Raw genomic sequence first — 144,179 nt, forward strand, 5'->3', positions numbered from 1 at the left:
AAACAAATAGTTTATTTCATCCCAGACAGTAGTACGTCAAAAACGTTTCGGTCTCAAACATAGACCTTCGTCAGTTACTGTGAAACAGATAATAACACAATAAATGTGAATTCATATTCAAGACTGTGGGTTGGGGGAAAAAGGGAAAAAAATATATAAACAACAAAAGTATACACATATAATCATTGGTGAACATGAATAACCTTCAAGAAAAACATTATAGCAGAAATAGGTCGAGACACAATCTATATGTGATGACAAGAGCTGAGAGGAATGACATACCGTACTCCAGAGAGAGCGGGACGAAAAATAGTCAGCTAGAACCAAAGATAGGTGCTGGATATCATAGGGTTAATACCTGTGATTTAATGAAAACAAGTGCGCTGTATGATGAATAGTAACAAATAAATAACGTGGGGGGTGCAATAGATGGATTAAAACATACTCGTGTAGGAATGAACTGAAGCTCGTTCAGTCTGGGGAGAAAGGAAGGCTCAGATGAATGCTGCCTGAAAGCAGAAACCGCACCTTATTCTAAAGGCCAAATGAGGAAAAAACCACGTTTGCAAGAAAATGACTGCGAGCACATTACCTGGGACACGGCGGTGCAGACGCGGCATCCACCGCTGGTCTGAAGTGAGTCGTAAGTGCCTGGGTATAAAAAGAAAGAAGGACGGGAGATGAGTCACGCTGTGCCGTGATGCCGGTAAAACCGGAAGTGACGTCAGCGGTAGTTCTCCTGCGCTCCAGGGAACAAGTGTGTGGATCGCCCTCGCACCAAGGGCAGCGGGGTACTCGGAGCCGGGCCCGGTGGATTTCAATGGGGGTTGTCACAGTGGCAGTGACCCGGTCCGTGGCCCTGGGCGTCCATTGTAAAAGGGGGGAATGTTGAGTGATGGAATAAAGTTTATTAATGAATGTTTCGTGACGCCACCTGTGGTATTCGGCAATGAAGATGTTAAGCCGACGCTGCAGACAGATCCTCTGGGACAGATGGTGTGGTGCAGCAATGATGGTGTAGCCCTCCACAGGCAGGGCTGTAGTCCCAGGGCAGTGTAGATGAGGAGATAGGGGAGAGACATGAATGGTGCAGGGCTAGGCACAAGGATGTAGCAGTGCTGGGTGTGTTGATGCAGGAATAAGTGGAGGACACCAGGGCATGTAGTTCTAAAGCTTTACTCACAGTCTGTTGCAGGTACCGGTGCCCACCTCTGTGCCGTGTCCTCCGGGTCAGGGGCTCAGCCAACTTCCAGGCAAGATGAAGTACTCCTTTCCAACACTCCGCCAACATATGTGCCTTTTCTGAAAGTCTCCCTTTTGTGCCTATAGTGAAGTACTCACAGTGCTGAGTTACACTGGAGTTCCTCCTGTCAGATGTTCCTATGAACTCTACTTGTACGGCAGACAGCTGTAGCCTGCTTCGGGGACTCCTTGCTACTAAGTCCCAGCTCACTCACTTGCTGTTGTGCCCCCAAGTCTGGTGTGGGAATAAAGTGGTGACAACTTCTATTCCTCCGGTGTCTGCTGCAGGACCATTAGTATCCATACAACCTCGGGGACCGGACCCCGGCCTTGCGCTGTGAACTTGGGAAGGGTTCTCCTCTAACCCTAATCCTTAGTCCTCCTCTCCTCATGTTCCGTACAAATCCTTCTTTCTTATGGAGAGAGTCAGGCTTTCTATCAATGTTCCTTTCCTGTGCCAGCGGACCCAGGTCACTCAGGTCAGCTGCAGCACTTCCTTCATCCATCCCTCTCAGAGTAGCTTCTCTCACAGACTGACCAAATCCTAAACTCTTCCCGCTCTTTTGATGCTAACTAAACTCCACCCGCCTCCCAGCACGCTTCGTGTTCCAAGCAGGGAGCCACCAAAGGGTGCTTTGCTACACTACTCTGTTGTGTGGGATGCAAGTGTTGGAGCGTGGTCAGGAGTCTCCACCTTACCTGAATGGTGGGGTACCACACCTCAGGAGGAGGTGCAGTACCTCTGTGGTGACTGAACTCTCAGGGGCGCCACATGTGCGTTCCACCACTCAATTCAAAACAAGAAGTGGTGTCAGGAACATGGCCGTGCGTTCCACCACTGTTTGTATGCGTTCCACCAGCGTTTCTATGGTGGAAAGCTAGCGTTACCACCCTGTGGAGGAGGAAAAATAGGGAGTCATGTGTTCCCCAAGTGCAGAAAGCGCCCCTTGAAAAAATCAAAAGAAAAAAATAATAAAAATAAAATATGATAATAAGGAGTCAAAAATCTGTAGACGTTATAATAGATCATGGGAATGAAGAGTCTAGTAAAAGCCAGAATATATGAATAGAGTATCCAGGATGAGGTGAGACTTAGGCTATGTGCGGCAATTCCGCAACTCCCTGCCGTGGGAAATACGCTAGAATTCCGCATGCGTAATTCCTGCGTAATTCCCACGAAAAACTACCGTTTTGCAAGCATAATTAGCTTGCAGAATGCTAGTGTTTTCCAAGCGGTCTGTAGCATCGCTTGGAAAACTGATTGACAGGTTGGTCACACTCATCAAACATAATGTTTGACAAGTGTGACCAACTTTTTATTATTGAGGCTGCCTAAGCAGCATCAGTAGTAAAAGTTATAATGTTAAAAATAACAAAAAAAATAAAATATCTTGATATTCTCACCTTCCGGCGTCCCACGCAGCGTCCCCAGGCTTCAGCGATGCTCCCGTCGAGTCCCGTTCCCAGCGATGCCTTGCGACAATGACCTGTGATGACGTAGCATCTTGCGAGACCGTGACTTCATCAAGGGTCATTGTCGCAAGGCATCACTGGGAACGGGACTTGCCGGGAGCATCACTGAGGCCTGGGAACGCTGTGGGGGACGCCGGAAGGTGAGATTATCACGATTTTTTATTTTAATTCTATTTTTTACAGGGATATGGTACCCAGGACCTGGAGGACAGTCTCCTCTCCTCCAGACCGTGGGTACCATCCGCACATTTTCCGCTTACTTTGCGCATGGTAGGCACAGCCACATGCGGAAAGTAAGCAGAACAATGCATTCCTATGTGGGCGGAATTCCTGCGATTCCGCAAAAAGAATGAGCATGCTGCATATTTTTCCGCGATGCGATTTTACTGCGGAAAAATACGCAGCATTAGCACAGCATGTGCGGAATGCCATTGAATTCAATGGGTTGCTTATTTTATGCATTTTTGCAGCGTTTTTGCGGCAAAAAAACGCAGCAAAAACGCATAGAATCCGCAGGAATTCCGGACGTGTGCACATAGCCTCATGGTGAGCTATTCAGTGGAATATGTTGAGTAGGTGCTCATGACAGGTGATGCCCGGAATTCAGTATAGACGGCTCTAAGGAGATACAAAACGGAGTATAGTCATCCAGAATATACAAGAGCATAAAAACGTATATGCCGGAGGGGAAAGGTCATATAGTATCACAATAGGGAACAATGTACAGTAATGACCCATATTCACAAAAATGACAGTAAATCATACTCCCTGTCATTTGAGCCTTCCTTTCTCCCCTGACTGGACGAGCTTCAGTTCATTCCTACACGGGTATGTTTTAACCCATCTATTGCGCCCCCCACGTTATTTATTTGTTACTATTCATACAGCGCACTTTTTTTCATTAAATCACAGGTATTAACCCTATGATATCCAGCACCTATCTTTGGTTCTAGCTGACTATTTTTCGTCCCGCTCTCTCTGCAGTACGGTATGTCATTCCTCTCAGCTCCTATCATCACATATAAATTGTGTCTCGACCTATTTCTTCTATAATGCTTTTCTTGAACATTATTCATGTTCGCCAATGATTATTTGTATATACTTTTGTTGTTATATTTTTTTTCCCCCCAACCCACAGTCTTGAATACGAATTCACATTTATTGTGTTATTGTCTTTTTCACAGTAACTGACGAAGGTCTGTGTTTGAGACCAAAACGTTTTTTGACGTACTTCTGTCTGGGATGAAATAAACTATTTGTTTCACATGAACATAAGTTGAGTGCTAGGTTCTTCTTTACACATTGTCATGGTTTGGGAACCTATCTTGGCACCACCATATAGTTGTGCACACGTTTATCTCATAATAAGATCTCAAGCCTCTGTCACTCCACGGCTGTGAAAGAGCTGTGATAGATCTCAGTCCTCTGTCCCTCCAGTTCTGCTGAAGAGCTGTGATAGATCTCAATCCTCTGTCCCTCCAGTTCTGCTGAAGAGCTGTGGTAGATCTCAATCCTCTGTCCCTCCAGTTCTGTTGAAGAGCTGTGATAGATCTCAGTCCTCTGTCCCTCCAGTTCTGCTGAAGAGCTGTGATAGATCTCAATCCTCTGTCCCTCCAGTTCTGCTGAAGAGCTGTGATAGATCTCAATCCTCTGTCCCTCCAGTTCTGTTGAAGAGCTGTGATAGATCTCAATCCTCTGTCCCTCCAGTTCTGTTGAAGAGCTGTGATAGATCTCAGTCCTCTGTCCCTCCAGTTCTGTTGAAGAGCTGTTATAGATCTCAATCCTCTGTCCCTCCAGTTCTGCTGAAGAGCTGTGATAGATCTCAATCCTCTGTCTCTCCAGTTCTGCTGAAGAGCTATAACAGATCTCAAGTCTCTATCACTCCAGTTTTGCTGAAGAGCTATGACAGATCTCAAGCCTCTGTCACTGCAGCTCTGCTGAAGAGCTATGATAGATCTCAAGCCTCTGTCACTCCAGTTTTGCTGAAGAGTTATAATAGATCTCAAGCCTCTGTCACTGCAGCTCTGCTGAAGAGCTATGATAGATCTCAAGCCTCTGTCACTCCAGCTTTGCTGAAGAGCTATGATAGATCTCAATCCTGTGTCACACCAGCTCTGCTGAAGAGCTTTGATAGATCTCCTGCCTCTGTCACTCCAGCTCTATTCACCGCCCAGCGCCACCTTCTCCTTCTTTACTGGAGCCACTCAGCAAAGAGGCTGTCAGTCAAGTGGAAAGAGACAGCGAATAGAGTTGGAGTGACAGAGGCTTCAGATTTTTCTTAGCTCTTCAACCACATTTGCAAATTCAAAATCTGATTTCTCATCAACAGAGGAACAGATTGGCCATGTAAGGGTATTGCTGGATTAGTCATTGAAAGAGCTACCTTAACATATAACTCTTTTGGGGGGGGTGTTGCTGACAGATTCCCTTTAAAGAGGTATTTCTGACAATTGTAGGTGCATGTCCAGGCAGAGAGGACAACAATGGAACAGAGTAAAAAAAACTTATCACATGTATGGGGTTTTTGCAAGCAGGAAGGTATCACCTAAATATACAGCACATACAATGTATAATATTGCAGTCCACTTCCTCCACGCCTTGCACAGTGATGTTTGCACATGTCACATAGCATAACCTTAAATTTGTTTCCAAGGGTAGAAAATAAAATTTGCCTCCGTTCCTGTAACAGCACGCCACTCTTGTCCTTTGGCAATGTCTGGAATTAAAGTTTTAGCCTTATCTACTTCTATGGAGCAAAGTTGTAATACCAAACCCAGTCAAGAGACAAGAGTGGCGCTGTTTCAGAAAACAATGCAGATCCTTTTTATTTTCTAATCCCCCTCCCTGCTAATACCAGATTCTCTTTATAGGACTGTATGGTACCATGGATGATATGTATCGCCGTCACCGACTTTTCCAGAAACGTATGTTATAAAAATTTGTAAAATTATTTTTTATTTTACAGATGGTTTGTAATTTTAGGCAGAAGAAATGTAGAAAGTCCAATAAGTCTGATAGTGATCACATCTGCTGTGCATCACAGGCGGAGCACTGCTCCCTCCCCCTGGCTCAGCTTCCAGGGATTATGTCACTTTCTACAGAGTCCCTTACCTCCTGCTCTTGGTATAAATGAGCAGATCATTCTCGCCCTCTCCAGGGGAAGGACTGTCTGCAACATTTCGCTCTGTTTCTTTCCTAATCCTTATTGTCAGCGATTGTGAACAAGTCGAAAGGTGGTTTCTGTCCTACAAGATGGAGCCGGAGGGTCTGTAAGGTAGGTGAGATGCCACCTATCCACACCCAGTATAGAACAATACCATCCGTACGGACGAGACAATATTTTATTTTTTTTATATATACATATATATTTCTTATATATATATATATATATATATATATATTTGTATATTTTTCTACTATAATAACTATGTCTGTTATACTCTCTAATATTTCCGTGGGTTTTTTTGCACCTAAATTATTACCATCATTATGTGAATTTTATTAAATTATATTCCTTTTTTGCATGATTTTTTTCCATCCTGTTTAATTATATTTTTTATATATTATTTAATGTCACGAATGATTAGATTTTTGCTGTTTCCTTTTTTTCATGAGTATTATTTTTATTATGTATATATGGTATATATATATTTATTATGTATATATGGTATATATATATATATTTATGATGATTTATTTTACAGCACTTTTTTTCCATTATCTTTAACATCTTTAATGTTTTTCTATATGTAATAATAATAATAATAATAATAATAATAATAATATGTACTATGTGACAACCTAATGAAGGAACTTTTGACAATATTTTATTGAATAAACACACACACCCTTTTTATGTAATTTTACATTATTGTTTATTTGTATTATGTAACCCTATAAAAAGATGTTTAAAAGAAAGAATAATCAAAATAATAATAATAATAAATACCTTACCTGGTTGTTTTCTTTGTGATAATTACTAAGAAGTAATTATACTGTAAATCATGCTTTTGGGTTATTTTTATTTTTGTATGGTAGCATTCTTTATTATTATTAAATATCTTGATATTATATTATTTAGCATTAGGATTTTTTTTGTTTTATTTTTACTGTTTTTGATTAGCTTTTTACCTTCAGGGCTTTATGTACAGTGTATACACAGATCTACATTTTGTCCCTCCTCTGTGCATCCGTGTATTGTCAGGCTGATTCTAGTCTTTGTTGTTGGGTAAGTAAAACTTGTGAGGTTAAAGTTTTTAGCTGGTAGAGAAAACCCACATTCACTCTTAAGAGGTATTAAGTTAATGTTTTAGGGTCTCCCGTTCAGCAAAGTCATCAGAAGAGGTCATTACGAGTTGATATGGCAGCACTGGCGTAACTACCGGGGTAGTAGCCGAAGCGGTTGCTTTGGGGCCCGGCCCATATAGGGGCCCGGGTCCCCGGCTCCGATCGGCGCTACCCCAGGGCGGACCTACCGCCCGTGCATTGCACAGGGGCCCCAGGGGAGAGGGGGCCCCTCCAGCACCGCATGGCTAATTATTCAAATTAGCCATGTGGAGCGCCAGGCCCAAGTCACGCTGTGCTGCGCTGCTGCTGTGGGGGAGGAGAAGAGAAGACAGCCGGTGACCAAACTACCAGTCCATCAGCTCCTCCATGAGAAAGGAAGCTTTCCCATGCTCCATCAGCCATCATTGCATTATTTACATTATACAGCTAACAAGACAGGACGGTATGTAAAAAAAAGAGGTCTCTATATAATTCAATATGTAAGGGACGGTACTGTACATAAGAGAGGGCACTGTGTAAGGGACAGCAATATACATAATAAAGGAGACTATGTAATATATATACATGTATGTGTGTGTGGCTATATTATATCAATATATATATATATAGCTTTGACGCCATAAAAGGAGGGGGCCCAGACACATTTCTTGCACAGGGGTCCCAAGCTGTCAGTGTCCGTCCCTGCACTACCCGGTAGTGCAATTTAATTAAGTACATTACTGCGGCGCTCCGGCGGGTGCTGTGGGTGGCCAACGCTGTCTTAGGGGACCACCGGCCCGGTGCGTGTAGTGTAGGGGATCCGGGGCCACGGCGGAAAAAAATGTACACTATTATTTTGCAGCCTACGCTGCATTTCTGTGCCTGCTGTGCGGAGCGAAGAACATATTGGGCCCGCCTCCCTGCCTGCAGCCAGTCACAGAGTGAATTGCTTCAGACTAGTTCAGTCCCGCCCCTTCCCTGAGCCCTCGCTGTCTATTAGCTCTCTGCAGAGCTGCCTGCCGCATGGACCTCTGGGAAATGTAGTTCTGTCTTTGAGGGTGTGTCTTTGAGGGGGCCCCGTTTAAAAGTTTGCTATGGGGCCCAATCAGTTCTAGTTACACCCCTGTATGTCAGTCATCTTTTTCCTTAACAGTCATATCAATTAATCACTAGGTTGGAAGAATTGGATACAGAAAAAGGCACAAAAATTGTTTCCCATGCTTTTTTATTTAATTTTTTTTTCTCACATCCATAATCCATATGGAAAAATACAGTGAATTATACCAACGTTTCTGGTTATATACCCTTCATCAGACATAGAGAGAAATATCAAAAGCGTCTCTTGGGAATAGTAATCAATAGCGGAGTCCTGCTGTACCATAGGATTGTCATTTCTAGGGAGTCATTGAGCTGAATGTCAATGTACAGGGTCTGGGGTGATATTCCCCACCATGAAACTCCTATGTAGCAGACAATCTGTGTAGAGCAGTGTGGTGTGACTTGCTTTCGACTATTATTATCCAAGGACTTTTTTTACATTGCTTCCCCAAGCCTGACGAAGGGTATATAACCTGAAAAGTTTCCACAAATCACTGTATTTTTCACGCAAAGCAGTGTGCTTTATGGTTGAGAAAAAATAAAATCGAATTCATTTTAAACAATTTTTGTGCCTTTTTCAGTTTCCCCCAACTAGTGATGTTATATCGATGATTTTAGGAGCATAGTGGTTTGCTCCACAAAGGAGCCATACATGAAGTGACAATAGAATATGTATGACAAAGTATGGGGGCTGTACATTTCCACTGAAAAATTGTACTGCCATTCAGGGCCGGCAATGTATACTTTCCTGTCCACATTTTATTTTATTTTTATTTTTACTCATTTATATAGCGTCACAGCACTTTACAGACATTATTGGCACTATCCCCGATGGGGCTCACAATCTTGAATCCCTATCAGTATGTCTTTGGAATGTGGGAGGAAACTGGAGAACCCAGAGGAAACCCACGCAAACACAGGGAGACCATACAAACTCCTTGCAGATGTTGTCCTTGGTGGGATGTGAACCCAGGAATCCAGCGCTGCAAGGCTGCAGTGCTAACCACTGAGCCACCATGCTGCTCACATGAGCCCTTAATAGTGCTGAATCCAGCCTCTTAGCCACTCAATATACATGCATCTGTATGTTAATAGAGACAATTTATTATTTCACTTTTAGAAATTGTTTTTCAACATAATTATTTTGTTTCCGACTAACTGAAAAAACCCTATTAAAATATAACTTTTATTAAGTACAAAAATAACAATATAAAATTGCACAGATGTCCACTATTATAAAGCCTAGCTTTATAATAGGGGACATCTGTGCAATTTTATATTGTTATTTTTGTACTTAATAAAAGTTATATTTTAATAGGGTTTTTTTCAGTTAGTCGGTTATAGGTAACCCTTGTTCACATTATACTTGTTAGTTGGTGTATAATTATTTTGTTTTTCAAGATTTTTTTGGCATACAAAGAGAGGTACCGCTATGGGGTCTAATGTCTCCCCATCGTATGCTATCTAGTAATTTAAAGAATGATTTAAAGTTTCTAAGTATCTGGATAAGATAAAAAGATAAGATTTTTCTTATATATACAGACTCACTTTTTGCGTTTGCTGATGAACTGAACTCATATTTTCCATTTTTATTCTCAAATATGAGTCTACAGCTTTTGCAAACACTGCTGAAAGTGCAGGAGATGTGTTTGTTAATATTATAGACAGAATTATTCTCTTAAAGGATTTGTCTCATCAATTTGTAACTGATCCTTACAGGGTCAGATACTGGCACCCTAGTTAAACACCTGTTTTTGCTGAGTAAAATTCCAGATGGTTAGGTATTTTCCCAGTAATGACAATTGCATAGAATTATATTTAGGCCATTAAAATGCCATGTAATAGATTATCAATGCAGGGAGTGCTTCTCTGTTGTTGCTGATAAAAGGAATACTGAAAAGGGGACCCAGAGAGGTAACTTGAACTTTCAGAGCCTCAATGGAAATTCTAGAACAAGAACTGTACAATTAATGTGACATGCGTTATACTTCTGCCTTTTTACAATAGTTCTGGTGTGACTGCTACCTCTGCACCTCTATAGATAGGAGGACCCACTCTATGATGCCCAAAGGTCCAAAAAAGGCTTCATTAGTCAACCTCTTTAATATCTGGAAGTAGTAATCCTACCTTTTGGTGGGGTGTTGAGGGTGACAGGTGAAGAAGATAAGGCTAAATACAAGATGTAATAAACTTCCTAGAAAAATAGATAATACTCAAATAAAATGTCAAGGGACTTGACAGGAAAATGCCATTGAGGAGGAAAAGATCTGCATTTGGTTTTAAGTTAAAACATGTGTTTGTTAGTACAGCAATAGACCACATTGGTTTATAAGCCCCTGTCCCACTTCTGCAAATGTAAGTAAGGATTCATTTGTACATTCAATTTAACCCTAGAAACACAGTATATCAGACATTACTTTGCATTTACATCTAGGGAAGCCGAGCCATGATACAAGAGAGTCATACTCACATTACAGAAATTGTACGGATTACAGTTTACCATGCTGTGTCCTGCAGGGTTTGGATTCCGAGGACAATTCACATCCAGCAGGTGCTAAATTAGGGCGTCACCCCTTCTGGTTCCTGTCAGTCTCAGCAATCAGTCCTGTGCTATTTCGTCTCATCTCACCTGCTACAGACCCAATTTGTTTACCCGTTCTGTCTGACCCCTCCGCTAGTGACCTCGGCTTAGTATTCTGATCCTGTGCTGCCTGAACTAACCCCCAGACCGTCTGACTACTCTTCTGCCTCGTCCCCTCCTGTACCTCGTATACCTGCTCTGGACCGTCTGACTACTCTTCTGTCTCACCATTCTCTGTACCTCGTATACCTGCTCCGGACCGTCTGACTACTCTTCTGTCTCACCCCTCCTGTAGCTTGTATACCTGCTCCGGACTGTCTGACTACTCTTCTGTCTCACCCCTCCTGTACCTCGCACACTTGCTCCCGGCCGTCTGGCTACTATTCTGTCTCACCCTTCCTGTACCTCGCACACTTTCTCCGGACCATCTGACTACTCTTCTGTCTCACCATTCTCTGTACCTCGTATACCTGCTCCGGACCGCCTGACTACTCTTCTGTCTCGCCCCTCCTGTAGCTTGTATACCTGCTCCGGACTGTCTGACTACTCTTCTGTCTCACCCTTCCTGTACCTCGCACACTTGCTCCCGACCGTCTGACTACTCTTCTGTCTCACCATTCCCTGTACCTCGTATACCTGCTCTGGACCCATGGATCAGCTGCTGCAGGTCCGAATACTGCCCTGGAGTGGCACCTGGCATCTACGAGCTCATCCTCAACATCAGAGGCTCTAGTGAATACCCGCTAGACACTTAGTCATGCACCTCCAAGGTAAACCAGGCCGGTCCATGGTGCAGTGGGTCCACAACCATCAGCGTTACAATCACACACATTCTTAAAACACCTATCAGTGACTACATGATGTCAGGAAAGAAACCTAGATTTAGGATGGCACGTAGGCAACAATCACTATATAGCTGCACACCATCACAGTAGCCATAAGTTTGGATCAAATGAGATTTTGGGGGCTTACCCACTCAGATAAGTAATGGGTCTCTAAAGAGCCAAAGATTCTCAGACGTTCTTTGTTTTGTTTGTTTTTTTGGGCTTACTTCCTTCTAGATGATCTCCATGCTGGTCACCAAGCATGAAAAATTATCTTAACTCTTGGAAAACAAACATGTTTTAAAAATGTATTGGAGCAGATGTACTTTAACCCCTTAACGACCAGCGATATTTTTGTTTTTGCATTTTCGTTTTTTGCTCTCCTTCTTCACAGAGCCATAACTTTTTTATTTCTGGGTCAATATGGCCGTGGGAGGGCTTGTTTTTTGGGGGGACAAGTTGTAATTTTTAACGACACCATTGGTTTCAACATATCACATACTGGAAAACGGGAAAAAAATTCCAAGTGTGGTGAAATTGCAAAAAGAAAAGCAATCCCACAGTTGTTGTTTTGTTACCATGTTCAGTAAATGCTAAAACTGACCTGCCATTATGATTCTCCAGGCCATTACGAATTCATAGACACCAAACATGTCTAGGTTCTTTTTTATTTAAGTGGTGAAAAAAATTCTGAAATTTGTTTAAAAAAATTTGCATCATTTTCGGATACCTGTGATGTCTCCATTTTTTGTGATCTTGGGTTGGGGGAGGGCTTATTTTTGCGCGCCGATATGATGTTTTCAACTATACCATTTTGGTGCAGATACGATCTTTTGATCGCTCGTTATTGCATTTAATGCAATGTTGTAGTGACCAAAAAAGCATAATTCTGGCGTTTTTACTTTTTTCTTGTTACGCCGTTTAGCAATCAGGTTAATTCTTTTCTTTATTGATAGATCGAGTGATTCTTAACGCGGCGATACCAAATATATGTATATTTGATTTTTTTTTGCTGTTTTATTTTGAATGGAGCAAAAGGGGGGTGATTTGAACTTTTATATATTTTTTAAATATTTTTAAAAACAGTATTTTTATTAACTTTTGGCATGCTTCAATAGTCTCCATGGGAGACTAGAAGCTGCAGTTGCCTAATTGGCTCTGCTACATACAGGCAATGATTAGATCACCTCACCTGTATGTAGCAGAATTGCTGACTTCCTATGAGCGACGACCACCGGGCTGCGGTCATAGCAATTTGACTATGACAACCATAGAGGTCTGCTGGAGAACTCTGATTGACATGCCAACCCATCGGTGACCTGCGATCATGTGACGGGGGTTAGCGATGGGCGGGTTTAGTGACGCGCTTCCGGTAAGCATGTGTTAAATGCCCCTGTCATAGATTAACAGCAGCATTTAACTAGTTAACAGCCGTGGGTGGATCACGATTCCACCTGCGACTGTTGCAGGCACATGTCAGCTGTATATATCAGCTGTCATGTGCCCGGAAAGGTGCGGGCACAGCGCCGGAGCCCGCACCAAACAGGGGGAGTCCGACATTGGCATACTGTTACGTCCGATGTTGGAAAGGGGTTAAAGAGTTATTCCCAAATTACTAATTTATATCCAATCCTTAGTTTAGGAGATAACTGTTCGCTCAGAGTCCAACCACTTAGAACCCAAGATTTGGGCTCTGGAACTCTGTTTTGTCTTGAATGGAGCTCAGGTGCACATGCTCTACCTGTACTCCATTTATTGTCTATGGTACTGATGGAGAAGGCGCTTCACAGTCCCATAGACAATGACAGAAATAAATCTTGAAGTTGAACATCTCTTCTCCATTCAGGGAATTTTAGCGCCCCAATCTCAGAATTACAGGGGGGGGGGCAGTAGTTGGACCTTGAGCGATCAAAAAGTTATTCCCTATATTAAGGATCTCTGTTCAATTGGAGAACCCATCCTTCCTTAAATTTGGTCCCCGTCACGCTTCAATGATTTTCAAAGTCCCCTCTACAAGTATGATGCCACCACAGAGCATTCCCTCAAATACTATGATGTTGTAAGACATTTATGGCATAACCTAAGGATGCCAATACTATATGCATGAACTATAGATAATTTACATGTGTTTTATGATGCAACCACAACACCCAGACCCCCTGACTGTAACACAACACCTGACCCCCAAACTTCTCTATGGCTATAGAACCCTACAGTCATCTAAGATCAGACTAATAGAACCAAGAGTTGTCCAGGTGTGTAAGCCATTCATTTTCTTCCAACATTCTATGATATCTGGGACACAATTTTATTTTATCTAGTTTTCAATACTGTACTTCGTTATATAATTTTTTTCTCTATTTTTAATTACATTTTTTTCTTGGTTTCACGTACTGTTGAGTCCCTTTGGTAGTTACAAGACGCATTTCTTAATAAACAATTACACACCTTCCATAGCGACTGTTGCAAACACCTGGAATGAACTTTTATTGCTGACACTCCCTAGAGTTCACTGCTTGTAGACATATACTCGAGTCTGGTACCACTATGTGTTCATTAGTCTTGGACATAAATGGCTGTGGGTGGGAGGCTTGGAATTCGTCCCCATTCTCAAGTCCAATTTTTGCAGAGTGGCCATATTGTAATGCACAGGTTTATTGAACCACTGGCTAAAAAAGGTGAAAAATTTGTATAACAGTCAAATGTAACGCAGTCTTCCAGTCCAAATCGAAATAAATTAATGATGCATGTCAAAATACCTAGTGATCCTTCTCTAGACAGATCCTGCTGCCGTTGCGCCTTTCTTAAGCCCCTCCTGCATCTTCCAAAAACCCCCGGCTGCTATATGTGAAGAAGTTTTTTTCAGAAGTCACAGACATGCCCCCAAAACAGTTATCTGATAGGACCAACAGGAATGATGTTGGCGCTAATGTTGACACTGTGGAACGCTCTCCATAAAGAATTCACACACAGTGGCAGCAATTTTGGGATAATGTACATGGAAGCTGTAAGTCAGACTAGTTGGGAGGAGATTCAGCAGCAGTAAGGAGGAAGCACACTGAGGAGCTGTCAAACAGGGTAGTTGGGTGGAAAGTCAGCAGCATCTGAGGTGTAGGACACTGAGAAGTTGTCAATCAGGCTAAGTCGGCAGGGATTTAGCCGAAGCAGAAAGGAGGAGGGCACTGAAGAGCTGTCACTTAGGTTAGGTAGGCAGAGATTCAGCAGCAGAGAGGACACAGAGGAACTGTCAATCTGACTTCGTGGGAGCAGAGTCAACAGTAGAGAGGAGCAATACTGAGGAGCTGTCAATCAGGCTGGTGTAAGGAGATTCAACAGCAAAAGGGTGGAGGGACACTGAGGAGCTATCAATCAGGCTGGTGTGAGGAGACTCAACAGCAACAGGGTGGAGGGACACTGGAGAGCTATCAATCTGGCTGGTGTGAGGAGATTCAACAGCAACAGGGTGGAGGGACACTGGAGAGCTATCAATCTGGCTGGTGGGCGGAGGTTCAACAGCAACAGGGTGGAGGGACACTGAGGAGCTATCAATCAGGCTGGTGGGCGGAGGTTCAACAGCAACAGGGAGGAGGGACACTGAAGAGTTATCAAGTCAGGGTGGTGGGAGGACCTTCAACAGCAACAGGGAGGAGGGACACTGAAGAGCTATCAAGTCAGGGTGGTGGGAGGACCTTCAACAGCAACAGGGAGGAGGGACACTGAAGAGCTATCAAGTCAGGGTGGTGGGAGGACCTTCAACAGCAACAGGGGGGAGGGACACACTGAGGAGCTCCTGGGAGGATATTCAGCAGCAGGGAGGAGATACACTGAGGAGATGTCTATCAGGCTAGCTGGGGGAGATTCATTAGCAGCAGAAAGGAGGGACACTGAGGAGCTGGTAGGGTGAAATTCAGCAGCAGGGAGGAGAGACACCAGACACCAAAGAGTTGTCTATTAGGCTAGCTGGGGGAGATTCATCAACAGAGAGGAGGGACACTGAGGAGCTGTCAATCAGGCTGGTGGGTGAAGAGTCAGCAACAGTAGGTAGGAGGACACTGACGAGATGTCAATCAGGATAGATTGGCAGAAATTCAGCAGCAACAGGGAGCAGGAACGTGGAAGAGCTGTCAGTCAGGCTAAGTGGACACAAAATGAGTTTACACTATTAAATAGGTTTTTACAGCCATTCTTACATGTATTTTAAAAGGAAGTACATCAGTTTTGTCAAGTCCAATAGTTTACTTAATGATCTATGCCATGTGCATTGTGAAATCCAGTGAGAGATCCATTTTAAATTCAGCAGTGAAAAAATATCCAGCATTCGGGGACTTCTTTGTATTAAAAAAATAAAAATATATTCCAAACAGATTGAAAACTACTTCTGGATAACCACTCATTAAATGGTAAAGCGCCTCACAAAAAGAAAACCACATATACTTACTGTACTGTGAAAAGCTTTTAGGCAGGTGGGGAAAAAATGCTTTAAAAAATGGAAGAGTTAAGAGTTTATTTTTATCAATTAACAAAATGAAAAGTGAATGAACAGAAGAGAAATCAAAATCAATATTCAGTCTGACCGCTCTTTGCTTTTATCAGTTCTCCTAGTTGCACTTGCAGAAAGTTTTTGTAAGAATCTAGCAGGAGGTTGTTCCAAACATGTTGGGGAACTGACCACATGTCTACTGTAGATGTTGCTTGTGTAAATCCTTCTGTCTCTTCATGTGAACCCAGACAGACTGGATGATGATGAGATCAGGGCTCTATGTGGCCGGGTCATCACTTACCGCTTGCTCTTCATTACAGTCATGGCCAAAAGTTTAGAGAATGACACAAATATTATATTTTCACATGATCTGCTGGCCTCTGGTTTTTATGTGTGTTTGTCAGATGTTTTTATCACATACAGAAATATAATTGCAATCATATTATGAGTAGCAAAAGGTTATATTGACAGTTAGAATGAGTTAATGCAGCAAGTCAATATTTGCAGTGTTGACCCTTCTTCTTCAGGACCTCAGCAATTCTCCCTGGCATGCTCTCAATCAACTTCTGGATCAAATCCTGACTGATAGCAGTCCATTCTTGCAAAATCAATGCTTTTATTTTGTCTGAATTTGAAGGTTTTTGCTTGTCCACCCGTCTCTTGATGATTGACCACAAGTTCTCAATGGGATTAAGATCTGGGGAGTTTCCAGGCCATGGTCCCAAAATCTCTATGTTTTGTTCCCTGAGCCATTTATAGCCATTTAGTTATCACCTTTGCTTTATGGCAAGATGCTCCATCATGTTGAAAAAGGCATTGTTGATCGCCAAACTGCTCTTGGACGGTTGGGAGAAGTTGCTCTTGGAGGACATTCTGGTACCATTTTTTATTCATGGCTGTGTTTTTAGGCAAGACTGAGAGAGAGCCCATTCCCTTGGCTGAGAAGCCACCCCACACATGAATGGTTTCAGGATGCTTGACAGTTGGCATGAGACAAGACTGGTGGTAGCGCTCACCTGGTTTTCTCCGAATAAGCCATTTTCCAGATGTCCCAAACAATCGAAAAGGGGATTCATCAGAGAAAATGACTTTACCCCAGTCCTCAGCAGTCCACTCCCTGTACCTCTTGCAGAATATCAGTCTGTCCATGATGTTTTTCCTGGAGTGGCTTCTTTGCTGCCCTCCTTGAGACCAGGCCTTGCTCCAAGAGTCTCCGCCTCACAGTGCGTGCAGATACACTCACACCTGCCTGCTGCCATTCCTGAGCAAGCTCTGCACTGCTGGTAGCCCGATCCCACAGCTGAAACACTTTTAAGAGACGGTCCTGGCGCTTGCTGGTCTTTCTTGGGCGCCCTGGAGCCTTTTTGGCAACAAGGGAACCTCTCTCCTTGAAGTTCTTGATGATGTGATAGATTGTTGACTGAGGTGCAATCTTTCTAGCTGCGATACTCTTCCCTGTTAGGCCATTTTTGTGCAGTGCAATGATGACTGCCCGTGTTTCTTTAGAGATAACCATGGTTAACAGAAGAGAAACAATGATGCCAAGCACCAGCCTCCTTTTAAAGTGTCCAGTGGTGTCATTCTTACTTAATCATGACAGATTGATCTCCAGCCCTGTCCTCATCAACACCCACACCTGTGTTAATGGAGCAATCACTGAAACGATGTTAGCTGGTCCTTTTAAGGCAGGGCTGCAATGATGTTGAAATGTGTTTTGGGGGATAAAGTTCATTTTCTAGGCAAATATTGACTTTGCAAGTAATTGCTGTTAAGCTGATCACTCTTTATAACATTCTGGAGTATATGCATTAGAAAAAATGAAGCAGTAGACTTTGTAAAAATTAATATTTGTGTCATTCTCAAAACTTTTGGCCATGACTGTACACTGAAGATCATTCTTAATAACATTGGCTGTTGTTTTGAGGTCATATCCTGATGTAGAATAAATTCGGAGCCAATCAGACGCCTCCCTGATGGCATTACATGATGGATAAATATCTGCTTGGATTTCTCAGCATTGGGGACATCAATAATCCTAAAGAAATCCCCAGTTCTATTTGTTGAAATGCAGCCCCAAACGTGCAGGACCCTCCACCATGCTTCACTGTTACCTGCAGACACTTATTATTGTGCCACTCTACAGTCTCTGGGGAACAAACTGCCTTCTATTACAGTGAAATATTTTACATTTTGCCTCATTTGTCCAGAGCACCTGCTGCCATTTTTCTGCACCCCAATTTCTATATTTGTGTGCACAGTTGAGTCGCTTGGCTTTGTTTCCACAACAAAGGTTTGGTTTTTGGTTGCCATTCTTCCATGAAGACCACTTCTGGCCAGATTTCTCCAAATACTAGATTGGTGTAGCTGGTTCCCAAAGGTATGTGCCAGTTCTGAGCTGATGGCACTGATTGACATCTTCCTATTTTAAAAGGAAGTAAGCATGATGTGTATTTCCTCTGTTGCACTAAGTTTTCTTGGCCAACCACTGTGACAACGGCCTTCAACATTGCCCATTTCTTGGTGCTTCTTCAAAAGAGCTTGAACAGAATAAAATCTTGTAATCCCAATCTGCTTTGAAATATTTGCATGGGAGACACCTTGCTGATGAAGTATAACTGCCTTGTATCTTGATCTTATTGCTATCCTCAGTCTTGACCAGAAACCACAGAAAAATGAAAAGGATCAAAAAGAAAACACAAAAAGACCAAGATAGCAGCAAAAATGACCCGTTAAAAATTAACTTTTAATTAAATAATTAAAATCTTGGACAATCCCATCTCAAAGGGTACAAAACAATCAATAACCAAAAGGTCACCAGGCAGAAAATTTTTCAAAATATTCAGGGCAACTACACTCGTCCTAATGGACCCTATCAAGTCCCTTCCTGGCCGCGGAGGTTGGCACCCTAGTTGTTAACGATGTGGCGCCCCCGCTCAACGTCGGTGACCCTATAACACCCTACAAATCCTTAGTCCACGACGAGGATACACAGAAAAAATGCGCAAACACACATAAATACCCGAAAAAACCCCCCCTAGTGTAGAGACTGGATAGCGTCTCTTATATGTGCAAACTTATCTCATAGTAAAGCCATGAGCACTAGGCCCACACCTAATAAACTTATCTCGTAGTAAAAAATGCTTACTATTGCAGCTTATTAAATGGCTTATCTCGTAGTAAAAAGGGCTTATGCTGCATGCAATGACAGACTGTATATATGAAAACCCCCCTAGACAGAAAAAACGTCTACACAGGAAGAACTGAGAGGAAACAATGTTCCAAGCAATAGTAGTAAATATTTAAGCACTGCAAATAGATCATCATAAACAAATCCACCAGGTGGAAATAAGTGGCATACAAACGATGATTAATCATATGACATGGACATAATAGTCCCAAATATAGGCAAAAGCGGCAGTGAAGGCACTCCCTACAATCAAGAATGCCATAATAACCGCATGTAGTCAAAATTTACATTGCCATCCATCAGTCTGTCAGCGCAAAAAAAACTCAATACTTATCAGCCATAAGAAGATGTGAGGCCCAGCCCGACGCGTTTCCCCCTCCAGGATACTGAGGGTTCAACAGGGGCAGAGAAGAAGGGGTCTCATCACCCCAGCCGAGAGATCAGTGCAGTGTGCGGCGTGCTTACTGTGGCTCCGATTCTCATATTTACAGCGTCCTAGTCGTGACGTCACTTCCGGTGACAGGCAGTGATCACATGTGGTGAAAGCCGCAATCTCAATGGACGGCGTTCTGCCTCCTATCCACCATGTCACAGTCGCGCCGTCACTTCCGGTCACCTGTAGTGGGGAGCGCGCTCATGATGCGGCATACCCTATGTCCCAATCACCGGAAGTATGTCAGTTAAAGGGGAGGAACATCCAAAAGGCATTTTACTGATATTGCAACTTGCTACTAACCTGTATCAAGGTTACGTATGTTAATAGAGTGACGTCACGGGAACGCAGCCAATATTAAAGTGACAAAATATCACAATTGGGAACAAAACTTAAAAACCCAAGAGGCGTATTCATGGTATTATATACCCAAAATAGACTACTTAAAAACCAAACTTTACCAAAGTATTGTTCAATTAGACAAATTTTTTATTGATTAGAGACACCAACAAAAAGATATATTTAAAAACAGTTTTTCAAAAAGCATATTTGAGGAGACAGGTCAACATACATTATCAAGATATACTAACCATAACCAGGCCATATAATATCTCCAAAAAGTTAAAAAAAACAGTTGATATAACCATATATAATTAAAGTTCCAGTGCTCATGTGCAAACTGTTGCTAATATACTATACTAATGAAGATATCATATAATATACCATATTATATGATGTGGTATATTATATAATGAAGATATCATATAATATACCATATTATATGATATGGTATATTATATATATATCTAGATCATGATAATAATAATATAACCGACCTGGATTCATACTGTGTATGTGGACACTGTGACCTCACACTACAACGCGTATTTCACACATCTGCTTCCTCACTCCCTGAGGAAGCAGACGTGTGAAACGCGCGTTGGAGTGTGAGGTCACAGTGTCCACATACACAGTATGAATCCAGGTCGGTTAAATTAACCCTTTTTTTATCATGACTTAGATTTGCCTTATATTATTATCATGATCTATTATGCCACTTTATATTAAAAATGCACTATGCACTTTATGGATCTGTTTATAATTAGAATATGGTGACACTTGGTATATTTCACATTTCCTTGGATTTTCTCTTGACAACATGGATCTGCGCTGGGAGACTTTTTACTTCAACTTGGATCTGGACATCAGGATGGCTCAGGCTCATGCAGTTGCTTGCCATCAACAAAGGGAGAGAGAGAGAGAGAGAGAGAAGACGGCAGCGGCGGCATTTGTGGATACATCCGATTATTGAACTCCGGGAGAGCTGTGGAGCGTACCATACCCTCTACAGTAAGCTACAGGCAAACCCGGATAAATTTACTGATTACACACGGATGTCCCAACAAAGCTTCATGTATTTGCTAGGTCATGTCCAAGATGCCATCCGGAGACAGGACACACAGCTCTGTCATGCGATTCCTCCTGAGGAACAGCTCCTGGTCACCTTACGGTACATAGTATTTAAAAAACAATGCCTGCCTAATTTTATTTGTTCTCTCAGATGTACTATGAATTATTGTTCTTCCATGTACTTAACCAAAAGGCTACAGCATTATTTTTATGCCATGTAGTAAAGAAAAGGCTGCATATTTATGTTTATGCCTTTTTTTTTGGTTTCTAATTTTATTTTTTGGTGTTGTAAAAATTGCAGATAAACAAATATTAATTTTTGTTGTTTCTCTGTTTCCCAGATTCCTGGCTACTGGAGACAGCCTCTCTTCACTGCACTTCCAGTTCCGGCTTGGAATCTCCACCTTGTCTGGAATAGTTGCGGACACCTGCCGGGCTTTGTGGGACGTTATCTGTCCCGAATTTCTGCCCCTTCCCACCGTGGAAAAGTGGATTGAAAATGAAGAAAGATTCTGGACAGTCTGCAATTTCCCCAACTGTTTGGGTGCGGTAGATGGGAAACACATCCGGATTATAAAACCAAAAAGAACTGGATCAGAGTACTATAATTACAAAAAGTACTTCTCTACAGTACTCATGGCCATTTCTGATGCAGACTGTAAGTTTGTTGCAGTGGACATTGGTGCATTTGGGCGTGGGAATGACTCCCAGGCTTTTAAGAATTCGGACATGGGCGGGAGGTTGTATGGCAACCAGTTCAATTTCCCCATGCCACATCCTCTTCCCAACACCGAAGGTCGACCACAGCCCTTTGTAATGGTTGGGAGTGAGGCATTCCAGATGTGCCAAAACCTCCTCAAACCCTACTCCAGCTGGGACTTGGACCACAGCAAAAGAATTTTTAATTACAGGCTGACCAGGGCAAGAAGAACTGTAGAGTGTGCCTTTGGTATACCTGTCTCTAGATGGCGCACTTAACCACAGCCATTAATCTGAAACTGGAAACAGTGGATGAGGTGGTGAAGGCGTGTGTGGTTCTACACAATTTTGTTATGGTTAGAGAGCACCCAAACTTTGAACTTGATGATGCCGCTCCTAAACCCTTGCCAGAATTTAATCGGCACCCTCTCAGGTCATCCATTGAAGTTGGCCAAATGAGGGACCAATTTGCGGCCTACTTCAACTCAAATCTAGGACGGGTGGCCTGGCAAGACCAAATGGTGTAACAAAGTTTACTTTTGTGTGTATGTTAATAAAAAAAAAATGTTGATAACTGTACCGAGTGCACTCTGTCTTTTTACACTTCAATATAATAATCAACTGGCCAGGTGTACGATTGAATTCATGATGCTGTGTTTTGTGCATCCTTCATTTAATAGTACTCAAGACCAGGTGTCTATACATACACACAACTTGTATGATCTTTATTATCTTTACACTTTGAGTTCGGTGTGATGCGATGGTGGAGATAATACCACTAATATTTGTGTCACCTGTCATGATGTTACAATTATTCATTTTGGAATGCAGGAGCATCCCTAACTATTTATGATACCTAAAAACACTGTGACTATCCATATTAGTTGTATTAGCTTCACTGTGGCCAGTTTAGAACTCAAAACTGTAGACATAATAAAGTTGATACAACTTCTACAATACCCAGGCCTGGTGTCCTGCTGAAGTGAGGACGGCAAAACTAACGCAGCCACACTTCAGACGCTTATCACACATTGTCAGGAGAATACACATAAGAGGTTAACTGCAGCAGTGCTACAGTCTGAGTTATATATGCAGACTGAAGCGACGCTGCTGGTTACAACTCATGTGTATTCACCTGGCCAGGTGTGATCATTATGATGCAAGGCCAGGGTATTGTACAATTGGTGGGTATTTTCAACATCATCTACTCAGTTTATCCACACACACTGAATAGAGGATGAGGTTAATTACAAGGTCTAGCTATAATAACCTTTGATTGTATCCAAAAAAGTTAAATGATGTTAAAAAACACCATAGTGAAGTTACTGTTTTGGATACAAACCAAGGTGACAATAGATAGGCCTTGCACTCAACACCATCCTCTATTCAGTCTGTGTTTTATTACCTGACTGAAGAGACTAATGTGGAAAATACAAGTCATCTAGATTTCTTGTTTTGACTACACATATCTCCAAGATTGACCTGCGTAAAAACGTGTCATTAATGGAGCTATGTGTTGACAAAGAAAAGAAAAATGTACGGCGCAGTGTGTGTACGGCGCAGTGTGTTGGCGGCGAGAGACACATTAAACCAGACTTTTTTGAACCAGAAAAATTGCACATTTATTTTGTAAAACTAAAAAAAATGGTTATTTTTCTTTTGAAGGACGTTTGGGGGAAGAGTGGGATACTTTGGGGGTGTGGAGAGATGAGGAACGGCTGAAAATTGAGGAAGGGGTTCTAGGTGAAGGGGCTACTAAAGTACTGGGGGAAGGGAGATCAGGCATGGAACTGGAGGTTGGTTTAGAAACGTTGGAAGGAGAGGGGGGACTGACTAACAAAGTCTTTTGTTTCTTCTTCTTTGGGGCAGGAGTAACCTGCCTGTACCGACTACCACCTTGTGACCGCCTTACAGTTGTTGACCGCCTTGAGATGTTGGACCATGTCTGTGAAGAATAAAATATGGAATGTGGGTCTCCCCTGGGCTGCTCGGTGGAGGCGCTGGTGGTGCTCCTCGCAGGAGAACTTGTGGTGTCGGTGCTAATTGAAGGTGAAGTGTGCGCAGTGCTTCTGGTAGGAGAATAGGTGGCGGTGCTCTTATCAGGCGAAGCGGTGGCTGTGCTCCTGTGATGAGGAGTGGTGGTGGTGCTACGTGTAGGCGAAGCGGTGGCGGTGCGCCTCTGAAGAGGAGTGGTGGTGGTGCTCTGAGTAGGTGAAGCGGTGGCGGTGCTCCTCAGAAGAGGAGTGATGGTGGTGCTCTGAGTAGGTGAAGCGGTGGCGGTGCTCCTCTGAAGAGTGGTGGTGGCGGTGCTACGATGAGGAGAAGAGGTGGCGGTGCTACGATGAGGAGAAGAGGTGGCGGTGCTTCTCTGATGATGAGTGGTGGAGGTGCTCCTGGAATGATGAGGAATTGTGGCTGTGCTCCCAATCTGATGAAGCAAAGTGGCGGTGCTCCGTTCCGGAGATGATGTAGTCTCTGTGGTCCGAACAGGAGAAGATGTGGCGGTGGCCCAAGCAGATTTTGCGCTGGAGGTGCGCCACGATGTGGAAACGGTGGCAGTACTGGTGCTCCAGACAGGAGCAGCGCTTGACATGGTGGTGGCAGGGGTGGAGTGTCCAGCAGCACTCAACATTGGTGTGGTGTAGTGGTGTCCGGCTTGGCTAGGAATGCAGATGGCCGTACTGTGGTATGCAGCGGAAGTTGGTACTGTGGTGAAGCGAGTCAGTGGTGGCACAGGTGGGAATGACACCACTGACTGCTGCACGTACTGATTCTGCTGCATAGCCTGCAAGTAAGCAGTGTTGCAGGCATGTAACACATTCAGCTGTTGCTCAGGACTAAGGTGATCCGCCATGCCCCATTCAATTTTACTAAAGAAATGGTGCGCTGGTCTATTGAGGTCGGCCTCCAGCCGTTCAAAGCGCTGGTCGGAAGAGCGGAAGAGATGTTCCATGTGGTTAAAACCACGTTCCACTAGTGAAAAACCACTTTCCACTCTTTCGGCCAGCGTCTTGAGGCTGGTATGAAAGGCTTCGCTCAAGTGCATAAACTCGGGCATGACATTCCTGTCCGAGGCCCTCTGCCGCTGGCGGGTAGTGCCCGCATAACCAGTGGCAGAGACCTGGGACAGAGGAACACCTAATTGACCAGCTTCCTGGTCACCAGCTGTCTGTGTTGCTGACCTGCAACTTGCTTCCTGGCTGTCGGATGGCTGGGACGGGTCCGAGGTCGATCGATGAAGAACCGCTCCAGGGACAGGTTGCAGGGTGCTGCTCCAGGTGTTGTGGAAACAAAAGTTAAAAATTAGTATCATGTATTTACAATAAGGATAATCTGTGGAAGATAAAATCACTGATTATGTTCTATGAAAACCAAAAAAAAAACGGAAATTATACTTACGCTCTGGTGGCAAGGACCGGTCGTAGGAATTCCAAAGCACGATGATATCGGTACTTGGTTCTACTCCTTGCCGATGAGTCACTGCGAACCTGTCCCTCAGCACGAACATCAGTGTTGAAGCGGTCCTTCATCGAGCGCCAACGTGTGCGGACTTTGTTCACTGTTGAAAAAAATAATAAAATAAACATTATACAATGCACAGCTGGCAACATCTTGTATAATCACGCACACCTGATTTCCCTTGTCAGTCAATGCGGCATCAAAAAAAAAATCAATACACAATGCCTTTACTGCTGAACCTGAGGACACTTGTGTGTTTACTGCAAGACTATATCTTGCAGTAAACACACAAGTATCATCAGGTGCAAGAGATAAAACATGAAGAATACAGCATTAAAAAACACAATGCCTTGACTGGTGAACCTGAGGAAACTTGTATGTTCACTGCAACAATATACTGTATCTTGCAGTAAACACACAAGTATCATCAGGTGCAAGAGATAAAGCATGCATGAACAATACAATATTACAATTCACCATGCATTCAATCTTGTTCCTGAAGACACTGTTATGGTCCCTAATAGAATCTATCTATCAGGAAACAAAACAGTATCCTCAGGACAAAGACACAATGCGGCATCACAAAACAGGGAAATACTTACTAAACGCCTTCTTTAAAGTTGAGGGGCGCTATCCCAGCCCTCCATCAACACAGCGGCCACCTCATGTCAGAGCTGCCGGGTCACCACAATGTCCTGGTACTGCTGGTCACGGCTGTCCCACAACGGGACACGCTCCTGGACAAGGATGATCAGTTGCTCATTATCAAAGAACAGGTCTACATCCCGTTGTGGAACCTAGAAAAGAAATACATTTAGAATCGTGGAAATTGTGGAGAATGGTATAGAGAAAAAAAAAATAGAACATGAAAAACAGGAATAGAAAACAGAATTTAAAATAAAAGGTAACTTTAAATAATGGATACTTACATTGCGTCTCCTACCTGCCGGGACTTGTGTACGCTGCTCCGGCTGTTCCGGCTCACTTGGCTGGTCCGATGCTGAGGTCTGTAAAAAAGAACAGAAATTTTTACCCATTTCTAGAGGCAGGTATACTTACACAAAGGCAGCAAAATACTCACCTCACGCTCTGCTTCTTCCAATTCATCCCTGGAAGGACTGTATTGGGATCCAGAAGACATGCTGGAAAAATTTAAAAAAAAAAACAGTACATAATATATTTTAAAGGACAGGCTCACATAAATTGATTTCAGAATACTCACATTATAGCTGCTGTGTTCTCCAAAGTAGTGGATTGTCTCTGGCTGGGTGGGTGTTGTCTTGTCTTCTTTGTCTTGCAGTCTGTCTGGAGAGTAATGATCTGGCACTACAGACCCCTTGTTTTATCTACCCTCCTCCAAAACAATGTTGCTTGTTTAGGGGGTGTATTAAACAAGTGTCTAGACATTGTTTACTCTGAAATCGTGCACGCTCACAAAGCGCTGACATGCGCGCTTCGCAGCGCACGTCAGCGACACCATAGACTATAATACTATTTTATTGCGCATTGCGTGCGCTGATGCACGCATGCGATTTTTTAACTACGTTGGGCGGAACAAAAAATGCAACATGTAGCGTCCGGCGCGTTTGGTCACACACCTGGAAAATGCGCAGCGCACGCAAACGCTGAGGCCCGCGTGCAATCGCTGGACATTGCGCCTGCCATTTTAAAGATAGGGGACAATTGCGCATGCGACCGATAGCGCACAATGCGCTGCGCGATAAAACGCAAGTGTGAAACCAGCCTAAGACAGCAGAAAACCTAAAATCGTCCCTGCGTAATAGTGAAAAACAATAAAAATTATGCTTTGCAGTAATCCCTTGTCAAAAGTTTGAAAACACATGAAAGTTAGACTGAAAGTGCATTGGGGGGCATATCAATACACTTGTAGGGCATTGACACGCACCCATTGCAATTATAGGCTAAGTTACATGTAACTTCAAAGTTGGTCTACCCTGACACTTCTACACTGGGATGATATGGGTTTGTCCCATAAAAAATACATATCACAAGGGATAGGGGATATATGTGACCTTTGAGGATCCTATATCCACCTCGCATGAGAATGGGACTCCCTTGTATGAATGGAGCGGCACCGACCCAATTTTAATTGTATAGACCTGGTGGGTATGCATACTCACTACCCCAATCCGTGCACACAGGGAACGTTGGGCTCACTGTACTTACTTTTGGCAATATATTACATCTTCACAATGTAACGTAACTAAATAACCGCTGATTTATTGCTGAACGTAAGAAAAGCTGAAGACTTACAGATGTACAGACACTTGTTTCATATACAGTATGCACGTCGCAGCCAGAGAAATGTCCTGGTGCAAACAGATTTATGAATTTTTTAAACAGCAGCCCACATTGTTTTTGTATCTTACAGACACTTTCCTATACAAGGAAGCCAGAGAAATGTCCTGTGTACATGGATTTCTGAATTATATAAACAATTCCCCCCTCCTGGTTTCTATATGGATATACAGTCTGTATGGACAGTATTCAGACTCCTTTAAATTTTTCACGCTTTCTTTCATTGCAGCCATTTGGTAAATTCAATAAAGTTAATTTTTTTCTCATTAATGTACACTCTGCACCCCATCTGGAAAAAAAAATGAAATGTAGAAATTTTTGCAAATTTATTAAAAAAGAAAAACTGAAATATCACATGGTCATAAGTATTCAGACCCTTTGCTCAGTATTGAGGAGAAGCACCTTTTGAGCTAGTACAGCCATGAGTCGTCTTGGGAATGATGCACAAATTTTTCACACCTGATTTGGGGATCCTCTGCCATTCTTCCTTGCAGATCCTCTCCAGTTCCGTCAGGTTGGATGGTGAATGTTGGTGGACAGCCATTTTCAGGGCTCTCCAGAGATGATCAATACTTCCCGTACCCATTGTATATATTTTTTTTATTTGACATAGTGCACTTTAGCAGTAAAGGAGAAGCGGGAAATCCCTTTACTCATGGTACACCAAACAAACATGGCCGCATCATTTTTAAAGTCGTGTTGACGTGAAACTCGTGGCATCAAGAACGCTCGGCCGTTGAAATTGGCATGTGAGCCAAGAATTAGATACTTAAAAAAAATCATGCAGTTGGATCTCGGATCACGTGATCTTAATTATGTAGTTGAAGAGCTGCACCAAACATGTAGCCAGATGAGCATCAGGCCTCAGGTGACAACCTTCTACATCTGCGAAGAGGCGGCAGGAAAAATCTGCTAGTCCATGCAAACCTCTGCTAGCTGCTGCGTTATCTTACACTGATCTCTTATGAGCCCACACTCTGCTGCTCTTCACAAAAAGAAGCTGCTCCTTTCTGCACTGCACATATTAACTGGGTCGCCCTCCCAGGGCCGTGGGGTACTCGGTACCGGGCCGGTGTCAGGGGAATGTGTCACAGCAGCGGTGACCCCGTCCGTGGCCCTGGGCGCCCAATATCAATGGCGGTGGTGTTAAAAGTGTTAGAGTTTATTGGTATAGTTCGTGACGCCACCCGTGGTATTTGGCAAGTGAGGTGTTAGCCAACGCTGCGTACAGATCCTCTGGGACTGATGGTGTGGTGCAGCAGAGATGGTATAGCTCCCCACAGGTGGAGCTGTAGTCCCAGGGCAGTGTAGGTGCAATGGATGAGGAGAGGCACAGGATGGTGTAGATGTTGTTACCCAGGTACAGCGATGCGGGAATAACTGGAGGACACCAGAGTATGCGGTTCCAAAGCTTTACTCACTGTTTGCAGTTCACACCACTGCCTGCCTCCGTACTGTGTTCTCCAGGTCAGGGCTCCAGCCAACCTCCATGCAGGACAGGACTCTCCCTTCCACACTCCGCCAATATGTACCTTCACTGAACGACTCCTCCAATGCGCCTTTAGGTGCGAAGCACTCCAGTACTTAGTTACCCTGGAATGCCTCTCTCTAGATGTTCCTAGTCTCTACTTGTATGACAGACAGCTGTAGCCTGCTTCGGGAACTCCTCTCCTGAGTCCCGGCTCTCTATTCGTTTCGCTGTTGTGTCCCAAGTCTATGGTGGGAGTAAGGCGTTAGCGGCTCACTACTCCGGTGTCTGTTGCCGGATATAAAGATCCAATCAACCTCGGGGACCGGGCCCCGGCCTTTGTGCTGAGAACCTATAGGTAGGGTTCCTATCCAACCCACTCCTCCTCTCTGTTCTCCTTCTCCTTCGTTCCGATCTGTTCTATCTCTCTCTTATGGAATCTGTAGTCTTCAGTCTACGTCTCTTTCTCCTTCTCTTCCTTCCCTGAGAAGCTCGTTCCACTAAGACCAGTCCTCAGCCTCTCCTGACAGACTGCCTTCCTCCGCCTTGAGCTCCTCTCAGGCTGACCCGCTGTTAGCCTGCTCTCTTTCTCTCTCAGACCCTCGTCTGACTGACCCCTTCTGGGTCCCTCCCAGACTGAACTGAACTCCTACACTTTCCCTCTCTTTTATATCATCTAACTCCACCCGCCTCCCAGCACATCACGTGTTACGAAGCAGGGTTCCACGAGGGGTGCTCTGCTAACCCCCAGCCTGTAGCTGTTAGGTGGCCCCACTGAACTATCTTGTGTGTGGAATGCAGGTATGGAGCGTGGTCAGGAATTCCCACCTTACCTGGATGGTGGGGCACTACACCTTAGGAGAAGGTGCAGTACCTCTGTGGCGACTGAAGCCTCAGGGGTGCCACATAACAACGGTCAGAACTTCTGCTGTTGTGCACAAATGAGAAGTCGGGCAATGAAGGATGGGACAGTCACAGTGCAGGGAATGAAGGATGGTTCAGGCACAATGCAGGGTGGTGAAGGATGGTTTAGGCACTCCTTTGTTATTTTAGATGTGTACTTAGGGTCATTGTCTTGTTGGAAGGTGAAGCTTCGGCCAAGCCTGAGGTCCAGAGCACTCTGTAAGAAGTTTTCATCCAGGATATCTCTGTATTTGGCCGCATTCATTTTTCCTTCAATGGCAACCAATCTTCCTGTCCCTGCAGCTGAAAAACACCCCCATAGCATGATGCTGCCACCACCATGTTTCACTGTTGGGATTGTATTGGGCAGGTGATGAGCAGTGCTTGGTTTTCGCCACACATACCGCTTAGAACTTTTTGGTGATAATTCTATCTTCTCATCAGATCAGAGAATCTTATTTCTCATAGTCTGGGAGTCCTTCATGTTCTTTTTAGCAAACTCTATGCAGGCTTTCATATGTCTTGCACTGAGGAGCTTCCATTGGGCCACTCTGCCATAAAGGCCTGACTGGCGGAGGGCTGCAGTGATAGTTGATTTTGTGGAACTTTCTCCCATCTCCCTACTGCATCTGTGGAGATCAGCCACAGTGATCTTGGGGTTCTTCTTTACCTCTCTCACCAAGGCTCTTCTCCCATGATTGCTCAGTTTGGCTGGACTGCCAGGTCTAGGAAGACTTCTGGTGGTCCCAAACTTCTTCCACTTAATGATTTTGGAGGTCACTGTGCTCTTAGGAACCTTGAGTACTGCAGAAATTCTTTAGTAACCTTGGCCAGATGTGTGCCTTGCCACAATTCTGTCTCTGAGCTCCTTGGCCAGTTCCTTTGACCTCATGATTCTCACTTGGTCTGACATGCACTGTGAGCTGTGAGGTCTTATATAGTCAGGTGTGTGCCCTTACAAATCAAGTCCTATCAATTTAAACACAGCTGGACTCCAAAGAAGGAGTAGAACCATCTCAAGGAGGATCACGAGGAGATGGACAACATGTGTCTTAAATATGAGTGTCTGAGCAAAGGGTCTGAATACTTATGACCATGTGATATTTCAGTTTTTCTTTTTTAATAAATTTGCAAAAATTTCTACATATCTGTTTTATTCAGTCAAGATGCGGTGCAGAGTGTACATTAATGAGAAGAAAAATGAACTTTTTTTGAATTTACCAAATGGCTGCAATGAAACAAAAAGTGAAAAATTTAAAGGGGTCTGAATACTTTCCATACCCACTGTATAGCATGGATTGCTAGCAGCACCTATGGCAAGGAAAACATTTTCCGCTCTCGAATCTCAGGGTCCCTGATGCCATTTTAGTTTTCTCTATGATCCTCTATTTTATTTTTATTTTTTGCTGAAATTTTACATATTTTTTTCTGTTTTTTACTTCCAATTTTCATATGACTATTTTATTACCTTATCCCTAAGTTTAGCCCTAGCCTTAACCCTTAGTTCTAAACCTAACCCTTAGTTCTAAACCTAACCCTAGAAGCAATGGAAAAGTGTGAAAAAAGTGTAGGGGGCACTTTTCTAAATTTAGGACAGTTTCCCCCACCGCAGGTTCTGTCTCCTTTCACAAAACTACAAGTGAGAGAACATACAGAGAGCTTTGGGAGAGGATAGTGCATCACACATGTACTGTAGTGCATATCAATCAATACTGCCTCGCCCAGCCTCAGCCACATTGTTGCTGCCTATGCAGAGCGCAGCAGTCAAGAAGTTTTTTTTCATTTGTTTTGCTATCTCTATAGGCAGTGACTGATTTAACAAAATTTATTTTATTATACTGATAGGTTTGTCATCTTATGCAGAGATTGCAGCCAGTGCAGCCTGTGCAGAGAGTGCAGCCTATGCAGAGAGTGCAGCCAGTGATTGCATAGCAACTGTTGGCGGATACATAAGATAACAAAGCAGCCTCTGGCCCTTAACCTTAGTGGCTCAGGTTGTCATCCTGACACTTATTCCAAGGAAAAGCAGCATTGAGGCAGGAGGATGATTTTTGGCACCCCCATAGAATTGGGCACCCCCAACATTAGGCTACTGTGTTTAGTTCTACTTTTTCTAATGGTAAAAATTAGATTTTTTGAAGGGCATTTTTTTCTTTCTTTCTTTGTGCTTCTAGTTGGTGTATGAAGCAGCCTTTGGGGACAGGAATTGGATAAAAATCACTAACTGCTGATTTATTGCTGACTATTAGCAAACCCAACAATATATAAAATGAAAAAAAAAAAGAATGAAACCAATCAAAAGTTTGTTCTTTAGTTGGATATCTAAGGTCATACATTCGGACATACATGAGGACTGCAAACAAGGTGTATAAGGGAGAGGAAGAATGGGGCTAATATTATCCGTTAAGCTATATACTGCCGGAAAATGACTTGACATCATTATGGTGAACCAACCAGGCATGACGAGCACGGCTGGGAGACCACTTCATGCTTGGCTTGGGAGTCACTCGGGATACTAGTGAGTTTATCATTATCCAACCTAGTTTATTTGTAACTATTTCCAGAGGTACCAAAGAGGTCTACTGGCTAGAGAAATAAAATAAAGACATTTCTCAATGATTTGGGGAGTACAAACTATATACTGTAGGTCTGTTAGTAAACAGAATATATATGTAAAGTGGAACAGGTACCAAAAAAACATAAGGTACTCACCTTATCGTTGACTTTTCTGGCTGCCCTGTTGCTCACTGCCCCACCTCTTCTTTTCATTGTTGCGAGAGGCATCTCTGGCCACTTCACTATGTACCAGGACGTCCGGCTACATTCAGACCTCACATCATGCAATGACTACCAGGGTCTGGATGTCTTGGAAGTCTTTGAGATGCAACACGCACTGGCAGATGAGACGCTGAGCAGCGGAGTGGCCAGAGAGGTATTAGGTTTTTTTAACCAATAAAAACCTCTACAGCTGCCCCACTGCTTGCAATCTGGTCCTCTTCGATGTTGAGCTTGCCACACTTCTGGCCTCTTTACTATAGGCCAAGACTTGTGTCCACATCCAGGCCAGAGCTCAAGACTGAACGTAGCCTGATGTCCTGGCATGTTGCTGGAAAGAAGAGAACAGGTGATGGTTGAAGAGATCAGTGATGAGAATTATGTTTTGTTTTTTTTTATGAACATCTGACTTTTAGAACTAGAGTTCGTATGCAAGTTGGGTGTTCGTAAGTCGGGAATGACATAATTTTTGGAATCGAAGCATTTAATAGAACTTGTTTGCCATTTTTAGCAAGATAAAGCAATCCAAAATCCTTGGATATTCGGACAATACGTTGTCCCTTATAGCTACGTTTTGGAAGACACAGTAAGATGGTTGGAAATATGTTAAACCACTGAGTGAGAACAAGCTACCATCTGAGAAGGACCTTCAAACCCACCTCAACCAAGGACCTGTTAGAAGACATTTTGGTTGTGGCTTACACCCAATATGAGTTTCCTAGTGTTTTACTTTTGACTGCTTCCCACTGATCCAGCTCTAGCAGTTTGACATGGATGAGAGAAATCAATGTATAAAGAGGATATTATACCTTTTCTGTTGGCTGACCTCATGACTAGAAGATTCAAATGGAGTTCTCGTTGTAATGTCTGCAATATCAGCCTTTAACTTCAAAAGAAATGTGATATTTGCTGACAGCAAAAGTTTTAAGAGTCTGGTAACTTGTAGGTGATGCCAAAAAAGTTGACTCACCAATTCTCAGAATTAATCCTCCAGGCAAACTGCGCATGAGACAGTTTGGGTTCTGGAAATATGGGTGCGATCTGCATGCACCAAGGTGTCCAGGAATAAAATGTTGATGACATCCATAGGAATTCAAAGTAAATGGGAGCTGAATGAATGGACTTAGCAGCGGTCAAGTAAAAACATGGGAGGAGCTGTGGTATTCTGCTTACATTTGGCTGTTGGAGCAGATATCAGCTGAGGGGGTCCAGCTATGAGACCCCACTGATATCATATCCTGTGGGTAGGTCATCAATAATTGAGTCCTAGCTCTTAGCCAGCTTATCACACAATGATAGAGAGTAGATGGACAGAGAATGGGTGGCCTTTTCCTGGGAGAGGACCAGAGAAGGAGATGAAGAAGAAAATTTGTGGAATGCCATGAGAGATCTCTTGACCCAATGAGTTGAATGATGGCCCAAGTGGTCATGTAATAATTGTAATATATTATGATGTTAGGCATTCCCAGATGTTGTGGAACCATCTTGTCTCCTCTGAGAAACCCATATGAAGAGCGTCAAGTCTTTTTGTGTAAGGGACAGAAGTAGCAAGCTGAGTAAAATATTTATTATTATAAAGGATATTCTCTTCATCCGCGGAGACAGATATGCCAGATGATCTGTACAGATTGGAAATCGGAGAGGAAGTTAAATCTTTATCTAGCTAAGATTAATTCTCGTGCATCCATTTTAGGTCAGAATTCAAGTTTAATAGTATGACTGTGCTTGTAGATAAGTGAGTGGGTGTCTCATGTAATACCTCATCCTGTTCTAGTATGGGCACATAGCTGCATTATTCGTTTAAGGCATTGAACAAATGATTTTGCAAATGTAGTTTACTATTCATGTGCAATGTCCTTTCTGGAATGTGGTTTCTTCTAAATTCATCATAAATGGCCTTCTGACGTCTGTGCCGGGGCCTGAGCCCTCTAGTCTCGCTTTGATCATCAGTTGACACTGGGTAGTAGAGTTGCTATGGTCCTAAAAGATCAGAGGCCCAAGCCCCAAAGTACATGTATCCGCAAATGACTCACCTCAAACTACTTAACTGATCATCCATACATATATCATTATTGTATACCACTGCCAACCCTATAACACACTATACACAGACCAATATTACCAAAATTACTGCTACACAAGACCAAAATAATACGGTTCCACAATGTCCACTACATAGTCAATACATAATATTATAATATGACCATTATATCTACATGACAAAATACCCTATACAAAGACCTTATACCTTGTACCATCCACTACGTAATGAGTGAAATAAAGGCGGATCTAGATTTTCCTGCAACCGGGGCAAAAATTCAGTTTTACGCCCCATCCTAAACGCAGCTTAAGCAGTTTGAGTAGCCGTCGTGGGACGACTCATATGTTATTTGCACACATACCGTCACAAGCTGACTAGCTGCTCTTTCTAATTCTCTCAATATTCAGTACAAAACTAAAGCTCCTGTTTTATTGAGAGATACAGGAGAAGAATCTAGTTGGCACATGACCATTAAGTATGAAATCCACATATGAGTGGTCACGTGATGACCGGTGGAACCGGCAGCAAAAGCTGAATCCTGACAGTGAGTATATTACACGCTGTTAGTATATGGAATGTCACGGTGTTTAATTTTATAATTAGCTAGCTGAAGAGCCCGGCGCTGCCTGGGCATAGTAACTAACTACGGTTAGTTATAACAAATTATAATGATTATTTCTATATCTATAAAACTGAGTGTAGAGCCCCGCCCATTCCGCATAGCCACATTCACTACAATATCCCACATCATCCCGTCAGCCAGAGCTACCGGACTACTACCACTAATATCCCACATCATCCCGTCAGCCAGAGCCACCGGACTACTACCCCTAATATCCCACATCATCCCGTCAGCCAGAGCCACCGGACAACTACCACTAATATCCCACATCATCCTGTCAGCCAGAGCCACCGGACTACTACCCCTAATATCCCACATCATCCCGTCAGCCAGAGCCACCAGACTACTACCCCTAATATCCCACATCATCCCGTCAGCCAGAGCCACCGGACAACTACCACTAATATCCCACATCATCCTGTCAGCCAGAGCCACCGGACTACTACCCCTAATATCCCACATCATCCCGTCAGCCAGAGCCACCGGACAACTACCACTAATATCCCACATCATCCTGTCAGCCAGAGCCACCGGACAACTACCACTAATATCCCACATCATCCCGTCAGCCAGAGCCACCGGACAACTACCCCTAATATCCCACATCATCCCGTCAGCCAGAGCCACCGGACAACTACCACTAATATCCCACATCATCCCGTCAGCCAGAGCCACCGGACTACTACCCCTAATATCCCACATCATCCCGTCAGCCAGAGCCACCAGACTACTACCCCTAATATCCCACATCATCCCGTCAGCCAGAGCCACTGTACTACTACTCCTAATATCCCACATCATCCCGTCAGCCAGAGCCACCGGACAACTACCACTAATATCCCACATCACCCCGTCAGCCTAGAGTCAGAACCAGAGCGCTGAGTGGAACGGTCCTAACTTCCATACTGGGGATCCCTTTAAGAGAGACCTGGCGTCAGAACCAGAATTTGCCCTGACTTTCATACCAATGATCCCTTTAATAGAAGCCTGGGGTGAGAATCAGCGCTGAGGGATTTTCCCTCACTTCCGTACCGAGGATCCCTTTAAGAGGGGACTTGGGTCAGAACCAGAGCGCAGAGTGGATTTGCCCTAACTTCCATACCGGGGATCCCTTTAAGAGAGCCTGGGATCAGAACCAGAGAGCTGAGTGGATTTGCCCTGACTTGCATACCAATGATCCCTGGCAAGAGGGAGAGAATCAGGGCAGGAACATGAAAGCTGGAAACTCCATACTAACTGAGGGCAAGATAGCTGCAGCAAGACAGAAAGCAAAATGGCCGACGGAAAGACTGAGTTTCAAAAAACATGCCAAAAGAGACTGAGAACCTTACATTGCTCCCCCCTTAGGGACAGCCTCCGGATGCCCTCAGACCAGGCTTGTCTGGGTACCTCTAATGAAACTGGCAGCATAAGCGAGGAGCATTAATGTTACTGACTGGTTCCCATGAGTTGTCCTCCACTGGGTAGCCCTGCCATTTAATCAAGTATTGTGGGTCGCCCTCCCTGGGCTATGGGGTACTCGGTACCGGGCCGGTGTCAGTGGGATGTGTCACTGCAGCGGTGACCCGGTCTGTGGCCCTGGGCGCCCAAGTAATGGGGGAATGTAGTTAATTAAATGGAATAGTTAGTGACGCCACCTGTGGTGCGCGGCAAGGGAGGTGTTATGCCGACGCTGCATGCAGATCCGCTGGGACTGATGGTAGGGTGCAGCAAGGGTGTAAAAGCTCCCCACAGGTGAAGCTATAGTCCCAGGGCAGTGTAGAGGTGGATGGCACGGTGATGTAGCAGTGCCGTAAGGGTAGGAAGCAGACAAGACACAGCGGGATGCAATTTCTGTACCTTTACTTGATAACTGCAGTCCAGGGTCCTGATTACAGATGGTAACGGAGCAGGCTAGCCTGGAAGCAACTCAGGGATTCTCTCTCAGCAGACGGCCTGTGCAGTCTCCTTACTAGCGCTTGTTTGAATGAAGTACTCCAGTACTAAATTACTCTGAAGTTCCTCCTGTCAGATGTTCCCAAGAACCTTACTTGCACGGCAGACAGCTGTAGCCTCTCTCGGGGACTCCTCGCTTGAGTCCTGGCTCTCTATCCAAGCTGCTGTTGTGCCTCAAGTCTTAGATGGGAGTAGGGCATTTACAGCCTCCTACTCCTCTGGTATCAGCTGTAGGACCGATAGTATCCGTACAGCCGTGGAGACCAGGCTCCAGTTCTTGCGCTCTCAAGCTGAGGGTGCTCTCCTTCCTAGCTCAACCTCCTGCTTCTCCCTACACATCTGCACACTTCACCCTCCGCAGACTAACTCCCTTCCCCTTCCTCCTGGCCCTCAGAGGGCACTCCTCCCCTTAATCCTGGTTCAGAGTTACCCCTGCTGGCCTGGAGTGGAACTGTGTTGCATGTATGGATTGACTGCGAGAGAGACCCATCATTGCCTCCAAGCCTGGCATTACCCTCCCCTGGAGGAAGGCAAAGCCACTGTGGCGACCATACTCCTGGGGGCGCCACATTCCCCCCTAGTGCAAGTCAGCACTCCTGGGCTGAACAAAAGAAAACATAAATAACATATAAACAGTTAAACAATAATTGTACAAGATTTAAAAAAATGAAAAATGTACAAAAACCAAGAGCTTCAAAAAATGGTCCTATGATGGCAAGTCCAAGCATCAATGTCCATGGTCCATTCCTGGGCAAATGGTAAAAGTTTTTGACCACACACAAGTCCTGTGGTTCAGTGTCCATAAAACAAATTCCAAAGGAAACTCTTACAGGTTACCTGTAGGCACAAAACTTGAAAAACAGTTACATATTTACATTTACAATTTCAACATTTACATTTATTTTGCTATATGTGATATCTAAGGCCTGTTTCACACATCAGTTTTTGTCCATCAGTCAAATCAGCCATTTTTTTTGACGGATCCGTTTTTTTCCCATTGAGTTGCATTACCGGCGGATCTTGACGGATGGCCATCCGTTGGATCCGTTTTTTTGCGGATTCGGCAAAATTTTGACGTCCGCCGACATGCCCGAACGGAGCATATAACGTTTTTTCGGGCGGCAGGATCCGCACTTCTCACTGCGCATGGCTGAAAGACTTCACTCAGCCAGAAATTTAACCCTAAACTATGTTCTGGTGGCTGGAAAATCTCTCTCTCTCTCCTTCCCCAGGCAGCAGTTCCTTTAAAATTCTTCCTTTCACGGATCCGTTAAAATAACGGTCCGGTGACAAACGTTGTGGTCAGTTCAGGAACGGATCCGCTATCCGCCATTTTAGCGGATTTTGACTGAACACTAAAACTGATGTGTGAAACAGGCCTAAGGGGTGGTATACCTTGTGTGGTGTGGGTAGACCTGCATAAGACTGGTGTAGTGGGTAATGTACTGGATACACTACTGGGGGTTCTCTGTAACACAGGGATACTAGATTGTCTGCGAACTCTTAGACTCACCAGGGGCACAACAGGTTCACCACTGGCAGGGCGAGAGTTCTCTGGCTCCACTGCTGGTGTGGCATCTGCTACCCAATTTTCCTGATTCTCTTGAGTCACATCTTCCGGTGCTACCAATTGGGGAAACAGCAACACTGGCACCACTATAGCATCGTTCACTCTAGTCCAATTCGCAGGGAATTCTCCAAGCACTGTGCTGACCTTCTCTTCTTCCACTATGGGTTGGATGTTATCTGGTTCTTCTTTCCTTTCTTTTAACTGGTCAGGGCATAACTTCAAATGATCTCTCGATACCGCTGCTGAGGTCTCTCCTCCATCTTTACTAACAAGGCATACCTTAGTATTATCAAAATTTGAGGGCAGAATGGTATAAGGTTCAGCTTCCCATTGATCATCCAATTTGTGCAATCTTCTCTTTCTTTTCAAAACTTGCTCTCCCGGCGATAAAGGAACGGCAGGTGCATTTTGATTGTAAAGCTTCTCCTGCTTTTGTCTTGCTTGGGCCAAACTCTTCTCCACACATTACTGAACTCTTCTGTACTGTTGCTGCCTCTCCGTGTCCCAATCAGCATCTGGGGACGCTACTTCAGGTGTCAGGACTCCCATGTCTAAGTCAGTAGGCAGCTTACCAGGTCTTGCTCTCATTAAATAGGCTGGGGTACAGTTGGTGGAGTTCACTGGGATATGGTTGTAGAGGTCTACCAGATCGGGCAACTTCTCTGGCCCCAGATTCCTCTCCTCCAAGGGCAAAGTCTTCACGAGGTCAATCACTACCTGGTTCATCTTCTCGCACATGCCATTGGTCTGTGGGTGATACGGTGTTGTCCGGAGCTTCTTACAACTATACAGGTTACAGAATTCTTGGAACACTTCTGCCTCGAAAGCTGGACCTTGCTCTGTCAGCACTCTTTCGGGATACCCATGTGGTCTACAGAAGTGCTGTTGGAATGCTCTGGCTGCTTTCCTGGCAGTTTGATCTTTGACAGGCACAACTACCAGGAATCTTGAGAAGTGGTCCACCATGGTAAGTGCATAGATGTAGCCTGACCGGCTTGGAACCAGCTTCACATGGTCCAGGGCTACCAACTCAAGGGGCTGCTTGGTGATGATTGGCTGTAGAGGAGCTCTCTGGCTGTCCCGATCCTTTCTGCGCAGGTTACATTGTCCACACTCCCGGCACCAGCTCTCAATGGCTTTCCTCATACCAGCCCAGTAGAACCTCTCTCGGAGCAATACTTCCAACTTCTTCTATCCGAAGTGTCCAGCTCCATTGTGGTATGCTTCCAGGACCATTGATGCCTCTCTCTTTGGGACTATCACCTGCCGAACCAGCTCATGAGTGCGGGCATTGATACTCCTCCGACACAACTTCCCTTCATAAATGAACAGCCGGCCTCTCTCCTTCCACAACTGCTGAGTTTCCTCAGGAGCATACGACTCTGGACGTGAGTCAGCTCGGGTCAGCAGCTCTTTCACCAGGCGGACTGCAGGGTCACTATCTTGCGTTTCTGCCCAATCATGATGGGGCAACGGGTTCAGGGTAACCTCCTTCAAGCCAGACCGTCTGTTTCTCACTCCTTGAGCACGCTGGGCCGCAAGTGGCCGGTGGAAGGGAGGTAGCTCTATCTCTTCCAGAGCCTCAGGGCCTTCTCTGGCATCTGGTAGGTTAGGCATTCTGGACAGCGCATCAGCCTGGGCATTCTTGTGCCCTGCCCGGTATTTGATGGTAAACTCATAGTTCGATAGCCGAGCCATCCATCGCTGTTCCAGTGCACCTAGTTTTGCAGTATCCAAATGCGTCAACGGATTGTTGTCCGTGAAGATAGTGAACTTGGCGGAGGCTAGGTAATGTTTGAACCTTTCGGTGACAGCCCAGACTATGGCAAGGAACTCCAGCTTGAAAGAACTGTAATTATCATGGTTCCTTTCCGTGGGGCGCAGCTTCCTGCTGGCATAGGAGATCACTCTTTCTTTCCCATTCTGTACCTGCGACAGTACTGTTCCTAGTCCCACGTTGCTGGCATCTGTGTACAGCACAAAGGGTTTGTCATAATCTGTGTAGGCCAGAACTTCATCTCCTGTGAGAGCCATCTTCAATCTGGTGAAGGACCTTCCAACTCTTCAGTCCATTCAAAGGTGGAATTTTTCTGTTTGGTCTTCTTGGACTGCCCCACCAGGAGATTTTGCATTGGGGTGGCTATTTCAGTAAAGCCTTTGATGAATCTTCGGTAGTAGCCTACTAGTCCAAGGAATTGGCGTACTTCATGAAGGTTGCTGGGCTTCGGCCAGTCCCGGATGACTATGACCTTGTCCGGGTCTGGGGCCACACCTTCTGCACTGACCACATGACCGAGGTACTGCACCTTGGGCTTCAGGAGGTGCCACTTGGAGGGCTTCACCTTCAGGCCAAAATTGGACATTGGAGTGGTAAATGCTGTTTTCTCCTTCTCTGCCTCTGCCACGGGAACCTGCCAATACCCACTGGTGAGATCCAAGGAGGAAAAGTAATTAGCAGTTTTAAGTGCAGCTAAGGACTCTTCAATTCCATTTTTCTGGTATGAAGGTGTAGAGTCAGTTCCCACCTGCAGTTGCTGACACCACTCCTCTGGCTGCTTCACAGAGCCATTTTCCTCCACCTGATCAGATGAGACCAAGGGTTCTGCTGCCTGCAAAGAGTTGTTATTAATGGTGAGCAGCTTAGCAACTGTGGCGTACCGAGGTATTGTGGCTTCCTCTTCCCCACAATTCAAAAAACGGACAGGTACTCTCCCTTTTTGTACATCAACCACCCCTCTGGCTGTCAGGACAGTGGACCTGCTCTCGGAGTATACAGGTTCTACCAACACCTGGTAATCTCTCCCTCTAAGACCTATAGCTGCCCGACACCAAACCAACATTTCACATCTGGGGGGTATTGCAATGGGAAAAGCATCACTCACTCTGACGCTGCCATTCTCTCAGCTAGAGAGTTCTACCTGTTGCCTTTGCATCAGGGCTCGGATCTCCTTCTGCAGGACTCGTTGTTCTCCGGAACCAGCAGTCTCAGCCACCTGTTGCAACAAGACAATAACCTCGGACAGACAGTTTTCAATTACATTTGTACCAAGAGTCATCATGGGATTACATTCACGTCGGTCAATATCAACTACTATTAGAACTTGAGACTTTAGCTCTACCCGCCCCACTTTGACACTAATTTCTTTACATCCTATCTGCGGTAAAGACTGACCATTACTAGCAACTACTGTCAGTTCATCAGTTGGGCCACGGGTAAGCTCTGAATCAGCCCAATATCTCTTGTACAGAATCAGCCCAATACCGCTTGTAAAGGAAATAGGGCATAGTGGTCACCTGGGAGCCTGTGTCCAGCAAAGCATTCATGGGGATGCCATCAATCACCACAGGAAGGATTGGTCTTCCTCCCACATACTTGGCTCTCCAGTTCTTTGGGCCTGGGGATCCTATTCCTGGGGGTTGGCCCTCTGCCCCAGGGGTTGCTCGTTTAAAGGACAATATCTTGCAAGACGATCTGCCTTGTAGCAGCGACAACAGATGGGATGTCCGTCCTGGTCATAGCAATCGTTGTTCCTTCCTCGAAGTGGCGGGGCTCTCCTCCTCTGGAGCCACGGGACATCCTCTGGACTGGAAGCAAGCTGGATCCTGTCTTTGGAGGACACTTGCAGGACTTCACGGTTTTGGTAAGTGCAGCCATCCCTTTGGTCAGCTCCTGGACTTGAAGACGCAGCTCCTCAGTTGGATCTTTATCCAGAGTCTGTGCATCAGCCTCCACAGGGATGGAAGGAAAAGATGTTGCTTCCTGATGGTAGGTGATCGTTGGGCGCCTAGGGGGCGCTGAACGGCTGTCAGTGGACTCCTGCAGTACCCGAATAGCCCTGTCCTTAAAATCAGCAAAGTTCAGATCAGGGTTTTGCAGGGTTATAATATGCAGCTGTCCTCTGTGGGTACTGGATAGGAGTCCTTCAATGAACTGCTCCTTTAACAGTACCTGTATAGCCCTGTCCTTAAAATCAGCAAAGTCCAGATCAGGGTCTTGCAGGGTTATGATGCGCAACTGTCCTCTGTGTGTGCTGGAAAGAAGTCCTTCAATGAACTGCTCCTTTAACAGTTTATCTTCCTCCTTTACACTGTCAGGATCAACTTGCTTAACTGCTCGCATCGCCTCCTGCAGGTTGAGAGCATAATCCCTGATACTGTCCTGCGCCTTCTGTTTACAGACAAAGAACCTCATCTTGATTTCAGCTGCAGTGCGGGTGTCAAAGGTGCTCCTCAGCTTGGCCAGGATCTTTGCAACAGTCTCTTTATCAGTGTCCTGCCAGGCTTTCACCTCTCTCTGTGCTGCACCCGTTAGCTGTCCAATCAGGATATTCACTTTCTGGCTTTCAGACAGAGGGTATACTTTAAACAAACTGCACAGTCTCTCTTTAAATTCACTCTGGGTATGCGACTCACCCGAGTACTGCAGTAGCCAGGCCGCTCCCGGTATATAGGGCATAGACAGCGGCATTATGGAGACCGCTGTGGCAGGCGCTCCTTCTGGCGGTGCCGCGGGGTTGGCACCGGCGCCTGCCGCTGCATCGCCGTTGGGTACGGATATCTTCTCCCCCCCCTAGTTAACGTTAGCCAGGGTTGGGGGTTATGGGAGCTCACCGGCAGCTGCTTCACAGGCCCGATGCTCCGGGCTGTAGGCCTCAGCTCCTCCTCTTCTCGTGCACTGTCCTCTCTTCCCGCGCAGCACTTCCCTTCTTCGCGCTCTGCGGAAGGCTCCGCCCACGAAGGCCTGCCTTCTTCCCGCACGTGCCAAGCAGCGCGGCAATGGCGGCAATTGGCGCCAATTATACACACACAGTCTTTTTGCACAAACACAGTCTAAGGCACACAGGACCCGGGGGGTACCGGGCTCCGTAATCCTATTCGTGACGCCAAATAGGGTCGCCCTCCCAGGGCTGTGGGGTACTCGGTACCGGGCCGGTGTCAGTGGGATGTGTCACAGCAGCGGTGACCCGGTCTGTGGCCCTGGGCGCCCAAGTAATGGGGAATGTAGTTAATGAAATGGAATAGTTCGTGACGCCACCTGTGGTGCTCGGCAAGGGAGGTGTTAAGCCGACGCTGCATGCAAATCCGCTGGGGCTGATGGTAGGGTGCAGCAAGGGTGTAAAAGCTCCCCACAGGTGAAGCTATAGTCCCAGGGCAGTGTAGAGGTGGGTGGCACGGTGATGTAGCTGTGCCGCAAGGGTAGGAAGCAGACAAGACACAGCGGGATGCAGTTTCTGTACCTTTACCTGATAACTGCAGTCCAGGGTCCTGATTACAGATGGTAACAGAACAGGCTAGCCTGGAAGCAACTCAGGGATTCTCTCTCAGCAGATGGGCTGTGCAGTCTCCTTACTAGCGCTTGTTTGAATAAAGTACTCCAGTACTAAGTTACTCTGAAGTTCCTCCTGTCACATGTTCCCAAGAACCTTACTTGCACGGCAGACAGCTGTAGCCTCTCTCGGGGACTCCTCGCTTGAGTCCTGGCTCTCTATCCAAGCTGCTGTTGTGCCTCAAGTCTTAGATGGGAGTAGAGCATTTACAGCCTCCTACTCCTCTGGTATCTGCTGTAGGACCGTTAGTATCTTTACAGCCGTGGAGACCAGGCTCCAGTTCTTGCACTCTCAAGCTGAGGGAGCTCTCCTTCCTAGCTCAACCTCCAGCTTCTCCCTACACGTCTGCACACTTCACCCTCCGCAGACTAACTCCCTTCCCCTTCCTCCTGGCCCTCAGAGGGCACTCCTTCCCTTAATCCTGGTTCAGAGTTCCCCCTGCTGGCCTGGAGTGGAACTGTGTTGCATGTATGGATTGACTGCGAGAGTTACCCATCATTGCCTCCAAGCCTGGCATTACCCTCACCTGGAGGAAGGCAAAGCCACTGTGGCGACCATACTGCCACAATTGTAACCTATCTCTGTACAACCTGGAATCTAGAATCCTTTCCACCACAAATTCTTCCTGACCATTGACCAGCACTGGGTCAGGGCGAGAAGAACGTCCAGAAAACGTATTGGGGGTTGCAGCCTTTAGTAGGGAAACATGAAAGACAGGGTGGATTCTCATAGTTCTGGGCAGTTGAAGACGACAAGCAATGGCACTTACAATTTTACTGATCTTATAGGGTCCAATGTACTTATGTCCCAATTTAGATGATGGAATTTTTAAGTTAAGATTTCTGGTTGATAGCCAGACCAAGTCTCCTACCTTGAAAGCTGGTGCAGGTTTACGAAATTTATCTGCTGCTGTCTTATACCTTTCCTGAGCCAATTCCAGATTTTCCTTTAGAAGATCAATATTCTTTTGTAAAGACGTGATTCTTTCAGCCACTGCCGGCAAGGGCGTATCTATGGGAAATCGAGGAAGAATGTTAGGATGATAACCTAGATTGGCGTAAAAAGGAGACTGCTTAGTGGAGGCGCTCTGAGAGTTGTTATAGGAGAACTCAGCCAGCGGAAGTAGATAAACCCCGTCATCCTGTAGGTGGCAGATAAAGCAGTGGAGATACTGCTCCAGGGTCTGATTGGTCCGTTCTGTCTGTCCATTAGTCTGGGGATGAAAAGCAGAAGAAAGATTTTCTTTAATGTCCAATGCAGCACAGAAATTCTGCCAAAACCTTGAAGTGAATTGCACCCCTCGATCCGAAATGACCTCATCCGGTTCTCCATGCAAATGAAACACATTCTGAATCATCAAATCTGATGTCTGTTTTGCAGTGGGTAAGCCGACACAAGGAATAAAATGAGCTGCCTTTGTTAACCGATCCACCACCACTAGAATGGTGTTCTTCCCTTGAGAGGTTGGTAACTCCACAATGAAATCCATAGAAATGGATCCCCACGGGCGGGATGGGGTGGGAAGGGGTTGTAATAGACCCGTTGGCGAGGAGCGTGGTGTTTTGCATCTTGCACAGACTTCACATGAAGTGACATAGTTTAAAACATCTTTTCTGTAAGTGGGCCACCAAAAGAAACAAGAAAGAAATTCTTGTGTCTTTAGAACTCCTCTATGCCCAGCTATCTTAGAATCATGGATGAGTTGCAATACTCTCAATTTGACCGTTTTGGGTATATACAAGCGTTGTCCCTGTATCCACACACCATTCTTAAAGACAAGACTTACGTCCCTTGGAGGTCGTGCCAACAAAGAATCCGAATGGTATGCTTCCTTGATGTCCTTAAGTAGGTCTTGATTATGAATCACTCCCAGGAATCTAGAGTCAGGAAGAATAGTCTTAGGAGGAGTTAGTGGACAGGTCTCTGTTGAATGAATCCTAGAGAGTGCATCAGCCTTTCCATTGTGCGATCCTGGCCTATAAGAAATTACAAAATTAAATTGGTTTAGGAAGAGATTCCAATGAGCCTGGCGAGGAGTCAGGCACTTAGCTGACCTGATAAATTCAAGGTTGTGATGGTCTGTCTAGACGACTATTTGCTGTGCAGCTCCCTGAAGGTGTCTCCATTCCTTGAAGGCGGCAATAATGGCCAGCAATTTTCTATTGCCCATATCGTAGTTCCTTTCAGCTGAAGACAACCGCTGGGAAAAGAAAGCACAAAGATGCAAATGTGGCGCCCCCAAGAGTAAGGTCGCCACAGTGGCATTACCTTCCTCCTAGGGAGTGTGATGTCATGCTTGGAAGCAATAAAGGGTCTCTCTGTCAGGTAAATACAACACACAACACAGTTCCCACTCCAGGCCAGCAGAGGGAGCTTTGAACCAAAACTGGGGGAAGAGCTGCTCTCTGGGGGCCAGGAAGGGGAAATTAGTTAGTTCATGTGAGGAGGGAGACGTGAGTTCAGGCTCACTTCTAGCTGTAGCGCATGATCTGGAGTCCAGTCTCCAAGGTTGTACAGATACTGATGTTCCTGCAGCAGAAACCGGAGGAATAGGAAGCTGTAAATGCTCTGTTCCCACATAAGACTCGGAGGCACAACAGCAACATGTGAGCCAGAAGAAGAAGGCTACAGCTGTCTGCCATACGAGGGAGTTCTAAAAGAGAGCCAACAAGAGGAACTTCAGTGTAACACAGTACTGCAAATACCTCAGATAAGCGCTAGAAAGGAGACTACACAATCCATCTGCATAGAGAGATTCCTAAGTTGCTTCCAAGCTGGCCAGCCTCTGTTCCATCTGTAATCTGGATCCTGGACTGCACTTACAAAGCACAGTAAAGGTAACGGAAACTGCACCCTGTTGTGTCATTGCCTTCTTCCTGCAACCCCTTCAGCACTGCTACATCTCTGTGCCTAACACTGCACCCTCTTCCTCAACACCTATTACCACTGCCCTGGGACCACAGCTCCACCTGTGGGGAGCTATTATGTCTTGCTGCCTTATACTATCTGTCCCAGAGGATCTGCCTGCAGCGTCGGCTTAACCCCTTCATTGCCGATCACCACAGGTGGCATCACGTATCATCCACTTATAAACTTCAACCAGCCACTCTTAACCTCTTTTACATGGATGCCCAGGGTCACCGCTACTGTGACACTTCCCTCTGAGATACCGGCCCGCTACCGAGTACCCCACTGCCCTGGAGGGCGACCCACAAGACATTCTTCTCACCTGTTCTCTGAGAGAGTATAGCTCCGACGGCACAGTCTGAAGCATCCACCTCTATTATGAAGGCAAGTTCGGGGTTGGGATGCACTAGGATAGGTGCGGTGGTAAATTTATCCTTTAGACGGGAAAATGCTTCTTGGGCTTGAGGGGTCCAGGAGAACCTAGACTCTTACCGGCTAAGTTGTGTGATAGGTGACACTACCTCAGAGAAATTCCTGATAAAACTGGGTCACCCTGCCAGGGCTGTGGGGTACTCGGTACCGGGCCCGATGAACTTCAATAGATGTCACGGCAGCTGTGACCCGACCCGTGGCCCTGGGCGCCTACTGTAAAAGGGGTTGTTTCAGTGTGCTTGTGGTGATGAAAGTTTATAAGTGATTCGTGACGCCAACTGTGATGTTCGGCAATGAAGATATAAGCCGACGCTGCAGACAGATCCTCTTGGACAGATGGTGTGGTGCAGCAGTGATGGTATAGCCCTCCACAGGCAGGGCTGTAGTCACAGGGCAGAGTAAATGGAGTGACACGTAGATTGTGCAGTGTCAGGTGCAAGGGATGTAGCAGTGCTGGACAGGTTGGCGCAGGAATAAGTGGAGGACACCAGGGCATGTAGTTCCAACGCTTTACTCACAGTCTGTTGTACAAACTGGTGCCTGCCTCCGTGCCGTGTCCTCCGGGTCAGGGACTCAGTCAACCTCCAGGCCAGATGGGATACTCCTTTCCAACACTCCGCCAACATGTACCTTTTTGAATGTCTCCTCTTATAGCTCCTTTAGGTGAAGTACTCCTAGTACTGAGTTACACTGGAGTTCCTCCTGTCCGATGTTCTTATGAACTCTACTTGTACGGCAGAAGCTGTAGCCTGCTTCGGGGACTCCTTGCTACTAAGTCCTGGCTCACTATTATGTTGCTGTTGTGGCCCCAAGTCTTGTGTGGGAATAAAGTGGTCACTACTTCTATTCCTCCGGTGTCTGCTGCAGGACCATTAGTATCCGTACAACCTCGGGGACCGGGCCCCGGCCTTGCGCTTAGAACTTCTAGGAAGGGTTCTCTTCTAACCCCCGTCCTCTTTTACTCCTCACGTTCCGTACTGATCTTCCTCTCTATGGAGAGTCAGGCTTCCAGTCTACGTTGCTCTCTCTCTCTCTCTTCCTTTCCCGTGCCAGCAGACCCAGGTCACTGGGATCTGCTGCGGCACTTCCATCCATCCATCCCTCTCTTCGGGGATCTTCTTCTCTCCAACTCTCAAACCAACTGACTGACTGTTCCAAACTCTTCCCACTCTTTGTAATGTAATCTAACTCCACCCACCTCCCAGCACGTTTCGTGTTCCAAGCAGGGAGCCACCAAAGGGTGTTTTGCTACACTACTTTGTGGTGTGGGGTGCAGGTGTTGGAGCATGGTCAGGAGTCTCCACCTTACCTGGATGGTGGGATACCACACCTCAGGAGGAGGTGCAGTACCTCTGTGGCGACTGAGCCTCAGGGGCGCCACAAAAAATCTATAGAAATTGGCAAACCCGATGAAGCGCTGCACCTCCTTCACATTCCTAGGAACTGGCCAATCTTTTATGGCTTGGGTCTTGCTTCCATTCATACTAATTCCTTGTGTAGACATTACATACCCCAGAAATTGAATTTCGGTCCTATGGAATTCACACTTTTCAAGTTTGATGTAAAGATGGTTCTGTCTTAGGCGTTCTAAGACCATTCTCACATGTCCATGATGTTCCTCTGTGGAGTTAGAAAAAAATTAAAATATCATCCAGATAAATCACTACAAATGTATCTAGGAGATCCCTGAAGATGTCATTCACCAAGTGTTGAAAAGTGGCTGGAGCGTTACACAGACCAAATGGCATGACTAGATATTCAAAGTGTCCGTGGCGTGACCTGAACGCAGTCTTCCATTCATCCCCAGGTCTAATACGGACCAAGTTATAGGCCCCACGGAGATCTAGTTTAGAGAACATTTTGGCATGCCTCACTCTCTCCAATAACTCCGGGATCAAAGGCAATAGATAACGATTTTTAAAAGTAACCTTATTGAGTTCCTGATAGTCTATGCAGGGTCTCAGAGAACCATCCTTCTTCTTTACAAAGAAGATGGGTGCACCTGCAGGAGATGAAGAGTGGCGTATGAAGCCCTTGGCTAGATTTTCATCTATATAGCCCTTCAAAGCTTTTAGCTCGGGCCCCGCCAGGGGGTAGATCTTACCAAAAGGTATCTCTGCTCCAGGCAATAATTCAATTGGACAATCATATGGACGGTGAGGGGGAAGCTCGTCAGCGTTCTTCTTGTCACACACATCCGCAAAGTCCTGGTATACAGCTGGAAGTTCCGGGACTGACATGGTTCCTTTAGGAACAGAGCAAGCTGAAACTTCTGGACTCATCTGTTTCCCCAGAAAGTGTAGTTCCTTGGTCTCCCAGTTAATTGTAGGGTTCTGAGCCTGCAGCCATGGTAGCCCTAGAATAATGGGAAAGTGGGGAGAAGAGATAAGCATAAAAGACAGTTTTTCCTGATGATCTTTACCCATAAGGACCTTCAAAGGCTCCGTTTCCTGATCCACTGGCCAGAGGTCAGCAGGGAGCCATTCACGATCTCCATCTGTACTGGAGTAGCCTTCTTCACTGAATGTATCCCATGTTTCAGAGCAAAGGAGATATCCATAAAATTGCCGCTTGCCCCTGAGTCGATCATAGCAGAGCTAGACACCCAGACAGAGTCAACCCAAAGTTTGATGGAAAGGAAGCAATGAGAATTGTTCTTCTTACAGCTCAGCTGGGACACCGCTGAGGAAAGTTGAAAAATTTCAGCCTTGACACAGTCATCAGCCTCAGAACTAATGGAGTTTAAGCCTGAGAAATCAATATCTATGGCTGCAGATCTCTCTGGAGCCTGAGGTTCGGACATGACAGATCTCCTCTCGCAACACTCACAGTGAATGACTGCCACAGTAGTCTTACGAGAACGGCTGGGGCAGTTCATAATAAAGAGCCCTGACTTACCGCAGTAGAAACGTAGATTTTCTTTTAGGCGATGTTCTTTGCGTGCATCACTAACCCGTCTCTGTACCGAGTCCACCTGCATGGGTTCAGGTTCTGGTTCCATAGCTGGGGAGGAAGGTAGGAAAAAGTTAGTGCGATTACTTTCGAACCATCTCTCCTGTCGGCGTTCAGTAAGACGAGCATCGATACGCATGCAGTAGTTAATAAAGTCACCTAACTCAGTGGGAGGGTCTGCACGAGCAAGTTCATCCTTTATCAGAGGAGACAACCCTTTCCGAAAAATAAATTTTTTGGCGGAAGTGTCACAAGTGGTATCGAGAGCCCATCTCCTGAAATCCAAGGCATATTCGGCTACTGAGTGCTTACCTTGGCGCACAGTTAACATGGCTGCTTCAGCTGTTACACCTTGGTTGGGGTCATCAAACACCTGCCCCATGGCTGAAATGAAAGCATCAAGATTCAAACACTCATCCTCAGTTTCAATGAGAGGGTTTGCCCACATCAGAGCATGATTATAGTAAGTACTTTGGATCGTTCAGTGAAATTGTGAAGCATGTGCAGAGAAAAACAGGTTGCATTGGTTAATAAATCCCCTGAATGTTTCACGTTCACCGTCAAAACGAAAAGGGGGCAACTTGGGGATCCCAGAACTCGGGATTATGGCTGGAGCCTGAACTCGTTCCTCTAGAGCCTCAATTCTGGCTCGTAAATCCTGAGAAGTTTGTCCAAAAACTTGCAAATTGTGATTAATAAGGTCCTACAGGCTTGTAAAGCGGGTTTTTAAAGTCTGTATATCTGCAAGGATTTTATCAGTCACTCTGCACAACTCCTTTATGCGAGAATGGCGCCCCTGAGGCTCAGTCGGCACAGAAGTACTGCACCTCCTCCTGAGGTGTGGTGCCCCACCATCCAGGTAAGTTGGGGGCTACTGTCCATGCTCCAACACCTGCATCCCACACAACACGATAGTTCAGCAAAGCCACATTGCGGCTCCCTGCTTGAAGTGTAGCAGAGCACCTTTGGTGGCTCCCTGCTTGGAACACGAAACGTGCTGGGAGGCGGGTGGAGTTTAGAATACATAAAAGAGCGGGAAGGTTTAGGATTACAGGTTAGTCTGGAGAGGAAGTCACTCAGAGAGGAGTGAGGGAAGAAGATCCCTGGGAGAGGGATGGAGGAAGGAGGTGCTGCAGCAGACCTCAGAGACCTGGGTCTGCTGGCACGGGAAAGGAAAGAAGGAGAAAGACATTGAACTGAAACCTGATCTTCCATAAGAAGGAGAGATTAGTACGGAACGAAGGAGTAAGAGGGAACAGAGGACGTGGGTTAGGAGAGAACCCTACCTAGAAGTTCTAAGCGCAAGGCCGGGGCCCGGTCCCCGAGGTTGTATAGATGCTAATGGTCCTGCAGCAGACACCGGTGGAGTAGTGGTCTGTAAATGCACTACTCCCATCTAAGACTTGGGGGCACAACAGCAACTTGGATAGTGAGCCGGGGCTCAGGAGTAAGGAGTCCCCGAAGTAGGCTACAGCTGTCTGCCGTACGAGTAGAGTTCTTGGGAACATCTGTCAGGAGGCACTCCAGTGTAACTCAGTACTGGGAGTACTTCACACTTAAAGGCGCTATAAGAGACGTTCAGAAAGGTACATGTTGACGGAGCGTTGGAAGGGAGTATTCCATCTGACCTGGAGGTTGATTGAGCCTCTGACCCGGAGAACACAGTACGGAGGCAGGCACCTGTGTGTTCTACAGACTGTGAGTAAAGCTTTGGAACTACAAGGCCTGGTGTCCTCCATTGATTCTTGAGCCCACACATCCAGCATTGCTACATCCGAATACCAGCTACTACACTGCCTGCACCTCTCAGCTACCCCTACATCTACACTGCCCTGGGACTACAGCTCCACCTGTGGGGAGCTTCACCATCTTGGCTGCAGCACACCACCAGTCCCAGAGGATCTGCATGCAGCGTCGGCTTAACATCTCCCTTGCCGAACACCATAGGTGGCGTCACAAACTATTCATCAATCTTATTTCATTGTTCTTTCACCCCCTTTTGCAATGGAGCCCCGGGGCCATGGACCGGGTCACAGCTTCCGTGACAACTCCCATTGAGATCAACGGGTCCGGTGCCGAGTACCCCGATAGCCCTGGCCGGGCGCTCCATTTTTCTGGCGTTACGAACAGGATGACGAGACTCGATGCCATCGGGTTCTGTGTGCCTAAAATTTGTTGGACTTAAAACTTTTGAGAATGTGCAGGAGACCCAATTTGACAGACTGTGAAATGAATACTAAAAATGGCCGACAGCCTGGAGAAGAAGGGCGTGATCATATGGGTGGTCCTAAGAAAAGAGCGCGGACTGTCCTGGGCCTCCCCTGTCTAAACTTCTCTGCGACAGCAACTTGGCCCACCCCCCCGAGGGGTTCATATACTGGCTTGATATGGAGGAGCTGGAAGAAGACGCCGCCCCAAGAAGGAGGAGCGGAAGTGAGTGGCGGGAAAAGAGCTGCAACAGGAAGAATGCTAGAACGCCATGATTAAAGAAGAGGGAAGGAGGCCTGCGGAGCGCGGGGAGGTTGAGCTGGATCTCCCCGGCTCCATGGCTGAAGGCTCGGACCCTGCTTCTAGGCTGAATCGACGGCAGCTGGAGGAGATTGCCCGGCTGACCCAAAGTTTGCGGCTGAGACAGGAGGCCTTGTGGAGGCTGAACTGGCAGCACGCCAGGGAGGGGCCTACACGGGCAGTATCCGCCGCTGCTGCATCGGAGCTTCCCCAGGCAGATTCCACGGAGCCTGCAGCCGCCATCACACCACCGGCAGCATACGGAGCCCCTTCGCTGCCGCCACAGGAGGAATTGTATGAGGCCCCGGGTGCCGAAGTGGAGGAAGAGGAGCTCCCACCCAGACCTGACACGGTTGCGCAGGTCCCACCAGAGGCCCCCGTGGGCCCGGAGCCATCATCCGCTCCACCGCGGCCTGCTGCCACCGGCCAGCTCCCACCGGCATCGGAGCAGAACCCACACAGCCAGGAGGCTCCGGGTATGAGATGTCCCTGCACCTGGGAGGGCCTTGGGGTGTACCGCGGTCGCAGCGGCTGGCCAGGTCGTGTTAGATCTGGTCTGGGACCGGGATACCAACCCCCTGGGGGGGGGACACCGGAACCCCTGACAGTGGTGCCGCGGTACAAAACTAATTTGGATCAGTCCCGGGAGGATGAGAACTGGGCTGGTTGCCAAGCGACTATCCGGCAACTGGCAGCCGAACACAGACAGGGAGCAGCGGAGGTTAGCTGTACTGGGCCCTGATTTGGACCGGAAGGAGCAGGTCTGTGCCAGTCGCTATGGTCCCCGGGATGCAGCAGGTTGGGGGCACGTCCTGAATGTAAATCATGAGAGGGGGATCGGCTTTATCCATGACCCTAGCCGAATCTCCGATCTGTTTTTCAACCGGAGAGATGTGGAACCTCACTTGAGAAAAGGGCACCCTGCCAGGAACCTAAGCCCGGGAGATTATGTGACCTTCACTAGACACGAAGGACTGAGGGGATGGTATGCAATGAACGTTAGATGGATCCCGGAGGATCTCATGAAGACCTACAGGCAGCAGCCACCTGCTACCTCTGCAGCAACAGTTATTGAGAAGACTGTGTTTGTACCTACCCCTATGTGCAACGTAACTTCAGTACCAGTCCCACAGCCAAAAGTACAGAAGAACGCAAGTTTCACCCCACTGGAGGAAGAATACCTAAGGACTGCCAATGCGTTTCTCTCATCTGGTAGTGGTTCCAGTCCAGAAACCCCAGGAGGGGACAATCACTAGTCAAGATGCCTATTCACTTTAAACTCTCGTTACCCAGGAGGGTATTTGCACAGTTGTGCTTTGTTTCCTATTTTTGTACCAGTTTTCAATTTTTTTTTCTTTTGTTGGCTATCATACTTAGTTCTGTTTTTCCAGTGTTGCCCAGTTGTATTGGCAGCCTTCACATTTGAACTGTGGAGATCATGAACGCTGAATGGTCCAGAACTGTTATTGTATATAGTTTGCACCTCTTTAGGTGCTCTCTCTTGGTTTTACATAGAACGCTCTCTTCTTGAAAGAATTACCTCAGCATAAGGACATTTCCAGATGTGTTGGCCAGACCCATGTCTATTATTTGCACTTATTGATAATGGTTAATATATTTTTGAGACAGAAAGCTAGAAAGTGATAATGCTTAGTGACAGATTTTATAGTGAATGTTTTACAAACGTCGAAATTTAGTAACGGTATACTAAAGAAATGTTGAAGTCCAAATGTCTTGAATGTGAATAAAGAATTGAAGTTACAGGTGATGAAACAGACACCAGCAGTTGTCATATAAGAAAGTAAGAGACTGTGTAGAGTAACAGAGCAGAGATGTGTTGCTAGAAAAAGGTGAATTGATATTGAGTTACTTCCATAGTACTCAAATTAGGTAGCATAATTTTGAATTTAGATAGCTAGTTAAAACTGTTTGCAACGTTCAAGAAACCGTGACTCCCACATTGGGAAGTTTAGTATAAGAAATGTTTATTCAGCATTACAAAAATTTTGTATGTTCCTGTATTGTCAACTTTGTTTACCTTGCAGCCCTCAGACGTGCTGTGTTTAACAGGGGGTATGTGGCGCCCCTGAGGCTCAGTCACCACAGAGGTACTGCACCTCCTCCTGAGGTGTGGTGCCCCACCATCCAGGTAAGTTGGGGGCTCCTGACCATGCTCCAACACCTGCATCCCACACAACACGATAGTTCACCAAAGCCACATTGCGGCTCCCTGCTTGGAGTGTAGCAGAGCACCTTTGGTGGCTCCCTGCTTGGAACACGAAACATGCTGAGAGGCGGGTGGAGTTTAGAATACATAAAAGAGCGGGAAGGTTTAGGATTACAGGTCAGTCTGGAGAGGAAGTCACTCAGAGAGGAGTGAGGGAAGAAGATCCCTGGGAGAGGGATGGAGGAAGGAGGTGCTGCAGCAGACCTCAGTGACCTGGGTCTGCTGGCACGGGAAAGGAAAGAAGGAGAAAGACATTGAACTGAAACCTGATCTTCCATAAGAAGGAGAGATTAGTACAGAATGAAGGAGTAAAAGGGAACAGAGGAAGTGGGTTAGGAGAGAACCCTGCCTAGAAGTTCTAAGCGCAAGGCCGGGGCCCGGTCCCCGAAGTTGTATGGATGTGTGGCTCCCCAGGAGTATGGCCACCACAGTGGCTTTGCCTTCCTCCAGGGAGGGTAATGCCAGGCTGGGAGGCAATGACGGGTCTCTCGCGCAGTCAATCTATGCATGCAACACACTTCCACTCCAGGCCAGCAGGGGAGCTCTGAACCGGAATTCAGGGGAGGAGTGCTCTCTGAGGGCCAAGAGGAAGGAGTGAGTAGTTAGTCTGCGGAGGGTGAAGTGTGCAGATGTGTGGAAGGAGCGCTGAGATAGAGCTGAGAGGTGTCATGGTCACGCGTGTCTGGACGCAGCGACAACCGCAAGGCGAACTCATATGACACACGTGACCCTGGATACACCGCCTCCAGTGGGGCGAATTTAAATAATAAACACGTGCAGCTGGATACACCGCCTCCAACTGGCGAATTTAGACATTACACGTATATACAAGTCTGGAAATCCTGCCTCCAGTAAGGCGAATTTAAACAATAAGGGAAACCTGGGAAACATTAACAATGGTGGGCCCTACGATAGGGAATAGGGAAGTGAAGACCTCCTGAGCTCCCCTGAGCCAGTGTCCCTGCACTCCTAACGTTCCCTATGCCGGTTCCGCACCGGGCGCGCAACAGGAACCTAAAAACCCTAGCTCGCCCTGACCTAAACCCTCACTAGGGAATAGGTCGGTGCGGAAACTAATCCCACCACTGCACTAAAACACACGAGGAAAGATGACAAAACAGGGGAAACACCACTTAGCTTTGCTCTGTTGCGTACGCTCCTAGCAACAGAGCCCACCACCTGCGTGCATCTTCTCCTCCACCCGGATCCATCACCATAACTGGATCCTTCACCATAGTGCAGCTTTGGAGCAGAGTCTACCACCAATTGCAGAAGTCCAGTAACAGAGTCCCAAAGATGAGTTCAGCTCCTGCCCAAAAAGTCAAGCATGCTTGAGTCCAGCTCTCAGCAACCAAGTCCTGCATGCTGAGTGCAACTCTCTCCATCGTCGCCACTCCACCAAGCCATGCAAGCACTTCCTGCCGACACCATAAACTGTGACTCCACCACACCATGCCAGTCCTTCTTGCAGACCACCTAGCTGCCACTCGTCCCCTCTGGCTGGGCAGGACTCATGTTCAGCTCCTTCCTCACCCCAGGCTTACTTGCCAAATGAACACACAATATCACCAACAGTGATCAAACACACCTGGCACTCTTTTATAGAGCCTTACACCTGTTTTATAATTACGTGCACTACCGCTCACCACCACCGGGGCAACTTAGAATGAACGACACCACGTGTAATAATTCTAATGGCCACCGGGGGAAATCAACCCACTTTGGCACCAAGCCAAAGGAAAAAAAACTCACTTTGTGCATTTAAACTGTCAGATCCACCTTGGATCATGACAAGAGGAAGAGCTCATCTCCCGTAAGAGCGCAAGAACTGGAGCCTGGTCTCCATGGCTGTAAGGACACTGATGGTCCTACAGCAGACGCCAGAGGAGTAGAAGGCTGTAAATGAAATACTCCCATCTAAGACTTGAGGGCACAACAGCAACATGGATAGTGAGCCGGGACTTAGGAGTGAGGAGTCCCTGGAACAGGCTACAGTTGTCTGCCATACAAGTAGAGTTCTTGGGAACATCTGACAGGAGGAACTTCAGTGTAACTCAGTACTGGAGATTCCTCAAGTAAGCGCTGGGAAGGAGACTGCAAAGCCCATCTGCTGAGAGAGAATCCCTGAGTTGCTTCCAGGCTAGCCTGCTCCGGTACCATCTGTAATCAGGACCCTGGACTGCATTTACCAAGTAAAGGTACAGAAATGGCACCCCGCTGTGTCTTGTCTGCTTCCTACCTTTCCGGCACTGCTACATCCCCGTGCCAACCACATCTACACTGCCCTGGGACTACAGCTTCACCTGTGGGGAGCTTTTACATCTTTGCTGCACCATACCACCAGTCCCAGCGGATCTGCATGCAGCGTCGGCTTAACACCTCTCTTGCCGAGCACCACAGGTGGCGTCACAAACTATTCCATTCACTACATTCTACCATTCAATTTCCCCCATTAATTGGGCGCCCAGGGCCACGGACCGGGTCACCGCTGCTGTGACACATCCCACCGACACTGGCCTGGTACTGAGTAACCCACAGCACTGGGAGGGCGACCCAACTGCTAATGGTCCTGCAGCAGACACCGGTGGAGTAGTGGGCTGTAAATGCACTACTCCCATCTAAGACTTGGGGCACAACAGCAACTTGGATACTGAGCTGGGGCTCAGGAGTAAGGAGTTCCCAAAGCAGGCTACAGCTGTCTGCCGTACAAGTAGAGTTCTTGGGAACATCTGTCAGGAGGCACTCCAGTGTAACTCAGTACTGGGAGTACTTCACACTTAAAGGAGCTATAAGAGAAGACGTTCAGAAAGGTACATGTTGGCGGAGCGTTGGAAGGGAGCATTCCATCTGACCTGGAGGTTGATTGAGCCTCTGACCCGGAGGACACAGCACGGAGGCAGGCATCTGTGTGTACTACAGACTGGGGGTAAAGCTTTGGAACTACAAGGCCTGGTGTCCTCCATTGATTCTTGCGCCCACACACCCAGCACTGCTACATCCGAGTACCAGCTACTACATTGCCTGCTCCTCTCCTCTTCCCCCACATCTACACTGCCCTGGGGCTACAGCTCCACCTGTGGGGAGCTTCACCATCTTGGCTGCAACACACCACCAGTCCCAGAGGATCTGCAAGCAGCGTCGGCTTAACATCTCCCTTGCCGAACACCACAGGTGGCGTCACGAACTATTCATCAATCCTATTTCATTGTTCTTTCACCCCCTTTTGCAATGGAGCCCCAGGGCCATGGACCGGGTCACAGCTTCCGTGACAACTCCCATTGAGATCAACGGGCCCGGTGCCGAGTACCCCGATAGCCCTGGCCGGGCGCTTCACGAGCCTCCATCTTCCAGATCCGTTAAGGCAGAAGTACTGGAAGGGAAAAAAAAAAGCACACACTAGTGTTTACCTGTGGTAACAATCCAGAGTAAAAAGAAGGGAATATGCTCACCTGGAATGGCTGTGAGATGTCACAACCACTGTCATCACAGAAGATATAAATGGATATCTGACATCCACGGTCACAGCAGACACGGCCTTCCCGGACCCAGCAGACACCAACGTTGGCTTCAGAATCTTGTGATGTACTGTGTACGATTCATATGGCGTCTTGTGCTTGGGTGCGAGGAAAACACAGGAGACACAGGTGTGATTAGGAAGGACTTGTATTACTTCAAACAAGTAAGCAAAAGGGTTCACACAGTTTTGAAGATACAAAGGCAGGAGACACAGCAGGCAAGAGTAAACTTTAAGCACAGCAGAACTTCCACAACAGGTTCATGGTCTCTCTGTTACTTCCCTTGCAACTGTGGATTTAGCAGGCAACAGGTTTCCAGTGTCCACAAGTGTTCCCAAGTTCATCAGCAGCAGATGGCTGCAGTACCAAGTCCAAGGCTTCCAGGAGCAGATCACAGGCTAACTGCAGACTTGATTCTGAAGCACTGATTGCTCAGCTGAGGTTTCTTAAGAGGCAAGAGGGAGAGAATCAGGGCAGGAACATGAAAGCTGGAAACTCCATACTAACCGAGGGCAAGATAGCTGCAGCAAGCCAGAAAGCAAAATGTCCGACGGAAAGACTGAGCTTCAAAAAACACGTCAAAATAGACTGAGAACCTTACACTGCTCCTTTCAGGGGGGCAGACAATGGCTGGGAGCTTATGTTCCCAGGGATGCTATATTTCTCCCACCATGTCAGTGTCTGCTGAGGTGTTATCAAGTGAGAAAACTGTTGGTCATAGCAACCAATTACAGCTCAGCTTCTTTTAACCAGCTCTGGTGAAATGAGAGATGCTTAGTGATTGTTTGCAAGGAAAACTGTTGCTCATAGCAACCAATCACAGCTCAGCTTCTTTTGAACAGCTCTGATGAAATAAAAGATGCTTCGTGATTGGTTGGTGATACACACACACACACATTCATTTTTATATATAGAAATGCTCCTAACACAAACACAGATGTAGTAATCCTTATCTTGTCAGACAACACAATACTTTATTAACATAGCCATGTATCACGTTGCACACACTATATATCTACAGGATCATAACCAATAACAGTACAAGAATAAAGCATCAGAACCACCAACAGTATAGAGGTCTTTGCTCTTAGGGAGTGGGAGCAGACCAAATCTCTGAAGGTCTTGCAACGTTTTCTTGGGTTTGTAAACTATTGCCGTAAATGTTTTTTTTTTTTTTTTTACAAGAATGGTAAACCACTACCTGACTTGACTTGAAAGGTGCAGATGTGGTTAATTGGAAGCCTGAGGCAGTCTGTGTCTTGACAAAGTTAATGGAACATTTCTCATCTGACCCTGTATTGGCTCAGCCCAATCTGATGTGTCCTTTCATAGAAGAGGTTGATACCTGTGAGGTTGGAGTTGGAGCAGTGATATTGCAAGTACGTTGTCTCTCACTGAACTTTGTGTGTGCACCTACTTTTCACAAAAATGTTCATCTACCGAGAAGAATTATGACATTGCTAATCGTGAATAGTTGTCAATTTAATGGGTCTTTAGGGAATGGCGCCACTTACTCGAAGTAACTAGACATAAAGTCTTTGTTAACAAAAACCATAAAAATCTTACATATTTAGAATCAGTCAAAAGACTCAATCCCAGGCAAACTATATAGGATTTGATCTTTTCTAGTTTTGCTTTTATTGTAATGTTTAGACCTGGTCTGACCGAATATTCCCATCAAACACTTGAGCAATATCTTAGGTGTTATGATTTTGATCACTAGTCGAACTGAATGGAGCACCTGCCATTAGCTGAGTTTGCCATTAACAATCAGCATCAAGATACCATCAAGACATTGATGGTTGACAAGTTAGAGCTTGTCTGGTCTGCAGTAAGGGTACCGTTACACATAGCGACGCTCCAGCGTTCCCGACCACGGTACGACCCGGTAAGGATCGCTGGTGTGTTGCTACATGGTTGCTAGTAAGCTGTCAGACAGGCAGATCTACTCAACGACGCAGCAACGATCTGGCGATCCATATAACGACCTCGGCGGTCTTTGGGACCTTGTCACACAGCAGCGATTCTGAAGACTCCCGCCTGCGTCCCTGAGTTCTGCGTCACCAACGAGGTCGCTCGTCAGCGTCAAACGCAGCGATGCATGCTGGCCAGCGGGACGCCGAGGATCAAAAAATGGACTAGGACATTCAAGCATGATCAGCGATATCCAGCGGTGGGGCCGGTCACCACTATGTGTCACACGTAGCGAGATCGCTAGCAAGGTTGCTGTTGCGTCACAAAATCGGTGAATTTTCAGCGATCTCGCTAATGATCTCGCTATATGTAACAGAGCCTTAAGAGAGAACTTGAGAAGAGCACAGGGTAGTTAGACCTCTTCTTCTCATAATATGCAGATGGATGGACCAAGCGTAACTATCGAAGAAAAGGTATGGTTATCAACCAAACATATCAAAGTCAAGTTCCCCTCCACTAAGCTGAGACTCAAGTTCATAGGTCCTTATGAGATACCTGATGTTGGTAAACCGGTAGCCTTCAAACTTCCTTCTGGATTCCCTATGTTTTCCACAAATCCCTAGTAAATGCATACCGTTTGATATTATACCATGTTAAGCTCCACTCATATTGGTAAAGCCTTAATTCCCAGATAGTGAGGAGGTCTGCGTATTACCTGGTGCCACCGGAAGGGCTTTGGTCCAGAGCAAAGAACTTGGGTTGCGGCTACCAACATCAGTGGCCCACTCCTGTATTCTATGTACATAGACGCTTCGCTGTATGACTGTGCAGAGATCGCTGACAATCACTTGTAGGATTTCCTGATGGACTACGTTCATACAAACACCAGGGTACTAAATGAGTCTTTTCTAAAAACCCATGTACCCTTCAGCTCAGCATCCCCATCTCTGTACCGTGCTGTCCTTGGATCGGACTGCTTGTACAATGTTCCTTTTAGAGGGGTTATCCACTCCCCTGACTCAGTTACTGGTTTTGCCATAAATGCCTAAGGCTGTTACCCCTAAAGATCCCCATATAGCATACCTGACATTTTTCTTGCTTTTTTTTTTTTTGCCTTTCTGCTTCTCTTCCTGCCCTTAGGCACCAGCTCTGTTGTTCACATCCATCACCTCCTATTCAGTATCTTATGCTCTCCTTTGACTACACTTCTCATCAGCCCTTGTGCGGGTCCACAATAAAGCAGTGACCATGTCTCAGTGTCTCCCACATCTTGCTACTACCAAGCAACCTCAGTGCATTCTTCTGTCCAGGACTCTGCTGCAGACAAGTCACAGATACAGTGAATAGAAGTAACAAACAAAGCACCAGAACACCAGGACTGACGAGTAAATGTATCCCTGTCTTTCTTTTCACTGACTAAACATGATCTACTGTAGTGAAAGGGACTTACACAAAATAGTAGACAACCCCTTTCACCCCTTCACCACTTTGGGTTTTTCCAATTTTTTACTTTCCGTGTTTTGCTCCCCTTCTTCCCAGAGTCATAACTTTTTTGTTTTTATTGATACAAATTTGGGGCACATATGATGTTTTGATCGCCCCTTATTGCACTTTAATGCAATTTTATGGCGACCAAACAAATGTAGCTTTGGCGTTTTGACTTTTTTCTTGTTACACCGTTTATCGATTTGATTAATTATTTTTATATATTGATAGATCGGGCGATTCTGTGATAGGTGTATATTGTATTTTTTTATTGTTTTATTTTGAATGGGGCAAAAGGGAGGTGATTTTATCATTTATAATTTTTAAAATATTTTTATAAACTTTATTTTCTATCTTTTTATTGGCTTCAATAGTTTCCATGGGAGACTAGAAGATGCGATCATCTGATCGCCTGTGCTACACATAGCAGGGCTTCAGCATTATAGAATGCTGTATATCAGGCCCGAAAGGGGGTGACCGTATCTCATATCGGCCAAACCTGGTGACAGGTTCCCTTGAAGGTAACCTTTACAATATGCTGTATGTGTAAATAAGGAACAGCACTATTTATGGCCATAACATGACATATTTCCTATTTTCACCACCTTTATCTCCCCTGCAGGCTCCATCTATATCAATAGAAAGTTTATTCGCCTGTTCAAAGTAAAGTTCCCGGCTAATGCAAGACTTCATATAATATTAGAATAATTCTGCATGTTTCAAACAATCAATCATGTTCCTCTTTATTCTGGGACAAAACTGAATTGTTAAGATATGTCTGTCTGTAATGGAGGCAAACTATTCGCATAACTGCACTATATTTGTTTGTCATATACAATGAATAGTGAGTGCAGCTCTGGAGTATAATACAGGATGTAACTCAGGATCAGTAATGTAATGTATGTACACAGTGACTGCACCAGCAGAATAGTGAGTGCAGCTCTGGGGTATAATACAGGATGTAACTCAGGATCAGTAATGTAATGTATGTACACAGTGACTGCACAAGCAGAATAGCGAGTGCAGCTCTGGATTATAATATAGGATGTAACTCAGGATCAGTAATGTAATGTATGTACACAGTGACTGCACAAGCAGAATAGCGAGTGCAGCTCTGGAGTATAATACAGGATGTAACTCAGGATCAGTAATGTAATGTATGTACACAGTGACTGCACCAGCAGAATAGTGAGTGCAGCTCTGGGGTATAATACAGGATGTAACTCAGGATCAGTAATGTAATGTATGTACACAGTGACTGCACCAGCAGAATAGCGAGTGCAGCTCTGGGGTATAATACAGGATGTAACTCAGGATCAGTAATGTAATGTATGTACACAGTGGCTGCACCAGCAGAATAGTGAGTGCAGCTCTGGGGTATAATACAGGATGTAACTCAGGATCAGTAATGTAATGTATGTACACAGTGACTGCACCAGCAGAATAGCGAGTGCAGCTCTGGAGTATAATATAGGATGTAACTCAGGATCAGTAATGTAATGTATGTACACAGTGACTGCACCAGCAGCATAGTGAGTGCAGCTCTGGGGTATAATACACACTGGCTGCACCAGCAAAATAGTGAGTGCAGCTCTGGAGCATAATACAGGAAGTAACTCAGGATCAGTAATGTAATGTATGTACACAGTGACTGCACCAGCAGAATAGTGAGTGCAGCTCTGGGGTATAATACAGGATGTAACTCAGGATCAGTATGTTGTATAATTACTAGCTATTCACTACCTCAATATGGAAAGGGCTGGATTATGGCACATGCAGAAAGTATAAGGCTGGAGTCACACACAACGATTAAAAAATCGGTCCGATTTTAACGGTCCGAAATCGCACAAAGGTTTCTTCACCATGGCTCCGTCTGTGATCCGATTTTCCAGTGTAGAACCGATTTTATTCACATGTAAGCATCCGTTTGACATCCGTATGGTGAGATTTTCTCGCAGACTTGCAAAATGGACATCTAATGGAGCCCTATGACAGGTTTTCAAACACAAAGGAAAGAATATAGACACATAGAATACATATATATATATATAATTCATGCAGTTCTTCATAGCAGAATAGCCACTCTAACATTTGCCGGCTTCTGTAAAATCATTCCCCTACCCGACATGAAGTGACACATGGTTTACATACAGTTAACCATTTCATGTTTTTTTTTATGTCTATCACTAGTAATTGGATGAGGGTTTTTGTGCAAAATTTTGGAGTTGTAGGTGTTAATTTAAGGGGTTAATTCGTTGTAAAAAAATTGCGGGGACTCCCTGCAGCCTCAGTGACGTCAGCGGAATTCCCCGCAATTTTTTACAACAAATTAACCCCTTAAATTAACACCTACAAGTCCAAAATTTTACACAAAAACCCTCATCTAATTACTAGTGATAGACATAAAAAAAAACATGAAATGAAATGGTTAACTATATGTAAACCATGTGTCATTTCATGTCGGGTAGGGGAATGATTTTACAGAAGCCGGCAAATGTTACAGTGGCTATTCTGCTATGAAGAACTGCATGAATTATATATATATATATTGTATTCTATGTGTCTATATATATTCTTTCGTTTCTTTATTTAACCTGTCAGTGTGATTTTACTGTATTGCTAAATGAATTGCCGGCTTTTTGTAAAGGACACCGGGTGCGATTTTATCGCAACTCACATATCTGGTCCGTTTGTATTCCGATTTTTTATCGCCCCCATAGACTTGCATTGGCGAGTCCGATACGAAAATCGGTGACAATCTCAGCATGCTGCGATTGTCTCGGTCCGAGGAAACGTTCAGAAAAAAAAAAATCGTATGATGGGAGCTGCTCCATAGAATAACATTGGGACGAATGCAATGCAATTTTTTATCGCATTGCATCCATCCGATTTAATCGCTAGTGTGACTCCGGCCTAATGGTCATGGAATTTTTGTTGATTGATAATCGCCCTGATTTTTCAGAAACAAATGTAACGTGTGTCAGGATCCGGTTTTCTGGTTATATAACTGCTTGCTTGGTCTTCCGTGTCGTGCAGCGATGTCCCTGGCAGCTTCTGCTCCAGATAATCACCATGTGAATAGGGTTCGGCCATTCAGAACATGATGAGAGTGGGAGAGAGGCCGCTCTGACTTACAATTAGTTCATTTATAATTGTGTGCTGATTTATTACTTGCCAAAATCTGTTAACCGCCATCCGGACAATGCATCCGGAGGTATAGTGACAACAGCGCCCCCTATAGAATAAAGAAGGAAATAGCGATAAATAAATGACAATATGAGGTCCTTTCTCGCTCACAAAAAAACCCTTTGATAAATCAAAACTGTAACCTCTGCCAGTATACTTTGTGCCTTTGTTAGGGAGCTTTCAATAAATTAACCTGCTGGGAAAGTGAAGCTTAGTGTGGAAGCGCGTGTACATCAGACACCAACCTTGATGCCTCTGAGCCTCAATCAAGATTTATAATAACCAGGGCCGGACTGGGACAAAAAAGCAGCCCTGCCACACAAACCCCACCAGCCCACAAACTATAACATTCCTCACCCCGATCAGTGAATTTTACTTTACTTTGTCGTGCCCCCTCTCCTAAAAGGAGATATTTGAAGAACCACATGTGAATGGTGCCACAGTGTGTATGATCGATCACAGCTGCATTTACTTGGTGCTCTACAGAGCTCCGATTTTCAGAATCATGGGGTCCCAGCAGTCAGATTTCTAGCAATTGGAAAGTTATCCCCTATCCAGGGGAAAGCGGATTCCTTGGGATAAACCATTTAAACAACTTTTCCAATATTTTATTTTTATTTGTCCATAGTAATATTGAAAATATTAAACCAACATTGACCCTCCCAAAGTCCAATGTCGACAGAAGTGGTACTGTGCAATGCATACAGGGCTGACTCCAGGTTTCTGTGGGCCCCGGGTGAAAGTCTCAGTGGGCCTCTTTAACACATGCCACAATTTATAATGCACAGATGCAGCAAAGAAATATAGGTATAGTACAATGCCAAGAGATTTAATTTCTTACATTACATGTGTGATATCTATTGTACATTCCACAGTAGGTCAGAAACTGGACAGTATAGTCCCCCATACAGTATTATGGGCACCACATAGTCCTCCATACAGTATTATGGGTACCACATAGTCCTCCATACAGTATTATGGGTACCACATAGTGCTCCATACCGAATAATGAGCCACATAAATTGCTTCATTCAGAATAATGAGCCCCATATATTGCTCCATAAACTGCAATAAGCCCCATATAATGCTCCATGCAGAATAATGAGCCCCATATAATGATCCATACATTATTATGGGTACTACATAGTGCTCCATAAAGTATAATGAGCCCCATATAGTGCTGCATACAGTATTATGGACCCATATATTGCTCCATTCAGAATGAGCCCCATATATTGCTCCATTCAGAAAAATGAGCCCCATATAATGCTCCATACAGAATAATGAGCCCCATATATTGCTCCATAAACTGCAATAAGCCCCATATATTGCTCCATACAGAATAATGAGCCCCATATAATGCTCCATACAGTATTATGGGTACTACAAAGCGCTCCATACATTATAATGAGCCCAATATAGTGCACCATACAGTATTATGGCCCCATATATTGCTCCATTCAGAACAATGAGCCCCATATAATGCTCCATACAGAATTATGAGCCCCATATAATGCTCCATTCAGAAAAATGATCCCCATATAATGCTCCATACAGAATAATGAGCCACATATAATGCTCCATACAGTATTATGGGTACTACATAGTGCTCCATACAGTATACTGAGCCCGATATATTGCTTCATACAGCATTATGGGTACCACATAGTGCTCCATACAGTATAATGAGCACATATATTGCTCCATAAAGTGCAACAAGCCCCATATACTGCTCCATACAGAATAATGAGCCCCATATAATGCTCGATACAGTATTATGGGTACTACATAGTGCTCCATACAGTATAATGAGTCCCAGATATTGGTCGCTTGGGGTCTGATAGAGACAGACCCCAAGTGACCTGCAGCTGAAATCGCAGCAAAAGGTGGCGCAACAAAGTATTACGTTAAAGGAGCCGAATAATATTGCACGCCCCACTTTTCAGTTTTTGAATTTCCACAAAAATTTAAAATAACCAATAAATTTCGTTCAACTTCACAATTGTGTTCCACTTGTTGTTGATTCTTCACCAAAAATTTGCATTTGGTATCTTTATGTTTGAAGCATGATATGTGGGAAAAAGGTTGAAAAGTTCCAGGGGGCCGAATCCTTCCACAAGGCACTGTAATGTTCCATACAGAATAATGAGCCCCATATAATGCTCAATACAGAATAATGAGCCCCATATAATGCTCCATTCAGAAAAATGAGCCCCATATAATGCTCCATACAGAATAAGGAGCACCATATAATGCTCCATACAGAATAATGAGCCCCATAGATTGCTCCATACAGAATAATGAGCCCCATATATTTCTCCATACAGAATAATGAGCCCCATATAATGCTCAATACAGAATAATGAGCCCCATATAATGCTCCATACAGAATAATGAGCCCCATATATTGCTCCATACAGAATAATGAGCCCCATATATTGCTCCATACAGAATAATGAGCCACATATAATGCTCCATACAGTATTTTGTGTACTACATAGTGCTCCATACAGTATACCGAGCCCCATATATTGCTTCATACAGCATTATGGATACCACATAGTGCTCCATGCAGTATAATGAGCCCCATATAATGCGCCAAACAGTATAATGTGGGCACATAATGCTTCATACTGTATAATGAGCTCCATACAGAATGATGGGCCCCTTATATTGCTCCAAACAGAATGGGCCCCATATAATGCTCCATGTATAATTGGCCCCATATGAGTCTCCATATAATGCTCCATATATAATGGGCCCATATGATGAGGAAATTCAAAAACTGAAAAGTGAGGTGTGCAATATTATTGTGCCCCTTTACTTTCAGTGCAGCAAACTCACTCCAGAAGTTCATTGTGTATCTCTTAATGATCCAATGTTGTCCTAAATGATTAATGATGATAAATCTTTTTGAATGTTTTTCCCAGCAATATGCGCTCCTGAAGGATGATGATGAAACTTGATATTTAGATTCAAGGATGATTTTTATTTTTAATTCAAAATAGAATACAACCGGTTTCGACTGCTAAGAGTCTTCCTCAGGTATAATGTCAAGAATATAAACGGATCTGTCTGAACACATTTTATAGCAGATCTCCCTGCATGTGGTTTTGGGTGGGGGCTGAAAGGTCTGTTTTTCAGACACACCCAGAAACTTAGATATGCAGGATTTTGCACTCTGAGGAATCGAACAAAACCCATATACCAAATAAATGTTACACAAAAAGATTCACACAAAAGATTTTCACATAAAAAACAATTAAAAAGTATATATATAAAAATATTCCAAACAAATTTTTCACACTAAATATATATATAAATATATATATATATATATATATATATACGCGTATATATATTTTTTTTTTCTTTTCCCTTTTCTGAAAATACTATAAATATAATAATACTATGTGTAAAAAATTTTTAGCAGTCAAAACCGGTTGTATTCTATTTTGAATTAAAAATAAAAATCTTCCTTGAATCTAAATATCAAGTTCCATCATCATCCTTCAGGAGCGCATATTGCTGGGAAAAACATTCATCAAGTGTTATAACCTATGAAAGCACTGTCCAGTGCTCTCACTAGTTTCCAGATCTTTGCAGCAAACTGAATGGAAAGAGGAATGGAGTGATCCAGGGACTGGATCTACATGCAGTATCTCAAGACACCAAATAGGTGAGTGTATTCACACTGAGCATATACCTTTGATAACTAACTACTACACCTAGAAGCTTGCGCTTCCCATTTTTCTCCCTATAATCCCCTCTTGTTTAATGATGATAAATATAATCCACCTGTGTTTAATCAAGTCTCCGTATAAATGCACCTGCTCTGTGATAGTGTCAGGGTTCTGTTTGAAGCACAGAGAGCATCATGAAGACCAAGGAACACAACAGGCAGGTCCGTGATGCTGTTGTGGAGAAGTTTAAAGCCGGATTTGGATACAAAATGATTTCCAAAATTTTAAACATCCCAAGGAGTACTGTGCAAGCGATCATATTGAAATGGAAGGAGTATCATAACACTGCAAATCTACCAAGACCCGGCCGTTCCTCTAAACTCATCTCAAACAAGGAGAAGACTGATCAGAGATGCAGCCAAGAGGCCCATGATCACTCTGGATGAATTGCAGAGACCTACAGCTGAGGTGGGGCAGTCTGTCCATAGGACAACAATCAGTCGTACACTGCACAAATCTGGCCTTTATGGAAGAGTGGCAAGAAGAAAGCCATTTCTCAAATATATACATAAAAAGTGTTGTTTAAAGTTTGCAACAAGCCACCTGGAAGACACACCAAACATGTGGAAGAAGGTGCTCTGGTCAGATGAAAACAAAATCAAACTTTTTGGCAACAATGCCAAACGATATGTTTGGTGTTAAGGCAACACAGCTCATCACCCTGAACACACCATCCCCACTGTCAAGCATGGTGGTGGCAGCATCATGGTTTGGGGCTGCTTTTCTTCAGCAGGGACAGGGAAGATGGTTAAAATTGATGGGAAGATAGAGGGAGCCAAATACAGGACCGTTCTTGAAGAAAACCTATTGGAGTCTGCAAAAGACCTGAGACTGGGACGGAGATTTGTCTTCCAACAAAACAATGATCCCAAACATAAAGCAAAATCTACAATGGAATGGTTCACAAATAAATGTATCCAGGTGTTAGAATGGCCAAGTGAAAGTCCAGACCTGAATCCAATCGAGAATCTGTGGAAAGAGCTGAAAACTTCTGTTCACAAACGATCTCCATCAAACCTCACTGAGCTCGAGCTGTTTGCCAAGGAAAATGGGCAAGAATTTCAGTCTCTCGATGTACAAAACTGATAGAGACAGACCCCAAGCGACCTGCAGCTGAAATCGCAGCAAAAGGTGGTGCAACAAAGTATTAAGTTAAAGGAGCCGAATAATATTGCACGCCCCACTTTTCAGTTTTTGAATTTCCACAAAAATTTAAAATAATCAATAAATTTCGTTCAACTTCACAATTGTGTGCCACTTGTTGTTGATTCTTCACCAAAAATTTACATTTGGTATCTTTATGTTTGAAGCATGATATGTGGGAAAAAGGTTGAAAAGTTCCAGGGGGCCGAATACTTCCACAAGGCACTGTAATGTTCCATACAGAATAATGAGCCCCATATAATGCTCCATTCAGAAAAATGAGCCCCATATAATGCTCCATTCAGAATAAGGAGCACCATATAATGCTCCATACAGAATAATGAGCCCCATAGATTGCTCCATACAGAATAATGAGCCCCATAAATTTCTCCATACAGAATAATGAGCCCCATATAATGCTCAATACAGAATAATGAGCCCCATATAATGCTCCATTCAGAAAAATGAGCCCCATATAATGCTCCATAAAGAATAATGAGCCCCATATAATGCTCCATACAGAATAATGAGCCCCATATATTGCTCCATACAGAATAATGAGCCCCATATATTGCTCCATACAGAATAATGAGCCACATATACTGCTCCATACAGTATTATGTGTACTACATAGTGCTCCATACAGTATACCGAGCCCCATATATTGCTTCATACAGTATTATGGATACCACATAGTGCTCCATGCAGTATAATGAGCCCCATATAATGCGCCAAACAGTATTATGTGGGCACATAATGCTTCATACTGTATAATGAACTCCATACAGAATGATGGGCCCCTTATATTGCTCCAATCAGAAAGGGCCCCATATAATGCTCCATGTATAATGGGCCCCATATGAGTCTCCATATAATGCTCCATATATAATGGGCCCATATAATGCCCTGTATATACTGTACATCACCACACCAGCCCGAGAGCACCTGTCCTGTATATACATCACTACACCAGCCCCGCAGCACCTGTATATATATCACCACACCAGCCCCGCAGCACCTGTCCTGTATATACGTCACCACACATGCGCGAGAGCACCTGTCCTGTATATACATCACCACACCAGCCCAGCAGCACCTGTCCTGTATATACATCACCACACCAGCCCCGCAGCACATGTCCTGTATATACATCACCACACCAGACATCACCACACCAGCCCTGTAGCACCTGTATATACATCACCACACCAGCCGGAGAGCACCTTTCCTGTATATACATCACCACACCAGCCCGAGAGCACCTGTCCTGTATATACACCACCACACCAGCCCCGCAGCACCTGTCCTGTATATACACCACCACAGCAGCCACGCAGCACCTGTCCTGTATATACATCACCACACCAGCCCCGCAGCACCTGTATATACATCACCATGCCAGCCCGAGAACACCTGTCCTGTATATACATCCCCACACCAGCCTCGCAGCATCTGTCCTGTATATACATCACCACACCAGCCCCGCAGCACCTGTCCTGTATATACACCACCACACCAGCCCAGCAGCACCAGTCCTGTATATACATCACCACACCAGCTCGAGAGCACCTGTCCAGTATATACACCACCACACCAGCCCCGCAGCACCTGTCCTGTATATGCATCACCACACCAGCCCCGCAGCACCTGTCCTGTATATACACCACTGTTATGAATGGGTCACCGAGGAGGAAAAGTAAACAAGCTAAGTCACAGAAAACCATAGAGGTTGGCAACTATGCAGATTGCAGACCCCTGATCCTAACCACACAACTAGCAGCAGCCGTGGAGCGTTCCTATGATGAATCTAGATGCCTCGTCACAGCCGGAGGACTAAATAAGCCTAAAGCAAGAAAAGGGGAAAACTAACTGCCCCAGAGCAGACCCCAAAAGAATAGACAGCCCCCACACATGTATTGACGGTGAAACAAGATGAAAACACAAACACAGGCAGGAAAATAGGCTGAGCAAATGATGAGGCCCAAACTAACTAGAAAGGACAGGAAAGGAAAGACACTGTCTGCAATCTGCCCAAAAAACCCTACAAAAATAATGTCCAACACTTCTGATAACAAAATTAACCCTGAAGTCACTAGACTTCTCCCACTATATCAGCACTCTGAAATATTCTGAGACAGAGCAAAAAAGAGGCCAATCGAATAAGGGACAAAAAGCAAATTGGCAAATACAAATAAATAAGAGTGGAAATTCAGCACAGCCCCAGCTGGGGCTGGCTGACCACACAAAAAACTGAATAGACCAACAAAATCAAGTGTGAACATTAGCAGAAACACTTAGCTTGAGATGACTGGAACAGAGCTGAAAACCAAGACCTGAAAAGCCAGAAGGAATCACCAGCACCAGAATAGGGCGTCGGCTGTCTTAAATCCAGTCTGAGATTCCAGAGATCCAATTGTTATCCTCATCATCAGGTGGCAGATCTCTACTAATTAAATCAACCTCACTACCTCCTGTTACCACCAGAGGGAGCCCGGAAGGAGAACTCACTACTGGTAGACCAGAAAATGAGTTCACAACACACCACCACACCAGTCCCGCAGCACCTGTCCTGTATATACATCACCACACCAGCCCCGCAGCACCTGTCCTGTATATACATCACCACACCAGCCTCGCAGCATCTGTCCTGTATATACAGCACCACACCAGCCCGAGAGCACCTGTCCTGTATATACATCACCACACCAGCCCAGCAGCACCTGTCCTGTATATACATCACCACACCAGCCTCGCAGCATCTGTCCTGTATATACATTACCACCAGCCTCGCAGCACCTGTATATACATATACATCACCACACCAGCCCCGCAGCACCTGTCCTGTAAATACATCACCACACTAGCCCCACAGCACCCGTTCTGTATATACATGACCACACCAGCCTGAGAGCACCTGTCCTGTATATACATCACCACACCAGCCCTGCAGCAACTGTTCTGTATATACATCACCACACCAGCCCAAGAGCACCTGTCCTGTATATACATCACCACACCAGCCCCGCACCACCTGTCCTGTATATACATCACTGTTGTGAGTTCATTTTCCCCTTCATTACTGAGGCCCGAGGAACTCCCTCTTCTGGTAAAGAAAGGTAGTGAGCCTGATTATCAAACACCTGAGGCTGATGATGATGACTGGCTGAGTGGAGTTACGGACTGGATATAAGGCTGCTGACGCCCTTCTGCCCTGCGGGTGATTTCTCTGTGGGATCTTTGGAGACCAGTCTGAATTCCTGCTCCTCTAAAGCTAAGTTTGCTGCTCGGCCTTTTGCTTTTGTGCTTTGACTTTGTTTTGCTTTGTTTTTCTGGATTTCTGCCATTCCCTGCTGGGGTGTGCTGAATTCATTTAGCTCTGTCTTCTGAAAATACCTGAGTGCTGATTTAGTTTTTGAAGCCTAGCTGCTTCAGGGCCTTTTTCATATCAGCTTATTGGCTTATGTCTTTGATAGGGTTTTGGCAGATTGCAGACAGCAGCCTTCCTGTCCTTTCCTATCTAGATAGTGGCAGGCCCCATCTTTGCTCAGTCTATCTTTCTGTCTGTGTTAGTATTTTCATCTTGCTTCACCGTCATTATATGTTGGGGCTGCCTATTGCTTTAGGGTCTGCTCTGGGGCAGTTTAGATTTCCCCTTTCTTTCTTTAGGCCTATGTAATTCTCCGGCTGTGATCGAGGGGTCTAGGGCTTCGTAGGAACCCCCCACGGCTACTGTTAGTTGTGTTGATAGGTTCAGGGGTCTGCAATCTGATAGTTGCCAACGTCTCTGGTTTTCTGGACTTAGCTTGTATTTCTGCTTTTGCCTCCTACGGTGACTCATTCATAACAGAATCACCTGCCATACCGCAGATTCTAGGGTACTCAATAGCAGGAAAGAATTGTAAAAAAAAAAAAAAAAAGTGTATATTTTTTCCTCTATATCTCTGAGGCCATAGGGGGAATTTTTTTTTTCTCTCAATGGAGATAAAGCAATTGTCTGATCATGTGGAGCAGCTCGCTGCGGAAGTACGGGGAATTTCCGCCTACCTTGCTCATTCACATGCTGCTGAACCAAAGATTCCTACACCTGATGTATTTTTTGGGGATCGGTCTAAATTTTTGAATTTCAAAACTAATTGTAAATTATTTTTTGCCTTGAAGCCTAACTCGTCAGGGAGCTCCGCGCAGCAGGTTAAAATTGTCATCTCTTTGCTGCGTGGCGATCCCCAGGATTGGGCGTTTTCTTTGAAACCAGATGATCCTATTCTGACTAATGTGAACGCATTCTTTCAAGCTTTGGGGTTGTTGTATGACGAACCTAATGCCATTGATCAGGCTGAAAAGACCCTGCTGGCATTGAGCCAGGGTCGTGATTCTGCTGAATTGTACTGTCAAAAATTCCGAAAGTGGGCAGTACTTACTACCTGGAATGATAATGCCTTGGCTGCTCTCTTTCGGAAGGGGTTGTCAGAAGCCGTAAAAGATATTATGGTGGGATTTCCTGTTCCCTCTGGTCTTGACGATTCTATGTCACTAGCCATTCAGGTTGATCGGCGTTTGCGCGAACGCAAAGCTGCACGAAAGGTGTTGCCACCTGTTGAACAAATGTCTGAATCTATGCAATGTGATAGAGTTTTTTCCAGAGAGCAGCGTCAGGAGTTCAGAAGGCGTAATAAGTTGTGTTTTTTCTGTGGAGATGCCTCGCATATTATTTCTGTCTGTCCTAAACGAGAGAAACGCTTTGCACACACGTTTTCTGTTGGGGGTGTTCAACCTAAGTTTCTTCTGGCTATTACTCTGATCTGTTCCCTGTCCACATTTTCCACCAAGGCTTTTGTGGATTCGGGAGCAGCCCTAAACCTAATGTACTTGGATTTTGCTAAACGTTGTGGATTTCCAATGACACCTCTGCAGACGCCTATCCCTTTGAGGGGGATTGATGCTACTCCTTTGGCTAAAAATAAACCCCAGTTTTGGACCCAGGTGGTAATGCGGGTTGCCCCAGACCATCAAGAAAATTGCAGATTTTTGGTGTTGCATAATCTGCATGATACTATTGTTCTGGGGTTTCCCTGGTTACAGATTCATAATCCAGTTTTGGATTGGAAATCTGTGTCTGTGGTGAGTTGGGGTTGTCGGTGTGCCTTTAGTGAGGCTCCGGTGTTTTCCACCTCTCCTCAGTCGCATGATGTTCCTGATTATTTGGCGGACTTTTATGATGTATTTAGTGAGAATGAGTCTGCGTCTCTGCCTCCTCATAGGAGTTATGACTGTGCAATTGAACTGAGCCCGGGGTGTAAATTTCCCAAGGGTCGGCTCTTCAATTTATCTGTACCCGAGCACGAGGCTATGCGATCCTATATTAAGGAGGCGTTGGAGAAGGGTCATATTAGACCATCCTCGTCACCCTTAGGTGCCGGTTTTTTTTTTGTAGCCAAAAAGGATGGATCATTAAGACCTTGTATTGATTATCGTGCCCTCAACAAAATTACTGTTAAATATCAGTATCCGTTACCCCTGATTTCTGATCTATTCTCCAGAGTTAAAGGTGCTTGCTGGTTTACCAAGCTTGACCTCAGGGGGGCGTATAATCTTATTCGCATTAAGCATGGGGATGAATGGAAGATGGCGTTTAATACTCCGGAGGGACATTTTGAGTACCTGGTGATGCCTTTTGGGCTCACTAATGCCCCTTCTGTCTTCCAGTGCTTCATGAACGATATTTTCCGAGATTTTGTCGATAAATTTTTGATTATCTATCTGGATGATATTTTGATCTTCTCCAAGGATTGGGATTCTCATGTGGAACATATTCGGACTGTGTTCCGGATCTTGAGGGAGAATTCCCTGTATGTCAAAGGATCTAAATGCCTTTTTGGAGTACAGAGGATTTCTTTTTTGGGATTTATTTTGTCCCCGTCAACTATTGAAATGGACCCGGCCAAGGTACAGGCCATTCACGATTGGGTTCAGCCCACTTCTTTGAAGGCCCTCCAGAAGTTTTTGGGTTTTGCTAATTTTTATCGGAAATTTATAGCAAAATTTTCTAGTATTGCCAAGCCATTCACTGATTTCACTAAAAAGGGTGCTGATGTGTTAAATTGTTCTCCGGAGGCTGTTTCTTCCTTTCAGGAGCTGAAGCGAAGATTCACCTCTACCCCGGTTTTGCGGCAACCTGATGTCTCACTTCCATTCCAGGTTGAGGTGGATGCTTCTGAGATTGGTGCAGGAGCTGTTTTGTCCCAAAAGGATCCTGTAACATCTAAAATGAATCCCTGTGCTTTCTTTTCCCGAAAGTTCTCTCCATCTGAACGTAACTATGATGTGGGGAATAGGGAACTGTTGGCCATGAAATGGGCATTTGAGGAGTGGAGACATTGGTTGGAGGGAGCTAAGCATCAAGTCGTGGTCCTCACTGACCACAAGAATTTGATTTACCTAGAGTCGGCTAAGCGCTTGAACCCTAGACAGGCTAGGTGGGCCTTGTTTTTAACACGTTTTGATTTTGTGGTTTCTTTTCTTCCTGGAACTAAGAATGTCAAGGCAGACGCCCTCTCTAGGAGCTTCTTTGCTGATTCTCCTGTGGTGACCAAGCCTGCTACCATCTTAGGCGAAGGGGTAGTTCTTTCTGCCATCTCGCACGATTTGAGACGTGCTCTGGAAGAGTTCCAGGAGGACAAACCTGAGCGTTGTCCCAGTGGAAAGTTGTATGTTCCTGACCAGTGGAAGAAGAGAGTGATGTCTGAAGTTCATTGCTCTGCTTTGGCTGGTCATCCAGGTATTTTTGGTACTAGAGATCTGGTGAGTCGGTTTTTTTTGGTGGCCCTCCTTGTCTCGTGATGTCAGGAATTTTGTGCAGTCCTGTGGGACGTGCTCCCGGTCTAAATCGTGTTCTCGCTCTAGTGGGTTGTTGATGCCTTTGCCTGTCCCCAAGAGGCCATGGACCCATATTTCAATGGATTTCATCTCTGATATGCCTGTCTCTCAGAGGATGACTGTTATTTGGGTGATTTGTGATAGGTTCTCTAAGATGGTTCATCTTGTACCACTCCCTAAGTTGCCGTCTTCCTCTGAGTTGGTGCCCCTGTTTTTACAACAGGTGGTTCGTTTGCACGGGATTCCTGAGAACATTGTATCTGACAGAGGAGTCCAGTTTGTGTCTAGATTTTGGAGAACTTTCTGTTCCAGGCTGGGAATTCAGTTGTCCTTCTCTTCTGCTTTTCACTCTCAGACCAATGGGCAGACAGAGAGAACAAGCCAGACCTTGGAGTCATATTTGAGATGTTTTATTTCTGCTGATCAGGATGATTGGGTTTCATTTTTGCCCTTGGCCGAATTTGCTTTAAATAATAGAGCTAGTTCTGCCACTTTGATGTCACCTTTTTTTTGTAACTTTGGGTTTCATCCTCGATTTTCTTCAGGGCAGGTGGAGCCCTCTGCCTTCCCAGGTGTTGACACTGTGGTGGAGAGAATGCACCAGATCTGGGACCAAGTGGTGGATAAGTTATCTCTCTCCCAGGAAAAGGCCCAACGGTTTTCCAACCGACATAGGACCATTGGTCCCCAGTTTAAGGTTGGTGATATGGTGTGGTTATCATCAAAAAATATTGCTATGAAGGTGGCTTCTCCTAAGTTTAAGCCTAGATTTATTGGACCTTACAAGATTGTGGAGATTATTAATCCGGTCTCTTTTCGTTTGGCTCTTCCTGTCACATTTAAAATCCATAATGTGTTCCATAAATCTTTGTTGAAGAGGTTTGTTGAACCTGTTGTTCCGGGGGTGGCACCTCCAGACCCTGTATTGGTTGAAGGTAACATGGAATATGACGTAGAGAAAGTACTGGATTCCTGTCTGGCTAGACGGAGACTCCAGTATTTGGTTAAGTGGAAGGGTTATGGTCAGGAGGATAATTCCTGGGTCTCTGCCTCTGATATTCATGCCAAAAGATTGGTGCGTGCCTTTCATCGGGCTCACCCTGATCACCCTGGTGGCGTAGTTGAGGGTTCGGTGACCCCTCCTCAAGGGGGAGGTACTGTTGTGAGTTCATTTTCCCCTTCATTACTGAGGCCCGAGGAACTCCCTCTTCTGGTAAAGAAAGGTAGTGAGCCTGATTATCAAACACCTGAGGCTGATGATGATGACTGGCTGAGTGGAGTTACAGACTGGATATAAGGCTGCCGACGCCCTTCTGCCCTGCGGGTGATTTCTCTGTGGGATCCTTGGAGACCAGTCTGAATTCCTGCTCCTCTAAAGCTAAGTTTGCTGCTCGGCCTTTTGCTTTTGTGCTTTGACTTTGTTTTGCTTTGTTTTTCTGGATTTCTGCCATTCCCTGCTGGGGTGTGCTGAATTCATTTAGCTCTGTCTTCTGAAAATACCTGAGTGCTGATTTAGTTTTTGAAGCCTAGCTGCTTCAGGGCCTTTTTCATATCAGCTTGTTGGCTTATGTCTTTGATAGGGTTTTGGCAGATTGCAGACAGCAGCCTTCCTGTCCTTTCCTATCTAGATAGTGGCGGGCCCCGTCTTTGCTCAGTCTATCTTTCTGTCTGTGTTAGTAGTTTCATCTTGCTTCACCGTCATTATATGTTGGGGGCTGCCTATTGCTTTGGGGTCTGCTCTGGGGCAGTTTAGATTTCCCCTTTCTTTCTTTAGGCCTATGTAATTCTCCGGCTGTGATCGAGGGGTCAAGGGCTTCGTAGGAACCCCCCACGGCTACTGCTAGTTGTGTTGATAGGTTCAGGGGTCTGCAATCTGATAGTTGCCAACTTCTCTGGTTTTCTGGACTTAGCTTGTATTTCTGCTTTTGCCTCCTACGGTGACTCATTCATAACACATCACCACACCAGCCCCGCAGCACCTGTCCTGTATATACATCACCACACCAGCCCCGCAGCACCTGTATATGCATCACCACACCAGCCCCGCAGCACCTGTATATACATCACCACGCCAGCCGGAGAGCACCTGTCCTGTATATACATCACCACACCAGCCCCACAGCACCTGTCCTGTATACTTTATACATCACCACACCAGCCCCGCAGCACCTGTCCTGTATATACATCACCACAACAGCCCCGCAGCACCTGTATATACATCCCCACACCAGCTCCGCGCACCTGTCCTGTATATACATCACCACACCAGCCCCGCAGCACCTGTATATATATCACCACACCAGCCCCGCAGCACCTGTTCTGTATATATATCACCACTGGTGGCATCCCCCTATCCCCCCCTCCCCATCAGCAGGAGGTGGCATCCCCCATAATCTCTGCCTGTCCCATGATGACAAGTGCTTACCTGCACATTGCCGATGGCGATGAGTAGAGCCCTGTTCTCCAACGCTGGTTGGTACTGGCCAGGGCCTGCATCTGAGTGAGGCTCATGCCGGCATTCTCTCCTGTGCGCGCGGCGGTGGCAGCCTTTTCAAACTGCAGTATAGGCCCGCCCTGATGTGCGCGCTTTCCTTCACAGACTGTGAAGAGGCCGGCGGCAGCGCGCGCAAGCACAAATGAGGGCAGCGCTAATGCGGGCCGCCTTGGCCCCGGTTGGCGCGTGCACAGAGAGAGGGCGCGCGCGCCAGGGCCTGTTCATAAGATTTAAAGGGCCAGCGGCCCATTTTTAGCTCAGAGCCGCCGGCCCAGTGGGCATCAGCCCGGTGCGCCAGATTTTCAATCCGGGCCTGATAATAACTCACCAAGCAGGGGCCATTTACAGTACGTCTTATCCGATTTTTATAACCTAGCATCCATTTTACATCCGTATGCAATGCGATTTTAATATGAGCTTTTACATAGAGCAGTTCTTTATGTCATTTACACTTAGTTTTAGAAGGAAATATTCTTCATTATATATACAGGGTGGGCCATTTATATGGATACACCTAAATAAAATGGGAATGGTTGGTACTGTCAACTTCCTGTTTTTGGCACATTAGTATATGGGAGGGGGAAAACTTTTCAAGATGGGTGGTGACCATGGTGGCCATTTTGAAGTCGGCCATTTTGGATCCAACTTTATTTTTTCAATGGGAAGAGGGTTAAACTTATTGAGAATTTCACAACAAAAACAACGGTGTGCTTGGTTTTAACGTAACTTTATTCTTTCATGAGTTATTTACAAGTTTATGACCACTTACAAAATGTGTTCAAAGTGCTGCCCATTGTGTTGGATTGTCAATGCAACCCTCCTCTCCCACTCCTGACACACTGATAGCAACACCGCAGAAGAAATGCTAGCACAGGCTTCCAGTATCCGTTGTTTCAGATGCTGCACATCTCATATCTTCACAGCATAGACAATTGCCTTCAGATGACCCCAAAGATAAAAGTGTAAGGGGGTCAGATCCGGAGACCTTGGTAGAAACTGTTCATGTAGGAATGCTCGGACCTGACACCCATAATGTGGTAGTGCACCATCTTGCCGAGGACAATGGCAGTATACTGTGATTTTTTTTTTTTCTCTCAGCTCGATCTGGGCTGAGAATAAAATCGCAGATGGGCAGGGACTCATAGAATAACAGTGGTCAGAGCGCAATCCCATTTTTTTACCGGACTGCACCCCTCCCCTTTTTTCTCGCGGGTGAGTATGAGACCTTATGCTGAGAACCTCCTCCAACTGTTGCTGCTCCACTGATTAAGAAGCTGCTTTTCTTTTTCTTCCGTGCCCCTCCGTTCCAAAGTTATGCCTCCAATACTAAGGCTATGTGCCCACGTTGCAGAAATGTTGCGGAAATATCCGCAGCATTTCTGCAACTCCCGCGGAAAACAAGCGTTTTTCACATGATTTTCGCGTGCGGAATTCAAGCACATTCCAAGCGATTTGAAGCATCGCTTGGAATGTGATTGACAGGTTGATCACAGTCGTCAAACATAGTGTTTGACAAGTGTGACCAACTTTTTACTATTGAGGCCGCCTATGCGGCATCAATAGTAAAAGATAGAATGTAAAAAATAATAAAAAAAAATTTAAAAAAAGGTTATTATCACCTTCTGACGGCCCGATCTTCTCCGCGGAGGATTGCATGGGAGGCGTTTTTTTTTTCGGTTTCGTGGCGATTCTGCAGCAGAAAATCACCGTGAAAACGCAAAAAAAGCTACGTGTGAACGCAGCCTAAAGGTGCACAATTTCTCTGCACCACAGAACTTTCTCGGCAAACTTGCTTCATGTGAACCTAGTTTTTCTTTGTGAAATAAACCAGAATTCTTTCTGATCGCCCTCCTGTTGTAAGCTCCGCGCGTTCTATAACCGCGGCTCATCTCCATGACTTTGCCTGGTTTTATTATTTGACCTTTTTAGTAATTACCATCATTTAATATGTTAATTTGAATTGCAATTTCTTGGATCTGTGTCGGCAAACAGCGTTTCCAATCCAGATGATGAAATACTAATCCACGCGGGGGATTAAACCAAGATCGCAATGCTTTCAGCAGAACAAACATTATGCTGTTTGCATTCAGACACAGAGGATCATTGTATTGGTTTTAATAATCTCTGCTGTTTCCTAATTTAGTTCTTCTTTTTCATTTTCCATTATTTTTATTGTTTTTATAATGATATCTCAGAATGGAATATTAATTATTTCACGGGAGATCGCTGGAACATGAAATATTGGAACTTGACACCATAATTTTGTGGAAGTACAAAGGCAGAGCAGAATAGAACAGGTGGGGTTGTATATAGTTATTTATTTTAGGGGGGGGTATTCATGTAAATTTGATTATTTTGTATCTTTATTTTATTTTTTATTTTTTATCCCGTTTAGTAGGTCGAGAACTTTCCTCCGTTTTGTTTCCTATTCTATTTCTTTGTGATCTGTGTCTGACTTTGTCATCTTTTTGTCTGATTGAAGCTTTGTTCTTGATTTGTTCTGTTGTGTCTTATCCTGTAAGACAAACCACACCTAAGCATATCCCTCATATAAGGCCATAAAGCAAGAGTAAAACCAACAAAAGACCTTCACACAAGGTCATGTCATACAAATAAATCATAATCTTTATTAAAGAAATCATAAAGCAAAAAAACAAAAGGCAGATGCCACAAGGTACAGGAAAAGGTGGGTAAGCCCAGGTAATAGCCCTCAAAACAAAAGTGTACAAGAATGCTTTTTGCTTCATTCTCTTTTGTGCTTTTTCATTTAAGACAAATTAAATGAAGATAATAATACCAAAGAATTTGTGTTTGCAATCATTTTCAGGAAGAAACTGAGTATTATCTGACAGAATTGCAGGGGTGTCAATACTTTTGGCCACAACTGTATACTATGATGCACATACAAATGTTGGCGCTAGATAATAATAGTAAGTCACTTGCTGACTGCACATAGCAAACAATGCAATAAATAGTAAAAGCACATGTTGCTACTCTATAGAAAAAAATTATTGAACATATATGCTCCCAGCAGCAAGGAACAATAGACAAACAATCACAAAGACATACAATAGCGCTTTACATAATAGTGCCAAGTATGGGGAAAAAATTTAAAAATGTTAACAATCAAATATACATACACATAAAGAGGTATAGTTACCTAGAGGGTATACCCGGGGGACCCACCACACTCGACGCGCGTTTCGCTATGAAATGCTTCGTCCAGGACCCAATATTTGTATGTGCATAATAGTATAAAACCTATTCTTTGTACACTTTTGTTTTGAGGGCTATTACCTGGGCTTACCCACCTTTTCCTGTACCTTGTGGCATTTGCCTTTTATTTTTATTGCTTTATGGTTTCTTTAATAAAGAATATGTTTGTTTGTATGACATGGTCCTGTGGGAAGCTCTTTTGTTGGTTTTCTCTTATCCTGTAAGGTATCGTAGTTGTGTCATGTGATGTATTTATATATAATAAAAGACCTACATGTACTACAGGTAGAGAGAAATAAGGTAACTGCATCACAGGTAGAGAGTGGTACACTACATGGAGTACAGGTAGAGAGAAATAGGGAGGGAGCAGGGTCACCACCTTGATTTGACTGTTTCTGGGCAGTTTATCAAAAAATCACGGACAATGTTTTTAACGGACACATTGGAAAAATCATAAAAAATCATTGGTAACATGAAAAAATCATAAGGTAACTGCATCACAGGTAGAGAGCGGTACAGTACATGGAGTACAGGTAGAGTGGTACAGTACATGTAGTACAGGTAGAGAGTGGCACAATATATGGAGTACAGGTAGATAGTGGTACACTACATGGAGTACAGGTAGAGAGTGGTACAGCACATGGAGTACAGGTAGAGAGTGGTACAATACATGGAGTACAGGTAGAGAGCGGTACAGTACATGGAGTACAGGTAGAGAGTGGTACAGTACATAGAGTACAGATAGAGAGTGGTACAGTACATGGAGTACAGGTAGAGTGGTACAGTACATGAAGTACAGGTAGAGAGTGGCACAATATATGGAGTACAGGTAGATAGTGGTACAGTACATGTAGTACAGGTAGAGAGCGGTACAGTACATGGAGTACAGGTAGAGAGTGGTACACTACATGGAGTACAGGTAGAGAGTGGTACAGCACATGGAGTACAGGTAGAGAGTGGTACAATACATGGAGTACAGGTAGAGAGCGGTACAGTACATGGAGTACAGGTAGAGAGTGGTACAGTACATGGAGTACAGGTAGAGAGTGGTACAGTACATGGAGTACAGGTAGAGTGGTACAGTACATGGAGTACAGGTAGAGAGTGGTACAGTACATAGAGTACAGATAGAGAGTGGTACAGTACATGGAGTACAGGTAGAGTGGTACAGTACATGGAGTACAGGTAGAGAGTGGTACACTACATGGAGTACAGGTAGAGAGTGGTACAGCACATGGAGTACAGGTAGAGAGTGGTACAGTACATGGAGTACAGGTAGAGAGTGGTACAGTACATGGAGTACAGGTAGAGTGGTACAGTACATGGAGTACAGGTAGAGAGTGGTACAGTACATGGAGTACAGGTAGAGTGGTACAGTACATGAAGTACAGGTAGAGAGTGGCACAATATATGGAGTACAGGTAGATAGTGGTACAGTACATGTAGTACAGGTAGAGAGCGGTACAGTACATGGAGTACAGGTAGAGAGTGGTACACTACATGGAGTACAGGTAGAGAGTGGTACAGCACATGGAGTACAGGTAGAGAGTGGTACAATACATGGAGTACAGGTAGAGAGCGGTACAGTACATGGAGTACAGGTAGAGAGTGGTACAGTACATGGAGTACAGGTAGAGAGTGGTACAGTACATGGAGTACAGGTAGAGTGGTACAGTACATGGAGTACAGGTAGAGAGTGGTACAGTACATAGAGTACAGATAGAGAGTGGTACAGTACATGGAGTACAGGTAGAGTGGTACAGTACATGGAGTACAGGTAGAGAGTGGTACACTACATGGAGTACAGGTAGAGAGTGGTACAGCACATGGAGTACAGGTAGAGAGTGGTACAATACATGGAGTACAGGTAGAGAGCGGTACAGTACATGGAGTACAGGTAGAGAGTGGCACAATATATGGAGTACAGGTAGATAGTGGTACAGTACATGTAGTACAGGTAGAGAGCGGTACAGTACATGGAGTACAGGTAGAGAGTGGTACACTACATGGAGTACAGGTAGAGAGTGGTACAGCACATGGAGTACAGGTAGAGAGTGGTACAATACATGGAGTACAGGTAGAGAGCGGTACAGTACATGGAGTACAGGTAGAGAGTGGTACAGTACATGGAGTACAGGTAGAGAGTGGTACAGTACATGGAGTACAGGTAGAGTGGTACGGTACATGGAGTACAGGTAGAGAGTGGTACAGTACATAGAGTACAGATAGAGAGTGGTACAGTACATGGAGTACAGGTAGAGTGGTACAGTACATGGAGTACAGGTAGAGAGTGGTACACTACATGGAGTACAGGTAGAGAGTGGTACAGCACATGGAGTACAGGTAGAGAGTGGTACAATACATGGAGTACAGGTAGAGAGCGGTACAGTACATGGAGTACAGGTAGAGAGTGGTACAGTACATGGAGTACAGGTAGAGAGTGGTACAGTACATGGAGTACAGGTAGAGTGGTACAGTACATGGAGTACAGGTAGAGAGTGGTACAGTACATGGAGTACAGGTAGAGAGTGGTACAGTACATGGAGTACAGGTAGAGTGGTACAGTACATGGAGTACAGGTAGAGAGTGGTACAGTACATAGAGTACAGATAGAGAGCGGTACAGTACATGGAGTACAGGTAGAGGGCGGTACAGTATACGCAGTACAGGTAGAGAGCGGTACAGTACATGGAGTACAGGTAGAGAGCGGTATAGTACAGTACATGGCGTACAGGTAGAGAGTGGTATAGTACAGTACATGGAGTACAGGTAGAGAGTGGTATAGTACAGTACATGGAGTACAGGTAGAGAGCGGTATAGTACAGTACATGGAGTACAGTTAGAGAGCGGTATAGTACAGTACATGGAGTACAGGTAGAGAACGGTATAGTACATGGAGTACAGGTAGAGAGCGGTATAGTACAGTACATGGAGTACTGGTAGAGAGCGGTATAGTAGAGTACATGGAGTACAGGTAGAGAGCGGTATAGTACAGTACATGGAGTACAGTTAGAGAGCGGTATAGTACAGTACATGGAGTACAGGTAGAGAACGGTATAGTACATGGAGTACAGGTAGAGAGCGGTATAGTACAGTACATGGAGTACTGGTAGAGAGCGGTATAGTACAGTACATGGAGTACAGGTAGAGAGCGGTATAGTACAGTACATGGAATACAGGTAGAGAGCGGTATAGTACAGTACATGTAGTACAGGTAGAGAGCGGTATAGTACAGTACATGGAGTACAGGTAGAGAGCGGTATAGTACAGTACATGGAGTACTGGTAGAGAGCGGTATAGTACAGTACATGGAGTACAGGTAGAGAGCGGTATAGTACAGTACATGGAGTACAGTTAGAGAGCGGTATAGTACAGTACATGGAGTACAGGTAGAGAACGGTATAGTACATGGAGTACAGGTAGAGAGCGGTATAGTACAGTACATGGAGTACTGGTAGAGAGCGGTATAGTACAGTACATGGAGTACAGGTAGAGAGCGGTATAGTACAGTACATGGAATACAGGTAGAGAGCGGTATAGTACAGTACATGTAGTACAGGTAGAGAGCGGTATAGTACAGTACATGGAGTACAGGTAGAGAGCGGTATAGTACAGTACATGGAGTAAAGGTAGAGAGCGGTATAGTACAGTACATGGAGTACAGGTAGAGAGCGGTATAGTACAGTACATGGAGTACTGGTAGAGAGCGGTATAGTAGAGTACATGGAGTACAGGTAGAGAGCGGTATAGTACAGTACGTGGAGTACAGGTAGAGAGCGGTATAGTACAGTACATGTAGTACAGGTAGAGGGCGGTATAGTATAGTACATGTAGTACAGGTAGAGGGCGGTATAGTACAGTACATGGAGTACAGGTAGAGAGCGGTATAGTCCAGTACATGGAGTACAGGTAGAGAGCGGTATAGTACAGTACATGGAGTACAGGTAGAGAGCGGTATACTACAGTACATGGAGTACAGGTAGAGAGCGGTATAGTACAGTACATGGAGTACAGGTAGAGAGCGGTATACTACAGTACATGGAGTACAGGTAGAGAGCGGTATAGTACAGTACATGGAGTACAGGTAGAGAGCGGTATAGTACAGTACATGGAGTACAGGTAGAGAGTGGTATAGTACAGTACATGGAGTACAGGTAGAGAGCGGTATAGTACAGTACATGTAGTACAGGTAGAGGGCGGTATAGTATAGTACATGTAGTACAGGTAGAGGGCGATATAGTACAGTACATGGAGTACATGTAGAGAGCGGTATAGTACAGTACATGGAGTACAGGTAGAGAGCGGTATACTACAGTACATGGAATACAGGTAGAGAGCGGTATAGTACAGTACATGGAGTACAGGTAGAGAGCGGTATAGTACAGTACATGGAGTACAGCTAGAGAGCGGTATGGTACAGTTCATGGAGTACAGGTAGAGAGCGGTATGGTACAGTACATGGAGTACTGGTAGAGAGCGGTATGGTGCAGTACATGTAGTACAGCTAGAGAGCGGTATAGTACAGTACATGTAGTACAGCTAGAGAGCGGTATAGTACAGTACATGTAGTACAGCTAGAGAGCGGTATAGTACAGTACATGGAGTACAGGTAGAGAGTGGTATAGTACAGTACATGGAGTACTGGTAGAGAGCGGTATAGTACAGTACATGGAGTACAGGTAGAGAGCGGTATAGTACAGTACATGGAGTACAGGTAGAGAGCGGTATAGTACAGTACATGGAGTACAGGTAGAGAGCGGTATAGTACAGTACATGGAGTACTGGTAGAGAGCAGTACAGTACATGGAGTACAGGTAGAGAGCGGTATAGTACAGTACATGGAGTACAGGTAGAGAGCAGTACAGTACATGGAGTACAGGTAGAGAGTGGTATAGTACAGTACATGGAGTACAGGTAGAGAGCGGTATAGTACAGTACATGGAGTACAGGTAGAGAGCGGTATAGTACAGTACATGGAGTACAGGTAGAGAGCAGTACAGTACATGGAGTACAGGTAGAGAGCGGTATAGTACAGTACATGGAGTACAGATAGAGAGCGGTATAGTACAGTACATGGAGTACTGGTAGAGAGCGGTATAGTACAGTACATGAAGTACAGGTAGAGAGCGGTATAGTACAGTACATGGAGTACTGGTAGAGAGCGGTATAGTACAGTACATGGAGTACAGGTAGAGAGCGGTATAGTACAGTACATGGAGTACTGGTAGAGATCGGTATAATACAGTACATGGAGTACTGGTAGAGAGCGGTATAGTACAGTACATGGAGTACTGGTAGAGAGTGGTATAGTACAGTACATGGAGTACTGGTAGAGATCGGTATAATACAGTACATGGAGTACTGGTAGAGAGCGGTATAGTACAGTACATGGAGTACTGGTAGAGAGCAGTACAGTACATGGAGTACAGGTAGAGAGCGGTATAGTACAGTACATGGAGTACAGGTAGAGAGCGGTATAGTACAGTACATGGAGTACTGGTAGAGAGTGGTATAGTACAGTACATGGAGTACTGGTAGAGAGCGGTATAGTACAGTACATGGAGTACTGGTAGAGAGCGGTATAGTACAGTACATGGAGTACTGGTAGAGAGCGGTATAGTACAGTACATGGAGTACAGGTAGAGAGCGGTATAGTACAGTACATGTAGTACAGGTAGAGGGCGGTATAGTATAGTACATGTAGTACAGGTAGAGGGCGATATAGTACAGTACATGGAGTACATGTAGAGAGCGGTATAGTACAGTACATGGAGTACAGGTAGAGAGCGGTATACTACAGTACATGGAATACAGGTAGAGAGCGGTATAGTACAGTACATGGAGTACAGGTAGAGAGCGGTATAGTACAGTACATGGAGTACAGCTAGAGAGCGGTATGGTACAGTTCATGGAGTACAGGTAGAGAGCGGTATGGTACAGTACATGGAGTACTGGTAGAGAGCGGTATGGTGCAGTACATGTAGTACAGCTAGAGAGCGGTATAGTACAGTACATGTAGTACAGCTAGAGAGCGGTATAGTACAGTACATGTAGTACAGCTAGAGAGCGGTATAGTACAGTACATGGAGTACAGGTAGAGAGTGGTATAGTACAGTACATGGAGTACTGGTAGAGAGCGGTATAGTACAGTACATGGAGTACAGGTAGAGAGCGGTATAGTACAGTACATGGAGTACAGGTAGAGAGCGGTATAGTACAGTACATGGAGTACAGGTAGAGAGCGGTATAGTACAGTACATGGAGTACTGGTAGAGAGCAGTACAGTACATGGAGTACAGGTAGAGAGCGGTATAGTACAGTACATGGAGTACAGGTAGAGAGCAGTACAGTACATGGAGTACAGGTAGAGAGTGGTATAGTACAGTACATGGAGTACAGGTAGAGAGCGGTATAGTACAGTACATGGAGTACAGGTAGAGAGCGGTATAGTACAGTACATGGAGTACAGGTAGAGAGCAGTACAGTACATGGAGTACAGGTAGAGAGCGGTATAGTACAGTACATGGAGTACAGATAGAGAGCGGTATAGTACAGTACATGGAGTACTGGTAGAGAGCGGTATAGTACAGTACATGAAGTACAGGTAGAGAGCGGTATAGTACAGTACATGGAGTACTGGTAGAGAGCGGTATAGTACAGTACATGGAGTACAGGTAGAGAGCGGTATAGTACAGTACATGGAGTACTGGTAGAGAGTGGTATAGTACAGTACATGGAGTACTGGTAGAGATCGGTATAATACAGTACATGGAGTACTGGTAGAGAGCGGTATAGTACAGTACATGGAGTACTGGTAGAGAGCAGTACAGTACATGGAGTACAGGTAGAGAGCGGTATAGTACAGTACATGGAGTACAGGTAGAGAGCGGTATAGTACAGTACATGGAGTACTGGTAGAGAGTGGTATAGTACAGTACATGGAGTACTGGTAGAGAGCGGTATAGTACAGTACATGGAGTACTGGTAGAGAGCGGTATAGTACAGTACATGGAGTACTGGTAGAGAGCGGTATAGTACAGTACATGGAGTACAGGTAGAGAGCGGTATAGTACAGTACATGTAGTACAGGTAGAGGGCGGTATAGTATAGTACATGTAGTACAGGTAGAGGGCGATATAGTACAGTACATGGAGTACATGTAGAGAGCGGTATAGTACAGTACATGGAGTACAGGTAGAGAGCGGTATACTACAGTACATGGAATACAGGTAGAGAGCGGTATAGTACAGTACATGGAGTACAGGTAGAGAGCGGTATAGTACAGTACATGGAGTACAGCTAGAGAGCGGTATGGTACAGTTCATGGAGTACAGGTAGAGAGCGGTATGGTACAGTACATGGAGTACTGGTAGAGAGCGGTATGGTGCAGTACATGTAGTACAGCTAGAGAGCGGTATAGTACAGTACATGTAGTACAGCTAGAGAGCGGTATAGTACAGTACATGTAGTACAGCTAGAGAGCGGTATAGTACAGTACATGGAGTACAGGTAGAGAGTGGTATAGTACAGTACATGGAGTACTGGTAGAGAGCGGTATAGTACAGTACATGGAGTACAGGTAGAGAGCGGTATAGTACAGTACATGGAGTACAGGTAGAGAGCGGTATAGTACAGTACATGGAGTACAGGTAGAGAGCGGTATAGTACAGTACATGGAGTACTGGTAGAGAGCAGTACAGTACATGGAGTACAGGTAGAGAGCGGTATAGTACAGTACATGGAGTACAGGTAGAGAGCAGTACAGTACATGGAGTACAGGTAGAGAGTGGTATAGTACAGTACATGGAGTACAGGTAGAGAGCGGTATAGTACAGTACATGGAGTACAGGTAGAGAGCGGTATAGTACAGTACATGGAGTACAGGTAGAGAGCAGTACAGTACATGGAGTACAGGTAGAGAGCGGTATAGTACAGTACATGGAGTACAGATTGAGAGCGGTATAGTACAGTACATGGAGTACTGGTAGAGAGCGGTATAGTACAGTACATGAAGTACAGGTAGAGAGCGGTATAGTACAGTACATGGAGTACTGGTAGAGAGCGGTATAGTACAGTACATGGAGTACAGGTAGAGAGCGGTATAGTACAGTACATGGAGTACTGGTAGAGAGTGGTATAGTACAGTACATGGAGTACTGGTAGAGATCGGTATAATACAGTACATGGAGTACTGGTAGAGAGCGGTATAGTACAGTACATGGAGTACTGGTAGAGAGCAGTACAGTACATGGAGTACAGGTAGAGAGCGGTATAGTACAGTACATGGAGTACAGGTAGAGAGCGGTATAGTACAGTACATGGAGTACTGGTAGAGAGTGGTATAGTACAGTACATGGAGTACTGGTAGAGAGCGGTATAGTACAGTACATGGAGTACTGGTAGAGAGCGGTATAGTACAGTACATGGAGTACTGGTAGAGAGCGGTATAGTACAGTACATGGAGTACAGGTAGAGAGCAGTACAGTACATGGAGTACAGGTAGAGAACCGTATAGTACAGTACATGGAGTACAGATAGAGAGCGGTATAGTACAGTACATGGAGTACAGATAGAGAGCGGTACAGTACATGGAGTACAGGTAGAGGGCGGTACAGTATACGCAGTACAGGTAGAGAGCGGTACAGTACATGGAGTACAGGTAGAGAGCGGTACAGTACATGGTGTACAGGTAGAGAGTGGTATAGTACAGTACATGGAGTACAGGTAGAGAGTGGTATAGTACAGTACATGGAGTACAGGTAGAGAGCGGTATAGTACAGTACATGGAGTACAGGTAGAGAACGGTATAGTACATGGAGTACAGGTAGAGAGCGGTACAGTACATGGAGTACAGGTAGAGAGCGGTATAGTACAGTACATGGAATACAGGTAGAGAGCGGTATAGTACAGTACATGGAGTACTGGTAGAGAGCGGTATAGTACAGTACATGGAGTACAGGTAGAGAGCGGTATAGTACAGTACGTGGAGTACAGGTAGAGAGCGGTATAGTACAGTACATGTAGTACAGGTAGAGGGCAGTATAGTATAGTACATGTAGTACAGGTAGAGGGCGGTATAGTACAATACATGGAGTACAGGTAGAGAGCGGTATAGTACAGTACATGGAGTACAGGTAGAGAGCGGTATAGTCCAGTACATAGAGTACAGGTAGAGGGCGGTATAGTATAGTACATGTAGTACAGGTAGAGGGCTGTATAGTACAGTACATGGAGTACAGGTAGAGAGCGTTATAGTACAGTACATGGAGTACAGGTAGAGAGCGGTATAGTACAGTACATGGAGTACAGGTAGAGAGCGGTATAGTACAGTACATGGAGTACAGGTAGAGAGCGGTATACTACAGTACATGTAGTACAGGTAGAGGGCTGTATAGTACAGTACATGGAGTACAGGTAGAGAGCGTTATAGTACAGTACATGGAGTACAGGTAGAGAGCGGTATAGTACAGTACATGGAGTACAGGTAGAGAGCGGTATAGTACAGTACATGGAGTACAGGTAGAGAGCGGTATAGTACAGTACATGTAGTACAGGTAGAGGGCGGTATAGTATAGTACATGTAGTACAGGTAGAGGGCGGTATAGTACAGTACATGGAGTACATGTAGAGAGCGGTATAGTACAGTACATGGAGTACAGGTAGAGAGCGGTATAGTACAGTACATGGAGTACAGGTAGAGAGCGGTATAGTACAGTACATGGAGTACAGGTAGAGAGCGGTATAGTACAGTACATGTAGTACAGCTAGAGAGCGGTATAGTACAGTACATGTAGTACAGCTAGAGAGCGGCATGGTACAGTACATGGAGTACAGGTAGAGAGTGGTATAGTACAGTACATGGAGTACTGGTAGAGAGCGGTATAGTACAGTACATGGAGTACAGGTAGAGAGCGGTATAGTACAGTACATGGAGTACTGGTAGAGAGCGGTATAGTACAGTACATGGAGTACAGGTAGAGAGCGGTATAGTACAGTACATGGAGTACTGGTAGAGAGCGGTATAGTACAGTACATGGAGTACAGGTAGAGAGCGGTATAGTACAGTACATGGAGTACAGGTAGAGAGCGGTATAGTACAGTACATGGAGTACAGGTAGAGAGCGGTATAGTACAGTACATGGAGTACAGATAGAGAGCGGTATAGTACAGTACATGGAGTACTGGTAGAGAGCGGTATAGTACAGTACATGGAGTACAGGTAGAGAGCGGTATAGTACAGTACATGGAGTACTGGTAGAGAGCGGTATAGTACAGTACATGGAGTACAGGTAGAGAGCGGTATAGTACAGTACATGGAGTACAGGTAGAGAGCGGTATAGTACAGTACATGGAGTACTGGTAGAGAGCGTTATAGTACAGTACATGGAGTACAGGTAGAGAGCGGTATAGTACAGTACATGGAGTACTGGTAGAGAGCGGTATAGTACAGTACATGGAGTACTGGTAGAGAGCAGTACAGTACATGGAGTACAGGTAGAGAGTGGTATAGTACAGTACATGGAGTACAGGTAGAGAGTGGTATAGTACAGTACATGGAGTACTGGTAGAGAGCGGTATAGTACAGTACATGGAGTACTGGTAGAGAGCGGTATAGTACAGTACATGGAGTACTGGTAGAGAGCGGTATAGTACAGTACATGGAGTACAGGTAGAGAGCAGTACAGTACATGGAGTACAGGTAGAGAACCGTATAGTACAGTACATGGAGTACAGATAGAGAGCGGTATAGTACAGTACATGGAGTACAGGTAGAGAGCGGTATAGTACAGTACATGGAGTACAGGTAGAGAGCAGTACAGTACATGGAGTACAGGTAGAGAGCGGTATAGTACAGTACATGGAGTACAGGTAGAGAGCGGTATAGTACAGTACATGGAGTACAGGTAGAGAGCGGTATAGTACAGTACATGGAGTACAGGTAGAGAGCGGTATAGTACAGTACATGGAGTACAGGTAGAGAGCGGTATAGTACAGTACATGGAGTACAGGTAGAGAGTGGTATAGTACAGTACATGGAGTACAGGTAGAGAGCGGTATAGTACAGTACATGGAGTACTGGTAGAGAGCGGTATAGTACAGTACATGGAGTACAGGTAGAGAGCGGTATAGTACAGTGCATGGAGTACAGGTAGAGAGCGGTATAGTACAGTACATGGAGTACAGGTAGAGAGCGGTATAGTACAGTACATGGAGTACAGGTAGAGAGCGGTATAGTACAGTACATGGAGTACAGGTAGAGAGCGGCATAGTACAGTACATGGAGTACAGATAGAGAGCGGTATAGTACAGTACATGGAGTACAGGTAGAGAGCGGTATAGTACAGTACATGGAGTACTGGTAGAGAGCGGTATAGTACAGTACATGGAGTACAGGTAGAGAGCGGTATAGTACAGTACATGGAGTACAGGTAGAGAGCGGTATAGTACAGTACATGGAGTACAGGTAGAGAGCGGTATAGTACAGTACATGGAGTACTGGTAGAGAGCGGTATAGTACAGTACATGGAGTGCAGGTAGAGAGCGGTATAGTACAGTACATGGAGTACAGGTAGAGAGCGGTATAGTACAGTACATGGAGTACAGGTAGAGAGCGGTATAGTACAGTACATGGAGTACAGGTAGAGAGCGGTATAGTACAGTACATGGAGTACCAGTAGAGAGCGGTATAGTACAGTACATGGAGTACAGATAGAGAGCGGTATAGTACAGTACATGGAGTACAGGTAGAGAGCGGTATAGTACAGTACATGGAGTACAGGTAGAGAGCGGTATAGTACAGTACATGGAGTACAGATAGAGAGCGGTATAGTACAGTACATGGAGTACAGGTAGAGAGCGGTATAGTACAGTACATGGAGTACAGGTAGAGGGCGGTATAGTACAGTACATGGAGTGCAGGTAGAGAGCGGTATAGTACAGTACATGGAGTACAGATAGAGAGCGGTATAGTACAGTACATGGAGTACAGGTAGAGAGCGGTATAGTACAGTACATGGAGTGCAGGTAGAGAGCGGTATAGTACAGTACATGGAGTACAGGTAGAGAGCGGTATAGTACAGTACATGGAGTGCAGGTAGAGAGCGGTATAGTACAGTACATGGAGTACTGGTAGAGAGTGGTATAGTACAGTACATGGAGTGCAGGTAGAGAGCGGTATAGTACAGTACATGGAGTGCAGGTAGAGAGCGGTATAGTACAGTACATGGAGTACAGGTAGAGGGCGGTATAGTACAGTACATGGAGTACAGGTAGAGAGCGGTATAGTACAGTACATGGAGTACCAGTAGAGAGCGGTATAGTACAGTACATGGAGTACAGATAGAGAGCGGTATAGTACAGTACATGGAGTACATTGCTTTTGCTTACAAATCTGTTAGTGGCTTCTTTCATTATTCCATGGAATGAAAAAAAAAACAATAAAGAAAATGACGTTACAAAAACCATAGGAAAAAAAAGAATTTCCTGAAGAGTCTTCTGCTTGGAAAACTCGTCAGGTTCATCTAAGATAAAAGACGTTGTGCACAGAACCTTATAGATAAAATGAGGTAGCACTGATCAGTGAGGCTCATTCAGCCGCCTGCACCAAGCGGTCCGAGCCCAGATCCCAACTGTCCGCGGCTCTCTCCAGCTCAGTGTCACAGCTCCATGTGTTTCTATGAAGCTGTCACGTTTGCATCAGGAGAGCCGCGGACAGTCCGTGCATTGCGATCCCATCTTGGACCAATTTGCACAGACGTCTGAATGATCCCTAATAGTCATCTGCACTGATCAATGCTGCATAAGGCTCGATGCATCTGCCGCAGATTATCACTACTGCAAAAACCAGACTTCAAATTTGCACCTTTTTTTGCTTCATTTTTGCTGTGTTTTTTGTGTGCTTTTTTATGCAATTTTTACTTGCATTTTTTTCCCCGTTCATTTGCGTGAAAAAAGCTGAAAAAACGGTGAAAGAATTGACAGATTTCTTATTAAAAAAACCCAATAATGTCTTGCAGATTCAAATCTGCAGGGAAACAATAAGCAGCGTGTACGTCTCCTCTGTACCAAAAACTTCAACTTCTAGTTTATTAATGTATCAATAAAAAAAAGCAAAAAACCTGGATGTAAGTATCCTTACTGGATGGATTAGACCACTGACCACAGTACAGTGCTAACCACTGAGCCGCCACATGATGCACAGCAGAGGAATATGCATGGCACCATACAGCACTTTTTCGCAGCAGAACGCTTTGTTAGAAGTTTCTATTAGACATTTTTACTATAAATATTTTTGTACATTCTGTATTGTTTTTCCTTCCTCGTAGGGACAAAATGGAAACATCTTTCTTCATGACCCGTCATCAAAGTAAAATTCTCACTACAAAGCCTGACGGATTTGTCCTTTGATTTACACCCTTGAGGATTGTCAGGTAAGAAATGAATTGTCTCCAGTAAGGTTGTTATTTCCTTTGTTATCCTGTATGGAAATTCTATATCAAGCACCATTAGGCCATGTTCTCAGATGTTGCAGAATTTTTTTTAAATGCAAGTAACCTGTTTTATTTAACCCCTGCACGACATGTGACGTAAACTAACATCATACGTTGTGTCCCTGACTATGATTCGTGCTCACATGCCGAGCCCACATCTTTCTGGGTAGATGATGGCTGATCTAGTCAGCCCTCATGTGCCTCTAAGGGTATGTTCCCACAGTCAGTAAACGCTGTGGGTTGGACCGCAGCATCACACCCACAGCGTCCAGATGTTACAGCATAGTGGATGGGATTTCAAGAAATCCCATGCCCACTATGCGTGCACGGACATCTCCGGCTTGCCTGTGGGGACAAACATGTGGCACATCTATTTATCTTGCAGAGACACGAGTCTCCACAAGACAAATATCACCAGTACAATGTATAGGACACGGTGATTCCGCAAGGTTCAATGAACACATGCGGAATCACCTGCGTTCAAAATCCGGTGGCGCTTTGGACGGTGCGGACATGTGCTACGTTCAAAATGCTGCCGGATACTGACCGTGTGGACGTAGCCTATCACCCACAGGTGGAGTGGAGCTTCGCCCGTGGCTGTTATCCTGTTAATGGCGGGTGTTCTGAGGGGGTACAGGATGGAGACCGTGGGTGGGGGGTCTCTGAAGGGCTATAGGATAGAAACAGGGAGAGACAGACGCTTTGACAGTGCCCTGGAGATAGACAGTGGGTGTCAGATGCTCTGAGGTGGTGTAGGATGGAGACAGTGAGTGTCAGATACTCTGAGGTGGTGTAGGATGGAGATAGTGGGTGTCAGATGCTCTGAGGTGCTATAAGATGGAGACATTGGGTGTCAGATGCCCTGAGGTGGTGTAGCATGGAGACAGTGGGTGTCAGATTCTCTGAGGTGGTGTAGGATGGAGACAATGGGTGTCAGATTCTCTGAGGTGGTGTAGGATGGAGACAATGGGTGTCAGATACTTTGAGGTGGTGTAGGATGGAGACAGTCGGTGTCAGATGCTCTGAAGTGTTTAAGATGGAGACATTGGGTGTCAGATGCCCTGAGGTGGTGTAGGATGGAAACATTAGGTGTCAGATGCCCTGAGGTGGTGTAGGATGGAGACATTGGGTGTCAGATACCCTGAGGTGGTATAGGATGGAGACAGTGGGTGTCAGATGCTCTGAGGTGCTGTAGGATGGAGACAGTGGGTGACAGGAGTTATGAACGAGTCTAAGAGGGAGAGAGTTGATAGTCTGGAGGGGCTGCCAGCAGAGCTAACAGCTGATCGGTGGGAGTCCCGCATGTTGGACCCTCACTGATTACCTATTCTAAGCAGACAGTGAGCGACCGTGGCTCTGAGGCGGTACGATGGAGGCATTACGTGGCTGGGGCCTTGAATGTTGTATAGAATTGAGATAGGGAGTGTTAGGTCCTCAGGGTGGTATAGGAGGGAGACGTTGGGTGACACGAGCTATGAGAGGATGTAGGAAGGAGACAGTAGGTGGTAGGGTCTCTGGAGACAGTAGATGTTTGGGCCTGTAATAGGCTTTAGGGGAGACAGTAGGTGGTACTATCTCAGGTACGCTTTTGGGGGAGACAGTAGGGGCTAGGGACTCTGGTAGGCTTTAGGGGGAGACAGTAGGTGGTAGGTCTCTGGTAGGCTTTAGGGGGAGACAGTAGGCAGTAGGGTCTCTGGTAGGCTTTAGGGTGAAACAGAAGGTGGTAGGTCTCATCTCTGGTAGGCTTTAGGGGTAGACAGTAGGGTCTTTGGTAGGTTTTAGGGGTAGACAGTAGACGGTAGGGTCTCTAGTAGGATTTAGGGGTGGACAGTAAACGGTAGGGTCTTTGGTAGGCTTTAGGTGTAGACAGTAGACGGTAGGGTCTTTGGTAGGCTTTCAGAATTCAGTATAAACTCATTACCCTCACCCACAAAGCCGTCCTTAGCTCAGCACCACCTTACATCTCCTCCCTTGTTTCAGTATACCACCCTACCCGCTCCCTCCGTTCTGCTGATGACCTGAGGTTAGCATCCTCAATAGTTAGAACCTCCCACTCCCGTCTCCAAGACTATACACGTGCCGCGCCAATTCTTTGGAATGCACTTCCCAGGTCAATACGATTAGTCCCCAATCCCCACAATTTTAAGCGTGCCCTGAAAACGCATTTATTCAGACTGGCCTATCGCCTCAACACATTAACCTAATCTATCCCTGTGTGGCACAGCCAAAAGTTTTACCATAACCAGGTTCCCAGCATCATGTTCCCACATGCTTTATGCATCCATTAGCCCTCTGTGTTTGTACTGTTACACACTTAACATTATGGCTGGTCCATACAATCAGGGCAACTGTTACCACCCACCTTTCGTGTCCACCTCTTTCCTCATAGACTGTAAGCTTGCGAGCAGGGCCCTCATTCCTCTTGGTATCTGTTATGATCTATGTGATTATTGTTATGCTGTAATGTCTATTGTCTGTACAAGTCCCCTCTGAAATGTAAAGTGCTGCGGAATATGTCGGCGCTATAAAAATAAAATTTATTATTATTATTATTTAGGGGTAGACAGTAGGCGGTAGGATCTCTGGTAGGTTTTAGGGTGAAACAGAAGATGGTAGGTCTCTGGTAGGCTTTAGGGGTATACAGTAGATGGTATGGTCTCTAGTAGGCTTTAGGGGTGGACAGTAAACGGTAGGGTCTTTGGTAAGCTTTAGGGGTAGACAGTAAACGGTAGGGTCTTTGGTAGGCTTTAGGGGTAGACAGTAGGTGATAGGTCTCTGGATTGTAGGAGGAAGACAGTGGGTGGCATTGATTCTTATACAGAACACAGGGAAGCTGCAGCTTCAGAAGTTCCTTGACCTCCCTGCCATAGTTACACACCAAATAGCTCTGTCCCATGGAGGCGTCATTAAGCTCCTGTTTGTACCTTGGGATGGAAAGATAATGACTGCTTCCTTTCGCCTCTCCTCCCTCAGGTCGTCAGCGAATAAGCTGGCATGATCACACGGCTCTCCCCCTGTCAGTCACTTATATAAATTGATTCTCACTGGGGTAAAACGATGCTGTCCAGGTGCTGAATCCGACCAGGAATTCCAATCACCGAGCAGGTCATGTTAAAACCCTGATCATGCTGCCGTTGGCTAACTGCAGGTGGGCAAGGATTTCATCACATCTGTATGATTTTGCTCTGAATGCTGTATTCACCTGTGTGTCAATCGCTCTTTAATTGAGAGTTGTTTAGGATCCAAAGGAACCAAAGTCTTTTTGGCTGAGCTGTGTCCAATGGTCCACTTCACCAAAAAGAAAGGGAATGTCTATCACTAGCACAGACTAGTAGTCACAATGTGTCCAGCCTGGGAGGTGAGGCACTGTGTGATGCTGCCATCTACTGAACACAATAACTGTCCTTCAAAAAAAGAGGTAATACCAAAAGAACAGGAAGGAAGACAATGAAGGCGCTGTCTCACCGGATGCAGTATAAAATTATGTTTTTATTAATAAAACAACACATTTCTAGAGCGGACCACTCTCTTCATCAGGTACAAATAAAAATAAAAACATACATACAGAGTGAATTGCATTCCTATTAGTACATAGACCATGTGTAGGTAATTAAATAATAATAATCTTTATATATATATAGCGCCAACATATTCCGCAGCGCTTTATAAATCAACAGTTTATATACAGCAATCATAACAAAGTTAACGATAATACAATATTTAATGCAAAGATAATGCCGACCCTACTCTTCAGAGTTTACAATCTACAATGAGGAGGGGGAGTCAAACATACAGGTGCTTATTTACAATGATGGTCCAGCCATCTTGAGGAAATGGGGGTAGATAAAGGCTGCGTGAACTGGTCGCCAGCCAGTATTTGTGGTGCTTTTGGGAGCGATGGAGTTTGATGGAGGGTTAAGATCATGGAAATAGAGATTGGACGATATATCAAAGGATTTTGATTAGGGAATGTGATAGGCCGCCCTAAACAGATGTGTTTTGAGGGAGTGCCTAAAACTGTATGTTATAGTTAGTCCTAATTTCTTGGAGTAGAGCATTCCAGAGGATTGGTGCAGCTCGGTAGAAGTCTTGGAGCTGAGAGTGGGAGGTACAGATTAGTGCAGATTTTAGTTGAAGGTCGCTTGCGGAGCGTAACGAGCAGGTAGGCCGATAAACAAAAATGAGGGGGGAGATGCAGTTCAAGTTCAGACTTTCAGCTTTCATTTGAGGGTATCCACATTAAAATTGGATGAAGGGTTTAGGAGTTTCAGCTCCTTAACATGTGCCACACTGTTTTTAAAGGGACCAAAAGTAATTGGACAATCGACTCCAAGCGTATTTCATGAACAGGTGTGGGCAATCCCTTTGTTATGTCATTCTCAATTAAGCAGATAAAAGGCCTGGAATTGATCTGAGGTGTGGTGCTTGCATTTGGAAGGTTTTGCTGTGAAGGAAACAAGCCATCCTTAAGCTGCAAAAACAGAAAAAACAGAAAAAACCCATCCGAGAAATTGCTACAACATTAGGAGTGGCAAAATCTACAGTTTGGTACATCCTGAGAAAGAAAGAAAGCACTGGTGAACTCATCAATGCAAAAAGACCTGGGCGCCCACGGAAGACAACAGTGGTGGATGATCGCAGAATAATCTCCATGGTGAAGAGAAACCCCTTCACAACAGCCAACCAAGTGAGCAACACTCTCCAGGAGGTAGGCGTATCAATATCCAAATCTACCATAAAGAGAAGACTGCATGAAAGTAAATACAGAGGGTTCACTGCACGGTGCAAGCCACTCATAAGCATCAAGAATCAAAGGCTAGACTGGACTTTGCTAAAAAACATCTAAAAAAGCCAGCACAGTTCTGGAAGAACATTCTTTGGACAGATGAAACCAAGATCAACCTCTACCAGAATGATGGAAAGAGAAAAGTATGGCGAAGGCGTGGTACATCTCATGATCCAAAGCATACCACATCATCTGTAAAACACGGCGGAGGCAGTGTGATGGCTTGGGCATGCATGGCTGCCAGTGGCACTGGGTCACTAGTGTTTATTGATGATGTGACACAGGACAGAAGCAGCCGAATGAATTCTGAGGTATTCAGAGCCATACTGTGCGCTCAGATCCAGCCAAATGCAGCCAAACTGATTGGTCGTCGTTTCATACTACAGATGGACAATGACCCAAAACATAAAGCCAAAGCAACCCAGGAGTTTATTAAAGCAAAGAAGTGGAATATTCTTGAATGGCCAAGTCAGTCACCTGATCTCAACCCAATTGAGCATGCATTTCACTTGTTAAAGACTAAACTTCAGACAGAAAGGCCCACAAACAAACAGCAACTGAAAACCACCGCAGTGAAGGCCTGGCAGAGCATCAAAAAGGAGGAAACACAGCGTGTGGTGATGTCCATGAGTTCAAGACTTCAGGCAGTCATTGCCAACAAAGGGTTTTCAACCAAGTACTAGAAATGAACATTTTATTTACAATTATTTAATCTGTCCAATTACTTTTGGTCCCTTTAAAAACAGGGTGGCACATGTTAAGGAGCTGAAACTCCTAAACCCTTCATCCCATTTTAATGTGGAAACCCTCAAATGAAAGCTGAAAGTCTGAACTTCAACTGCATCTGAATTGTTTTGTTTAAAATTCATTGTGGTAATGTCTAGAACCAAAACTAGAAAAATGTTGTCTCTGTCCAAATATGTATGGACCTAACTGTACATGATAGTACTAGTGGTATCTAACCATAGGCATACCATGTTGTTCTCACTATTTTTTTGCCCCTGTGCTGAAGCCCTACGAGGAGGCGTTGTCATTTCCCCATCTCGGGGTGTCTTCAACATTCATGTCCAGGTGTGATGAACAGCCCACCGCTCTACCACCAATATGTGACGAACGGGGGTCCCACTGCCACCAAAACGTGATGGACAGCGGACCCTGTGTCACCACTATGTCACAATCTCACCACTGACACGGGTGTATCAGCTGACGGAGGGACGCGACACACTGCCGGCACACGGCTGTCACAGGCACAGTGGGGGCTTATTTTAGTTATCCCACCACTGGCACCATGTGACAAAAATGCAGCAAGCTTACCTTGCTATAACAATTTTCCACAGGGGGGTATTTTGGGTGTCCCACCACTGCTATAACCTTCTACGAACTGCGGGGATTTATGTATATCCCACTTTCTCAGTTCCACATTGCAAGTCGCAGCTCTCTGGCGCCTCCCTTACCCTCAGGTCAGTCAGGGAACTGCACCTAGGATAATTAGTCGCCGGACGGGCTGCTTGTTGTGCACGGGCAATTAGGCTACTGCAGTAAGGGAATTATCAATGCTGTGGCCGCAGCCCCCTTATTCAGCAATATAAGACCCTTCTGGTCTGCCAACTAGCCGAAACAACCGCACACATCACGCTGCCCCCATCCACAGTTTACTTAATTCACAGTGTTAAATTAAGAGGGTCCGAGGCAAACCCCACAAATTAGTAGCGTTTATCTAAACAAGGCGTATAGTTCGTTTCTTAGAGCATGGAGACAAACTGATAATTTTACGATTTATTCCCAAAATGTGGGCAGTGGTTATACAGATAACAGTTGCTATAAAGTTGAGACATTACATATGTACAGATACGAGTATAAAACAAAATGGATGAAAATGGAAGTACACTCTCGGTTGCTTATGAATCTTTAGGCATCCTATGTGGCTACAGGAGGGGGAGGGGCACGTAACCAAACGTCGCCACTCATCGGCACGTCTCTCTAGCACCAGTATTTGAGCTGCTCTGAACTGGTTTTGCCAAGAGAATGCCTTATTGCCTCTGCTGTGTGACATCACGGAAGGGACAGTCTGGAGAGGGTCTGCCCCCTACTCTTGGATTTAGAATCAAACTACAAAACTTAATATAACTGTATCTCATAGGAGGAAGTTCGCACAAACACGCACATGGTATCATTCTTTGTAGTTTGTTGAGTACAATAATTCAAGCCCAAATATGCAGTATTTCGGACACACCGTTTAGAAGGAATCCATATCTCATTTTCTAGAAGTCCGAGAATCGTGAACCTTAGGGGTTTAGAAAGCTGGCTTCATTGCCTACACCGTTATATGTTTATTATATCTCTACGGTGTATGGTTTTTGCGGTACAGTCTCTTTAATATCACCCATAGCTGCATTCAAACTTCGTGGTTTCAGACAAAGAGATCTTTTCCCCCTTTTTTTTTCTCTTCAGCTTAATTAACATTTCTAGCTGTGGAGAGGAGCCAAATGTTTGTAACAGGAAGTGTCCTATTACCAGTGCGGACACAGGCTGTAAAGGAGGGGGAAGGGGAAAAGCTGTAGGGGCTGACATGCTGAATTTCTCATCAGAGGGAAGGGAGAGATTTCTAGGAACTTAGACATTTTGCATTACACCAGGTTTAGGAGTGTCTAAAAGGGGTAGTAATAATTTATTTTCTTATTTTTCCTTCTCATTTCAGATGGCTCGTAAAAAAGTGATTCTCGCCTCTTTGCTGATTTTCCCCGCTTTGTTAATGTTCGGGTTGTTCATCAAGCTGCAGGATTTCGAGATATGGTATTTTTGCCTCAGCTGCAGTGACAGCTACATGCACTATCGATTTGACTACAGTAACAAAGTCTTCATGAGAATTCCTGAGGCGAACTGCAAAGAATCTCCTCCATTCCTGGTTCTTCTCGTCACCAGCACCTACGGCCAGAAAGAGGCTCGAGAGGCCATTCGAAAAACATGGGGGAAGGAAATATTGATCCAAGGGAAGAGGGTGGTGACTTACTTTCTCCTGGGCACACAGGAAGATGAGAGTGTCAAAGAAAAAGTCAACCTGGCCCAGGAAAGTATCTTGTACAAAGACATTATCCAACGCAATTTTGTCGACTCTTATTACAACCTGACCATTAAGACCTTAATGGGCATGGAGTGGATCACCCACTATTGCCCACAGACTTTGTACGTCATGAAGACGGACACTGATATGTTCATTAATACATTTTATCTAGTCGACCTTCTTCTGAGGAGAAATCAGACTTCCAACTTTTTCACGGGCTTCCTAAAGCCGAATGACAGTCCTGTCCGTAGCCCCTTCAGCAAGTGGTACATAAGTAAACGTGAGTACGTGGGAGAGAAGTACCCACCATTCTGTTCTGGGACGGGCTACGTGTTCTCCAGAGACGTGGCACAGAAGGTCTACAACATATCGACGACTATCCCCTTCTTCAAGCTTGAGGACGTGTATGTAGGCATGTGCCTGGACAGACTTAAGATCCCGTTGCAAGAACTTCACAACAAGGTGAAGTTTTTCACATCAAAGCCTCCATTCTCAGTGTGTACGTACCGACAAATTGTTACCGCCCATGAGGTTCAACCCCATGAAATCATGCTGTATTGGGAAGCGTTACAAAGATCTGGAGATGAAAACTGCTGACAAATAGTATTTTTCCTTTTAATCTTGAAAATTTAACCATTTGGAGTAGTTAGGAACTACCCAAGACTAAGAAATAAGGTCTCAGTTTGTAACTTTAAATATTGTGCCTTTACTGCTGTCTTAAAATTGCACTCCAGTCATCCCATAATATTACACAGCGGCTCCCTTAAAGGACTTGAAGGAGAGTTTAGGGTATCGATCTGGAACATCGCTTGGAGAACTGATTGACAGGTAGGTCACACTCGTCAAACATAAAGTAGTGTTTGACGAGTGTGACCAACTTTTTACTATTGATGCTGCCTATGCAGCATCAGTAGTAAAAGATAGGATGTAAAAAATAATAAAAAAAATAAAAAATATTGTTATTCTCACCTTCCCACGCAGCCTTCCCGCCTCTCTCCACGCTCCCGGCATCTTCTGGTCCCAGTAATCCTTTGCGCGAATGACCGCGAGACGTCGCGCTCCCGCGAGACCGCGACGTCATCGCGGTCTTTCTCGCAAAGGATTACTGGGACCGGAAGATGCCGGGAGCGTGGAGAGAGGCGGGAATTCTATTTTTTACAGGGATATGGTACCCAGAGCCCGGAAGACAGTCTCCTCTCCTCCGGACCGTGGGTACCATCCGCAAATGTTCTGCTTACTTTTCGCATGGTGGGCACAGCCACATACGGAAAGTAAGCAGAACAATGCATTCCTATGTGGGCGGAATCGCCACGATTCCGCAAAATTAATGAGCATGCTGCGTATTTTACTGCAATGCGATTCCGCCGCGGGAAAATCCGCTGCATTAGCACAGCATTGCGGAATCCCATAGGATTGCATGGGATGCTGTTTTTTTGCATTTTCGCGGCAAAATCGCCACGAAAACACAAAAAAAAGCTACGTGTGAACCCAGTCTTATAACTTTCATTTTTTTTGTGGTATTTTGTGTTATCATTTTTATTCGTACCATTCTGAGGTATCTGTGATGCTTTGATTACTTTCCACGCATTTTTTTGTGATGTTGGCCACATAATTATGCAATTTCGATTGTTTTTTCTCTCTACAGTGTTTATACCTTATAGGTAATTTTATAGTTTGATATGCCTATTTTTATTTTTTTTATTTGTATATTTTTTTTCTTCATATTTCAATGGGGAAAATAGGAGCGAATTCAAATTTTCCTTTTTTATTTTTGTTTTAATATTCTTTAAAAAATTTTTTTTTATTTTTCACTTTATTTTTCACTTCCTTCTAAAAGGACGTGATCCTGCGTTTGTTCGCTTCTACTATGTATTATAGCATCTAAAAATCATGTTTGACTGTTAATAGCACTTTAATAAAACAGGCAAGCCAATATCCCATTGGTCCAAAATATGCAATTCTGAGAATCAGATCCATCAACAGCAGTTTCCAGTTTTCAATATGACATTATTTCCAGTAGAGATAAAAAGTTAAAAAATATGTGATTACAGTAAAATAACACACAACATGAATATATCTAATAATTGATGATTATGGAGGTGATGAACTGCAATACCAGACTCAGCCTGTGGATGAAAATGGCGCTATAACTGGGAAAAAGTGCACCCTTTTTTCTAAGATTTGAGGTCCATTCACACAGATTGAGGAACTATAAAGTTCTCTAAATGACATAAGGGGACAGATATCTGTCTCAACATCGCTGCAAAGTGTGCAAATACCATAACAGCATTTTATTCAGCCGTCACATTTCCTCTTGTTTTTAGAAAAAAGTAGTAAGTATGATATAGCGATCCCGCGTGGTGGGACAGCTCATAGTGATGTATCATGTGTTACATGCCAGAATACACTGTATGAGAGTATTACACTGAACAACATACAGGTTACTGTATATAGATGTATATTAATAACCTGTAAGTACTACTACACCCACCCTCCTAACACATACCCGAGTTCCCTCCGATGTAATGGGATCTTAGCCACTTGTGTTCAATATATAATAGGAGAAATAAAGAGTTAAATCACTGTAAGCTCCATGCGAGCTGGACCTGTGTGTGAATATTGTCTGTACAGTATAAATGTCTCTTCTACAGAAATAAAATTCACCTATTTTTATATTTTATCTTATTCTCCTGTGATTCTTGTCACAAATCCCAATGGAAGTGGTGAGATAGAATGAGTATGGTGGAGCAGACACCATACCCCTCATAGATAGAATGAGTATGGTGGAGCAGACACCATACCCCTCATAGATAGAATGAGCATGGTGGAGCAGACACCATACCCCTCATAAATAGAATGAGTATGGTGGAGCAGAGACCATACCCCTCATAGATAGAATGAGTATGGTGGAGCAGACACCATACCCCTCATAGATAGAATGAGTATGGTGGAGCAGACACCGTACCCCTCATATATAGAATGAGTATGGTGGAGAAGATACCGTACCCCTCATAGATAGGATGATTATGGTGGAGCAGATACCATACCCCTCATATATAGGATGAGTATGGTGGATCAGATACCGTACCCATAATAGATAGAATGAGTATGGTGGAGCAGACACCATACCTCTTATAGATAGGATGAGTATAGTGGAGCAGAAACCATACCCGTCATAGATAGGATGAGTATGGTGGAGAAGACACCATACCGCTCATAGATAGGATGAACATGATAGAGCAGAAACCGTACCCCTCATAGATAGAATGAGTATGGTGGAGCAGATACCATATCCCTCATAGATAGAATGAGTATGATGGAGCAGACACCATACCCCTCATAGATAGGATGACCATGATAGAGCATATACCATACCTCTCATTGATAGGATCAGCATGGTGGAGCAGGTACCGTACCCTTCATAGATAGGATGACCATGATAGAGCAGAAACCGTACCCCTCATAGATAGGATGAGTATGGTGGAGAAGACACTATACCGTTCATAGATAGGATGAATATGGTGGAGCAGACACCATACCCCTCATTGATAGGATGACCATGATAGAGCAGATACCATACCTCTCATTGATAGGATGAGTATGGTGGAGTAGATACAGTACCCTTCATAGATAGGATGACCATGATAGAGCAGAAACCGTACCTGTAACGGGGTCTACCAAGCTGGGGTACCTCTTTCAGTTCCACCCTGTGTTTTCGGAGGTCCGCTCTGCGTTGGATGGAGTCTGAATGAATGACGCTGGCTGGAATCCCTGGGTTACATGGGCGCATATAAAGGATCACTGCTTCCATGTATTTCCAGCCTGACAACACTTTACTCACAGGACACAGAATATATCACACAGATACAGAGGGCAGGCCAATAGAAAAGCGGCAGGCCAGACATGCATTGCAAAAGCTGCAGGTGGCCGGAGCCTGCCGATGTTTACTGTGGAAATTACAAAGGAGGGGGGAGGGCGGACAAAAGGGGAATGCTGATGCATTAGGGACATGCATGTCACATAGAACTTATTATCCATACATATAACCGCACAACATATTCTGGGTGCTAAGTGGTTCTGTAACACGTAACACGGCTCCCCTTTTCAGCGACGCGATCGGCATACACAGTCTGATCCTCAATGGATCGGTTTGGGGATGACCGAAGTTTATGGGGTTGGTACAAGTTCCGTTTGTCAACTTAGTCCATCGGCGTTACCATTTTGTTTACCGGGTCTGTGGTGGATGGTGAAGTCCAGAGGTTGTAGGGCTAAACTCCACCGCAGCAATCTGGCGTTGTCTCTGGAGACCCGATTAAGCCAGACTAGGGGATTATGGTCCGTTAGGAGGGAAAACTGTCGTCCATATAAATATGGTTGCAACTTCTTGAGTGCCCATACTACCGCCAGGCACTCCTTCTCGATGGCCGCATAGCTTACTTCACGAGGCAGTAGTTTCCGACTCAAGTAAGCTACCGGGTGTTCTTGGCCGTCCGGCCTGACTTGGCTCAGTACTGCCCCCAATCCAAACATAGAAGCGTCTGTATGAACAAGGAAACATTTAGTTGGATCGGGTGCGGCCAATACAGGGGTATTGATGAGGGCGTCCTTTAGTTGGCGGAACGCTTCCTCACACTCTGAGGCCCAGGTTACCTGGCGGGGTTGGTTCTTACGGGTCAAATCAGTGAGGGGCTTGGCTATGCTGCTGTAATTGGGAACTAATTTCTTGTAATACCCCGCTGTCCCTAGAAACGCCATGACCTGGGTTTTTTGTGCGTGGGATGGGCCATTTGGCTATGGCCTCAATCTTGGCTGGTTCTGGTCGCTGTCTCCCACTTCCCACCCAATGCCCTAAATACTGAACCTCTGCTTTGCCCACATGACACTTGTTTGGGTTCAGGGTGATTCTGGCCTAGTGGATCCTGTCCAATACTGTCTCTAGGTGATTTAGATGCTCTTCCCATGTCGCACTGTAGATGGCGGGTGGTACGGGGCGCTTCTAATGGACTTTACGCCGCACAGCTTCCACAGTTGGTTGGTCACCTCTGCTGTAAACTGGGTACCCTGGTCCGAGATAATCTCCCGGGGAAATCCAACCAGTGAGAAAACCTGGAACAGGGCGGCCACCACCGTCTCTGCCAGTATGTTAGGTAACGCAACCGCCTCTGGATACCGTGTGGCATAATCTACCACTGTCAATATAAACTTTTTTCCGGACGGACTGGGTTTGGCCCTATCAGATCGACCGCTACTCGGCTAAATGGTTCCTCCACAATGGGGAGGGGGCGTAATTTGGCCTTGCATCGATCCCCCCTCTTGCCAATGCGCTGACAACTGTCACAGGTCTGGCAGTACTGACGAACATCATAGGTTACCCCCGGCCAAAAGAAGTTTTGTGTCAGACGATGCCTGGTGTGACTGACGCCGAAGTGCCCGGCCAAGGGTATATCATGAGAGATTCGCAGTAGCTCCTGCCTATACTTCTTGGGAACTACCAGCTGTTGTTTTATAGTGGGACTCGTCCCTGTGTGGTGCTGCTCTGTGATCCGGTAGAGGAGTCCCTGCTTCCATACAAACTGTTCCCCTTCCAGTACTCCTCTCCCCTCCTGAGCCTTCCCACGATATCCCCCTAATGAAGGATCCTCAAGTAACTCCCTCTTAAATTCATCTGGGGGGGCCCAAGAAATGTGTCTGGCTATAGGAATACGTGCAGGGCTGGGATGTCTTACCTGGGCCTCCTCTGAGTGTGATTCCGCCTCCGCAGCACGAGCTTGTTCCGGGTGGTTACAGGATAGGTCTCAGCCAGAGGGCCCACCGAGAATGCAGACAACATGGGCCCCAAGTCATTTCCCAGCAAGACGTCTGCAGGCAAATCCTCCATCAAGCCGACCTCAACAAGGCCATCCCCGACTCCCCAGTTCAGGTGAATCCTGGCAGTGGGTAGTCGATGTATAGCTCCCCCTGCTACACGGATTGCCACTGTCCGGTCCGTCTTCTCTTGGTCCCGGACAAGATGAGGCTTCACAAGGGTCAAAGTTGCTCCGGAATCTCTTAGTCCCTGCATACGTTTCCCATTAACCCACACGACCTGTCGATGCTGTTGTCTATTATCTGCCCGGGGCTGCCTGCACGGGGTCTACTTCATGCAGCACTTCCTCCATCTCTTCCACCCCTTGATTAGTCGTAGCCCCCAATGCCGGGTCAGCTTTGCCTTGGTAGCAGTGTACAGCAGCCCGGCTGAAGGTAGCTGTTCCCGCCTTTGGCCACTGGGTATGCTGAGTCCGGTTGGGGCATTGTCTTTGCAGGTGACATCGCGCCCCCGGGGGACTTTGGTGGGCTGGGTTTCTAGCTGGTCCCCCTACAATCTTCAGTGGTTTGGGGCCCTCCAGGTCCATGGGCGGGCCCCTAGTGACTACCTTTGATCCGGAGAACTGCAGCCTCCTGGCATCATGATGTTCATCGGCCAGACGAGCGGCTTCCTCAAGAGTCGTTGGCCGCCTTTCCCGAAGCCATTCCTGTGTCTCGGGGTTTAGTCCATTAAAGAATCGTTCTAACAGGAAGAGCTGGAGGACGTCCTCCTTAGTGGTTACTTGGCTCCCTTGTACCCACTGTCGCAGTGACCACCGTAATTTACAGGCCCATTCAGCGTGGGTATCGGTTACACGTTTTATAAGTCCGCGGAACTTTTGGCGATAGGCCTTTGGTGTCAGCGCATACCGGGCCAAGATCACTTCTTTGATCCGATCATAGTCCATACAGTCCTCATCAGGTACCGTGCGATAGGCGTCCGCTGCCCGGCCTGTCAGCTTGCTGGCCAGAATCTGAACCCATTCCTCCGGCTTCACTTGATGAAGGGCACACTGCCGCTCAAAGTCCTGCAGAAAGCCATCAATGTCTACCTCTGCCTCCCCCAACTGTCGGAAGGCATTATACTGGATCTTTTTGTGGCTTACTGTTGAAGGTACCTGTCACGTCTCCGTCAGATTTGGGGCCTGCTGTTCCGGTCGCAGCCACTAGGAGGCGCCGGGCCGCCACTTCGCCGTCAGACTCGGGGACGGCTGTTCCTGCCTCGGCCACTGGGAGGCGCCGTGGTTCTATTACGTCGCCGTCAGACTCAGGGCCTATGGTCCCAGCTTTAGCCACTAGGAGGCGCCGGTCTGTCACGTCACCGTTGGATTCGAGGCCTGCTGTTCCGGTCATGGCCACTAGGAGGCGCCAGACCGCCACTTCACTGTCAGACTCAGGGACGGCTGTTCCTGCCTCGGCCACTGGGAGGCGCCGTGGTCCACCCGTGAGTTATGGTGGTGACAGAGAAGTGGCTCCTGCGCAGGCATCTGGTGGGCGCAGGCTCCGCCCCTCTGTCAGTCATCAGGGGGTTACTGCAAATCCATCTGGCCTGGTCCTGGGGGCGGCCCTAATGACATCACCAGTCCAGGAACCTGTGAGGGATGACCTGATCCCTCAAATACCTTGGGACTGGTCTTGCAAGCTGCCGGATATATTCTTGGTTCCCCTGTGTGTTACTTAGTGATTGATTTCTGTTTGACTCTGACCTCAGCCTGGATTTCTGACCCCTCTTTTGCCTGACGATTCTGTACTTCTGCTACTCTCCTGGTTTGTGACCTTGGCCTGGATATTCTGACTCTGCTACTTCCTAACGATTCTGTACCTCTGCCGCCCTCCTGGTTTTTGACTCTGACCTTGGCCTGAAATTGACTCTGCTATTGCTTGCCGTTTTTGTACTTCACTCTGACGACCGTCCTGCTCTGGCCGCTGCTCCTATTCAGACAGTACCTCCTGGGCTCTGTTGTAAATCCAGATCCCTGTATAGGGGTAAAGGGTATCAGTGTTTCTCGGGGTGTTGCCTGGCTGCAGCCCAGAACCGCAGACGGACGTTACAGTACCTGGTCGAAGGCCAGAGCTCCCCCTGCTCGCTGGCTCTACTCTCTCCATCTTGGCCAGCTCCACTTTGGTCTGCTCTGCCATCTCCATCTTGGCTAGCTCTATCCTGGTCCGCTCGGCCATCTTTTCCTTCAGATCAGTATGCACATCAGCCATCACCTCTCGTATGATCTCTACTGCAGGGTTTAGGCCATAGAACGCCAGTCTGTTCTTTACCTCCCTCTGGAATTCGGTCTCCTCCACGTTCACATTGGGGGGCGCTGCACTGTCGTGTTCCATGATGGCTGCTATCAAATCCGCTTTTGTTTTGTTGCTGGCAATCAACCCTCGGGCTTCCACCAAATCTTTTAATGTAGTCCTCTTTAACTTCTGGTAGTTATTTTCCATTCATTCCTTTCCTCCTGTAGAAGGGGTATCAAATCCCGCTGTCTGCCACCAGTGTAACAGGGTCTACCAAGCTGGGGTACCTCTTTCAGTACCACCCCGTGTTTTCGGAGGTCCGCTCTGCGTTGGCTGGAGTCTGAATGAATGACGCTGGCTGGAATCCCTGGGTTACATGGGCGCATATAAAAGATCACTGCTTCTCCATGTATTTCCAGTCTGACAACACTTTACTCACAGGACACAGAATATATCACACAGATACAGAGGGCAGGCCAATAGAAAAGCGGCAGGCCAGACATGCATTACAAAAGCCGCAGGTGGCCGGAGCCTGCCGATGTTTACTGTGGAAATTACAAAGGTGGGGGGAGGGCGGACAAAAGGGGAATGCTTATGCATTAGGGACATGCATCTCACATAGAACTTATTATCCATACATATAACTGCACAACATATTCTGGGTGTTAAGTGGTTCTGTAACACGTAACAGTACCCCTCATAGATAGAATGAGTATGGTGGAGCAGATACCGTACCCCTCATAGCATGAGTATGGTGGAGCAGATACCATACCCTTCATAGAGAGGATGAGGAGGTGGAGCAGATGCCATTCCCCTCATAGATAGGATGAGTGTGGTGGAGCAGATACCGTACACCTCATAGAGAGGATGAGTATGGTGGAGCAGAAACCGTACCCCTCATAGATAGGATGAGTATGGTTGGACAGATACCGTACCCCTCATGTGATAAGATAACTATGGTGGAGCAAGTACCATAAACCTCATGTCATAGGATGAGCATGGTGGAGCAGGTACCGTACCCTTCACAGATGGGATGAGTATGGTGGAGCAGATAACGTACCCCTCATAGATAGGATGATTATGAAGGAGCATATACTGTACCATAATCCTCATGTGAAAAGATCAGTATGATGGAACAGATACCATAACCCTCATGTAATAGGATGAGTATGGTGGAGCAGATACTATACCTCTCATATCTTGGGATGAGTATGGGTCGCCCTCCCAGGGCTGTGGGGTACTCGGTACCGGGCCGGTCTCTCAGAGGGGATTGTCACAGCAGCGGTGACCCGGTCCGTGGCCCTGGGAGCCCAATTAATAGGGGAGATTGAATGGTGGAAATACAATAGATTTAGATGAATAGTTTGTGACACCACCTGTGGTGTTTGGCAATTAAGATGTTAAGCCGACGCTGCATGCAGAGCCTCTGGGACTGGTAGTGCGGTGCAGCAAAGATGTTGAAGCTCCCCACAGGTGGAGCTGTAGTCCCAGGGCAATATAGTTGTGGTTGGCACGGGGATGTAGCGGTGCCGGAAGGATAGGAAGCAGACAAGACACAGCGGGGTGCAATTTCTTTACCTTTACTTGATAAGTGCAGTCCAGGATCCTAATTACAGATGGTAATGGAGCAGGCTAGCCTGGAAGCAACTCAGGGGTTCTCTCTCTGCAGATGGGCTGTGCAGTCTCCTTCCTAGCACTTATTTCAGGGATCTCCAGTACCGAGTTACACTGAAGTTCCTCCTGACGTATGTTCTCTTAGAACTACCTCGTATGGCAGACAGCTGTAGCCCTCTATCTCTCTTGGCTCACCGATCGCTGCTGTGCCTCCGAGTCTTAGGTGGGAATAGAGCATTTACAGCTTCCTATTCCTCTGTTTTCTGTTGCAGGACCTTCAGTATCCATACAACCGTGGAGACCAGGCTCCAGATCATGCGCTTTCTCAAGGAGGGAGCTCTCCGTTCTCAGCTAAACCTCCAGCTTCTCTCCACGCATCTACACACATTGCCCTCCTCACACTAACTAACTATTTCCCTTCCTGACCCTCAGAGCGCGCTCCTCCCCCAATCCTGGTTCAGAGCTGTGTTGCATGTAAATGTTTAACTGCTAGAGAGACCCTTCCTTGCTTCCAAGCATGACATCACCCTCCCTGAAGGAAGGCAATGCCATTGTGGCGGCCATACTCCTTGGGGCACCACATTCCCCCCTAGTGCAGGTCAGCACTCCTGGGCTGATGAAAAACAGGAACAACATACTGTATAACAAATGACAAATAAACAATTATGGAGGTTACAAGATTTTGAAAAATGTACAAAAAACAAAAGCTCCAAAAATAGTCCTATGATGTTAAGTCCAAGCATCAATGTCCATGGTCCATTCCTGGGCAAATGGTGAACTATGTACAAGGGTAGTGACCACACAAGTCCTGTGGTCCAATGTCCATAAAAACAAAGCTGAAAAGTTCAAAGGAAACTCTTACAGATTATCTGTAGGCACAAAACTCGAAAACAGTTGCATATACACATACAATTTCAACATTTACATTTACTTATCTATACACGATATCTGATGGGCGGTATACCTTGTGTAGTAAAGGTAGACCTGCGTAACATTGGTGTGACTGGAGACCTCTCTGGTTGTCTGGTGCTAACTACTGGTGTAGTGTGTGATGTACTGGATACACTACTGGTGGTTCTGTGTAGCACACGGATACCAGATTGTCTAGGAACTCTTAGACTCACCATGGGTATAACAGATTCACCACTGGCAGGGCGAGGGTTCTCTGGCTCCACTGCTGGTGTGGCATCTGCTGCCTGAGTTTTCTGGTCTTCAGGATTTTCTTGAGTCACGTCTTCCTGTGCTACCAGTTGGGGAAATATCAACACTGGCACCACTATGGCATCATTTACTTTAGTCCAACTTGCGGGGAATTCTCCAAGTATAGTGCTGACCCTCTCTTCTTCCTCTAAGGGTTGGATGTTGCCTTGTTCTTCCATTCTTTCCTTCAACAGGTCAGGGCATAATTTCAGGTGATCTCTTGATATTGCTGCTGAGGTCTCTCCTCCATCTTTACTAATAAGGCACACCTTGGTATTGTCAAAATTTGAGGGTAGAATGGTGTAGGGTTTAGCTTCCCATTGATCATCCAATTTATGCAGTCTACTTTTCCTCTTGAGGACTTGTTCTCCTGGTGACAAGGGAACTGCAGGTGCATGCTGATTGTAGTGCCTTTCTTGCTTTTGTCTTGCCTGTGCTAGACTCTTCTCCACACACTCTTGTACTCTACGGTAATGCTGTTGTCATTCTGTATCCCAGTCAGCATCTGGTGATGTTACTTCAGGTGTAAGAACTCCCATATCCAAATCAATAGGCAGTTTACCAGGCCTCGCTCTCATCAGGTAGGCTGGAGTGCAGTTGGTGGAATTCACAGGAATGTGGTTGTAGAGGTCTACCAGATCAGGCAACTTTTCTGGCCACAGATTCCTCTCCTTCAAAGGCAAGGTCTTCAGTAGATCAATCACCACCTGGTTCATCTTTTCACACATGCCATTGGTGTGTGGATGGTATGGTGTTGTCCAGATCTTCTTACAACCATACAAGTTCCAGAATTCCTGGAACACTTCTGCCTCAAAAGCGGGACCTTGATCAGTAAGCACTCGCTCAGGATACCCACGTGGTCTACTAAAGTGCTGTTGGAAGGCTCTGGCTGCAGTCCTGGCTGTTTGATCCTTGCCAGGCACAACTACCAGGAATCTGGAGTAGTGGTCCATGATGGTAAGAGCATAGATGTAGCCAGAACGGCTGGGAACCAGCTTCACATGGTCCAGGGCTACCAACTCAAGTGGCTGTTTGGTGATTGGCTGTAGAGGAGCTCTCTGGCTGTTTCGATCCTTTCTGCGCAGGTTAGCAGGTTACATTGTCCACACTCCCGGCACCACCTTTCAATGGCTTTCCTCATACCAGCCCAGTAGAATCTCTCCCGGAGCAATGCTTCCAACTTCTTCCATCCAAAGTGTCCAGCTCCATTGTAGTATGCTTCCAAGACCATTGATGCCTCTCTCTTTGGGACTACCACCTGCCAGACCAGCTCATGAGTGCGGGCATTGATACTCCTCCGACACAGATTTCCTTCATAGATGAACAGCCGACCTCTTTCCTTCCACAACTGCTGGGTTTCTTCAGGAGCATCCGACTCTGGGCGTGAGTCAGCTTGTGACAGTAGCTCCTTCACCAGGCGGACTGCAGGGTCGCTATCCTGCGTTTCTGCCCAGTCATGATGGGGCAATGGATTTAGGGTGACCTCTTTCAAGCCAGACCGTCTGTTTCTCACTCCTTGAGCACGTTGGGTCACAATTGGCCGGTGGAAGGGAGGTAACTCTACTTCTTCAAGAGCCTCAGGGTCTTCTCCTGCATCTGGCAGATTAGGCATTCTGGACAGCGCATTGGCATTCTTGTGCCCCGCTCGGTACTTGATGGTAAATTCATAGTTAGACAGCCGGCTCAGCTGCTCCAGTGCACCTAGTTTTGCGGTTTCCAAGTGAGTCAACGGGTTGTTGTCCGTGAAGATGGTAAATTTGGCTGAAGCTAGGTAATGCTTGAATCTTTCAGTCACAGCCCAGACTATGGCGAGGAGCTCCAGCTTGAAGGAACTGTAGTTGTCAGAGTTCCTTTCAGTGGGTTGCAGCTTCCTCCTGGCGTAGGAAATCACTCTTTCTTTGCCATTCTGTACCTGTGACAGTACTGCTCCTAGTCCCACGTTGCTGGCATCAGTATACAACACAAAGGGCTTGTCATAATCTGGGTAGGCCAGAACTTCATCTCCTGTAAGAGCCATCTCCAGTCGGGTGAAGGACCTCTCCAGTTCTTCATTCCATTCAAAAGTGGAACTATTCTGTTTGGCTTTCTTGGACTGTCCCACCAGAAGATTTTGCATAGGGGTGGCTAGTTCAGTGAAGCCTTTGATGAATCTTTGGTAGTAGCCTACCAACCCAAGAAATTGGCGTACCTCATGGAGGTTACTGGGCTTCGGCCAGTCCCGGATGACTGTGACTTTGTCCGGATCTGGTGCCACACTTTCTGCACTCACCACATGACCGAGGTACTGTACCTTGGGCTTCAGGAGGTGGCATTTGGAAGGCTTCACCTTCAGGCCAAAGTTGGACAAGGCTTCAAACACCTCAGCCAGGAGTTCCAGATGATCTTCATAAGTCTTGGAGAAAACAATGACATCATCAAGGTACAACAGGACTGTCTCAAAGTTCATGTGTCCCAGGCAGCACTCCATTAGCCGTTGAAATGTTCCTGGAGCGGTGCAGAGCCCAAATGGCATATAGTTGAACTCACAGAGACCCATTGGGGTGGTAAATTTTGTTTTCTCCTTGTCTGCCTCTGCCACGGGAACCTGCCAATACCCACTAGTGAGATCCAAGGTGGAAAAGTAGTTAGCAGTTTTAAGTACAGCTCAGGACTCTTCAATTCTGGGTGATGGGTAGGCATCTTTATGTGTAATGCTGTTAATTTTCCTGTAATCAACACACATTCTCATGGTACCATCCTTTTTCTTTACAAAAACTATGGGAGCTGCCCAGGGGCTACAACTGTCTCTGATAACCCCTGCTTCCTTCATCTCTCTCAACATACCTTTAGCACATTGGTATTGTGTTGCGGGTATAGGCCGGTATCTTTCTTTTATGGGTGGATGATCTCCAGTGGGGATATGATGTTGAACCCCTTTTGCCTTCCCATAATCTAGGGGGTGTTTACTGAATACCCGCTCATACTCCTGGGTCACCCTGTAAACCCCATTTTTCTGGTATGAAGGTGTAGAGTCAGTCCCCACCTGCAGTTGCTGGCACCACTCCTCCAGCTGCTTTACAGAGCCATTGTCCCCCACCTGGTCGGATGAGACCAAGGGCTCTGCTGCCTGCATTGCATTGTTACTGACAGTGAGCAGCTTAGCAACTGTGGCATACAGAGGTATTGTGGTCTCCTCCTCCCCACACTTCAAAAGGCGTACAGGTACTCTCCCCTTTCGTACATCAACTACCCCTCTGGCTGTCAGGACAGTGGGCGTGCTATCAGAGAAAACTGGCTCTACCAATGCCTGGTAATCTTTTCCTCTGAGGCCTATTGCTGCCCGACACCAAATCAACATTTCTCATCTGGGGAGTATTGCAATGGGAAAAGTATCACTCACTCTGACGCTGCCAATCTCTCCGCCAGAGAGTTCTACCTGCTGTCTTTGCATCAGGGAATCTGATCTCCTTCTGCAGGACTCGTTGTTCACTGGAACCAGCAGTCTCAGCCACCTGTTGCAACAAAACAATAACCTCGGCAAGACAATTTTCAATTACATTTGTACCAAGAGTCATCATGGGATTACATTCTCGTCGATCAATATCCACAACTATCAGACCTTGAGATTTTAGCTCTACCCGACCCACTTTAACAGTAATCTCTTTACATCCAATCTGCGGCAAAGACTGACCATTACTGGCAACTACTGTCAGTTCATCAGTTGGGCCACAAGTAAGTTCAGAATCAGCCCAATACCGCTTGTAAAGGAAATAGGGCATAGTGGTCACCTGGGAGCCAGTGTCCAGCAAAGCGTTCATGGGGATGCCGTCAATCACTACTGGAAGGATCGGACTCCCTCCAACATACTTGGCTCGCCAGTTCCTTGGGCCTTGTGGTCCTACTCCTGGGGGTTGGCCCTCTGCCCCAGGGGTTGCTCGTTTAAAGGACAGAATCTTGCAAGATGACCTGCCTTGTAACAGCGACGACAGATGGGATGTCTGTCCTGGTCATAGCGATCGTTGTTCCTCCCTCGTAGTGGCGGGGTTCTCCTCTTCCGGAGCCACGGGACATCCTCTAGACTGGAAGCAAGCTGGATCTTCTCCTTGAAGGACACCTGCATGGACTGCACAGTTTTAGTAAGTGCAGCCATACCTTTAGTCAACTCCTGGACTTGAAGATGCAGTTCTTCAGTTGGATCTTTATCCAGAGTCTGTGCATCAGCCTCCACAGAGATGGAAGGGAAAGATGTTGCTTCCTGGTGGTAGGTGATCGCTGGGCGCCTAGGGGGCGCTGGATGGTTGACAGTTGGTTCCTGCAGTACCCGAATAGCCCTGTCCTTGAAATCAGAAAAGTCCAGGTCAGGGTTTTGTAGGGTTATAATGCGCAGCTGTGCTCTATGGGTACTGGATAGGAGTCCTTCAATGAACTGCTCCTTTAACAGCTTGTCTTCCTCTTTCACACTGTCAGGATCAATTTGCTTGATGGCTCGCAGCGCCTCCGGCAGGTTAAGAGCATAGTCCCGTATACTGTCCTGCGCTTTCTGTTTACACCCAGAGAACCTCATCTTGATTTCAGCTGCAGTGCGTGTGTCAAAGGTGCTTCTCAGCTTGGCCAGAATCTTTTTGACAGTCTCTTTGTCAGTGTCCTGTCAAGCTTTTACTTCTCTCTGTGCTGAACCTGTTAACTGCCCAATAAGGATGTTCACCTTCTGGCTTTCAGATAGAGGATACACCTCAAACAAACTGAACAGTCTCTCTTTAAATTCACTCAGGGTATGTGACTCACCCAAGTACTGCAGTAGCCAGGCCGCTCCCGGTATGTAGGGCATGGACAGCGGCATTATGGGGACCACTGCGGTGGGCGCTACTCCTTGCGGCACTGAGTGGTGTGCAGGAGCGCCCGCCGCTGCACTAGCGTTGTCCTCAGACATTTTCTCTCCCCCCCCTAGTTAACGTGAGCCAGGCCGCGGGGTTGTGCTGGCTTACCGGAGGCCGCTCCTCGGCTGGATCAGGGGACGCTGGAGCTGCAGGCCTCAGCCTCTCACTTCTCGCACGCTGTCTTCTTCCCGCGCGGGACTTCACTGCTTTGTGCTCTCCGGCAGGCTCCTCCCACGAAGGCCTGCCCCTTTTCTTCCCACGCGTGCCAATCAGCGGGATAATGGCGGCAATGGCGCCAATTTCACACACAGTCTATAGCACACAACAGTCTCTGGAACACAGGACCCGGGGATACCGGGTTCCGTAATCCTGTTCGTGACGCCAAAATGGGTCGCCCTCCCAGGGCTGTGGGGTACTCGGTACCGGGCCGGTCTCTCAGAGGGGCTTGTCACAGCAGCGGTGACCCGGTCCGTGGCCCTGGGTGTCCAATTAATAGGGGAGATTGAATGGTGGAAATACAATAGATTTAGATGAATAGCTTGTGACGCCACCTGTGGTGTTCGGCAATTAAGATGTTAAGCCGACGCTGCATGCAGATCCTCTGTGACTGGTAGTGTGGTGCAGCAAAGATGTTGAAGCTCCCCACAGGTGGAGCTGTAGTCCCAGGGCAGTATAGTTATGGTTGGCACGGGGATGTAGCGGTGGTGGAAGGATAGGAAGCAGACAAGACACAGCAGGGTGCAATTTCTTTAGCAATGAGAAAAAACTTTGTCCAGCTCCACGATGTAGTGAAAAATAGTCTTTATTCACTCAGTAGAAATGAGGTTTAAAAGCCAGCATGAGTTACAAGGCATGCGATCGATCTACGCGTTTCGAGTGGCTAGGCACTCTTAATCATGATACGCAGCTTTGTCCATGGGTAGATCTTATATACTCTATCCGGTCTACACACCGGTTAAATAATTAATTAAAACAAATATAAAACAAATAGAGAAAAAACTAACAATCACAATTAAATATAACAATTTGATTCATTAAGATACAATATTATCGCCTTCAGTAGTATTTTATCTTTTTTTTTTATTTCTTATTTTTATTCATTATTCTCTTGTTATTATCCATGAAAAAATGAAGCAAACTTCTGAAATAAAGGAGAAACATAACAGATCTCAATGTTGCAACCATTCACAACAGTAAAATTGACATAGATACAATTTTTTCAAAATGCATGCGGTTTTCAATTACATGTCAAATTTTTATTTCTTTTTTGTGCAATGTTAATTTTAGTACAACTAACCATTTTTTAGTATGCACATGTATACAAAGAGAAGAAAAAAAAAAATTATAAAAAAATATTCAAGATTGGAAAGATTTTTTTCAGGGACTATTTCAATTAGCGCACCAAATGTGCACACAGCCATAATATATTCGTTTAAAGAGGAGATGGAAAACTCCAATTTGCACTGTTCTAAAGAATTTTTTTCAGTGTATGTGATTTTTTTTTATTTATATACACAGCCTAAAAAACATTTAATTCTTTTATTCCCCATCATACACCAATCATAAAAAATCCGTTCTGATACATTTATTAAAAAGTCATTATCATAAACTTTCTCAAGACAGAAAGATGGAAAACTTCAATTTGCACAAAAAAAAAAAAAAAAAAATTTTCGTTATTTAATTTTTAGTTTATATCTGCAACCCAAAAAAGGGGGGTGGAGCATTCGATTATTATATTTCCCCTTCATGCACTGAAAAAAACATTCTAATGCATATATAGAAAGATTATCATAGACTTTCCCAAATAAATGAAGTATTTCCTAAATAACTGATCAACACAAAATTATGTCGAATATTTTAGTTTATATATTTTAAACATGCAGATTCGAAAAACTGCATGAAAGTACAGTTCTATGCACAAAAAATACCCTATGAAAAACCTTGCAAAAAACTACCATATTCCCACATATTTTAATATATATTTAATCAGAACATGAGGATTCATTATAAATGTGATAAAATAGATATTTCAAAGAGGAAAGGGTTGATAAATGCTAGTCTAATAAAAGAGCATGGTGTCTTTTCTTTTATTCAAGCCTCGTGGCATACTGGTGTTTAATTTGAACATCCACCACGCCTCCCTATTCCTAAGCACAGGTTCTAAGTCCCCACCTCTAATCCGATTGTGGACTTTCTCAATCCCATATACTTTTAATGAGTCCAGTTTTTTACTATGAGTCTCAATAAAATGTTGGGAGAGCTGCGATATGTTTCTATTCATATTAGCATTCTCTACATCGAGAATGTGCTCTCTGATCCTAGTTTTTAACGTGCGTTTTGTGCTGCCCACATATTTTAGTCGGCATGAAGTACATTCCATGATATAAACTACATTTTTGGTGTTGCAGTTTATGAAATCTTTGATGTCAAATAGATTACTGTCATCAAAATCTCCAAATTTATCACACCTTTTGGTATAGGTACACATCTTGCACTGACTGGCAGCACATTTAAAAAAACCTCTCGTTTTCAACCAATTGCCCGTATGTTCTTGCCGAGTACAAAGAAAACTTGGTGATAAACTATTTTTTAAGGATGGTGCTTTTCTGGAAACTATCCTTAGTCCTTTTTTTTTATTATTTTTTCAATATCTGGATCTTCTTTTAAAATTGCCAGGTTATCCTCAACTATTTTTTTAATATTGGAAAACTGATTACTAAATTGTAACACCATTGTTATAAGATGACCCCATGATTTACAAACGTATTTTAGAGAATCCTTCTCTTAATATCAAAGAGCGCATTTTTCAGATTATTGATGAAGGTTTTTGTATGGGTTTTATTACTATGAGAGAGAGGGATTATCTAAAGGTGTTTCATAAACTGCAACACCAAAAATGTAGTTTATATCATGGAATGTACCTCATGCCGACTAAAATATGTGGGCAGCACAAAACGCACGTTAAAAACTAGGATCAGAGAGCACATTCTCGATGTAGAGAATGCTAATATGAATAGAAACATATCGCAGCTCTCCCAACATTTTATTGAGACTCATAGTAAAAAACTGGACTCATTAAAAGTATATGGGATTGAGAAAGTCCACAATCGGATTAGAGGTGGGGACTTAGAACCTGTGCTTAGGAATAGGGAGGCGTGGTGGATGTTCAAATTAAACACCAGTATGCCACGAGGCTTGAATAAAAGAAAAGACACCATGCTCTTTTATTAGACTAGCATTTATCAACCCTTTCCTCTTTGAAATATCTATTTTCTCACATTTATAATGAATCCTCATGTTCTGATTAAATATATATTAAAATATGTGGGAATATGGTAGTTTTTTGCAAGGTTTTTCATAGGGTATTTTTTGTGCATAGAACTGTACTTTCATGCCGTTTTTCGAATCTGCATGTTTAAAATATATAAACTAAAATATTCGACATAATTTTGTGTTGATCAGTTATTTAGGAAATACTTCATTTATTTGGGAAAGTCTATGATAATCTTTCTATATATGCATTAGAATGTTTTTTTTCAGTGCATGAAGGGGAAATATAATAATCAAATGCTCCCCCCCCCCCCCCTTTTTTGGGTTGCAGATATAAACTAAAAATTAAATATAACGAAATTTTTTTTTTTTTTTTGTGCAAATTGAAGTTTTCCATCTTTCTGTCTTGAGAAAGTTTATGATAATGACTTTTTAATAAATGTATCAGAACGGATTTTTTATGATTGGTGTATGATGGGGAATAAAAGAGTGAAATGTTTTTTTGGCTGTGTATATAAATAAAAAAATCACACTGAAAAAAATTCTTTAGAACAGTGCAAATTGGAGTTTTCTATCTCCTCTTTAAACGAATATATTATGGCTGTGTGCACATTTGGTGCGCTAATTGAAATAGTCCCTGAAAAAATCTTTCCAATCTTGAATTTATTTTTTTATAATTTTTTTTTTTTTTCTCTTTGTATACATGTGCATACTAAAAAATGGTTAGTTGTACTAAAATTAACATTGCACAAAAAAGATATAAAAATTTGACATGCAATTGAAAACCGCATGCATTTTGAAAAAATTGTGTCTATGTCAATTTTACTGTTGTGAATGGTTGCAACATTGAGATCTGTTATGTTTCTCCTCTATTTCAGAAGTTTGCTTCATTTTTTCATGGATAATAACAAGAGAATAATGAATAAAAATTAAGAAATAAAAAAAAGATAAAATACTACTGAAGGCGATAATATTGTATCTTAATGAATCAAATTGTTATATTTAATTGTGATTGTTAGTTTTTTCTCTATTTGTTTTATATTTGTTTTAATTAATTATTTAACCGGTGTGTAGACCGGATAGAGTATATAAGATCTACCCATGGACAAAGCTGCGTATCATGATTAAGAGTGCCTAGCCACTCGAAACGCGTAGATCGATCGCATGCCTTGTAACTCATGCTGGCTTTTAAACCTCATTTCTACTGAGTGAATAAAGAATATTTTTCACTACATCGTGGAGCTGGACAAAGTTTTTTCTCATTGCCTTGGATTGTGCGCTTTGACACAGCGGTCTCGTGCTCCGATGTTGGAATGCTATGTCTGGTGAGCTGGATTTGTATCCTGATTTATTGCAATTTCTTTACCTTTACTTGATAAGTGCAGTCCAGGATCCTAATTACAGATGGTACCGGAGCAGGCTAGACTGGAAGCAACTCAGGGGTTCTCTCTCTGCAGATGGGCTGTGCAGTCTCGTTCCTAGTGCTGGCTTGAGGTACATACAGTACAGTGTTAAACTGAAGTTCCTCCGTCTTATCTTCTCTTAGAACTACCTCGTATGGCAGACAGCTGTAGCCCTCTATCTCTCTTGGCTCACCGGTAACTGTTGTGCCTCCGAGTCTTAGGTGGGAATAAAGCATTTACAGCTTCCTATTCCTCTGGTTTCTGTTGCAGGACCTTCAGTATCCATACAACCATGGAGACCAGGCTCCAGATCATGCGCTTTCTCAAGGAGGGAGCTCTCCGTTCTCAGCTTCTCTCCACGCATCTACACACGTTGCCCTCCTCACACTAACTACCCACTCCTTCCTCTTGGCCCTCAGAGCACTTCTCCCCTGAATTCAAAGTTCAGAGTCCCCCCTGCTGGCCTGGAGTGGAACTGTGCTGCATGTATAGATTAACTGTTAGAGAGACCCTTCTTTGCTTCCAAGCATGGCATCACCCTCCCTGGAGGAAGGCAATGCCATTGTGGCGGCCATACTCCTGGGGGCGCCACAAGTATGGTGGAACAGATACCATAACCCTCATGTGATGAGTATCATGAAAGAGGTAACAAAACCTTTATGATAGGATGAGTAGGATAAGCATGGTGGAGCAGGCACCTCATGTGGTAGAATGAGTATGGTAGAGCATGTATCATGTATCATGTGATACGATGAATATGGTAGAGTAGATATCATTCTGATCATGTGATTGAATGAGTATGGTGGAGCAGGTAAGGTACCCCTACATAGATAGCTTGAGTTTGTTGAAGCATTTCCATCATGTCATAGGATTAGTAGGGTGGACTCGGTGGAGCAGATACCGTACCCCTCATGTGATAAAATGAGTATGGTAGACCTGTAAGGGGGTACAGAGATGAGTTCATGCCCCACACTCCTTACATACGTCCCTGCAGCACTGGTATATTTTGTGTGTCTGATAAATTTCATGTAATGTCTTGTATATATCTAATATATAAAGCTCAAGTGTGTGTACAGTGGGGCAAAAAAGTATTTAGTCAGTCAGCAATAGTGCAAGTTCCACCACTTAAAAAGATGAGAGGCGTCTGTAATTTACATCATAGGTAGACCTCAACTATGGGAGACAAACTGAGAAAAAAAAATCCAGAAAATCACATTGTCTGTTTTTTTTTCCTTTTATTTTCATATTATGGTGGAAAATAAGTATTTGGTCAGAAACAAAATTTCATCTCAATACTTTGATATATCCTTTGTTGGCAATGACAGAGGTCAAACGTTTTCTGTAAGTCTTCACAAGGTTGCCACACACTGTTGTTGGTATGTTGGCCCATTCCTCCATGCAGATCTCCTCTAGAGCAGTGATGTTTTTGGCTTTTCGCTTGGCAACACGGACTTTCAACTCCCTCCAAAGGTTTTCTATAGGGTTGAGATCTGGAGACTGGCTAGGCCACTCCAGGACCTTGAAATGCTTCTTACGAAGCCACTCCTTCGTTGCCCTGGCGGTGTGCTTTGGATCATTGTCATGTTGAAAGACCCAGCCACGTTTCATCATCAATGCCCTTGCTGATGGAAGGAGGTTTGCACTCAAAATCTCACGATACATGGCCCCATTCATTCTTTCATGTACCCGGATCAGTCGTCCTGGCCCCTTTGCAGAGAAACAGCCCCAAAGCATGATGTTTCCACCACCATGCTTTACAGTAGGTATGGTGTTTGATGGATGCAACTCAGTATTCTTTTTCCTCCAAACACGACAAGTTGTGTTTCTACCAAACAGTTCCAGTTTGGTTTCATCAGACCATAGGACATTCTCCCAAAACTCCTCTGGATCGTCCAAATGCTCTCTAGCAAACTTCAGACGGGCCCGGACATGTACAGGCTTAAGCAGTGGGACACGTCTGGCACTGCAGGATCTGAGTCCATGGTGGCGTAGTGTGTTACTTATGGTAGGCCTTGTTACATTGGTCCCAGCTCTCTGCAGTTCATTCACTAGGTCCCCCCGCGTGGTTCTGGGATTTTTGCTCACCGTTCTTGTAATCATTCTGACCCCATGGGGTGGGATTTTGCGTGGAGCACCAGATCGAGGGAGATTATCAGTGGTCTTGTATGTCTTCCACTTTCTAATTATTGCTCCCACAGTTGATTTCTTCACTCCAAGCTGGTTGGCTATTGCAGATTCAGTCTTCCCAGCCTGGTGCAGAGCTACAATTTTGTTTCTGGTGTCCTTTGACAGCTCTTTGGTCTTCACCATAGTGGAGTTTGGAGTCAGACTGTTTGAGGGTGTGCACAGGTGTCTATTTATACTGATAACAAGTTTAAACAGGTGCCATTACTACAGGTAATGAGTGGAGGAAAGAGGAGACTCTTAAAGAAGAAGTTACAGGTCTGTGAGAGCCAGAAATCTTGATTGCTTGTTTCTGACCAAATACCTATTTTCCACCATAATATGGAAATAAAATGAAAAAAAAACAGACAATGTGATTTTCTGGATTTTTTTTTTCTCAGTTTGTCTCCCATAGTTGAGGTCTACCTATGATGTAAATTACAGATGCCTCTCATCTTTTTAAGTGATGGAACTTGCACTATTGCTGACTGACTAAATACTTTTTTGCCCCACTGTATGTATGTATGTATGTATGTATGTATGTATGTATGTATGTATGTCCGGGATTGGCATCCGCACCGTCGCAGCTACAGCCACAAAATTTGGCACAGTCACACATCTGGACCCCGAGAGCATCCTAGGCTATGTTGTGAGGCAAAATTTTAACCCCGCGTGTTCCAATTCACCAAACAATTTTGCCCCTATCTACATAATGGGGAAAAAGTGTGTGCGTGTCAAGCCCCGCCCCTCATTATGATGTCATAATGCCCCATCTACATAATGGGGAAACAGTGTGTGCGTATCAAGCCCCGCCCCTCATTATGATGTCACAATGGTTGCCATGGCGACGCTGATGTCATCATAGGTTGCAAGCCCCGCAGCTCATTATGATGTCATAATGGTTGACCATGGGATGGAGGATGTGTGATGGGTATATGGGCACTGGACTATGGGATGGAGGATATGTATGACGGGTATATGGGCACGGGACTATGGGATGGCGGATATGTATGATGGGTATATGGGCACGGGACTATGGGATGGAGGATATGTATGATGGATAAATGGGCATGGGACTATGAGATAAAGGATGTGTGATGGGTATACGGGCACTCGACTATGGGATGGCGAATATGTATGATGGGTATATGGGCATGGGACTATGGGATGGAGGATGTGTGATGGGTAGGGTTGAGCGAAACGGGTCGAAAAATTTCAAAAGTCGCCGACTTTTGGCAAAGTCAGGTTTCATGAAACGAAACCCGACCCTAGGATGAGGTCGGCCATGAGGTCGGCGACTTACGCGCCAAAGTCGCGTTTCAAAAGTTTGGCTGAAAAAGAGCGCTAAACAATCAGGATCCACGGACACTGTGGGCAACGTGATGACATAGGCAGGGGTCACCACCATCTTTCAGAAGGGCATGCAAGTGATTGGCTTGCTTTGGTGGGCGTCACAGGGGGTGTAAAAGGGCGTGCACGCCGACCGCCATCTTACTTCTGCCGATCTTAGCATAGGGAGAGGTTGTTGCTGCTGATTCTGTAGGGAGAGCGTTAGGCAGGGAAGAAGAAAAAAAAACTGCTTCTGCTGCTAGCGATTTTGCCTGTACAACACACCAGTCACTGTGTGTGCAGTGCAAGGGGAGGCTATATTTTGGTGGATCAGCGGTGTTGGTTGTTAGGCTGCCTTCTAAGGCTTCCTGACGGCTGCATTGCTGTTTACCCACTGCTCTGCAAACTGCTTTTTTAAAAGCAATCCCAATTTTTTTTTTTGTCCTGCTGAGGTACTGAGCGTGCATTTTTTCACACCATACAGCGGTGCACACTCCTCACACAGTACCGTGTAACAGCTATTATCACAGCCACAGTGAAGCTATCTGTGTGTCACTCTGTGAGAATAAGTCGAGGACATGTTCCATTCTTACAGACCTTCTAGTTTTGTCTAGCTTTCAAACAGTTAAATATACTTGCTGTTTGATCACATTCAAAACTATAGAGAGACAGCGTGTATCAGTCCGTATACTTAAAAAACACAGAGCTTGACAATTTTACGTACACCGGACAGCCGTGTACGTGCACGCTCCTCTCAGTACCGTGTAACGGCTGTTATCACGGCCACAGTGAAGCTATCTGTGTTTCACTGTGGAAGGATAAGTGGAGGACTTTTTCCGTTCTTACAGACCTACACTCTAGGGAGATTCCTATTCTGCCCAATTCTATATACACCTTGTAGTTTGTGATACACTAGCCAATTTCTGCCTGTGACATAGCGCTGTGATATTCAGTGGGCCTCACACAATCCAAAAGTGTCCAGTGTCCACTAGTGTGTGCATAAATTCAAAATCTCCGTGATCCTGTAGTCACTTTTTTCACACCTGTGCCATCGAGCCTGTGACATAGCGCTCTGATATTCAGTGGGCCTCACACAATCCGTAAGTGTCCAGTTTCCACAAGTGTGTGCAGAAATTCAAAATCTCCCTTATCCTGTAGTCACTTTTTTCACACCTGTGCCATCGAGCCTGTGACATAGCGCTCTGATATTCAGTGGGCCTCACAGAATCCATAAGTGTCCAGTGTCCACAAGTGTGTGCAGAAATTCAAAATCTCCCCTGTCCTATAGACACCTTGTACCTTGTTTTACATTACTATATAGTTTGTTGGATTTTGTCTATATTTCTACCAAAAATGAGGAAGGCTGGTGGAAGAGGCCGTGGAATTGGGCGGGGGTTGGCAGCTGGTAATGATGGTGTTGGTGGTGGATCTGATGGTAGTGGCAAAAGCAAAATAGGACCGAATGCAGGAGGTGTTGAGCCTGCATCATCGTCTGGCTCCACAAGGCCTCGAAGGCTTACTTTTCTAGGAGTTGGCAAACCGCTTTTAAAGCCAGAGCTGCAGGAAAAAGTTTTGGCTTACATTGCTGACTCAGCCTCCAGCTCTATCGCCTCCTCTTCTTCAGTTGTAAAAAGTAAAAGCACTGAGTCGTCATTGGAGGCTCATGTTCATGAACCACACCTTTCCTTGTGTCCTTCACCCCAACCAAGATTGAAGGATGACTGTTATGATTGAGTCACCGTAGGAGGCAAAAACAGAAATGCTAGCTAAGTCCAGAAAACCAGAGAAGTTGGCAGCTACCGGATTGCAGACCCCTGAACTAATCAACACAACTAGCAGTAGCCGTGGGGGGTTCCTACGATGCCCTAGACCCCTCGATCACAGCCGGAGATATAAATAGGCCTAAAGAAAGAAAGGGGAAATCTAAACTGCCCCAGAGCAGACCCCAAAGCAATAGGCAGCCCACCAGAAATAATGACGGTGAAGCAAGATGAAAACACAAACACAGACAGAAAGATAGGCTGAGCAAAGACTGGGCCAAACTACCTACATAGGAAAGGACAGGAAGGCTGCTGTCTGCAATTCGTGAAAAACCCTATGAAAATAAGAGCCAACAGACTGACAGTGAAAAATGCCCTGAAGACGCTAGGCTTCAGAAAGCTATGTCAGTACTCAGGCATATACTGAAGACAGAGCTGCAGGCAAAAGGAGATTCAGCTCACCCCAGCAGGGAATGGCAGAATCCAGAAAAGAAAGGAAAACAAAAACTAAACACAAATGCAACAGGCAAAGCAAAAAACTTAGCTTTAGGAGAGCAGGAATCAGACTGGTGTCCTAGGAGTCCACAGAGAAATAGAATCATAGAATCATAGAATCGTATAGTTGGAAGGGACCTCCTGGGCCATCTGGTCCAACCCCCTGCTCAAAGCAGGATTCGCTAAATCATCCCAGTCAGATGTCTGTCCAGCCTCTGTTTGAAGACATCCATTGAAGGAGAACTCACCACTTCTCGTGGCAGCTTGTTCCACTCATTGATCACTCTAACTGTCAAAAAGTTTTTTCTAATATCTAATCTGTGTCTCCTCCCATTCAGTTTCATCCCATTGCTTCTAGTCTTTCCTTGTGCAAATGAGAATAAAGATGATCCTTCTACAATGTGACAGCCCTTGAGATATTTGTAGACAGCTATTAAGTCTCCTCTCAGTCTTCTCTTTTGCAAACTAAACAATCCCAAATCCTGCAACCTTTCCTCATAAGACAGGGTTTGCAGACCGGTCACCATTCTGGTTGCTCTTTTCTGAACTTGCTCCAGTTTGTTGATGTCTTTTTTAAAATGTGGTGCCCAAAACTGGACACAATATTCCAGATGAGGTCTGACCAAAGAGGAGTAGAGGGAAATAATGACTTCACGTGATCTAGACTGTATGCTTCTGTTAATACATCCTAGAATTGCATTTGCTTTTTTTGCTGCTGCATCACACTGTTGACTCATATTCAGTTTGTGATCTATTAGTATACCCAAGTCTTTTTCACATGTGCTGTTGCTTAGGCCTATTCCTCCCATTCTGTATATGCTTTTTTCATTTTTATTGCCCAGATGTAGTACTTTGCATTTGTCCCTGTTAAAAACCATTCTGTTAGTTGCTGCCCAGTTCTCCAGTTTATTTATATCTTTTTGAATCCTCTCTCTCTCTTCTCTAGTATTAGCTATCCCTCCTAGCTTTGTGTCATCAGCAAATTTAATCAGTTTACCCTCAATTCCTTCATCTAAATCATTAATAAAGATGTTGAACAATACAGGGCCCAGGACAGAGCCCTGTGGTACCCCACTTGAGACATTCTTCCAACTGGATGTGCAGCCATTTACGACCACTCTTTGGGTCCGATCACTAAGCCAGTTATGAATTCACCTAACAGTTGCCTTGTCCATTCCATACTTAGTTATTTTTTCAATAAGGATTGTATGAGATACTTTGTCAAATGCTTTGCTGAAGTCAAGATATACTATATCTACAGCATTTCCTTGATCCACCCAATCAGTGATTCCGTCATAGAAGGAAAGTAAGTTAGTCTGACATGACTTATTAGTTACAAACCCATGCTGACTCTGTTTAATCACTTCATTCTTATCCAGGTACTGACATACATGTTGTTTAATAATTTGTTCAAAGATCTTTCCTGGTATAGAAGTCAGACTCACCGGCCTATAGTTGCCTGGGTCCACCTTCTTCCCCTTTTTGAAGATAGGAAAAAACATTTGCTCTTCTCCAGTCTTCTGGGACTTCTCCTGTTCTCCAAGAATTTTCAAATATTATGGAGAGGGGTTAAAAAATTTCTTCTGCTATCTCCTTCAGTACTCTGGGGTGTAATTCATCTGGACCTGGAGACTTGAATTCATTTAGGTTAGCTAAGTGTGTCCTCACTATCTTTCTGTTTATAGATATCCTGGATTCTTCTATACCCTTAATAGGACAGTGAAGAACAGTTGATGTCACATTTCCTTTCTGAGAGAAAACAGATGCAAAATAGGAATTTAAAAGTTCGGCCTTCTCAACATCCTGTCTTACCATTTCATCATTTTCATCCTGTAAAAATCCTATAGCATCTTTGACTTTTCTTTTACTTTTGACATATCCCCAAAATCCTTTATTATTGCTTTTGATATCTCTTGCAAGCCTCAATTCATTGTCAGCTTTAGATAATCTGATTTGTGCCCTGCAGGTTCTACAGACAGCATTATATTCTTCTTTAGATATGCCTCCCTCTTTCCATTTTATAAACATTTTTTTCTTCCTTTTTAGCATGTGCTTAAGTTCTGTGTTCATCCATCCTGGCTTCCTTAAATGCTTCCTATTCTTCCCTCTTTTCGGAATTGTTAACAACTGTGCTTTGAGAATTTCATTTTTCAAGATTTCCCATCCTTCCTGGACATTTTTGTCTTTAAGGATATCCAGCCATTGGATCCCTCCAATTCTCTTTCTGAATCCCTTAAAATCTGCCTTTCTGAAATCTAACCTTGACGTCTGAGTCTTCACAGGTCTTCCTCCTCTAGTTATCCAAAATTCTAAAATAGCATGGTCGCTACCTCCTAGGGTCCCAGCCACTTTTACCTCCTCAACCATTTCCTCCCTGTTTATAAGGATTAGATCCAAGGTAGCAGTTCCCCTTGTTTTCTCCCGTACCTTTTGGAAGATAAAGTTGTCAGCAAGAGAGGATAAGGCCGGTTTCACATTAGCGCTTTTTAAGCGCACGCACGGCCGGGGGTAGCTCCGCCCCCGAGCCGGCTCTCTGCCCGGCGTGCCCGCCCCTTGCTTGTAGCGCCGCCTACTAGCGGACAGCGGCGCCTGCGATCGGCGCACCCTATCTTTAGCATAGGGTGCGCAGACCGTGCGCTAGTTGCGCTTTGACCTGCGCTGCGCACTTTTGACGGTGCGCCGTGCGCGCCAAAATCGAACTTTTCGGATTTTGGCGCGCACGGCGCACCGTCAAAAGTGCGCAGCGCAGGTCAAAGCTCAACTAGCGCACGATCTGCGCACCCTATGCTAAAGATAGGGTGCGCCGATCGCAGGCGCCGCTGTCCGCTAGTAGGCGGCGCTACAAGCAAGGGGCGGGCACGCCGGGCAGAGAGCCGGCTCGGGGGCGGAGCTACCCCCGGCCGTGCGTGCGCTTAAAAAGCGCTAATGTGAAACCGGCCTAAGAATTTCCTTGACCTGTTAGTTTTGCCTGAGAGAGATTCCCAACAAATGTCTGGATAGTTGAAATCTCCCATGACAACTGTCATATTTTTGGGAGAACTTGGCCATTTGATGCATAAAGAGTTCATCCATATCTTCAGCTTGCACAGGTGGCCTGTAGTAAATGCCTACAATGGTGTCCTTTCCATTGTTCTGTCCTTGTATTCTTACCCACAGTACTCCCAGTCTCTGAAGCTTCAATCTCTGTGCAGATATATGCGTTTCTAACATACAATGCTACACCTCCTCCTCGTTTATCAAGTCTGTTTCTTGCAAATAAGTTGTATCCTTTCTAGTCTTGTATTCCAATCATGTGTATTGTCCCACCAAGTTTCAGTGATTCCAATGACATCATATTTCTTTTCCTGCGTTAGTAGTTCCAATTCTCCTTGTTTGTTGCCCATGCTTTGTGCATTAGTATAGAAACATTTTAGTTTGTGATTGGTTTCTCTTTCTCCAATATTTTTATTAATTAGATTCTTTCGTCTTTGTTCTTCCTTTCCACTTCTAATAGCAGAGTTCTCAATAGCATTTGTCAGGTGTATGGCTTTTTCTAGTCTTTTGCTTCCCTTCCCATGTTGTTCTAGTTTAAAGCTCTCCTTACAAGTGTAGCAAGACGACTTCCAAATACATGTTTTCCAGTCTTCGTAAGGTGCACCCCATCTCTAGCAAGTAGTCCATCGTAAAGGTACCTCACTCCGTGATCCAGAAATCCAAATCGTTGCTGACGGCACCATCGACGTAGCCAGTTGTTCACCTGCAGAATCTTATTCCACCTCCTTGTTCCATGGCCATCCACTGGGAGGATGGAATCACCCGCAGGGCAGAATGGCGAGGCAGCCTTATATCCAGTCTGTGACTCCACTCAGCCAGTCATCATCATTAGTCTCAGGTGTCTGATAATCAGGCTCACTACCTTTCCTTACCAGAAGAGGGAGTTCCCCGGGCCTCAGTGATGAAGGGGAAAATGAACTCCCAACAGATGACGCAGGCCATACTACTGATTACTCCATGGAGCTGTTTTCACATACCATGCCTGGATTATCAAGTGAAATGGTGAATTACCCAGGCCAAGATCAATCTGACATGGAGTGCACTGATGCACAGCCACTGATAGATGATTCTGCTGGTACATTCACTCAGAGCACTACATTGTCCTCGCAGTGTACAGAGCCAGATTCTGACCCTGATGAGACTCAGGTGCCCCTTCCCGCACACTATACCACCATACACGGTGACACAGAGGAAGGTGCACATGACATTGAAGAGGAGGTGATGGATGACCCAGTTGTTGACCCAGATTGGCATCCATTGGGGGAAGAGGGTGCTGCTTCCAATAGCTCAGATGAGGAGCATCCACAGCAGACATCGACATCGCAACAGCTGTTATCTGGTAGGCACGGAGCACTCCAAAGACAGGTTCCAAAAAGCAAAAGAGTTGCTGGACAGCTTGTCCATAGGGTCAAAATATCACAGCGTGCTAGGCCGCAAAATGTCTGCCAAAGTAGGAAGAGTGCAGTGTGGCACTTTTTTGAACAAAATCCTCATGATCAGGCCAAGGTTATCTGTAAGAAGTGCGCAAAGACCTTTAGCCGAGGGAAAAATCTGAAAAATTTGAATACCAGTTGCATGCTTAGACATTTAACCAGCATGCACTTGCAAGCGTGGACACAACACCAAACCTCAAGTACCACATGTGCAACTGATCACAAAGAAGGTAGTGAGCAATGCTACATTGTTTCCCCCACTGTAAGCACACCGGTTAGCACAGCAGCAAATGTTGAGGTGTCGTTGCAAGACCACAGCAGTCAGGGAATCCCACTGTTATATCAATGAAATACTGAATCTAGGCCATCAGAAAGAACACCAACTCCATCACCATCATCAACCCTCTCTCAGTCCGCCCTGTCCACCGCTACTTCCACCATATGCAGCTCTCAAGTCCAGCTCACCCTCCCAGACACTATGAGTAGGTCAAGAAAGTACTCAGTCTCTCATCCGCGTACACTGGGTTTGAACGCCCACATTGCCAAACTAATCTCGTTTGAGATGATGCCCTATCGGTTGGTGGAAAGCGAAGCTTTCCGCGAACTCATGGCCTATGCAGTACCATGCTATGACCTACCCAGTCGCCACTTCTTCTCTCGCAAAGCCATCCCAGCCCTCCACCATCATGTGAAAGACCGCATTGTCCATGCACTCAAGCAGTCAGTGAGTGGAAAGGTGCACCTCACAACTGATGCATGGTCCAGTCGGCATGGCCAGGGCCGTTACGTGTCCATCACTGCGCACTGGGTTAATGTGGTGGATGCAGGGTCCACAGGGGACAGCGGTGGTGGGACAGTGCTGCCTAGCCCACGGTATAGGAAACAGTTGGCTGTAGGCGTTCGACCCTCCTCCTCCTCCAGAAGCGAAAGCTCGTCCACAGAGCGCAGTCGTACGAGCACTCCATCTGCAGCTGCCACTCTTGCACACGATGTGTCCCCCTATCGAGCAGCTAGTGGAAAGCGTCAGCAGGCTGTGTTGCAGATGATGTGTTTGGGCGACAGACACACCGCCGAGGTGCTGGCCGAGTACTTTCAGCGACAAACTGGCTGGGCAGTGTACATCTTGAGGCAGGCAAGGTAGTTAGTGATAACGGCCGTAATTTTGTGGCAGCCATAGCCCTTTCAAAACTCAGCCACATACCTTGCTTGGCTCACACCTTGAACCTGGTGGTGCAGTGCTTCCTCAAAAATTATCCGGAGTTAACAGCCCTGCTCCAGAAGGTGCGAAGACTGTGCGCGCACAACCGCCGGTCGCCTGTACACTCCATTCGTATGCAGAAGCTGCAGCGATTGCTCCACCTTCCCAACCACCGCCTCATTATCGACATTGCAACAAGGTGGAACTCCACCCTGCACATGGTTGAGCGGCTGTGCGAGCAGAGGCAGGCCATAATGCATTTGTGGGAGGATACACGGCCAGGCACTTTGAGAGCAGACATGGAGTTGACAGGTGTGCAGTGGTCGAAGCTGAAAGACCTTTGTAAAGTCCTTCAGTGTTTTGAGGAATGCACACGGCTGGTAAGCGCAGACGACGCCATCCTAAGCATGAGCATCCCACTTATGCGTCTGCTCATGCAAACTTTGACGCACCTTAAGGAGCAGGCGTCTGCAGCCAATGTTGACGAGGAGGGAATCCTTGATGACATTCAGCCATTGTCTGCTCAGGGACCTCTCCTGGACGAGGTGGAGGAAGAAGAGGAGGAGGATGATGGGGATGATTACTTAGGGGAGGAGGATGCATCTCGTGGGGCAAGTGAAAATGTTGGCGTGGCAAGGTCTGGTACAGGGTTTGTGCGTGACTGGAGGGATGTGGATTTGCCAGAAAGTGCTCCTCCAACCAGCACTCGCAGTGCATCATTGACACCGGGAACATTGGCCCACATGTCAGATTATGCCTTGCAGATCCTAAAAAGGGACCCCCGCATTGCCAAAATGATGAACGATGACGACTACTGGTTGGCCAGCATCCTGGATCCACGCTATAAAGGCAAATTACAAAACATCATGCCACAGGAGAACCTTGACCTAATATTGGCTAATAAACAAGCAACTCTGGTAAATCGGTTGCTTGAGGCATTCCCAGCACACAGCAGTGGTGATGGTTCTCACACGAGCCGTACGGGCCCAGGGCAGCTTGGCAGAGGTGTTCGTGGTGCACACAGCAGAAGTGGCGTTGGAGACAGGGGTTTCATGACAATGTTGTGGACTGATTTTTCAAGTACCGCTCACACAACTGGTAATATTGCATCGATGGAAAGTGACAGGAGACAGCAGTTGTCAACTATGGTTACAAACTACTTTTCCTCCCATATCGATGTTCTCCCACACAGGTCATTCCCCTTTGACTATTGGGCCGCTAAACTGGACACCTGGCCTGAATTGGCACAATATGCCTTACAGGAGCTCGCTTGCCCAGCTGCAAGTGTGCTATCGGAAAGAGTCTTCAGTGCAGCTGGATCAATCCTGACAGAAAAAAGGACCCGTCTGTCAACCCAAAATGTGGATGATCTAACCTTCATTAAAATGAACCATGCATGGGTTTCCAAGGATTTTGTCCCACCTTCCCCTGATGACACATAGGGTGACAGAAAAATGGCTTGCTTTGGTCCACCTCTTCCTGGGACTTGACCTATTTCGCCTTTTGCATCAGCTGAATGTCCAACATCAACATATGCCACTTTCTAAAACTCCCTAACTGTGCTGCCTCCCCCCCCCCCCATGGCCGGGGTCACCACCTAGCGCACGACACCGTGCGAGTGCTGTTGCCCTGGACAGGTGGGTAGGCCGACTCTTGGGCGCGGGCACTGGCACAGGGTCCCTCATAGTGCAATCAAGTGTCTCTGACGGTGGTGGTGCACACGCGCCGTCAGACACACCGCCGTACTATGAGGGGCCCAGTGCCAGTACCGACGCCCACGAGTGGGCCCCCCTTGCTTGGGCAGGGCCCCATCATTTGCAATCTTTACCTCTCCCTGCTCCTCCGCTGTGTAGTCTGGGCCGTCAAATCCATACTGTGTCTGACACCGTCTGAGCCTGCCTCCTGATGTATAGACATATATTTAGAATGTGTACGCTATCCATACATGTTATCCGTGGATACGGTACCCTTTCTCACCTTTGTGCAATCCATACTGTGCCTGACACCGTCTGAGCCTGCCTCCTGATGTATAGACATATATTTAGAATGTGTACGCTATCCATACATGTTATCCGTGGATACGGTACCCTTTCTCACCTTTGTGCAATCACGTGCAATCCATACTGTGCCTGACACCGTCTGAGCCTGCCTCCTGATGTATAGACATATATTTTGAATGTGTACGCTATCCATACATGTTATCCGGGGATACGGTACCCTTTCTCACCTTTGTGCAATCACGTGTAATCCATACTGGGCCTGAGAACGGCTGGCGAGCTGTTAAGCAAGCTACAGCACCTGTGGTTTGCACACGTAAGTTTTTCATTTTTTCAGGAATGACGGTTAGGCCTAATTCCGGAACTGCGGTTGACCTGCACTTACTGGGAAATCATCGTTCGCGGGTAATAATTGTAATCACAGATCCCCATCACTAACGTTGTTCAGCGGGTTATCTGCACCTGTAAGCAACAAACGCTGGCCTTTTCAGTGTAGCGCACATGCAGCCACGGACATGTAAGGGCATGACACACCAGTTATTGGCCAATCTCATGTGCCAGAGCCTCACGTGTCCCTCTAGTAAGCCGGACTCGGACCGCGGGGCATGACGGAGTCTCGTTCGTTAACGGAATTAAGCTTGCAATGTGTGCATCTGTTCTGTAGCTGGCATGGTTGAGGTTTCCCAGGTGGAGTCGAATTAAACCGTAGGCTCCACTCCTGGTGGTGCCCTTCTGGACATTCCTTTAAGGTTCAGCTTTGCAACCATACTGCCCACGTAAAACAAACACTTTGCCTTCATGAACGCTGTTTGGAGGGTCATGACTCGTGGGAATAACGCCGCCCAATCAGTTAACCTGCTAGAGAGATCCTTCGTTGCTCCCAAGCATGACATCACACTCCCTAGGAGGAAGGTAATGCCACTGTGGCGACCGTACTCCTGGGGGCGACACAAGTGCACTGATGCCCAGCCACTGCTCGATGAAGCTGCTGGTACATTGACCCAGACCACTACATTCCCCTCGCACGCTACATGGCCTGAATCTGACCCTGATGAAACTCAGGTTACCCTTCCCATATACAGTTCCATCTTACACGGTGACAAAGAGGAAGCTGCAGATGAAAGTGCAGGTTCGGCCCACCCGCCATCAGACACACCACCGTACTATCAGGGGCCCTGTGCCAGTGCCGTCGCCAATGAGTGGGCCCCCCCTGCTTGCTCAGGATCACAGCACTTGCAAGGTTGAAATACTGTGCAGTGAGATGGAAGATGGGAACGACGAGGAGTCCAGACTAGTACAGGGATTCCCTAGCGAGGAGACTTTTTTCATTGTTTTCAATGTTGGGACAGCAATTTTTGGGGAGCACTATACTCTGGAGAATGATAGATGGGACCCACCATACACTGGAACATTCCAAAGGTGGACATCAGACACTGGAGCAGCATTTACAGGGCCCATTATACACTAGAGCATTAGAAATGGGGCCCATTATGTTTGGAGCATTATTTGGGCCCATAAGACAGTGGAGCTTCATCCATGGGGACCAACATATACTGTAGCATTATGTGGAGCTCATCATATACTGTTTCAAACATTATATGGGACCAATGATTTTGTATGGAGAAATAGATGGGCCTCGTCATGAGATGTAAAAAGTGAGGTATTTTTCATTGTACTATACCGCTATTTCTCTGCCGTATCGGAGCATGATGAGTTGTGGTATGTGTTAAAGGGGTGCTCTTTCGCCCAGGGCACATGAAAACCTGGAGCCAGCCCTCCCCCCCCCACAACTTTAGCCAAATAACCCCCATTTTTCAGTGCATAACTTGTATTATGAAGTTAATTAAGGTTGACAAGCTTAAGTAAGAAGAATTGATGCTTTTGGCATTCAAATGGGCACTGTAGGTGTGTTTCCTGTCCTCTCACTGCCGACTTTTATTCCCCATTGACTTACATTGGGTTTCGTGTTTCGGGCCGACCCCGACTTTTCCGTATAGTCGACCGATCTTGCTCGACCCGACTTTTGGAAAAGTCGGGTTTCACGAAACGAAACTCGACCCTAAAAAACCAAAAGTCGCTCAACTCTAGTGATGGGTATATGAGCACTCGACTATGGGATGGAGGATATGTATGATGGGTATATGGGCACGGGCCTATGGGATGGAGGATGTGTGATGGGTATATGGGCACGGGCCTATGGGATGGAGGATGTGTGATGGCTATATGGGCACGGGCCTATGGGATCGTGGATATGTATGATGGGTATATGGGCATGGGACTATGGGATGGAGGATAATTATAATTTGCTATAACTAACCACAGTTAGTTACTATGCCCGGGTAGTACCGGGCTCTTCAGCTAGTGTGTGTGTGTGTGTGTGTGTGTGTATATATATATATATATATATATATATATATATATATATATATATATATATATATATATATCCTCTTACCTCATATGTCTTATAATGCTGCTATAATGTATAATGATATGTACATATGTTAATGTGTAGGGAAAGTGTAGGATTTAGATTAGCCCACTAGGGGGGCACAATAGAATACAATAGAGTAATGTAGGAACTAGGAACAAGTTAGAGCAATGGGATTTAGTAAGGAGGGGCCAACTGGGAGTAAGTTAGGGAGCTTCCTGAGTTTAGTTAGTGAGGGCTGGGAGCCAGGACGGGACAGTTGGGTCCCGTAACGTTCAGCCGTTCAGAGCCTATGAGCTGACAGGCACACGGTGGTGATGTAATACAGGGCAGCATCAACATGGTAGCGGCTAACTTCGTGGGAACAACCCTAAACGTCCGGGTCGAAACGGACAGGGAGCTCCTGAAGCGGGTTAGACTGACCAGTCAGAAGGCTGCGGTACTGACGGCAATGGTACGACCCTGGGATATTCCTGGAGAAGTGAGGGAAAGCACAGGGAACGGAATGATGGTACTTTGTGAAGAACCTTGTGCTATTTCTGTGCCTAAACAGGACGAGCTGAGTAAACTTGTTTTGTTGAAACTGGATCTGGACTCCACCTGTCATTGCGTGGTACTTAAAGGAAAAAAGCACCAGGAGACCGAGGTGGACCCTGATGTACAAGTAAGTGGACCACCAAGTGCACCACAGAAGGGACAATGCATTTATGTGACGTGGGCCAGGGTGCGGCAGAGCAGCCACCGGTAGCCACGACTACCCCCCTGGTCCCCATTACAGACCTTTCTGCAGTTTTCGACACTGTTGACCACCGTCTCCTACTCTCTAGGCTCCAGTCACTAGGCATTAAGGACACTGCTCTCTCCTGGTTCTCCTCCTATCTTTCTGACCGCTTCTTCAGTGTTTTGTTCTCTGGCTCCACTTCATCTCCTTTTCCTCACACTGTTGGGCTCAGGGCTCAGTCATTGGCTCCCTTCTCTTCTTTCTCTACATGGCCCCAATTGGACAGACCATCAGCAGATTTAGGTTTCAGTACCATCTTTATTCTGATGACACACAACTATACTCGTCATCCCCCGACCTTACCCTCGCTGTACTACAAAACGCAAGTGACTGTCTGTCCACAGTCTCCAACATCATGTCCGCTCTCTTTCTGAAACTCAACCTCTCCAAAACTGAACTTCTTCTGCTCCCACCGTCTACTAACCTCCCTAAATCTGACATATCCCTCTCCGTGGGTGGCACCATAATAACACCCCGGCAGCAGGCACCCTGTCTGGGTGTTATATTTGACACCAATCTCTTCATCACCTCCCATATACAATCTCTTGCCTGCTCTTGCTGCTTACACCTAAAGAACATCTCCAGAATTCGCCCTTTTCTCACCATGGAAAGAAAAAAACCCTCACTGTCGCGTTGATCCACTCCCACCTAGACTACTGTAATGCTCTATTAATTGGCCTCCCCCTCATTCGACTTTCCCCTCTCCAGTCCATCCTTAATGCAGCAGCTAGGGTCATTTATCTGACTAATCGGTACTCGGACGCGTCCGCTCTTCGCCAGTCCTTACATTGTCTGCCCATTCATTATAGGATCCAACTCAAAGTACTTGTTCTCACCCACAAAGCTCTCCACAGTGCGGCACCCCCTTACATCTCCTCTCTCATTTCTGTCTATCGGCCTAACCGACTGCTGCGCTCTGCAAACGACTTTCGACTAACCTCTGCACTAATCCATACCTCCTACTCCCGACTCCAAGACTTCTCCCGCATTGCGCCAATCCTCTGGAATGCTCTACCCCAAGAAATTAGGACCAGCCACAACTTGCACAGTTTTAGGCGCTCCCTCAAAACACATTTGTTCAGAGCGGCCTATCACGTTCACTAATCAAAGTCATTTTATGTGTAAGTGTGTGTGTGCGTGTGTAGCCCACTCACTATCTCCATCTATTCCCCACTCTCTCAAGATGGATGGACCATCGTTGTAAATACACACCTGTACTCTGTATCTCCCCCACCTCATTGTAGATTGTAAAATCTCACGAGCAGGGTCGTTTTTCTTTGCTTTAATTATTGTATTGTTAATGTTGTTATTTATGACTGTTGTGTTTTAAACTGATAAACTGTAAATCTATAAAGATTATAATTATTAGAGCTGATACCATACCTCTCATGTGATAGGATGAGTATGGGGGAGCAGATACTATACCCCTCATGTGATAGGATGAGTATGGGGGAGCAGATACTATTCCCCTCATGTGATAGGATGAGTATGGGGAGCATATACCATCCCCCTCATGTGATAGGATGAGTATGGGGGAGCAGATACCATCCCCCTCATGTGATAGGATGAGTATGGGGGAGCAGATACTATACCCCTCATGTGATAGGATGAGTATGGGGGAGCAGATACTATACCCCTCATGTGATAGGATGAGTATGGGGGAGCAGATACTATACCCCTCATGTGATAGGATGAGTATGGGGAGCATATACCATCCCCCTCATGTGATAGGATGAGTATGGGGGAGCAGATACCATCCCCCTCATGTGATAGGATGAGTATGGGGGAGCAGATACTATACCCCTCATGTGATAGGATGAGTATGGGGGAGCAGATACTATACCCCTCATGTGATAGGATGAGTATGGGGGAGCAGATACTATACCCCTCATGTGATAGGATGAGTATGGGGAGCATATACCATCCCCCTCATGTGATAGGATGAGTATGGGGGAGCAGATACCATCCCCCTCATGTGATAGGATGAGTATGGGGGAGCAGATACTATACCCCTCATGTGATAGGATGAGTATGGGGGAGCAGATACTATACCCCTCATGTGATAGGATGAGTATGGGGGAGCAGATACTATACCCCTCATGTGATAGGATGAGTATGGGGGAGCAGATACCATCCCCCTCATGTGATAGGATGAGTATGGGGGAGCAGATACTATACCCCTCATGTGATAGGATGAGTATGGGGGAGCAGATACTATCCCCCTCATGTGATAGGATGAGTATGGGGGAGCAGATACTATACCCCTCATGTGATTGGGGGAGCAGATGCCATAAACCTCATGTTGCAGAATGAGCATGGAGGAGCAGATACAATGCACCTCTTGTGATGAGTATGGTGGAATTGACTTCACACCCCTCTTTATGCTTCAGGTCCTATTAGGTAAATTGTCTTCTTATTCGAAACTTAATGATTATTCTAAAAATTGTTTATCAAAAAAAGGTAATTACAATCTTTTTATATTTGGGAATCTGTCGTACAGAGGGCAGACATCTCATATATGCTCCTGTAGTAGCACAATGTACAGTATATCATTGTATTGTTTCCTGATGCCAACATACTGTATACTGGCCCGATGGTGGTCAGAGTTACACTCTTTTTGCCTCTGTTGGGTACATGTATACATAAAATATATATATATATACACACCAGAGAAGAAATTATTTCAGAAGTGGATAAAGGTCAATGTCAGGCAGCCATGACTGTGAAACTCACCAAGGTGGAACCCTTGTCTGACACTCCTTTCAAACTGGGCCAGTCCTGCTCAGCTCGGAGAATATGTATATATTTTTTTTCTATGCACTGCTAAAAAAACAGCTTTATTGCAGCTAGCTGGCATTGATCAGAGATATTCTGTAGTGACTCTGCAGCCAGGTTCACTGGAGCAGAAGAGTGAATAAAGAACTGAGTAGAGGTCAAGGAAGCATATTCCGGTATTACACAAAATGAACACCATCTTCAAAGTTTCCTTCAGATAATGGGACGACGGCCAATGACAGCAGACAGGACATTGTATATCACAAATTCAGACTACTTTACTCATGATTTTGTATTTAGACCTTTTTGGTTGGTTGT

General features: G+C 45.4%; 1 protein-coding gene and 1 long non-coding RNA gene across 2 annotated transcripts in view; one reads left to right on the forward strand and one right to left on the reverse strand.

Moving 5' to 3' along the window:
- Positions 1-657, reverse strand: part of LOC141097532 (uncharacterized) — a 3,588-nt gene extending 2,931 nt beyond the window's left edge. Inside the window, exons 1-3 of the long non-coding RNA XR_012233989.1 lie at positions 593-657; positions 446-509; positions 283-358 (exon numbers count right to left, since the gene is read on the reverse strand). This is a non-coding gene — a long non-coding RNA (uncharacterized lncRNA). The remainder of the gene's footprint in view (positions 1-282; positions 359-445; positions 510-592) is intronic.
- Positions 658-5,836: 5,179 nt separating this feature from the next.
- On the forward strand, positions 5,837-106,724 carry B3GALT5 (beta-1,3-galactosyltransferase 5). Its single transcript, XM_073584694.1, has 3 exons — positions 5,837-5,989; positions 96,033-96,137; positions 103,682-106,724. Exon 3 carries the CDS (start codon positions 103,682-103,684, stop codon positions 104,639-104,641), a length of 960 nt encoding a protein of 319 aa, XP_073440795.1. The 5' UTR covers positions 5,837-5,989; positions 96,033-96,137; the 3' UTR covers positions 104,642-106,724.
- Positions 106,725-144,179: the final 37,455 nt, after the last annotated feature.

This window comes from Dendrobates tinctorius, unplaced genomic scaffold (genome assembly GCF_039654945.1).
Source record: "Dendrobates tinctorius isolate UK_male_01 unplaced genomic scaffold, ASM3965494v1 ptg000084l, whole genome shotgun sequence".
In the NCBI taxonomy this organism is placed as follows: Eukaryota; Metazoa; Chordata; class Amphibia; order Anura; family Dendrobatidae; genus Dendrobates; species Dendrobates tinctorius.

Bases quoted from the DNA above. Each gene is read 5' to 3' on its own strand.
- B3GALT5 (XM_073584694.1), top strand. From the start codon at position 103,682: ATGGCTCGTAAAAAAGTGATTCTCGCCTCTTTGCTGATTTTCCCCGCT.